At 32.5% G+C, this 144,179-nt stretch overlaps 1 protein-coding gene across 1 annotated transcript; it reads left to right on the top strand.

Moving 5' to 3' along the window:
* Positions 1-30,290: 30,290 nt before the first annotated feature.
* Positions 30,291-100,834, top strand: LOC145293283 (eukaryotic translation initiation factor 4E-binding protein 1-like). Its single transcript, XM_080139885.1, has 3 exons — positions 30,291-31,285; positions 92,480-92,644; positions 100,550-100,834. Exons 1-3 carry the CDS (start codon positions 31,138-31,140, stop codon positions 100,582-100,584), a joined length of 348 nt encoding a protein of 115 aa, XP_079996011.1. The 5' UTR covers positions 30,291-31,137; the 3' UTR covers positions 100,585-100,834.
* The last annotated feature ends 43,345 nt before the right edge of the window (positions 100,835-144,179 follow it).

The following is a 144,179-nucleotide window of genomic DNA, read 5'->3' as shown; positions in this document are numbered from 1 at the left end:
AGGTGAGCATAGAGCCCAATCCTAGACCCAATTTGTCTTGTGCAATTTGGGCAGATAAAGGTAGTGGTGGTGGGGTGGGGTTGGGTGTGTCTGGTTAATAATCTGTCCTTTCTGTGCTTGCGTTTATCCTCAGCAGCTTGATTTAGGTCACTACTATAAAGCGCAGCACCTTTGTGGACAGCGCTCCTCCATGCCAACCTGTTCCCAGCCACGTCCTCCCATGTCTCAAGGTCCATGTGAAACCGCTTTAGATTTGCTTTGATGTTGTCCTTATACCTCATCTTTTGGCCACCCTGGGCACGCTTTCCCTCAACAAGCTGAGAGTAGAAAATCTGTTTTGGGAGGCGGAGATCCGGCATTCGGACAACATGACCAGTCCATCTGAGCTGGCGTTGAGTAACAGTAGCGGTGATAGTGGGAATGTCAGCCTCACTCAGGACGCTGTTATTGGTGCGTCGGTCCTTCCAACTAATTCTGAGGATTTTTCGGAGGCATCTTTGGTGGTACGTCTCCAAGGTTTTTACGTGCCTCCTGTATGTGGTCCAGGTCTCCGATCCATAGAGAAGAGTGGGCAGCAAGACAGCTTTATATACCATGATTTTGGTCTTTGCCAGAAGGTCACGGTTCTCAAATACTCTCTTCCTTAGCCTTGAGAAAGCCCCACTGGCACAGCTGAGACGGTGTTGTATTTCATCATCTATGTTGGCTTTTGATGATAGGGTGCTGCCTAGGTATGGGAAGTGGTCCACATTTTCCAGTCTAGCGTTGTCGATGGAGATGTTTGGGGGTGAGACTGGAGTACTGTTTGGTGGTGATTGATGGAGGATTTGGGTTTTTTTTATATTAATTGTTAGTCCTAGCTGTTTGTACACCCTCGTGAAGGCAACCAGTGTACACTGTAGGTCCTCTTCTGAGAGGGCTACAAGGGCGTTATCGTCTGCATACTGTAGCTCCATAATGGATATGGTGTTCGTTCGACCTTTGGCCCTAAATCTGTTGATGTTAAAACACACACACACACACACACACACACACACACACACACACACACACACACACACACACACACACACACACACACACACACACATCCAGCTTTATATTATAATAGATATATATATATATGAGTTCTTACAGCTATATAATCTAAACTGAAACCAAAACTTATGAAGAGTTCTTGGTAAAATTATTTATTACAAGACATGGAAGGTCATAACAAACGACAGACACAAAATAACACACATGCTATCGTATTAATATATAGATACCTAAGTGGGAAAATCGTGATAAGTAAATAGTTTTGTCCTTAAGAGTTTTGTTGTTAAGTTTTGTTATCTGATACAAACACAGGGAGCCGTTTTAATTGAACAGCCATTAAATGAACCACAACAAAAAAAAAATAAGAAAAAAAAAAAACATATAAAAGAATAGCAAAAGTGCATTTTAACTCATGGGAGATTTTTTTTCTTTTATTTTCATTTTCTGAAATTTTCATTTTCTAGCAGAAAGAGAAGACAATTCAAAATTAATACTTGTTTTCTAACGAAACTTTTCCAGTAATTCAAAACAAGTTCAATAAAAGTAACACAATAGAAAACGTTAAATAACGAAACATTTATTGAATTTAATTTAAATTGTTAAAAAATTTAACAAAAATATTTCAAAATATATTATATTTAAAATTTACAAATAAAATGTAACATTCTATATTTAAAAATAACCAATGTTGGTTTTAATGTACATCATGTCGATGCCACATCCACATAACTCCACTGAAGACAGTAACTGATGGGCCTATAAAAAATCAATAATTTTTCTTTGATATAAAGAAAAATGAAAAACTAAGTTTATTTATGTCCCTTTTTTGTTTAAAACATTCCATTAAACAAGCATTAATTTTTAATTGTCTTCCATTGTCAGTCTGTCATGATTTCGCCATTGCCTATGACCTCACTCAGATTGTTCACGAACCCACCCGTGTGCCCGATACTTCTGGTCAGTACGCTAGCCTTCTAGACCTTTTTCTCACACCCCTCGGTTGTATCAGTTAAGATAAAAACGAAATGCAATAAGTCTTCAGACGTACCTCTCCACCGTACGGTATATCGATACTCTATGGCTGACTGGGATAGCTTACGTACATTTATATCTGATCTACCCTACATTCCATGTTTAAAAAGGATGTGTCTTCCATGGTATTAGACCTGACCGAATGGTTAATTGTAGGCATAGATCGATTCATATCATCCAAAAAATTCCAACAAAAACCTAACAGCCAGCCATGGTTCTCCCCAGAATGTGCTGCTGCCATCACGCACAGAAATCACTTTCTCATAGCTACCAACGTAATAGATGCACTGTAAAAGAGTAATAAAAAATGCAAGAGAGCTATATGCTCAGTCCATTAAATCCAAAGTAGCTGAGCAGCGGCTTGGTTCCCACCAGTTTTGGCAAATAGCAAACAGGATCCTGAACAGAAGTGTGCGTTCTATCCCAATCATCATCAATGGATCTGAGGTCATCTCGTCAGCATCAAACAAGGCCAAACTATTTGCCAAGAACTTTGCAGCTAATTCTACCCTACACAATGAAGGCCATCAACTCCCCGTATTTCCTCCTATAACAGACAACATGCTATGCAGCATACAAATATCTGTGTGTGAGGTTGCTAAGCTAATCAAAAACCTTGATTCCAGTAAAGCAACTGGCCCTGATGGCATTCCAATTATAGTGCTGAAAAAGCTTCAACCAGAACTTGCTCCCATACTTACAAAACTGTTTAAGCGTTGCCTTAAAGAGAAGTGCTTCCCAACACTCTGGAAAACCTCATCAGTTTTCCCTGTATTTAAGAATTCAGGTGATAAGTCGTCCTCTTTCAGTACAGACCAATAAGTCTCCTGTGTGTCATGAGTAAGTTGCTGGAATCTATATTAAATAGAGTAGCAGTCAACCACCTCAGCAGAAATAACCTTCTTAGTGACATACACTATGGTTTCCGTTCTGCTAGATCTACAGCAGATGTGCTAATGGTTATATCTCATAGGATTAGTGAATCACTTGACAAAGGCTTCCTCTCTAGGGCAATTGCTCTTGACATATCAAAAGCCTTCGATAAAGTATGGCATAAGGGCCTACTTCTCAAGATTTCCAGCTATGGTATAACTGGAAATGTTTTCTTGATCATTAAATCATTTCTGTTTGATAGGCTCATAAGAGTAGTGGTTGATGGGCAGAAATCAGAGGCCCTCAGTATTAATGCTGGAGTCCCTCAGGGGTCCATCCTGGGCATAACTCTCTTCCTGATCTACATCAATGATCTCCCAAAACACATACTTAAATCATTTGTTGACATCTATGCTGATGACACAACCATCTATGGCAACACATCAAAGGCCATAAATGACAAAGTTCTCTCTGATTCTCTCTCCTCTGATCTTGAACGCGTGGTACAATGGTGGAAGAGGTGGCTGGTTACTTTTAATGCATCCAAAACCAAGCTCCTATCTTTACATCATCAACGATCTGATCCTCATCTGGCATCAATTGAAATGGATGGCTCTCAACTAGGGGAAGCTCCATGCTTTGATAAGCTTCTGGGCTTGACCTTTACTCCTGACCTGAAATGGAACACGTACATAAAGTCTATTGCCAAGGTCGCTGGAAAAATGGTTGGATCTTTCTACCGCTCCAGAAGATACCTCACTGCTGATGCAATTCTCTACTTATATAAAAGCCAAGTACGTCCAAGAATGGAGTACTGTTGCCACATCTGGGCAGGAGCTGCTAAAAACAGCTTATCCTGCCTTGACAGAGTACAAAATAGGCTTCGTGGCTTAGTGGGGGATGCCTTTTTCTCTTCCCTGCAACCTCTCTCCCACAGGAGAGACATTGCAAGCCTGTCTTTATTTTATCATTACTTCCATGGCAGGTGCTCGTCTGAGCTCCAATACCTGGTCCCCCCTCACCAATCTTTCACAAAAAACACCCGTCTAGCTGAAACCACTGTCAAAAATTTTCCCCACTTTTTATCTGTGCTAAAACCAAAACGTAGATTCCATGAACAAAGCTTCTTTCTTAGAAGAGCATGCCTGTGGAACTCTGTTCCGTCTGCCTGTTTCCAACCTGACTACAACTTGGATGTTTTCAAGTCCAACATAACCACATTCCTGATTAACCACCCCCTTATGTAGACACTTTATCAAATCTCAACATTAACGTACTGTACACGCAATAACCCTTATCTGTGAGTGGCTTCCGGGCCTTGATAAGTGGTGACCACCTTGTAAAAAAAAAAAAAAAAAAAACACTTCCAAAAAATGAAAGCAAAAAATACCTCTGTCGAGTTAAATTGCAAAAAAGTGTGAAAAGAATTTACTACAGAGTAATTATAAATGCACATCAGATTTACTAAGAATTGTATCTGACGACAGACTAGCATCTTGTAATGGGAATGGTTCAGGTCATATATACAATATGGTAGCCTTCAAATCCAATGTAAACAAGTTCTTGTCAAGCCATCCCCATAAATAATCAAATTCTACCCAATTTACACCATTAACGATTATTACACTAGCATCTTATATTCATTAACTCCTATCCTTGAGTGGCCTTCGGGCCTTGATAAGTGGTGACTTCCAAGTAAAAAAAAAAAGACTAATCTTATTACTACTACTATCACTACTTTGCTGCGATTACCACTACTTATTAGGAAAATTAACTCACAATGGAAAAAAGTAGTCGATCGGTGGGGGGAAGGGGATGACTGGGTCACCATAAAATACAGTCAGGCTGGAAAAATATTTGTCTTTTATCCTCTCTTCATCTGATAGCTGCCAGCAGCCAGCTGATGGCCACTTGGGGAAAGTTTGTAAATACACAATAATTTTTGCACATTTATTTCATCATAATGACTCATGAATGTACTTTTCTTACGTCGCATGCGCTCTTTTAATTTTTTTTTTTCTTTCATTATAATTACAGAAGTCTACTCCAGATGATGAATTCATTAATTTTGTTTGCAGACAAATACCAATTGTACAGGCCTTTTTTCAGACAATAATTGTTTTATTTATTTCTGTTTATATAAAGTTAGATATGTGTTTATGTTTATTTATTTTTTCTGTATCGAATTCGTTCATAAACTAATAAACTAGTCATTATGAATTTTGAAACACAACTGCTATGCATGCTGCGTAATGTAGACTTTTTTTTATTTTTTTCTGATCTTCACCCCAAACAAGGCATATCAGCATTTGGGCCTAAGGGGCTACTATTTGGGACTATATTTAGGCGAGAAGTTGGTTTATATTACATTTAAACTTCTGCATGTCAGAACAGTCGAGGAAGCATGTCGAGAACAGGGTGGGAATTCTAGAAAATATTAGAGTAGAAAGCTTTAATTTAGTTTAATTTAGTTTTATGCAAAGTAAAGGGGAGAAGAGGGGGGGGAGCTCTTCATGAAAATTTAAATTGCTCTGATTTTTATGAAATTTTAACAATAGGTTTTAGATATAAATTAATAAATATTCCTCAAATTTGAGTTTCTTTGGAGTATTTTAAAAGTTGCAAGAGGAGCATAACCTCCCATTTCAAATATCTCAGATTTGAATTAAATTTGATCCTCAGTCACTAGAAAGAGTCCTTGAATTTAAACTTCTTGAGACCCCATAAACCTTCTTTTAAAAAATTTTTTTTTTTCATTTCCTAAAATCGAAATAATTTTGGATGACAATTTGAATGAGGATTCTAGATCTAATTTCAATTTTGATCAAAACCGATTGCAGGATCATTGTCTGTGATTTTAATCTTTGTATGATGGCATAAAATTGATGCAGAAAGAATTCAAATTTTTGGTTTTATTGTTTCTTTATTTAAATAAATATTATACTAATAATACTAATATTAGTAAATTTGAAAAAAATAAGTCATATATAGGAAAGAAACACACACATATGCAGAAAGATGGGAAGTAGTCACACAATTGTATTAATAGAGATGGGGAAAAGATTATTTCATTAGGGGAACTAACTCTATTTTTAAAATTCAAATGAAAAATTTTGTGTATATTCCTTATATTTTTAAGTTGGAAAGTAATCATGATTCAGTGGTTAACGGCACGGTCTGACGACCTGGGAGTCCCAAGTTCGAATCCAATTTGTTCCACAAAAAACACTTTTACATAGAATGTTGCCACCTTCATGTGATCCCTTCCATAAGTACCTGATATCTTTCTAGAAATAATTCTGACTAGAAAAATATCGGGGAAACCAATGCCAATAATAGAATCTCGAATTCATACAATACGATGATGATTACGAGGTGCCTTTAATATGTTTCCGGACTTTTTTTTGTACAGGCACTTAAAATTGTCATGGACTCGTCACAATGGACATCGACCCCTTTTTACCCCCCCCCACCCACTTTACATCGAACTAAATATAGCCCACATTTGGACCTGTTATGCATAGCAGCAATGTTCCAAAATTCATAATCATTGATTCATGATTATTGATTAGTTAAGGAATGAATCATGTATTAGGTCGAGAACAAATTGAACGACAACCAAAAGAAACGCCATTATGAAGTGTTATCTTCCTTTCTTTTACATAAGAACAACTCGTTTCTCGATGGGGTTGTGACTTGCGATGAAAAGTGGGTTCTTTACGACAACCCGTGACACTCAACTCAGTGGTTAGATGCCGACAAAGCTCCACAATACTTCCCAAAGTCAGAGTTGCACCAAAAGAAGGCCATGCTGACTGTTTGGTGGTCTGTGGCCAGCCTGATCCATTACAGTTTTTTGAATGCGAGTGAAACCATTACAGTTTTTGAAAGTGGGTGAAACCATTACAGTTTTTTGAATGCGGGTGAAACCATTACAGTTTTTTGAATGTGGGTGAAACCATTACAGTTTTTTGAATGCGGGCGAAACCATTACAGTTTTTTGAATGCGGGTGAAACCATTACAGTTTTTTGAATGCGGGCGAAACCATTACAGTTTTTTGAATGCGGGTGAAACCATTACAGTTTTTTGAATGCGGGCGAAACCATTACAGTTTTTTGAATGCGGGCGAAACCATTACAGTTTTTTGAATGCGGGCGAAACCATTACAGTTTTTTGAATGTGGGTGAAACCATTACAGTTTTTTGAATGCGGGTGAAACCATTACAGTTTTTTGAATGCGGGTGAAACCATTACAGTTTTTTGAATGCGGGCGAAACCATTACAGTTTTTTGAATGCGGGCGAAACCATTACAGTTTTTTGAATGCGGGCGAAACCATTACAGTTTTTTGAATGCGGGTGAAACCATTACAGTTTTTTTGAATGCGGGTGAAACCATTACAGTTTTTTGAATGCGGGCGAAACCATTACAGTTTTTTGAATGAGGGCGAAACCATTACAGTTTTTTGAATGCGGGCGAAACCATTACAGTTTTTTTGAATGCGGGTGAAACGATTACAGTTTTTTGAATGCGGGCGAAACCATTACAGTTTTTTGAATGAGGGCGAAACCATTACAGTTTTTTGAATGCGGGTGAAACCATTACAGTTTTTTGAATGTGGGTGAAACCATTACAGTTTTTTGAATGTGGGTGAAACCATTGCAGTTTTTTGAATGCGGGCGAAACCATTACAGTTTTTTGAATGCGGGTGAAACCATTACAGTTTTTTTAATGTGGGTGAAACCATTACAGTTTTTTGAATGCGGGTGAAACCATTACAGTTTTTTGAATGCGGGCGAAACCATTACAGTTTTTTGAATGCGGGCGAAACCATTACATTTTTTTGAATGTGGGTTAAACCATTACAGTTTTTTGAATGCGGGTGAAACCATTACAGTTTTTTGAATGCGGGTGAAACATTACAGTTTTTTGAATGCGGGTGAAACCATTACAGTTTTTTTAATGCGGGCAAAACCATTACAGTTTTTTGAATGCGGGTGAAACCATTACAGTTTTTTGAATGCGGACGAAACCATTACGGTTTTTTGAATGCGGGCGAAACCATTACAGTGGTGAATTACTGTTAACAAATGGGTGAAACACATCAGAAACTTCGACAGCAACACCCAGCATTAGTTAACAGAAAAGGCTCAATTCTCCTCCATGACAATACCCGACTGCACGTTGCTAAACCGACCTTGAAGATGGTGAACGAATTGGGCTACAAAACTTTGCCTCAATCCATCATACTCTCCAGACCTATAACTTACTAACTTCCACTTTTTCAGCATCTCAACAACTTTCTACATGAAATATGCTTCAAAAACCTAAACAATATCAAAACACTTTCAGCAACTTCATCGCCATCAGAATGCAAGATTTTAATCTTACTAGCATAAATAAACTTGTTTTGTGTTGGCAAAAGTGTGTTGATTCTGATGGTGCTTATTCGATCAATAATTTTTGGTTTGAGCTGAGGAATGTTCATCTGAATTTAAAAGTAAAAAAAAAAAACCGCAAAAACTTCCTTGTCAACCTGATATATATATATATATATATATATATATATATATATATATATATATATATATATATATATATATATATTGTTTTAACAAAAACAAGACATCAAAGAATGCATTGATAACAACAAGTAGTGTATTTCATCGTTCGTTACAATTGTTTCAAGCCATTCGGACAAATTCAAACCCTATATCATTCAAAAATTTTCACAAGAACAGCCTCTCATCAGACGTTTTGAAAAAAAAAACACACTTTTACAATGAACAATATGGAATCCATTTCCCTTTTAAGGAAAACTATGAGAAAATATTTTACCTACATCACTTCCTTCCAAGGGTTTTTTTTTATAAATAAAATATATATATACATATATATATACTTCAGAATAAAATTATCCAACAATCAGCTGGTATGGAAACTGATTATTACCATGCAATTTGGATGTTAACTTTTATATTTTTCTTTAACTTCCCTTACTCTATGACTTTTAATTACTCTATCAATTTTTAATTGTGATTTTCCATGTTTTAATGACTTTAGCAAATAAGCTGTAAACCATTATAACTATTTGCTAATATTTTCTCCTCTGAAGAGATGGTAGACATCGAAATCCTATAGGATAAGGAGTTAAAATATTTCTAATGTATTCTTTGTCTTACATAGAATAATAAAAATCTTTGATCTGAAACTCAAATATTTCACTTCATAAATTTTTAAATTCATTGAATGAGTAAAAAATTATATATATATATATATATATATATATATATATATATATATATATATATATATATATGACTAAAGTACGGTGAGGGATATAAAGCTTCCTCTTGGTACACCACGGTAGGTCACTAACTAGAACAGGCAATCAATCGATTTGATTAAAAAAATGGGCTATTTCCCTGATTTCAAGACAATAAAAGTATGGGAGGATGGAACATTTGATAATCTTCATTCAATCCCGAGCAATGTCGGATCTCCCTGCTAGTTACTGCTAAATGAAGAAATTATATATTTTAAAAATTATAATATTTTTTTTCCCCTTTCAATTGAAAGTAATTGTTGAAACTAAATCTGAGCGCCATAAAATCGCTTCTGTTATTAAAAAAATAAATAAATAAATAAATAAATAAATAAAATAAAATAAAATAAAAAAATGGCAGAACTCAAAAAAAGAATGGAAATTTTCTCCAGTATAATACCTCAAAAGCAAATGTTTTTAACTGAGAGAAAGATGTCAGAGAAAAAAAACAAAGAAAAAGAAAAATTTCTACTCGCACCTTTAACCCCTATTCCTTCATATTTTTCTTTGACCTAATTTGACAAGAGGCAAACGAAATGGTATGGAATCAATGAGTACTGCTGAAAATAGATTTTCAAGATTAAAGAACTGTACTGCTTTTAAAAAGTAGCTTTCTTTTTTAATACACAATAATAAAATGTGTCATTTTACATTGAGGTATGTTTCTGAGATGCACAAAGAGTAGGTTTTGCTGTATCCTTTTGCATTTTTTTTTTTTTTTTTGCCAAGGACGCAGAACGCATACCTAAAAGCATCTATGCTCTATATGCTTTGAGTTATATATTTTTAATTTTCATAAAATATTACAAAAATAAAACCAAACTTTCACGAGAAACACTCTAGCTAAAAACGCTATCAATAATTTCCCCCCACTCTTTATCTGTGCCTAAACCTAAATGAAACATATTCCATGAACAAAGTTTCTTTCTTAGAACTGCACGCCTGTGTAACTGTCTTCCATTTGCCTGTTTTCCAACTGACTACAATATGGTTGTCTTCAAGTCTAACGTAAACAAGTTCTTGATGAGCCGTTCCACTGAAGTTAACAAATTTACCGAATTTCCATTACTAACAATTACTATATTGTCCAATTGACTACTGTACACTCTTTAACCCTTATCTTCGAGTGGCTTCTGGGCCTTGATAAGTGGTGATGCCTACATAAAAAAGGCAGAAAAACAAAAAATTAGGCTCATGGCCATTCAAAAATTGGGGAGGGGGTATCTTTGGTCATCCTTGTCATTGCACCTCTTAACTCGTGTAGATTTGTTTTCATGTGTTTTTTTTATGACATTCCAGGTGGTGCATTTCTGGAGCCTTAATCCTAATACTGTAATGATAACAACCACGATGAGTGCAATTAATGCAAATTATGATTACTCTTTCCCACGTCTTATGTAAAAAAAAAAAATAAATAAAAGTATCTGATTGGTTAATGTTTACCAAGACGGTGTAGACAGTTAAAACCTGAACTTAATCTAATTCCGTATTTCTTTAATTAATAACCCCCCCCCCACTCTCTTCACTCATGTACTCTCTTTGCTTCTTAATTTAAGTAAACAGTTTTTCTTTTTCTTTTTCTTTATATTAGACATGATTTAATCTTTAAATTTGCTGAAGGTAATTATCTGAAAATCTGATATGGACCATTATTTGCAATTGAAAGAGTTCAATTATTGTTGATACGATTTATAATTTAGTCTGCATTTTTTTTTTTTTTTCAAAAAAGGAAATGAACAAATTTAATGAAAGAAAATCTGTTTCATTGTTCACATTGTTTTAATGGTTGTTTGGTCGGTCCCATTGGTTGCTTGTAGGTTGGTTGTTTTTGTTTTACGGCATATCAACCCTTTTCAGGTTATTTAATGCCGAATCCAATGATTTTGAAGAAAAATTTTTTAATAGAATTTTTTTTTTTTTCGAGTCGGTTTCTATTTAACCCATAGTTGGGGCCCTAACAGGTACTACCACTCCGGGTCAGAGTGGACCTGGGAGCAATGGCAATTAAGGGGTGACTCCACACTCCCCAAAGCCCGCAAGCTGGGGCCTCACCATCGGATATAGTTTAAGGTCATACCCAGGACTAGGTTGCTTGTAGGTGCATTGTTCTCAATCCTCTACAATTCAATATTAGCATTACACTATCCCCGACATGTTAACACTGCCATAATCAGCATTGAATGTCACCATCCATTTTTGACCCCATTCCACTACAGATTGGAGGTAGTGTTTTTGCCATTTCCTTAGATATGTGTTCATTTGTTTTCCCCTTTTGCTTGCTATATGGTCTCCTCTTGCCAAACTTTCACGAAAAGCACTCATCTATTTGAAACCACTATCAATAATTTCCCTCACTCTTTATCTGCGCCTAAACCTAAAGATTCCATGAAAAAGCTTCATTCTTAGAACTACATGCCTGACTACAATATTTAATAAATTCTATGCAACATACTCACAAGTTTGTAAATAAACTGTACAGTCATTTGCCTTTTTTTACCTTCTGTTTAAAAGCTTTCAAATTATTCTAAATTTCTTTCCTTCAAAAAACCGCGCATACCGTCGCCGTGTATATAAAAGTTGGAAGGAAACGTTCGCCTCGTCGCGCCCGGTGTTTTCTTCTTACCAGGTTTTTAAAAAAGGTAAGGCTTAGGAATCTTGTTCACGACAGGCAATGAAGCACTCACCCACTCTCCTGTTCAGCAGGATTCAAAAGGAAAGATTTTAATGCTGGATTCGATGACGTCAGACCAAAGGAGCTAACATTGCTTTTTATTCAAATTTAATGGTAGTTTCAAATGAATTTCAAAATGTCTGGAACTAAGTTCAATAAAAGTACAAAATAGAGTATAAATATATATATATATATATATATATATATATATATATATATATATATATATATATGTGTGTGTGTGTGTGTGTGTGTGTGCGTGTTTGTATGTATATATATGTATATATACATATATATGTATAAATATACATATATATATATGTATATATATACATATATATATGTGTGTATATGTATATATATATGTATATGTATATATATATATGCATATGTATATATATGCATATATATGTATGTATATGTATATATATATGTATGTATATATATGTATATGCATATATATATATATATATATATATATATATATATATATATATATATATATGTATATATATATGAGCCAGAATACATAGGGCTATATAATTGTTGGTACAAAAAAAATTTCAACAATGTGTCTTGTGTATTTTCTGACTTTTAGATGTACACACATCCACACACACAACTGCCCTTTATATAATCGATTGTAAACTTATTCTACAGAATTGACTAAGGCAATAATCGTTTTCCATTCTGTAAATTGTATACAATTGATTTGTTTTCTTATTTATTAGGATTCATTTTATTTTAAGAACAAATTATTTTAGCCGAATCATTTTGTTGATTATTTTATTACACGATGTTGTTGAACGAGCATACATTAGTTTCTGGCTGAAAAGTCCAGGAATAAGTTTGATGTTTATCTCTCTTCCATAACAGGAAGATCTGACGCAAGATTAGAAAAATGGGATCTGAAAATCCAGTGCCCTAGAGGAAGAGCACTCTGTCCTGCAAAAATTACTTGGATACCCCCATCGGTATTGCAAGGTGATTAGCAATAAACTATCCACTTCTCAAAGGCTGAGAAGACAAACCCTGTGAGAGTGAACATCTTAGAACTACAGAAGACTATAGCTCAACCAACAGAGAAAAAGACACTTGAACAATGGTCTAGACTTCTGGTAGCTTTGAGACCCGAGGGAAAACACGTCTGTGCAAAGTTAACATGAAAAAGAAATAGGAGATTTTAAAGTTTGCAAAAGATATAACACAAAAGCAGATATCAGATATCAGTTGGGCTAAGAAACAAAAAGTCACATGATACAATCTATCTATTCCTATTGGCTATTTTTGAGTAATTCAGATTTATGCTGTGTTTTTTTTTTTTTGTGTTTTTTTTTTTTTGTTACATCTCTCTTACAACAGCATGAGGTTGATTACAATTTGTTATTGCCTGCAGGAATCACTTTTCTTCTGCTGAATGAGGTCATGGCCAAGAGCAGTCACGAGTATTTAATAGTTCAATCAAGTAGTGTCATATTATGTAAGGATCAAATCAGATTAAGTATTTTATTGTGTAAGAAGTTCAAGGAAGATAAATACAAGTATGTCTGTACCACATTGTTGTGAGGATATATAAATAATATTTGAATTTAATTAGTTTTAACCCTTCAGCATCGTGTAAATATGAAACTGCATTTGAGTGCTTTCAGCTGAGTATAATTTTTATGCTTACATCTACGGTCCCACTTACAAAGCATTCACAACAAATACTCGTCTAGCTACAACCACTATTTCCCCCCACTCTCTGTCTGTGCCTAAATCTAAACACAAATTCCATGAACAAAGTTTCTTTCCTAGAACTGCACATCTCTAGAACTTTATACTACTGGTCTTCTTGCTGGCTGACTACAACATAGTCATCTTTAAGTAAAAATTGTAAACAAGTTCTTGTTCAGCCGACCCCATAAATAATCAAATTTTACCCAATTTACAACACCACGGATCACTACACTGTTGTCTTACTGACATTTTACACTCATTAAACCTTATCCTCGAGTGGCTTTCAGAACTTGATAAGTGATGACACCCTTGTAAAATATATATATATATATATATATATATATATATATATATAGTCATCCACATACAGTACTGTTTCGCTGTTTCACAGCTCATCAGTGCGGCTAGACAGACAACTACCTCAAGCCAGGATTGAAACCCAACCGTTTATACAGCAGTCAAGGCTTCTAACCATTACGCTATTGGCGGCTGCTTGAACGAGTAGTGAGTTTAACGATGTTTTGATATCGTCCGAAATACCTCCGCTCGATTTGTTTACACAAAGAGCGTCGCTTATATGCTAATGGTAATTCGTGTTTCACTTCTCAATATGCTCAACTCAAGGTGAGGAGCACTTATATATATATATATAGTAAGTCATGAAAATATATATGGCAATTAAGCTACACAGAATATTCCACGTTTCATCCTTGTAAGAATTTTCACAAGGATGAAACACGGAATATTCTGTGTAGCTTTATTGCTATATATATTTTTATAACTTACTAGCTAGTTCTACCTATGTATTAAATGTTTTCTATTGGTGCATTCGATTATCATCAGGAGCGAAAAAAAAAAATTATAAATACGCTAAGCCTCAAAGAAAAAGAAAAAGAAAACAACAACAATCTCTCCTGATGATAATTGGATGCACCGATAGAAAGCGCTTGAGAAGAATATGGCCGAATAACAACTTTTGGGCGCTATTTTATATAATATGCCTGCTAAAATTAAAAAAAAAACGCTCGGCAAACGGAAAAGATATCCAGAAAGATAGGAAAAAAGAATAACTCTGTCGTGTTCAATCAGATGTGCTTGAATAATGACTTACTGCCAATATATATATATATATATATATATATATATATATATATATATATATATATATATGGTGATTAAGCTACACTGAATATTCCGCGTTTCATCCACTCTAGAATTCTTCAGGCTCTACCTACGTATTGAGCACAGTTGAAGTAAATACTTAAAGTTTACGCATAAATTTATACTTTCGTATATTAATTTATGTGAGTAAATGAAGTAGTTATATATATATATATATATATATATATATATATATATATATATATATATATATATATATATGATATCTGCTTTTGTGTTATATCTTTTACAAACTTTAAAATCTTTTCTTTTTTATGTTAACTTTGCACAGAAATTTTTTCCCTTGGATTCCAAAGCTACCAGAGTCTAGACCATTGTTCAGGGGTCTTTTACGTTAGTTGAATTATGGTCCTGTGCAGTTCTAGGATGTTCACCATCCCAGGGTTTATCTTCTCAGCCTTTGGGGAGTGATTAGTCTATTGGTAATCACTTTGGAATACTGATGACGCTGTCTAGGTAATTTTTCCAGGCCAGAGTGCTCTTCCTCTAGGTCACTAAATTTTCAGATTCCATACGAATATATATATATATATATATATATATATATATATATATATATATATATATATATATATATATGGGTATTTTTTGTTTGTTTATATCCGTTAGAAGCGCTGACTGAAATTTGAAGAATAAAATACATATTGAATACGTTTGAAGCCAAAACTGCAACGCAAAATTTTTTATAAAATAAACGAGTGTTTATTTTTTAAGAAAAAAAACTACCCAGATTTTCAAACCGCCTGACCACGTGTTACCTATCCGACTTCATAAAATCCCCGCAGTTAACAACATCACGTGGACTCTTCATCGAACTTTCTTCCACTCGACATCATGGCGAAGAAAAAGAGAGGAAAATAAAAAGATTGACAAAGGAATGAGGGGTGAAAAAAAGCGAATGATACCTTAAAAAGGAAAAAAAAAACGTTATATGGTTGAATCTGAGTTAGCCATGAAGAGCAACGAATGTTTCTCCTTTTTTTTTACTGGGCTCTAAAAAGAAAACGAATGGAGAGGACAAAGAAAAAAGAAAAAAAGAAATGTTATATGCCGTAACATATTACCCAGAAATGGAAATAATAAGAATCCTCGATTCGGACTCACTTGAGAAACAGGTTTGTGAATTTCTCCTCCTACCAAAAAGACTTTTGTGTTATTGCAATCCGGCAGATACTTGACCAGAATTTACCGTGTGGAGGGACCACTAGACGAACTGTTGATCCCATCTCGGAACTAATTCCCCCCTTTTTTTCTCTGGAATTAATGGCGACCGCTCTTTCTTCTCCGTCATGAATGAACTCTTTTCTATTGCCACTTTCAATCTTGGGTTATGTTTTTTGTTTGTTTATTGATTTTTATACATAAAAAAAAGATAAATAAAACTCATATAAAAAAAATATATAAACTATATTTCTGCTTCCGACCTCCTCATTACTTCATATTGAATTTTTTTTTTTTTTTTTTTTTTGCCTTCCCTTTGCATGCTCGCTTCTCACTGTTTTAATTAGAAACTCTGGAAAATTCGATATCCATCATTATTTCTTTAATCCCCTAATATATATATATATATATATATATATATATATATATAATATAATATAATATAAAGCTGAATGTGTGTGTGTGTGTGTGCGTGTGTGTGTGTGTGTGTGTGTGTGTGGTCATGAATAGGCTCCTATATGGTTGACTATTTTAAAAAAACTGATAACATATAATGATAGAAGATGTACCGAGACACAGGAATGGGTATGTTTGATCTGGCAGAACGGTAGTTCATTAAAATTGTGGGGTCTGCATTCGCGCCTGGTCCACAAAGTATGGAAATAAAAAATTTAAAAATTAAAAAAAAACGTTTACCAGTGTTTTTGATATAGATGGACATAATAATACTTTGATAAGTATGTTTTAATTTAAATAGGGATGGTATAATAAAATTGTGGGGTCTGCATTCGCACTTGGCCTCCATAGAATAGAAATAGGCACAAACTTTAATAAAGACTTTTCATATCTATCTGCGTAAATATACTTTGATAATTATGTTTCAGTTTGAAGAAATATGGTATAATAAAATTATGGGGTGTTCGTTCGCACCTGATCTCCATAGAATGGAAATATGTCACAAAGTTTAACAAGGTTTTTTTTAATATAGATTCACAGAATATTGTGATAAGTGTTTCAGTGTGAACAGGTATGGTATAATAAATTATGGGGTTTATCTATTTTATTTTTACTTTCATCATATTTTGCTTTGATTCTGATACCCCCAGATTCAACCCAAATTTACAACCCTTCCTTTTCATAACCTATCATCTATATATATAAAAGCGAAAATGTGTGTATGTATGTATGTTCGCTTTTTGTGTATGTCTGAGAAAGGCTTTTTTCCGGTGGAATCTCGAGGCCGTTGCTCATTTTTAAAACTTTTTATATTATGTCTAAATGATAATATCTACGACTTAACAACGGTGGTCGCCTCTCTATTTAATTTGCCCGACTTTGAAATGTTAAATATTCAACATTTTCAGATCGGCACGTGTTCCTTTCATTTTTCAGTATAAAAAAAGCGAAACTCGATTTGAATCACTGGCTATCGGCCAGTGACCTTCAGAAAGCTATTTAATGTTTGGTCAATGTCGGCTTATCGTCATATCAGACAGTTGCTTTCATTTCGAGACGAGACTCCCACTAATAAACGGGGAGCTGGATTTCCCCAAAGTTAGGTAAAAATAAACAAACCAAGTTATTGACCTCATTAAACACTGTCCCGCAGAAAATGTTAACTGCTGAATAGCTATTGCTTACATCATTAACTCTACGACTTCTACTTAACATCATTAAGTGCGCGCACCTGTCAATTCTCTTCTTACTTAAATAAGTTCAAACGTCTTTCAGTAACTTATTCTGGCTCGCTGAAAGGTTAACGTGTTATGTTTTTTTCACATTTTATTTTCCAACTTCTCCTCAGGGCTTCGGGTTCAATCCTACCTAATTACCAAACCTTTTTTAACCCCCCCCCCCCCGTGTTTCTTTTTGATTTCAGAACACACACCTCGAAACACCCGGGCAACTCTGGGTACCCCTGCTAGTACTTTCATAAATCAGAGTCCATTTTCTGTAGGCTGTTTCTGAACCCAGTCAACGACAGGTACTTTTGCTAGTATATATATATATATATGATGATTGCAACGTCTTGTCAGACGAGTGCCACTCCCTCAGACATTTAAAATCCATGATTCCAAATGTCTGAAGGAGTATCTATACAAATATGATGTTACAGAGTCTTAGCCTTGTACGACAGCTAAGTCTCTCTCTCGGTTCAAAATGTTGAGATCCAGCAACAAGCAAGAGCAAGATAGCTAGCAACAAATTAAACTGCAGACCAGCTTAATGCGGGTACTGGTCTTCCGCTTTATGGTTTTTTAAATTAGAGATTTGCTTCTCCTAGGAAAGGTTGCCTTCACCACGGCTTACGGGAGCCCTCTCTACCCCAATACACATATACACACACACAAATATACACGGTGCTAGTTGGCCGTTGACCCAGAAAAAGAGTTGATTCGCCCTTTGGAAGGTCTTGTTTTTAATCCTTCAGGGAGACTAGCCGCCCTCCTCACCAAACAAGTCTGGTGGGGGAACCAGTTTAGTCGCCGGTGACCCGACCATGAGGCAGGTAGTACTGGGTTACATGGTACCAGTAGCATATGACATGACCTGACAGAACTATATATATATATATATATATATATATATATATATATATATATATATATATACACACAGGGTGGTCGCTAGAAAAGCGGGAAATTTGTCAAACAACGATTTATTTTGACAAAGAATATTTTTTACAAAGTTTTTCAAAGACAAATGCTATATTATACTCATAGGTACTCAAAATGTCGTCCGTGCACTTCACTGCAGCGTCTTAACCAAGAAATCCAACAAAAGAACCATTTTTTAAAAAATAGCAATCATGCATTTTATTCATAATTTAAGCTGACCTTCAAATTTCCCGCTTTTCTAGCGATATATATATATATATATATATATATATATATATATATATATATATATATATATATATATATTAGGGTTTTAAAGAAATAATGATGGATTCTTTAAATGGAGACTTATCAGGATATAAGAAGGTGGAGTTTAAGTATATTAATAAAATTATTGACAATACAAAATATATATTGGTGTATATAAATTTATTTATCCATTCAAATAAGGACTGGAACGTCGGTAGGAGAAGGGTTTATGGTTGCTCTTTATACCTAGGAATGTCGTAGCCTAATTCTTTTTGTTGCATCTGGCTTATTCACTTTTTCAATTTTGATATTCACATTATGGACGGAGGCAGCAAAAAACAACGTTCAGGCTTTAAAAAGTGAAAATCTGACTTGGATTCTGACAAAATGTTGATCTGCTTATCAATTTTTTTTCATTGATTACGAGACATCAGTTTCATAATATTGTTGTGATTTTGAAATGAAGTAGTTGCTATTTGCTAAAGTTCTAGATAAAATGCAGAAACATATCTGTAATTTGATTAGCCCCCACACTTTCTTCTTCACTGCAACCCCTCTCTCTCTCTTTCTCTCACACACAGACGTGATGTTGCTAGTCTCAGTCTTTTCTACAAATACTATTATGTCATGTGTTCTTCAGAATTGTCTGATCTATTCCCTGCTTCCTTTGTTCCAGCTTGTTTGACTCGTTGGTTTAGAAGTCTTCATCAATTTGCTTCTTTAACACCCTATTGTAATTCAACTTCCTATTCCAGTAGCTTATTTCCAATTTCCAAGGACTGCAAGATTGTGGAACTCTCTTTCTGCTCACTGTTTTCCTTCTACCTTCAGCCTTGGTCTTTTCAAGACGAAGATTAACAGGCATATCCTGTCTTTGAAATAATCAACTTTCGTTCTTGTTAGCTCCTTACATCAAGTGGTTTCATACATTGTCTCGAGCGATTTGCATAAAAAAAAAAATGGAATGGTAAAAAGCAAAAAAAAAAAAACAAAAAAAAACGAATTTCCTGTCGTAAAAATGTTACCATTTGACAATTTTCCCGCTTTTCTAACGACCACCCCGTAGTTATGATTGTAACCCGTTGAATCATCTTTTGATTCAACCAGAATGAAAAGCGATTTTTCTTCACTTGAATTGCAATCGTTTTTCTTTAGAAACAAAAGAGAATACAAGTGAATTACAAAAGACATAACAACGTGAATATCAGTTTAACCTAAATTCAGTTCAACAGGACTTTCTTAGGACTAGAGTTACTCTATAATTAACATTTAATAACCGTTTACTTTCAGGGTTTGATTTATAATAATGGATTTTAGGGGCCAGCGTAGATAAAATGTAGTCACATGACGAACAGGAGTTGAAGAGGTGGATCAAAATAAAGAGTAACGTCAAAGCAGTCAAATATCAAAGTCATAGGTGTAACTGGAGCCGTGGGCCTAATGAGACAGGTAAGGTGTTGCCTAATGTAATATAACTCGAGTTACAAATTTGTGACCTCTCGCATACACGAAACAACAGCTACCGAGATACATTTGCGTGTAACACAAACGAAACAATTTACTAAACCAAACAAACCATGGCGTAAAATGAAGACCAAGCTTAAAGGATCTTCAACATGATATCACTGCTACTCCAGTAATCTGTCTCCAATGGACCCCCCCCACACACACACAATTAAAATTAGGCAGGATTTATGCAATTAGAAGCCATTTTTGCAGTAGGAAGAATTACCGGTTAGAGTCTGCAAGTGTTGTCCAAGTACTACTGTAACGTTACCCACGTTTACACACTGAACCCACACACTGCATACAGTCTACATCGCAAGGAACATAGGACAAGTAATAACTTAACTCTTTTTTTTTTTTAATTCTAGAAAATGTCTAAAATTTGAGACTTAAGCTTAAGGGATCTTAAGAAGAAATTGAAATCCAGGGATTCTTGTTTAATTGGTTTCTTAATGACTATGAATGAAATTTAAGGCAAATTTAATATATTTGAATTCTCAAATATCGGTTTTCGTCCATATTTTACTCCTTAAATCTTCTTTGAAATACCCTAAAGAAAAACTGAAAATTGGGGAATATTTATTAATTGATGTTTAATACCTATTGTTGAAATTTTATAAAAATGGAAGCTATCTAAATTTTCACAAATGTCTTCCACCTTTTTTTAACCACTTTGCATAAAACTAAATATAGCCAACACTATGATCCATTTACACCTGACAGGTGTGTTCCAAAATTTATAATGATTGGTTAATTAGTTTAGGCATGAATCCTGTACACAGAAATATGTAAACATATACACATATTTAACTTTACATGCATAGATATATCTTTATCTTGTTAGATTTGAACAGTTAGACCCAAACAGTAAGGCAACTGACAAACTAAACTATCTTTTATTGTCATTAATTTATCAGCGAAATATGGCATAATCATGTTGACACACCGGTTTTCACAAGATCACCGAAGTTGAGCAACGTTGAGCCTGGTTAGTACCGGATGGGTGACCATTTGCGAAGTCTAGGCGCTGTATGTGCTCTCCGCTTATCTCGGCATTTGTTTCCAGTCCTCCTTAACATACACTTCACTTGCCAATGGTATTTAACAATGTCAACTCAGGAGAGGTGTGGTTGGAGATTGCGCACCTCCTGCTACAAAAATTTCACACGCAGGTACCCTGTTCGTAGGTATCCATAGTCTGTGAAAAACTGAAGGAGCCTACCATCGAAGAGGTTATGTGACAGAATAACTTTCTGCATAAAATCAAACTAAGAAGATATTAAAATAAATTTGAATTGATAAAAACATCGGTGCTTATCCTCATCCACTCAATATTAAAAACTGAATGTAAAAAGAAAATAAACAAAATTGACACAACAAATTTATTATGTACTTACATGTTAGGTTTTAAAAAACATAGTACACCCAAATTCATACAAATCCATCAAGTACTTTTTTAATAATAATTAAAAAAAACACACATTTTAATGGCAAAATATCTCGTCTGCCATTTTCTGTTTACATTAAGGTCAATGATCAAGGGAAATAATTCAAACTTTTATTCACACACAGTCATTGATATAATACCAGATCTATCTACTTATCTATCTATCTGGTCGGTCTCATTGCCTGAACCAATGTGACTCTTTCTCTCCGGATTTCTCTGTCTTCCATCAACTGCCTCAGTTCTTCAGGATCACAATTGGCGTCATGTGCAATTTGCTGGATATACGTGGATCTAGGTCATCCTATGCTCGTGTGCCCATGCCATGGAGTCCACAGCAATACATTTCTTACCAGCTCTTGCTTCCTCCTCTGGCAGTGACCAGTAAATTGTAGACGTCGCTCTCTAATTCTTGAGTGTAATAGATATGGCAGGTAGGTTACCATAAAGTTGCTGCTTCGTGGGATGATCTTGCCAAGATATATTTAACATTGTTCGTAGCATACAGGTGTATGTGTTGTCTAGCTTTCTTTCCAATCTTTTGGTGAGTGTCCAGGTTGTATCACCGTAAACAAGGACAGACTCCATCACTGCTCTGAAGAACTGCCTTTTCAGTTTGTCAGTTAGCCTTGAAGTCCACACTGACTGCAGGTTATTCAGATAGAAATCGTTTAAAGATCAAATTTAATTTATTTTATGAGAACAAAATCAGTTTTAATCTAAATCTTACTAAATTATAAGGATAGGAAGAACAATGGTTGTATAACGGGTATAAGATTTGCAGAAACTAAATGAAGCAAAACACAAATAAATCTCACTGCTACTATGACAACAAGCAATACAAGTTAAAAAAAAAAAAGGTGGGGCATGGCTCAAGGTAGATGTGAGGACTGCAAAATCTAAAGGGTGGAAGTTTTCATGCCAAGGGATCAATTTCATTGGCATTTATAGGTTTGGTTATTGCAGAGGTCAAAAATAAAAAGTCTACTTGATGACGTTTTGAAAGTAGAAATTTACAAGCTGCGTTTAGCAAAAAACAGTTTCTCATAATTTACATCGCTTAGATTTTATTTCACCATTTTATAAATACTTTTTATTAAGACAATTAACAAAATTTCTTTTACCACTAACCCTAAAATCTGAGTTGAAAGTATGGTTATAAAACTTTGAGCAATTAACTAAAATAGTGAAACATCCTCAGTACCCTAACAAAAAGCTTTTTAGGTAAGTTTTTATGTGTGAGCACACAAAACTCCTAATAAAACATCAATCTGCCATACAAAAGCATAGAGTAATTAACTAACACCTCTTTTTTTTAACAAAACAATGAAAGGCTTTATTTCGAAAGAAAAAGACTGTGTCCAAAGTGAAAGAAAGAAAAAGAATAGAAAGTTCTTGTGGATTAATGTCCCCTTGCTGACTGATCTGACCACGCACTGACCAGTCAGCTACTAGGTCCCATTAATCCTATATGTTCCTTTAGGAATTAATTACCCCTGTCAGTAACTACCCAGCAGAGGAGCTCAGACCACCAAAGAAGACAGATCTCTTTCCTCTCACTCTTGGTCCACTGAATCTCTTCGGGCTACAAATATTTCACTGAAGACCTCCACTGAACAACCTGGGGATACATTGCTTCTGGCTCCTGACATGAGTTTTATTATATTTTAACTTAAAAAGCAGTGATTTTTGAGTCATAGGTAGCTCTTCTTCCTTTCACCAATGGTTTCTTTTACTTTTATTGGTGCTCTAAAATTGAAACACATCTGTGGTACTGTCTGCTGTGACTTTACAGGCTGAGGCATTAGTGGCAGTCTCTATTTCAGCCAGTATAGATAAAGTATTGCAGCAAAATGCTTTCTCTGCTCGCCTCTCCCCCCACTCCTATTCACCTCTGCTCGCCCCTCCCCTCACTCCTATTCACCTCTGCTCGCCCCTCCCCCCACTCCTATTCACCTCTGCAATACTCCACATATAGTATTTTGTATTACAGTGTGGTTAGTGACCTGCATTTCCCAGTTGTTCAGGGATATGCTACAAGTTCTTAGATCGCTCCTTCAGACCTTTGAACCAGGATGAGAAACGATCAACCTTTTTCACACTGGGTGAACTATCCATAGATCACATCCTTTGGCAGTCTCCCATCCCTTATATATCAAACATGTTCTAGCCATCACACCACTCGTATTTCTATTTAGTCTATTTGTAATATGTTCACTCCTCAATTCTTTGGGGAAAGAGGAGACACATACAAAATCTGTATCTTCATTGGCTATGCAAAACACTGCTTCTTATAATTATGTCTCATAGAGTTAACATCTTTGTTAAGGACACCACATTACATAAGAAACACTGGCGCTTCTACACTATTGGAACGAAATTTCGGAAATCGTAAAACTGAATTTCACATGAAAACAATGGTATCTACGTATTCCTCATATTTTTAAGATGATTATATCGAAAAATTACGAAAATCAATAAGGTAGAAAATTATTTATTAAAGAAAATAAAAAATAGAGTTTAATGAAAACGATTGTAAGACACAGGAGAGTTGAAAATGGAAGGTAATTTTCCGTTTCGATTTAAACAAGATGGCCACAATTTTTCACCTTCTAACATGATTAAGTTGTTTTTTTTTAATAATTCAGTATTATTCAAGTAATTTCGACTGCATAATTTGGAAGCTACCATTGTAAGTTATTAGAATTGACAAAAAAAATCAGTTGAAACCATTGTCTTTCATCTGAAAACTCTTTTTATCGACTACAAAATTTCGTCCTAATAGTGTAGAAGCGCCGAAATACTTGTTATACACTCTCCATGATGCGTATGTTTCGTAAAAAAAAAACATACAAACCTCAAACAGTTAGCATTAATTGTTTTTAGCAATCAAAACTGAGGTATGGTATATTTTAGACACAGATTTATTGATCATCGACAAAGGTAAAGCTGAAGAAAGAATGAAAACGTTTGAGAAATATGTAAATACAAAATGAAGACAAGAAAGAAACGAGGAACTTACTAAAACCTAAAGAACAGTCGACTAAATAACGTTCCAGGAAAAAAAGAGCATAGAAATAAAGTAAAAGATACAAATAAAATATTAGGTAGGAACCAATTTATGAGCAATAAGAAATGAATGTTCACATATTGATAAAGGCAAACCAATTAAGCTAAATATATCAGGTTGGTGCAAAAGTGCTTGTCTGAGCTCCAATCTATTGTCCCCCCCACTTGCCAAACTTTCATGAGAAACACTCTGAAAACGCTATCAATAATTTCCCCCACTCTTTATCTGTACCTAAACCTTGATTCCATGAACAAAGCTTCTTTCTTAGAACTGCACGCCTATGGAATTGTCTTCCGTTTTTTTCTGCTTTCCAGCTGACTACAATATGGTTGTCTTCAAGTCTAATGTAAACAAGTTTTTGATGAACTGTTCCACTTAAGTTAACAAATTTACCGAATTTCCATTACTAACGATTACTATATTGTCCAATTGTCTACTGTAGATTCTTTAACCCTTATCCTCGAGTGGCCTCTTGGCTTTGATAAGTGAGGATGCCAGTTAAATACATTGGGGACAGACACTGGAAACATTTTACTGATGGAATCCTCAAAGAAAAAATTACTAACAATTACTATATTGTCCAATTGTGTAATGTACACTCTTTAATCCTTATCATCGAGTGGCCTCTTGGCCTTGGTAAGTGGTGATTCCTATGTAAAAAAAAAAAAAAAAGGATTCATGAAGATGCCAGTTAAATACATTGGGGACAGACACTGGAAACATTTCACTGATGGAATCCTCTAAGAAAAAATGGCTGACAAAGGGAGATAAATGCTAGGAGATCTATTCTACACTAGACAGAATATTTGTCCTTCCATTCAGGAATTCTGCAAGCATTTTCTCCTGCAAACTGGTTTACAGATGAAAATTCGAAAACACAAAAAGGAATTTCCATCGCTTACTTTATTTAATGATATAATCTTGACATCTTTTTTATCACACTTGTCTATTTTATGTATTGTGAATGCTCTGAGGGCTCCACCAGTAAGAGCAAGCATTCAGGATGTCCTCACAACCCAGTGACAATCTTCACTCTCTGACGTTTATCATTCTATTAATACCATCCATCTAAATTGTCTGTTTCCATGCATTCCTCAACTAAAGCAAAATTGATTTTTGGTTATTTTTCAAAACAACTTAGCAGATTGTCAACGTATGTTTGAATTCCACCAGCACATTTCTAACTAAATTCCAAACTTGATCCAAATTATGTCAGTGCATTTTTCGTACAAGCCATCAGAAATTATTATCAGTAGTATAAATATGTGAAATTCTGCATGGAAAGTGGTTTGTATAGTTGCAATGCATGCAGATGACAGGCCTGCAATAATGAAAAGGGCAGTCAATTCGCCCGTTACCCGTTGAGAGGGTTGTCATGCCCGGTAACACCCTATCGTCCGTTGGTGGTACTGCAATGCCCGGTCACTCCCTGAATCCATGTCCATCATTCGTCGGGGGGGGGGGAACATATGCAGTGGCTCCCCAGTGTCTGTTACAAGGATCATCAATTTGCCCTCATCGTCCGTTGGAAGAGTTGCCACATTCGGTGGCACCTCGAGTCCACGTCCGTCATTCATCTGAGTTATTGCTTCTTTAAACAGGGGTTCATGTTGAGCAACCAAACCACTTGAAATTCTAGAAAAGTTAATGTCCATTTCAGATGCAAGATTTTTGGATCAATACAATGACAAAACAGCCATTCATTTTCGAGTAAACTAGCTGTGTAGTCTACCCTGAATGAGACCAATATCTATATTATATATAGATATTGGTCTCATTTAGATGAGATTCCCACTCAGATGCCCATGGACGGCAGCACTACTCTTGGAGGTAGGCATTCCACTACTCCTGGGGGTAGGCATTCCTAAATCATGATCGTGTTTTTGTTTGAATTCTATTTAAATTCATGTTTAGTTATTTGTTTAGTTACAAAAAAATTTTTTTTTAATAACAACAACAGAGGTAGAAGGAGTCAGTTAGTCTCTGCTTGGCCTGAGAGAACTTAATCTTACGGAAGAAATGTCTACTCCAGCTAAGAGGTCCTTTGATCGATGTTTTTATGCCTCCCTTCCCGTGATAAAGCAGTCATTAATTTTCGAATATGCTGGCTATGTAATCTACACCAAATGAAACCAACAGCTATATATATTCCAGCAAGATATGTAGAAGGAATTAATTGGGTTTGTATGGGTCTCAGAAATAAATGGGCCTTTTGAGCCTAAAGTTGATGGACTGTTTGCGTTCAGTTGAGAAATATGTTTATCCTGATTTGCAAGTCTGTCATTTGGTAGAGGAATCAAGTGACAGTGTAAGCTGTTAAAATAATCACCTTGTTATTTGCTTTAAACTTGAGTTATGATTTCCTTTGAAAAGGGGGATTCATTTGTTACAGCAGGGATTGCGACTATGTGATTGAAACTATGATGTTTGCTTCTTTGGAATCAAAATCAATTAAAAGAAAACTTTAACACTTGATGGATTGCCACTTATAAGTACAAATACTGGTGCATGCATATCGATATACAGTTACTAAGTTTTCCAAAAGAAATATTTAATATTCTGTTCAAAAACTTACAAAAATGTTGAATATAATAATAACAGGCAATATTAACTTTCATAGATTCCTAAAAAAAAAGCCAATTAGCACCCCCCCTCCAAAAAACAACATTATTGAAAAAAAACTATAGGGTGTACGTCGGTAGGTCACCAATCTATAGAATATGTTTTCGAATTGATGGCAGAGTCATCAATTTATAGGATCGATTTTCGGGACACTTAAAGATAAATTCAACGGGGTTGTCAATCAATAGAAAGAGTTACTGTTGTATCGTGGAACAACAGTGAAAATAAGAACCATCAAGGTTCGGTTAAGGAACAAGTCTATTAACAATAATGTACAGAGATAGGAAAGCGTGTATATCTGCTGGGCACTCGGCAAGCAGTTGAAGTGCAGTCACATCTCTCTCACCGGTGTTGGAATTACTAGCGCTATTTATAGTGCTAATCGGTGTAAATTCCTCTGTTCAAGGAAGGCTGGTATAACAGTTACCAACCTACATCTCATAATAAAGAAAGAAAAATAAAATCGGAGGGGGGGGGGAACGACAATCGACAAAGAATACAAAATCGTTGAATTAATATAAAATAAACAACATTTATTTTCGTCTTAGGAATATTAATTTAGATTGTTCCAACATAAATGTTTTCTTGTGTTGAATGTTCATAATGAAGGATTAATGAAGTGAGAATTTTTTGTAAGAATAGCACAAGACTTGAAATTACTGATTTTTTTTTTATAAGAGTGCTGTACGAGGGTTTAAAGTTCTTGTGGCTATTTTTGAGAGAAAAGTCTATAAATCATATAAGCAAATACATGTGTGTGTGCATATGTGTGTGTGTTTATCATAAAAGCAGTAGTTCGAAATAAGAATATCCAAAAGAGGTTTGAAATAAGAATGTTTAAAAGGAGATTTGAGTTTATGCTGAATGTGGTGAATTTCCATGATAGATTCATCTGCAGCATACATGAAATCATGATCGGTGTTTTAATGTCTCCCGGCGACAGAGTTTCCTCGAGCATGTGCTGTTGTTGAGAATTTGGAGGGAAAACTGATTTGATTTTAGCAGGTAAATCTTTATATACAGGCTTTCTCAAACGTTCCAGCCTGTTTTACTGTATTCATACTATTCATACACAAGGGAGCGTAACATAGTTCCTTTCTTTTATGTGTGCAGTGGTCGCATCACGACGTCATGTTCATACGCGTTTTTCATATGCGTGGGTGTTTCAAAACGGTGATCACTGTGAAATGTTCCTGCCGGGCATTTATTCCGGCCGGGCATAGTGTTTACTACAACACCAAAAAGGATTATTTATACAAAAAAAAAAAAAAAAAAAAAGCAGTATTATTGAAGCCTCACATTCTATGTTAATGATCGCCAATGAGAATCTACTTTTGTAAGCGGTTACATTTAAACCGTCTCACAATGTTTTCAGTAAAATAATATAAATAAAAAAAAAAACAATATTGTAGATTTTCTAAAATCTTGGCAATTTTCTTAATTTTTTCGAAATTAATTTGGAGTAGATTTTTTTTAGTGCTTGATTGTGTGAGTAACTAATTATCTTTTCTGCTGAAAATACATTAAAACAAACAAATATTTCTTTTTGTGTTTTTCTTATGGACTCATATCACCCGCATCCCTAATGTTCCGACAGAAATGTCTGTTCATCCATTTTCCAATTGCATGCGTCGGCTCATCTATTCCGTTGCAGGCTTTCACATACCGGGATTACCTTTTTGTGTTAGCCTTTAGGACTATGCCTTTTCGTCCATAAAGTCAATCCTGGATCATTAACTGTCAGCTATGTACGAGTTTTTTTTTTTTTTTTTTTTTTTTTTTACAATAGACCATTCCTTAGTCCATGCGTATAAGGTGAATATTGGTATCAACCCTTTACAGATTTTGATTTAATTAAACTAGGGTTTATGGTATGGCCAAACATCCTGTTCTTTCCGTTTATTAGTGTCATTATCTTTTTTTTATGACAAAGCCAGCTTGGAATTTATACGTCAAAGAAATCGAAGTAATTATTATTTTTTTTTTTTAGCGTTAAAAATGCCCAAGATTTGTTAGTTCTGCTTCCCCCAAACACACACAAAATTTAGAAAAAAAAAAAAAAAAAAAAATGGGGCGAACATTAAGGGTCGTCACCAGTGCAGAATGCAAGAACAAAATCCGTATGGGAATTAAACATAGTTTTATGTTGTTTTTCTGATCTATTCTTAGATAAGGAATCATTTGGATTTAAAATCCACTTTGTATTATGCATACAAACTTGAGAAAAGCACGCTTAAAATGTGTAAAGATTATCTGACTAATCGAAATCAAACAAGACCCCCCATTTGACCTGATGTCGTGTGATTTCGCTTATTCCGATTATGTTGACATATTTAAAGTGTTTTTCTCAAGTTTTCATGCGTAATACTAAGTAGATTTTAAATCGACATGATTTCTAAGAAAAACAATAACGTTAAATCACTTTTAATCCTTATACGGATTTTTTTTCTCATATTCTGTCTGCCCTGACCACGGCCTTTAACGTTTGCTTAAAAAATGATTATATGTCTTTAAAAACGCCTTCTTGCCTTGTGGTTCAGAAGTGGGTTATCATTTTATATTAAATTCCTGTGAAATTGATTCCCCTGTCTAAATTCTAAAATATTTTTTTACCTCCAACTTTTTCAAGCTATTAAAAAAGTAGAATCTCATTAGAGAGATGAGTAGGATTAACATCGGGTTTAAGGCTCCAGTTTTATAAAACAACATTGCTAATAGTAATAATATCCATGTTTGTAAGACCACGAGATGCTATTTGTCAAAATGGTCAAATATTTGGGGGGTGGGGTTTAGGTGCTTGTATCGAAATGGAACTATTTCGCACACATTTTGATGTACTGCCTGGAGAACAACGGCATCCGACTTGACCGACAGAAAAACAATGTGTTATTGCTTTTTCATTACAAACATCTAAAAATAATAACTTCTGTCTCGAACCGATTTCTTTTGTTATGAGCAAGAAAGAAATCATTTTTTAAATTTATTTGTGCGTGCGTGTTGGTTTGTTTGTAAACAATAGCTTATCTTAATTAATTATATAAGTCTGCTACATTATTTGTCAGTGTGCAAACATTTCTTAAAAAGCTACAATTACTGCGTCTTTAATACGTGACTACGTTCGTGGTTCTTTAATTTTTAAATTTTGTTTATTAATCGTAATCCAAGCTCGCATGACATTCGCTTTTTAACAATATGGTAAACAAAAACGTTTCTCTTTTTCAGTTCATGTTTTGAGCCACGCCCGCTGTTAGTTGCATTCAACATCCATATTTTGGCACGTCGGTGTTACCATACTATTTTGATTTGGTAATCGTCAACAACTCTATTTTTGTAGCCCATGTGACTAGATATTTTTTCGCCATTTGTGTGTGCGATTTCGAGTTAAGTGGACGAAATCTAGTGCAATCGAAACAGGCAGGGGGCGAATAAAAACAAAGCGACGTCCAATTTCATTGTTATTGTTCTTAAAGAATACAGATTGAACACGATAAAAGGAAAGAAGAATATTGAGAAGAAACTTTTTAAAACACATTTTTTAATATTTATTTTTATCATTACGCAGCACACATACAGCATTTTTGTAGCCCCCTGTTTTTGGTGACATTTCGTCCTGAAACAAACAAAAATATGTCTACAGAAAATCAGGCCAACGTGATGTGTAGCCCGAAAGGCAAAGAAATACCAACTAAAAGGATCCTGATAAGTGACCCTTCACAGATGCCTATGGACTACAGCACTACCCCCGGGGGTTCGATTTTTTCCACTACTCCTGGAGGTAGGCATTTCTAAATCGTGATCGTGTTTTTGTTTGAATTCTGTTGAAATTTATTTTTAGTTATTTGTTTATTTACAAAAAAAAAAAAAAAAGAAAAGAAAAATGCATATATTTTTTTAAATATAAGTGTCAGCCTCAGGAGGCCGTTCTCCTAGGCATTGTTCCCTCCTTTTGGAAGAAGCAAGTTTGATTTATTGCATATTGCCAGATGTGGGCTTCCCCATTGACCAATGTCGACGTGATTGATCATGGCTAATTTTACACTGTTCCGAAGTGTCCCCTTTTTGAGAATGGAATAATCGCCCACTCTAAACTGACCTTGTGTCTAACATTAGTGCAATGGACGGCAGATAAAGAAACAGGGCACTCTAAATCTATCATGATCAACCCCGTCAACATTCCTCGTTTCCGGCGACCGAGTAGAAATCAATCCCACCCCCTCCAAACGAGGAGGTAATGACTGGGAGAATTGCGTCCTAGGTCCGAATTAAGCCATACCCTATTTCTGATTATAAAACCAAAAAAAAAAAAAACTACCCAATCCAAACGATTTTAATTATTTTAAGTATAGACAAGCGACGATTCATTAAAAATAAATCAATTAATAAGATTAAAAAAATTTTATTCTTATTAAAAAAAAAAAAAAAAAAAGAATAAATAAAAATATTAAATAATAATTTTACAACGAAAATACGGACAGAATATGGGCGGTGTTATTTAAAAAATTTTTTTAGATAGAATTCAATTTTTACAGTATTTTTGTTTATTGAATTAAGTAAAAAGTACAGAATAGTTATGAAACGCCCTCCTCCCTCCCACTCTTAGAATGGGTTTCTAAATAACGTTATTATTTCAGCACGGTCCGTATTTTGCATAAAGTACCCAATTCGTTTAACCTCTAAAAGTTACGTTTAAAGCTATAACATGGTAACGTGACCAAGCATTTCAGATATTATTTATTCATTTTTAATTCAAAGTTTGATTTCGTGTTTTTATTATTTAATTTGATGAGTAATATTTCGCCCTAACTAAAAAGAACGCATGTAAAAAAATTTTTTGTGTTAGTGCAGAGCCGCGCTATTTTTTTAAAATCGTATTTCCACGTTTAATTAAAGTTTTATTATTGTTTTTTTTTTTTTTTTTTTTTTTTTTTTTTAATTCAATTGTAAAGTTAAAGTACAGAATAGGTACAAAACACCCTCCTCTCCTCCATGTTAAGAATGGCTTTTTAAATAATAACGTTATTATTTCAGCACGGATCACTCTCTGCATGAGTACCGAAATTTTTAAATTTAGCTTTGTAATATGAGATCTAGTAAAAAAAAAAAAAAAATATATTCGTGTAAAATAAATACATGTGTGCCACAGAACATCGAAAGAGACGCATATTGAGAATTCTGTAGCTTGTTTTCTCGTTATGTTTTATTTATATATAAATATTTAAATAATAATAATAAAAAAACTCACACAATCTTATATTATGCAATTAGATTAAATAACAATAATAAAGCTAAATTGCAAATTTATAAGTTAACTTTTGTAAATATGGCTTCTTCGTCCCTAGTCAAAATGGCGCTGATTATTTTTTTTTCTCTCCCCACGTGATTTTTGCTTATTTTGGGTCCTTTTTTCAGACACCATTTATGCAAATCTTCAAAAATAAAAGGGAACTTTGTTTTTTTTTTGTGTCCAAAATTAAATAAAAAATATGATTTTATTTTTATAACTAATAAATGTGATAAATTTCCATCTAATTATTTTCTTTTTTCACATTGAAATTTTATTTTAAGTAAATCAACATTTTTTTCTCTTAAAAGTGTTTTTTGCCTATATATATATATATATATATATATATATATATGAGAAAGATGTAAACATAAAAAATAATTTAGCTTTGTCATAATTTACCAATTTATTAAAATCATTAGACACCACGTGCTAATTTCTTTGTAGCAAACACTTCATATTTGTTAAGCGGGCCACGGGTCAAATGTATGGTAAAATAATAAACTATGGAAAAAAATTGTGTTTCGCGTAAATATTTCTCGATTTAAATAATAAATTTCATTTTATTAAAAAAAAATACACTTGCAAAATATCAACATAAAACCTAATTTGACAAAAATAACATTTTCTTGTTTTGTATAGCTATTTTTATGTTTACAATTGTGAATAAATTCATTTTTAACCGATTTTAAATAACAAAAAAAAAGTCATACATAGGTTCTCTATATGTAAACAATGGTAAACTTTTATTTTTCATAGGATTTATTATTCTAGTGAAGGACATTATTTTGCTAAGCAAAGCAATAAACATCAGGTGTAAACGTCATCGATTATTCGGGAGTTAGTCACGTGCTCATTAGGTTTTTGTGCCTTAAGTTTCATCCGTCCTCGCTCCTTGATCTTATTTTTTAAAAATCCCTTTTCTTTTAAAAATAAATTCCTTTTTTTATTTTTAATTAGAAAGTATTTCACATATGTTCGGTTCCTTAACTTCAAAAATAATAATAATAATAACAACAAAAAGCAATTACGAAAAACATCACAAAAAATCAAATGAATTATGAAGTAATGTTTATATTTTTAGTGTTTCAAATTTGCGTTTCAAAAGATCTTCAAGACTATTATTCGATTTGTAGTTTCCAAATTCCACGAAAGCACTCGTTTGTTTGAGTCGGTATAGCATCGTTACCATTCTAAAACTATAAAACACATATATGACATCACAGTGTATTCTTGAGTCTTCAATTTTCAAAGTCAAAATCGATTTTTTTTAAGAACGTGTTTCTTTTGCATAGATTATTTAAGAGTTTAATTAAAAGTCCTGTTTGAATATATTTCTATATTTTTCTATTAACTAATGATAATTTATATGAAATGAAATGTTCATATTTTAGGCATTTTTTTCATACCCCTCTATTTTTTTGTTGACTATTGTAGAAATGCCCGTTTTTTTTTTTATTACTTTGTTTTCTATCTTAAATGTCAAAGTAATTAAAAAACAAAAACACAAAAAGAAAACCACCAAATTTTAAAATAATTTTGAACGCTAAATATATAAAAACCGATTGAAGCAAGGTGTTTAAAATTTTAACTATTATCGCGTAAAGTAGAAGATAATTTTATGCATGCATATTTTTTTTCCCCTTCATTGATTATTTAAGTTAATTTTTTTTTTTTTTTTTTTTTTTGTCGAATGTATTAGTCGATACGAATTTAGGAAAACTCGTCCCGGGAAAACTCGTCTCGGGAAAACTCGTCTCGGGAAAACTCGTCTCGGGAAAACTCGTCCCCATTCGCTAGGTAGGAAAACTGGTCCCGTATTGAATAAATATCGATTGAAAACACATTTTATGATCGTTCTTGAAGGAGATATTGCTTTTTAAAATAGACTATAGCCCCCCCCCCCCATAATATTTTTAAAAAATATTTTTATTTGTTTAATGTTTTTTTTTGTTTTTTTTTCTACCTAACTGGCTAAGTTCTTAGTGGTTTCACTTATTTTAAAGCGTTTATTATGTTCATACAAAGTTAATTAAAAAATTTTTTGGTTCTTATTTTAACGATGTTTTTTGGAGTCATAAAAACAATAATAAAAAAACAAAACACAAAAATTAAAAACTGGGAGCGTTACTTTTTTGTTTTGGTTTTTTAATTATGATAGTTTTTTGTTGTTATGTTTTCGTTTTCTCTCATACCAAATGCACTCATGCGTTATTCAAAATTATAATTCTATCAATTATCAACATTTATTGTCGTCCTGTCAAATTTTGCAAAAATTAACTAATAAATCAAAAGCGAAATATTTTTTTGGCGCGAGAGATGCCATGTGCTAACAATCTCTCGTTAACTCATTTTTAATTTTTTTAATTTTTACTTCAAAATTCTAAAATCAATCATTCAGAGAAAAAGTAATCACTAAATATATTTATTAATCAATTTTATTGAAAACTCCGCTATCGTTTATCAAGAATTATTTTAATTTCATTTTTTGTTGGTTGTTTTTCCGAGGGAGATATAACCCCCCCCCCACTCTCTAAATTATATTTAAAAAAATATTAAAATTTTGGTTTGTATTACTGTACACATAGATTCGAAAAATAATAAACTAGACAAAATACTGTTAGAAATTCGCTCAATATATATTACCGTGACATAGGTTGACATATATTCGGTGTTTTTTTAATAGTATTTTGTCTAGTTTATTATTTATAACACCTATTCCCGAACTTACTGTGTTTAAGAGAGAGTCGGCACTCGGCCGCTATTTTGAATGTTCCAATACATCGGTAAACACTGTATGTTTTTCGAGCTGAATAAACATGTTACATTGAATAAAAACACGAAAAATATATGCAGTTTGGTAGGAAAGTAACTTATCTTGCCTTTGATAACATTTATTTGTTATATATTTGTTTTTTGACAATTTTTTCGAATCTATGTGTACAGTAATACAAACCCAAATCGATTTTACCCTTTTATAACAACAGTAAATAAGTAAATTCTTTTTATATTAATATAAAAAAATATGCGGTCTCGTTTATGAACATAATAAACGCTTTAAAATAAGTGAAACCACTAAGAACTTAGCCAGTTAGGTAGAAAACGGACACTTAGAAAATCGATTTTATTTAAAAAAAAAAAAAAAAAAACATCAAACAAGTAAAACATTTTTTTTTTCAATATTATTGGGGGGGGGGCTATAGTCTATTTTAAAAAAACAATTTCTCCTTCAAGAACGATCATAAAATGTGTTTTCAATCGATATTAATTCAATAAGGGACCAGTTTTCCTACCTAGCGAAAGGGGACGAGTTTTCCGGAGACGAGTTTTCCGGAGACGGGTTTTCCGGAGACGAGTTTTCCGGAGACGAGTTTTCCCGGGACGAGTTTTCCGGGCACCAGTCGATACTAGTAGCTGTTTTCTTTTACCTGGGTAAAGGGCTTGGAATAAAAATTTCAAAATACACCTAAGTCATGTTCACATTTTTCGGGGTGAGTGAGTCGACGGATGGATTTCTTTTTAATGTCGTTTTAAGCAAAAACAACAGTACTTAATTGTGATTTCGAAAATAGTAATATATCCAAAAATTACGAAAATTCATCGAATAGAAAATTATTTATACTTAAAGTAATTTTTACGGAAAATTGAGAGAAATTGCATTTTCTCTAGATGCAAACACCTTGAGGATTGCGAATACAGAGGACAAAGAATGGCTTTCTAAATAATATCATTTCAGCACGGTCACGGATCAAGAAGTGCAGCAGCACTAGTACCAAATGTTTTTATAATCGATTTTTTTTTACTCGTAGTCATTTTTGTTCAGTAACTTATTTTTACTTAAATAGTATGTTTTATTTTCTGTTTTGTTTTAACATCTTGTTTCGCTGCGAAATATTCGTTATTTTATTGTGTAAGAAAAAAGTAATGGCTGTCAACGATTAAACTAAAGCAATAAATAAACTTTATTTCTGGACAAAATCCATTTAATAGTACGACTAATACTTCCAAATGTTCCGAATAAACTTAAGTCTCTGTTCAACATTGTTTTTAAATATAAAGACTTCGCCACGTTTTTTTTTTTTTTTTTTTTTTTTTAACCTTGTGGTTTCGTGTTAATTATAAAAAGAATTATGTGCACCACGTGGTTATGCTCACCCCCTTTCTCTTCTTTCCTTAAAAAAAACTTCCCGTATTTTTCTACGTCTTGTTTCTCTTTTAGAATTACAGTTAAACAATCAAATTTTCTTTTTACATTTAAATAAATATTTTGCCTTGTCTGTTTTCATGTTGTTTTAGGTATATATATTATTTTTTTTTAAAACATATATAAAATATATATTTATTACTACGGGGGAAACTTAATTGTTTGTTGTGTTTTTTTTTTAAACTCATTTTCAGGCTTTAAACGTTTCATGTAAAAAAAAAAAATGAATTTAAGTCACTTTAAATAACTTACGTGACTAAAATAGGAGTTAAAAACTATTAAAAAATAAGAACTAATAAATTAAAAATATATATATAGTTCTTCAAATAGGATCAACTAGTTCCATATCAAACTTACATTTAGATAGCACTTTATTAAAATTAACTTTTTGTTGTGTGTGTGTTTATTTTAAGAAATCAGACTAAAATAATCGGCACCGCTATTTTAAAAAGGTTTTAAAACGATATGATCTAAATAAAGATTAGATATGTAATTGTTGCAGGACTTGAGCCCGATTTAAGATGACTTGGTAAACTTGGTCTCAAATATCCCATTTTATTGGTCTGATAAGTTTGGTAACAAAATAACTTTTATTTGTTTAAATCCAAAAACCGAAGCAATAAGCATCTGCGAGAAGTTTTAAATATTTCCAATCGATTAGTTTCCAACCTAATTTTTATTTCATGTTTTCTGCACACGAATGAAGTGTTATTATTTTTAAATATCCCAAATTTTTACCTGAGCGTACATCAATAGTTAATATAAACTAGTACTAGTAGAACCTGTATTTATATAAGAAACAAGTAACTTTTACATTAATATTACGAGTGTTGTTCGAGTTTTATTTTTATTTAGTTACAGTAGCCCAAAACACTCATTTATATTTGACGCAAAGAAGCCTGGAAACTAAGATTCACGTCAAAATAGATGCATTTTCGTGCTGCCGTAGTTTAAACATGGCGACACCCGTCCTTCCTCATGCTTTTTATTTTAAAGATAGTAAACGATCGCATTTTTATTTATCATTTTTTTCTTCTCTTATATTCCTTAATTTCCCTTCAATTTGAATCCAAAGAAAGCCAATTCGTATCAATCTTTTTATTTTCCATTTTCAACTTTTAAGACTGTATTTAAAACGTACTGATTCTTTTCAGTAATGCTTTTTAAATGATTGGCCGAAATTATTTGCTGAAAGTGTTTCAGTAGGGTTTTATTGTTTCAAAACTTATAGTTGGGAAAAAATGGTTTGAAATATATATATATATATATATATATATATATATATATATATATATATATATATATATATATTAAATACATAAATTTAATAGTCTATGCAAAGAAAACCAAAATAAAAATTAAAAAAATAAAAAACATAGCCGATATATGAGTCAAGGGTGCTTGTTAATATAGAGTCGACAGATCGATTAAAAAAAAATATGTCGTTTTGAGCGAAAATAATATTACGGATTTAATTGCCATGTCAAAAATAGTAATATATCTAAAAAAAAAAAAAAAATTAAGAAAATGCAACGAGTAAAAAGTTGCTTATAGGTAAAAGTAACTTTATGAAAACTGGGTAAAATTGCATTTTTCTTAGACGTTATAAAATAGACTGAAGAGAGGACATAACTCGGAACGAATATTTTAGATTTGTTATTCATGGCGTGTAATATGTGTTGTTCTATAACGATACTTTTTTACTAAAAACGCAATATCAGTTCTACTCATTGAATTTTCTTAATTTTTGGACATATTACTATTTTCGACATGTACGACAAGTACGTGATATTGTTTTTGCTTAAAACGACATATTAAAATAAATCGACCCGTCGATCTTAACAACCGCCAAATCAAGAAAAGCAATAATTTCAAATTTGTTTTTATTTTGCAAATTAAAAACCTCGACAGATGCAGGCAAAACAATCTAGGTCTTTTAGAAGCCTTGTCGGATCAGGAAGCACTTTAAGAATGGCACACATTTTTATCAACCAAACTTCAAATCGTTGATCTGCAGTAGGTCAAAATTATTTTTCAAATTTAATTGAAAAAATATTTCAATCCGAAATGCAGTAATAGTAATGACAGTAAAAAGTAAAGGTTATCTTGAACTTTTCAGCTTTAAGATAATTGCCATTGAAACAACATTACCACGTGAAGTATGGTTTTATAACAATTTGATTGATCATTAAATTATTGGACTAAATTGTTATAAAGCTATAACTAATTTCGTTAACATAATGTTCTTTCAATGGCAGCCATGTTAAGGTTGAAAAGTTCTAGATAACCCTCGAAATATTAATATTCATAGTTCCAAAATTTACTTGTAATTCTGTTTTGTAACCCGTACTGTTGTTTTATGGCAGATATCGGACACTACTAAGCCACGCCTCTTTTCGACTGAAAAGTACGGATGCACAATAGTGAAATAAAATACAGATAAAAAAAAACACCCGAAGTTTACTAAATTTTCCAACTTGTTTTAATATTTATTTTAATTCTATTTACTATTTTATTAACCTTAAAAGGCATTTCTCTTGCCAATTTATTAAAAATATTTTTAATATTTCATTTTTCTGTAAATTAACGTTAACATTTTTATGAATAATAACAAGCTTTTTTATCGGCAAAATGTTGATTCTCCAGATAAATGTAATGTTGTATTAAAAAGAAAACTTTTGAATTAAAAAAAAAAAAAAAAAAAAAAAAAAAAGATTCTACATCAGAATTTACGCAAATTTATCCAGTATGCTTGTTTTTAAAAGATAAAATAAAATTTCATCGGTGGAAGGTCTCGGTCGCCATTTTCAGCATTTACAGTCGAGGGGCATAACTCAAACTTTTGACCTTAATAATGACGAAAATGGCGACCGACATTATAATGTTTTCCTACACCTGGGGACCTCTAAAATGGTGGATGGGGCTGTGTTTATTATAGCGTTGAAGGAGTTCAAATGCAGTAATTTCATCAGAGCACATTTCTGTGGAAGTACTTTGAAAGCAAACACATGATGCATTGATGCAACATTGCGGTGATGGGACATGGATTGGAGCTTGCTAGACAGTGTGGGACGTTTTAGATGAAAGATTCGTTTTTTTTTTTTTGCGCTCTCTGTCTAGGACTTATCGATGGTGCATGATCTCAGATGTGATAATACTCAGTGTATGATATAGGATACTGACAGGTGCGGGAAGTTTCCTAGCTTGGTTAAAGGAGTTATTTATCTCCCTTCCACGGCGGGAAGATGTGATACAAGGTTCAGAAAGTTGGATTGAAGAACCAGCACCTTATGGTCTGCAAAAAATGCCTAGACAGCCCGTTGACATTCTCCAGTAGAGGCGCCTCAGGCGATTAGCAATGAACTAACCTCTTCTTCAAGGGAGAAGGCAAAGCCTTGGGGGTAGACCTATTAGAACTGCACAGGACCACTGTTTACAGGGAAAACGCAATTTAAAAAATGACTTAGACTTTGGTCGAAGATACTCCCCCCCTACCCATTAGAGGGAATCTACTTTCTTTGCAGCAGATTTGGCATTATTTTTATGTTTAGGAAATATAAATGTTTTGTCATATTGGGAAATGGAAACATTTACTTTTCGTTTGTTTTAATTGCTATTTACGGCATGATCACGTTGACACACCTATTCTCGCCATATTACCAAAGTTACGCAATGGTGAGCCTGATAGGTTACCATTTGAGAATACTAGGCGCTCTCCGCTTATCTCAGCATTGTTTCCATTGAATTTATACATGCAACTGGAATTAAGTGTCGACTCAAGAGCGATGTGGTTGGCGATTGCGCAACTCTTGCCACAAACATTTCATATTGCAGGTACCTGTCAGTGGGTATTCATTCATAGTCTGTCAATACTGAACGGAATTGCTATTTAAGTTCTTCAATAATTCTGTAGTGAAATCAAGTCTGTTTAAGAAATTATAAAGATTCAAATTTATTTATTAAAGGTCAGTTTTTAATGTGGGGGGAAAAACACATGAAAAGAATTATATAAAAAAAAACAAAACGATCGAACGAAATATGTAAGAATCGGCCGTTCAGTTTCGCCTCTTTTAAAAAACGTTTTCTTTTTTTTCTTTAGACTTGGAATCGATTCAGATAAATTATTTCACAAATCAATTTTATTAAAAAAAAAAAATAAAATAAAATAAAGCAAAATCGATTTCAGCCAACATTTCGAAATAAATGTCAGCGTTCCATTTCACTCTTCACATTGTCAAGGTTGTTTTATCACGTGGTCAACTTGCACGACGCTGATTGGTTGAAAGTTATGAGGTAGAATTACAGATGCGTTTGTTTACCTCTAAAAACAATTTGTTTACAAAGTATTTTGTTTACTTGATGATGATAATAATAATAAGAGTACATATTTATCATCTAAGCTGCTTTATCTATTCGATAATAAAACTGATTTATATCGCTTGTTATTTCGTAAGAGTAACTGACCCAAATTTAAGCTTTGATATGCTTTTAAAGTAAGATGTAATTAAACTTAAGCCTCTTGAACTATGTGAGCATTAAAAAAAAATTTTTTTTTCGTTTGCTTAACTCGCTTTGCTATAAAACTGTTCAATGTCTACTTGAATCCCCATTTAATTTGCCTTCCCACAAAATATTTTCATGAGGGGAAAATCCAGCTCCCCATTCTCAAAATGGGGCATTCTGGATTGGGACAAAAATAAAAGTTGCCTCAGTCTAGAAGGATTTCTTTTACTAACTGAAAACAGAACGGATGAAGTATAGTATTGGATTATATACTACACTTTGATCCTAAGCAAAGACAACTGAATCTATTTGTCATTAAGTGGAGAAAGGAATTGGATAATCAAATGTTAATTTTCCTTTTAAGATATTAAATACAGCAAAAAAATTAATTTTTGTACAAAAAAGTGCTCAGTACTTTATTCTAAAAATAATTGGATACTTATCTCCATAAAGGCAAACTTAGACACTATATTTACTAGATACTACACTTTTGTTCACATCCATAAAAACTGTGCGAGTTGATGTTAGTTTCAAGTTCATGTATTACTTTACACTAGCGTGCACCTATTATCCATTTACCTAATTTTTGGAATCGGCAGTACATCCATGTGATTTTTGGAATATGACATCTAATGTCAATGTTGTACATCATAAATATATTATATGCATCTTTTTTAACAGAAAATGACATCATCACCGGAAGTAAACACGTCAGACTATCATCCCCCCCTACTTGAAAAGAAGGAGGAGATTATGCCTGGGATCTCATTAAACACTCACCAAATTCATTAACTCACATTTAGTATAATCCATATATTAATACGATAGCGTGTATGTTCTTAAATGCCAATGAAATTTGCCAGAAAGCGTGACACACAAAAGAACACACACTATCGTATTAATATATAGATGTTTCTATATTTTCCATAAGGTTATTTTTTGTTTGTCAAACGTGGAGACCTTCATCATATTTAACAGAGAAATGTATATATTAGCAGACATTGTCTGGATATCAGATATGTAAATCGCTTTATTGATCTAGTAGTAGGAGATTCCCGTTTTGCTGGGATTGAATCGGAAGTATTATGTCTTTATTTTTATTTTTTCACTCAGCCATATTATCTTATTTTTTGCATTTTATAATGTTCAATTGTTAGTGTTGGGCCCAAAGATGTACTCGCCATTAATTGGATAGGGAGAGAGTTTAGGTAAACTAACATTTCAATAAATTTCTTTGAGGCACACCTGGCGTTTCACAGGAATGATTGAGACTCGTATGTACTCTAATTTCCAGCTATCCCATATAATCATTGAAAATCTTTTTATACTTATGCAGTTTTGTTACCGCAATGAAGTCAAACTTTCATGAGCATTTCCAGGTAGATAAGGGAAAGAACCAGAATATTCCGATAAGAACCACCTGAAAACAGAAAACCCAAATAGTTACTTTAAGGAGAAAATAATTAAAATACCAATGGTAATGTTAAACTTTTACTTCAACAAGAAAACAAAGACGAATTAAAACAACAAAATATTGAAGACTTTTTGTTTTGTTTTTGTTTGTATATGTGTTTTTTTTTGCTTTTATTTTTACGTGAATGAAAACAAGCAGTAATGAGACTTTATTTTTTTTTTTAGATTTTTATATTATGGGGGGCTATTGTTATTATTTTGAGGGGGGCATTGTTCTGATTTTTGCTTTTTGTGTGTGTGTGGAGGGAATTTTTTTTTTTTTTTACATGAACGAAAACAAAGAAAAACAAAAATGAGACTTGTTACTTTTTTTTGCAGATTTATTAATTTTTGGTGGTCATATTCATGATTTTGTTTTTGTGTAGAGAACATGGTGGTTCTGCTCAGATTGGTGTTTTTCGCTTGGCTGCGATAAATTCATTTTGTTAATTGCCTGTAAACTTTGGCAAAAAATTTATTGAATTGAAAAATTCATTGAATTGTTTTCTTATCTACTAGTTTGAATTTGATTGGCTAAGCAGCTCAGCATATTCTGATTCTTTCCGTTATCTGCCTGGAAACGCTTGTGAAAGTTCAGATTTATTGCAATAACAATTTTTCATGAATATGAAAATTTTACATGAGTTAAAAAAATAATTTCTTAGTATGTATGCGCTATGCAAATGCATGCACTATGCAATATTGTATCACCTGTGGTCAAAATGAAATCTACTTCTACAAATATGCTGGTCTATATGGTTTCAGAATATAATTATGATTATGGAGGGAAAAAAAACTTGAAATTTATGTACAAATAGGAATTACAACTATTGCTGTTATTTCTTAGATGTTAATCCAATGGAACGCCAATGATTATAAAATAGTGCTCAATAACAGGAAGAGTTTTATTGCCCAGGGTTTTACGTTGCAAGTAAAACAGTCACATTTGCAAGTGAGTTTTCCAAATGACAACTATAAATAATAAAACACTTATCTTTTTTCAATTGTTTCTTTCACTGACAATTTTCCAAAAGTGAGTGAAAAATGTCTTTTCAGCCATTATGTTTTTAAAAACGAGCAAAGTCAAATTATTTAAACAATAAAAGATTTAAGAGAACAATATACTTTTTTTTTTCTTTTTTTTTTTTAAAGAAAGGCTATTTAAAAAGCATCTGAAGAAATTTGAATGTTTATAAATCTTCAAGTCTTAACAATTCTGTGTATATTTAGATTTTAAAAAAGATACAGAAAAACTTATATTTAGATTTAAAAAAAAATACAGAAAAACTGATATACGTACTTGTCATGGAGCGGAGATGTCATTCCAAAAATTAAATTTGGCTAATAAATAAAAATATTTAGTTGTCAAAAGTCAGCTAAAGGTAAATTTGTCCATAGAGTCCTGGTTACTGTATAATTTTCTTTTTATTTATACTAACATTATTGGTTAAATATGTGCATACATGTTTCAGCTGTGATTCCTTTTGAAATCCAACGTCAGCAGTCTCAAGTGTTTTCCAATTCACGTGTACGTTTTTTTTTGTTTTTTTTTTTTTCAAAATGAAAACTTTCTAGTTTTTTTTTGTTTTTTTTTCAAAAGTGTCTTTTTTTATTGTTGTTTTTTTATAGAGGGAGAAGGAGAATTTCATATCCTATGTTATAAAGGTATTCAGTTTATTTATCCATGGTGATTCATACATATAATTTTATCTTATTTATTTTTATCGTATTTTCCCCCCATCTCTTGCTCTCTAGATTCCTTCTTGATTCTATTAGACATGTGTATGTTATGATGCATGGAAGTGGAACTTTATGATGTATGGCAAGAAATAATATGAAAGTGATAAAATAGATTTGTAATATGAGTTTTAAAGACAGGCTTAGAGTTGATGACCTGAGAGGAAGATTAAATCTGGACGCTATAGTTGGATATGTGAAGAAGAGCAGACTTCTTTAAAAGAATGGTCAGCAGATGTAGAGCAGTTGACAGGGAAAGGCTCAAGTAAACAAAGGAGGAAATAACAAGAATTGATTCTAGAGAAAAAGGAATAAATAAAAGCTTGGCCAACAATGGATTTTCTAAAAAATGACCAATGCATGCGAGCACATGAAACGAATGTTAAACTGAATGTAATGATGATCTGCCAATTATGTATAAAGTACAACACTTGATAGCATCAGGTTGTAGAAAGTTTTTTATGTACTAGCAGTTCAGCCTGGATTTGCTCGGGCCTATGTACTGTTCATAACTTGCCCTACGTGTGAATACACTTTATGTAAGATTTCAAATGTTTGAACCAAAATTTGTCTGAGTAACTTCGTAGAAACTGCAGAGATAAATATTTTTCAACTTTGACCCCAATTTTGACCTCTTAACATTTATTATTTTGGTCTCAAATCAAAATACAAGGTTTTACCTATGTCAAAGTTACCTACATCTAAAATTTCAAGTGTTTGGACCCAAAATTGGCGGAGGAATTTGGTAGAATCTACAAAGGTCAACTCTTTTAACTTTGACCTTTTGGCAGCCAAATTTTCACCCTAAAACTGATTAAAATGCTTGCTGCATACCCATTATGTATAAATTTCAAATATTTAGACCCAAAATTGACTGAGTAGTTTAATAGACACCGCAAAGGTAAAATCTTTTGAACTTTGACCCCTTGGCGGCTCAAATTTTCTACCCAAACCGATTCAAATGCTTGCCCTATCTCTGAATACCCTTAATTTGGGAGAGACCGCAGAGGTTCAATTTTTTAAAACTTTGACCCCAATTTTAACCCCTTAACATTTATTGTTTTGGGCTCAAAATAATTACAAAATTTGATCCAATTTTAAGTAACCTACATTTAAAATTTCAAGTGTTTAAACCCAAAATTGGCAGAGGAGTTTGGTAGAGTTTTCAAAGGTCAAATCGTTGAACTTTAGCCCCTAGACAGCCAAATTTCTGGTCGGAAACCGATTAAAAAGATTTTCCCAAATCTCAATACTCCTTATGTCAAATCTTGAGTCTCTAGACCGAAAATTGACAGTTATTTGGTAGGGAAATGTACGCACGCACGCACATACACACACACACAGACATTTTCACTTTTATAGATATATAGATTCATTGTATTATGTTTTTGTCGGTCTCGTTTAAGATTCCAAGTTGTTTTATCAATATTTACATGAATGTAACACCATAACAAATAATTCTCTGGAGAGAAAGTTTGACAACATTTTGTACTGTGGTTCCCCTTCTCCTATCCTCTATTAATTTTATTGTGTGTTAACTTTCATTACAAGTACTTTAATGGAATTGTCAATGTATGAGGTGCCTTCAATAGGTTTCCAGACCCTTTTTTTTTTTTTTTTTTTTTGTATGGGCCCTTATTGATAGTACACGCATGAAACTTTAGTCCCCCGTCAAAGTAATTTTTCTCTCGCTGCAATGCACTTGTTGTACCATTCCAACAACTTCTGGAAGGCCTCATAGAATTCCTCTTGTGTTCGCGTGTCACCACCTCTTTCATCTCCTCAATTGTCTTATAACAATAGCCTCTAAGGTTTCCCTTGAGCTTAGGAAACAACCAAAAATCACAGGGAGCAAGGTCTGGACTATACGGAGGGTGAGGAACTGTCTTGATGTCCATCTTGGTCAAATAGTCTGTGACAAGAATGGAATTGTGGACTGGTGCATTGTCCTGGTGGAAATGCTGCTGACCCGATTTGAAAAGTGTTGGCCTCTTCCGACGATATCTCTTCCTGAACTCCTTTAAAACCTCAACATCGTATTCCTTGTTGACTGTCTGTCTGGTGAGAACCCAGTGCATTTAGGTCATGCTTGTGCAATCAAAAAAAAAAAAAAAAAAAAGGAATCATAAGTTTCTGGGTGGATTTGCTGTCTGGCCTTCTTGGGTCCGAATCTGTGTACTCTGTCTCTTGGTTTCTGGTTCATAGCAGTAGATCCAGCTTTCATCACAGGTCACCAGAGAATCAAGAACTGCAGAATCTGATCAGCTCAACCATCTCCCTGTTGCCATAACGTCTTTCTTTCTGATCTTCTCTGAGCACCCTTGGGACAAACTTTGCACAAATCTTCTACATCTTCAATTCCTTGCAAGCAATTGTGTGCAAATTTCCCTGACATCAAACTGCACTTATTATCTCTATAGAAACACAACGGTCATTATCCATGAAATTCTTTATTTGGTCAATCAACTCTGGTGTTCTGACTACCTTACTCCTCTCACACCTCTCATCATCCCTCACAGACTCCCTGCCTTCCTGTAATTTCTTATGCTACTCAGAAACTGATGCATGATAGTCCAAAAGCAGTCTGAAGCATTCCATATTTCTATGGTATTTTTCCAAGTCTAAAACAGAATTTTATTGCATATCATTCTTCTAAAATGTCCTCATGTCCAGATTGTATTTTTGAAAAAAAGAAATGAAAAAATCCGGTGTTATCAGCCAGAAATTAAACCAAAATCAAAATTTTGTAAGCAAAGAAAAAATAAATGACCTGTGCCAGGCGCGAACTCGCATAATTGAAGTTAGTATGTGGACCCTATTACAGATGTAGCTATGATTATGTAAATGCTATGAAATCGCAAATTATAGTTATTTCAAATGAAAGAAGGTATCAACGATTAGTGCATTTGCGATTCATTTTTATTTCAATAAAAAGTTGTCAAAATATTTCTCTCTGCAATTCGTCAGCTTCTTTTTTGCTATTAATGTTTTTTGCGTTGGTTTTAGTGTCCGAAAGTGTTTGCATTAAAGAAGTTTTAAACTCTTAAAAGAAATACAAATGAAAGGAAGTTTGTTGTTTTGTTTTGGTGTGGTCAAAGAAAATCTTCATTGTATTGTAATTTGTTTTTTTTAAATGAAAATTTAACTCTAGATTGATTTTTTGATTTTAACTGCTGATAAAAAAAATTAAAATAAGGGAATTCTTCCTATTTACAATGTCTCTCCACAGGACAGAGTTAGACACCAGGGTCGTTTTTTAATGTGGAGAAAAGGAACAAAAATAAAAATTGTCTCAGTCGTGAAGGATTTCTCCTCCACTGATAGAGAACAAGAAATTGAAGTGCAGCATCTGAAGAACAGATACTATGCTTTGATCTTGTCCCAAAGGCCTAGCCATCAAAATTACAAAACAATCCTATTTGAATATATAAAAAGGAAAAAAAAAAAAGGATCACTGGTAGGTGTACACGAACTTCAAAACTAATGGTTATGAGATAACCTAATCCACTGGACCACAGCACTGATTACAAAATCACGTTGAAAATTCTTGTATTTAAACTAATTCGTAGAACAATGGTTGACACATGCACAATTGTTGAAATCATTTAGGAAGAGACGATTTAAGTTAGACCCCTCCCCCCGCACCCCTTGATATAAAACAAAATTTCAACACTAAATAATTGACCCCCCCCCCTTTTTTTTTTTTTTTTTTCAAAATTTTTTAATATTATTTCATCCAAGAGATCAGTCTTTCTAACGATGCCGATTTGGTGTGTGTACAATGCATGTGACAAAAGTTTTAGCAGACATACAAACACAGACAGGTTCCCTTTATATAATAGATAAATGTTTGATTTTTAAAAAATCTGTGTTGAATTGGTTTACTAAACTTATATTTTGAATTTGCACTTAATGTTTTTTTTATCACAGAAAACATATTGTCATATATATATGTTGCAATATTTTGGACATATTAATGGGGTATGATCCCACGCAGTCGGACGATTCTATTTATAAACGATGCTGCTAAGAACGGACGAATCAAATTAATTCACGTTCTGCTACAAATCAATCAGAAACCAGAATTGCTTCATAAATATTAAACCTTTTCTGGAGCAATTTCACATGTTCTTTCCCGGGTTTCGACACGGTAAGAATATTTTGTTTTGTGGAACTCTCTACTACAAACAAGTCACCTACCAAGACTTGTGTGTAACAACGAACCATCTGAAACTGTTCTGAAACTCAAAATGGCTTACACTTCTACAGGTTATGGGCCCAGCACACTTCCACTGTATATATATATATATATATATATATATATATATATATATGTGTGTGTTGATCCTGGCCTTTAGCTCATCCTTTGTGTTGCATTTGGATCTGTTGGTCTCTTATTTCACACCATAAAGTTGAGGAGGTTTCTTTCAGGTAAACTGATAGGTCAGATGTCAGGTAAAGTGTGGTCAACACTCGACAACAACCAGGTTTAGATCTTCCAACTGGTACGGTATAGCATTTAGTTTTTCTATCACCCGTACAGTTGAGTTGCATCTACCTAGTCGATTAAGAATTTCACTACCTTGTGCAGAACGTGAATAATGAAGCCATCAATATTTAGCCTGAATTCCTCATGAGAAATGAGGGTGGTATGATGTTTTCACTGCTGACAAACTCAAAACCCATGGTTGTAATAGGAAACTTTATCTGCATTACCTTGGACACACCTGCTGCTACCACCGACCGTCTGAAGGCACCGGCTTCCTGACCAACAATATGCCAAACATTGATCTGATTGTTTTTTCTTTTTCTTTTGCAAAACTCAAATCATGTTCTGTCAAGCCAAAGATAAAATCAATTTTCCTCTATGAAACAACTAAACGAAACACCACGAATAAATATTTGAAAATATAAAGGATTCAAAGCGTAAAACACCATTTACCAAAATGACCGGATTTGACATGAAATAACTCAAAATAGGTTGATATGCCATAAAATAAAACAACTAAACTCTAGGCACGCCTTCAAGCTAATATAAGTTTTTATTGTTAACGAGAAATCACAGAATACCTTTCTTCCAGTTGGTGTTTGAACTTGTTGATCAGCTTCTTTGTGTGCTTCAGCGACTTTTCTGGCATCACTTTTGACAGAAAGTTTCCTTTCATCGTATGCAACATAGCAAATGTTCTCATGTATTACAAGCGTTATTTTTCATCGACATAGTGGTACATGTTAATTTGCTGGGTTCATTGTCGATGAACTTCACCAAAAAACTCCAGCATTTTATAGTCAAATCCTAAATCTTTCAATTCCTTTTTGCCATTTTCTGCCATTTTTATAATTATTCTGAGGAAATCTGAAATCTCCTTATTTATTTTTTCCCACGCGGATTCCAATGAGATTTCTTTGTCACTTCCACATGCATGAAAGTTCAAAATTTTTCATATGGGGGAAAAATATCAAAGTTTAAAAAAAAATGTAAATTTAGTAGTTGAAAATTGCGGACAAATGTGTGTATCACAATATGTTCAACATATTTTACACCTTGGTAATGCTGGTTGGCTAGTTGTGTATTATTATATAATATGCTAGTTGGCTAGTTGTGGATTATTATATACAATGCTGGTTGGCTAGTTGTGGATTATTATATACAATGCTAGTTGGCTAGTTGTGGATTATTATATACAATGCTAGTTGGCTAGTTGTGGATTATTATATACAATGCTGGTCGACTAGTTGTGGATTATTATATACTAGAGTACCTGTTCAAAGACAGGTAAAATGAATTTCCCCAAACAGAACAGTTTAATCTCCGTATGAAGATTAAAATCCAAATATAATTCTACTAAACTTGATATCTGAAATCGTGATTAGAATTTTAATCAAAATTCGTTCTATGATTTTTATTCTAGGAGATGTCTTAAAATTTAAGGCTTAAGCTTAGGAAGAAACTGAAATTCAGGGAATTTTTGTTTAATTGGTGTTAAATTTATGGCAGATCTGAAATCATTTAATTTTTAAATTGTAAGTTGTGTTAATATTATGTTCCTTAAAACTCTTCAAAATATTCCCTAAAACTGAAATTTGACAAATATTTATTAATCTATGTTAAAATTTCACAAAAAATTGGATGTATCTGCATTTTCACAAAGGATTGCCACCCTATCCCTTGCATAAACTATATATAGCTCACATTACAACCTATCAAGTCTAGCACCGATTAATTCATTTAGGAAGGAATGAATTGTGTGTATATAAATATATACACCTACCTTAACTTCATAATGTCCTTTTGTGAGTGTATGTAATGTCAACAAATAACCATAATAGCTGGAATAATTATCTATATTATCAAAATGGTGCGCATGTGATTGCTCTAAAATGAAAATATATTAAATGTCTTGGACACTTGGCAACTCTTTTGATTCTCAGAACAATACAAAAACAAAATATAGTTTAGGTTAATAAGAACAAATTTGGTTCTTTCTTTGTCCAGTTGAAGATCGTTAAACAAAGAAAATACTTCTTTTGGATTTTACTTGGATGACCTGAAAGAAACAGGGTGGGTATATGTGACGCTAATTTGTCCTTCTTCACTAGTTGGCCTGTTCAGCTTAAACAGGTTTAGTGACTTCCAATCTGGAGTCTGGTTTGTTAACTGAAACAACTTGTTTTTTTTTTTTTTTTATCATTACTCATTAACACAAATTCATTTATAACTAGCAGGATTAACCAGTATTACCCGAGGCAAAAGTAACCTATTTCTATAAGATTTCTACCTCTTTCTCTTTCACCCGCCAACTTCCTCTTTCTATTCTGCCTAGTCCCTTCCTCTCTCTGGACATATACATACATATGCCTCTTTTTGTATAATAGTCTTTGATAAGAGTTGGCATTTTCTTTCCACATTAGTTCATGATAACACTGAAGAATGACCCGTCAAATGAAATCTGGCCCTATTGACCCTCCTCTTAAAATGATTTTTTTTCTAAATTTTAGACATAATTCATCCAGTTCTGTATCAATCAAGATTATACAAACTTTCTAGGTGTGTCTTGTGTAGTGTTTGATTTTTAGCTGGACATACAAACGCACATACATAGACACCTGCCCTTTATATAATAGAAGACTAGCGGGGGGGGGGGGGGCAGTGTTGCCCAGTCATAAAATATGGTTAAATAAATTTAAAAAATGGGACTTGGGTGCCATCTTATTGTATTATTAAAATAAAAAAAATTGTAGCGTGGTGTACGCATGTAAGAAAGTTGAGAATTTAAAAAGATAGGAGAAAATGTTATTAAAAGAAAAACAAATGCCGTGTGCTGGGCGTGAACTTGCAAATCTTAAGTTCGTAAGTGAACACTCTTATTGATCAGATGAAGATGTCACCAATTTTGTGTTGCAAATTTAGCTTTTTAAAATAAAACAACAAATCGACAGTTCGCACATGCGTCGTCAAAATCAAGATTTTACCTGCTCCCCGCCCCTCTTCAAACAAAATGGCATTTCTACATGAAATAATTAACAATTTTTTCTAACTTTTTGATATTATGTATCCAAGAGATTGCTCATACCTGGTTTTGTGCCGGTCTGATGCAATTGACAAAAAAGTTTTTAGCAGACATACAAACACACAGACAACTGAGATTTATATAATAGAAGTTGTCATATTTGTGTATGTGCGTCTGGCTAAAAGTCAGAAACTACACTAGATCCACTTACATCAGATTCAGTGTAACCTCGAATTGTTTATGGTAAAAAAAAATACTGTAATATTCATATTATTGATTATGATTATTGTTGGTATTGGTTTCCCCGATATCTTTCTAGTTTTAATTCTTTAAAGACATCAAGTACTTATGGTAGGAACCATGTGAAGATTGTCAACATCCATTAGTGAAAGGATTTCTGTGAAACAAACTGGATTTGAACGTTGCACATTAGGTCGTCAGTATATGATGTTAACCACTTAGTCACTGTGATCTGCTGTCTTTGCGATCCTGGGTATGTCTTCAAACGACGTACAGGGAATGCTCTGATGAACTGCAAACACTTGTACTTCCTCGACGTAACTACCCCCGACAAACCCGACAAGCTACTAAGTCTCATCCCTTTACAGTAGAGATCCCTTGGTGCAAGAAAGCCTTTCACTCCAATAATTTCTTCCCCCAGAACTGCGGGTCTTTAGAACTCCCTTCCGGGATTCTGCTTTCCCAAGTGTACTGATATGCAGAAGTTCAAGTGTAATGTGAACAAACATCTTTCTAATCATCTCCCTTCATAATGCCCCTGCAAATTAAGTCCCTGATATTAGCCCCCTGCTTCAAAGTGGCACTGTTCCTTGTTTGGGGTGAAAATTGAATAAAAAAAAAAAAAAAAAAAGGCCCCATTTGGTGATTGTGGAGTTGCCTCTTGGTTACCATTGCTCCCAGGTCCACTTTGATCCAGAGTGGTAATACTTGTTAGGGCGTCTGGTGCTATCAGATCAGGCTGTCTGAAGATACTGGCTCCATGACCAAAAATGCACCAATCATTACAGGCGACTGGGTACCACCTGTGAATTTAATGTTCCCTTGACACTGCCTCCTTTGGAGAAAGCTGGTTCAATCCGCCTAGTGTGAATGTCTTACGGCAACAAAACCTTGGGCGTTACCAGAGACCACATTAGTGTAAAGGGAGGTAAAAAATTATTTTATTTTATTTTAGGTCCCCAGACAAAGGAGGGATTGGACCTAGTAATTCACTCCCGTTCATCTGTTCATTTGTTCACACTTTTCCCAATAACCATGACTTGAAATTTTGCACAAACCTTAGTCATAGTGAAAGTAAATTTTTGCCAGAACAAATTTTCTGGGATAACTCTGGTTACTCTCCAGGGGCCATTATAGGGGTAAATTTTCCCCCAAATCTATTTGCACTTTTCTCAATAACCATGTTTTTGATTTTAAAAAATTTTGTGCAAACATTAGTTCTGGTGAAAGTAAATTTTTCACTCGTGGAGGGGGACCCTGCCTGCTTGGCTTACTTTTTTTTTTTTTTTTTTAACTAGTAGGTGTTTCAATAACATAACATCTTTAAAATTAAATCAACTTTTTTTCTTTATTATATTAAACCAGTTGCTACAGAGGTGGAGGTCAGTTGGAGAGGAGGGGAAAAGGAAGATACTAGGCACACTTGTTTTTTTTAACTCTTTTATTTATTCCATTTTTCAAAAATAAATCGCATTGTAATATTTGTTAAATTTAATTTCATCATCAGAAATCATTGAAATTGTAAAATGATGAGGAAAATAAATTAAAAGCATCCACAAAGATGTTTTTTAGCTGCATCGGTGTTATACATATTCCAACGTGTCTCTAATGAGTTAGTACAAATCCAATTTGTCTGAAGTGTGAGTATATTTTTCCAAAATTGCTTCTTTAAAGAAATTTAAAAAACAGCAACAGATAAAAATAACATTAAACAACAAAAATAATTTTTTTAAGCTACCAGCAATTTTACAAATTCAGTTTTTGTACAGAATTCTCTCTATTAAAAAACATAAGTATCATATTCCAAAAATCACATAAATTAATCTAGTAGTTTTATTTTTATAAAAAATATTTTTTAATTTAATTTAGCTTTCTTGTATGTTACACAAAGCTTTTCTTATGTATTCATAATGACTTCCTTGATAAAACTTTCTCTGAGATGGGGATATTTGCCGATGACACCATGCTCTATAACAGACACAAATGTGAAATGGATGAACACATATCTAAGGAAATTGTTAAAACTCTAGAGAAAAATCTCCAGTCTGTAGTGGAATAGGGCCGTAACTGGTTGGTAACATTCAATTCTGCCAAAACTAGGCTTATTTTCTTTAATAATTACATAAAACCCTCTTGACAACTGATTGCCATGGCTAATGATACACTGCTTGAAAGTACGTCCCTCAAGCTCTTAGAGTTAACATTCACATGAATTGGAATAAACACATTGAGACAATTGCTACTGCAAGGAAGGTAGGGTCTTTCTACCATGGTAAAAGGTTACTCACACCTGAGAGTATCCAGTATCTCTACAAAACCACGGTTTGCCCATACATCAAGCATTCTTGCCACATCTGGGCTGGTGCATCTGCCACTAGTCTCTCGCTCCTAGACAGGATTAAAAAATGTCGCCAACCTGGTATCTATCAATTAAACTAAACTGAACTATCAAGTAAACTGCAACCTCTGTCTCATCACTAAAACGTAGCATCCTTGTTCCTGTTTTACAAGTATTTCAATGGCAAGTGTTCTGACAAACTCTGTTCATCAACATTTCGTCTTTATTGTAAGACTTTTTCTGTATGAATAAAATTAAGAAATTAATCCTTTCTTCTTTTATCCAAAAGAAGTCTTGCAATAAAGATAAAACATTAACACACACACACACACACACACACACACACACACACACACACACACGAATAAATGACAAAAAACTATATCCTAAAATTCATGATGTTGATCATCTTATAATTTATTCCTTTAATTCAGTTGACATTTACAATTCTTGACAGTATCTGTTTTGTAACACAAAATCAATCACCAAGTGATTCACTGATTGATATAATAATTAGCGATTGATTTTGCGTTAGGATACTGTCAAGAATTGTAAATGTCAACTGAATTAAAGGAATAAATTATAAGATGATCAACATCATGAATTTTAGGATATAGTTTTTTGTCATTTATTTACTATATTGCTCTGTTATTGCATTGAGTTTCTTAAATATGGATTAATATATAAGAAAATATATTTCTACAGAAATATATAAATTTTGATGGTCAGCACATCAATTACAAACTACAAATTATTTAACCAGCAAAATTTATAGCTCTTCTATGAAAATCATTTTGCTAACTTCTTTTCTCTGAGTATAAGAGCCATTCTTTGAAACTCCATGGAATAAAGAATATTTTAAAGTTTTCAATTTGTATTACTTGCCCAGTAATAAATTTGTTGTAAATTCTAATTTACAGAGTTTAAATCCAATTTCTTATATTAGCAATACCAGAAACCATAACTTTCAGCGCTGGATAAGGCGCACACTGCTACTTAATTCGACACTCGTGGTCTTTAAATCAATAATTTCTCCTACCTCCATAAAAATACATCTTATATAACTGGATTCACAATAAAATTTACTTTAAAATGATATTTTAATATTTTTCTTGTGATTTATATGCTTGAAGAAATCGCTATTTAAATCCGACTATTAACAACGAAACATGCCAGCATAGCATGCCTGCTGGTGGTAGATCACTTTTAAATAAGCGGTCGGGGAGTGTTCACATAAATACTCGAAGCAGAAGTTGTATCCATCGACAACGTTTCTAGTTTGTTTAGCTAATCAGGTAAAAGAATTGTCTTTGCTATGGAATTTGAACACAACACGTACGTCTTTCCAGTCAAAAGTTAAAATATCTCAAAGTTGACGTTTTGTAGTACAAAGATAAGTAAAGATAGAAACTGTGTTCAAACGCTATTTAATAGGGAATATATTAATTTCTTTTGTCCTAAAATTTGAAAAGAATTGGACAAAAACTTATGCATGAGTTGATAGAAATAGTGACAAATGCATATAAATATAAGAATTGTTTGTCGTAACGTGCACAAATATCTGTAAGCAAAGTGTTTAACTAACTTACGAACATGAAGTATTCATTTTATTTTTTTTATTAAGAAAACATAAGTTTTTAATTATGGAAAGGAAAAGATTGTTTTTAAAGAAATAAATTCTTTGAAAAAGAATAACCGACTATGAACAGTATTTTTTTTTGTTCTTCTTGGTTTTCAAGTAAAGCATCTCAAAGTTAACGCTTTGTAGTACAAAGATAAGTAAAGATAGAAACTGTGTTCGAACGCTATTTAATAGCGAATATATTCATTTCTTTTGTCCTAAAATTGGAAAAGAATTTGATGAAAACTTTCTATGCATGAATCGCTAGAAGTAGTGACGAACGCATACAAACATGAGAATTTTGTGTGCTGAGACGCACACAAAAAAAATTGTAAACAAAACGTTCATCAACTAACTTAGGAACATAAAACTATTCATTTTATTTTTGTTATTTAGAAAACATAAGTTTTAATTATGGAAAACAAAAAGAATATTTAAAAAAAAAAATACTTTGAAAAAGAATAACCGAGAATGATCACGCTTTTAAATGATTTAAAACACACAAACCACTTATCCAGATAAGTAAAAGAATAACTTTTAATGGGTTTGTTTTACAATCCACAGTGGTCAAAAAACATATAAAAAATAAATGTTACCAAAGGCAAGTTACTCTTTTATTTACATCAATAAATTTTTGGGATTGTAAATGTTTATTCTGTTAAAAAAAAAAAAACAAGTAGTGTCGAGCATTACGTGAGAACAAGAAAAAATGGCCACAATATCTTTTGAAGTCTCAACAATGATTTAAAAGTAAAAAATTATACACAATAGTGGTAGAAACTCCCCTGATAATTGTCACAGGTATTTGAAGCCATTAAAATGAAATTTAATTATCCTAATTAGTTAGTGAAAACATAATTGTAATCTGTACAAAATTTCTTTTCATTTGAGATTCTACAAGCCATATTTTGTTAATTTCTTTGAATCATGGTGGATTTTTGACAGTGTAATGATGACAAATGATAATGTTCATCAAAATAATATTTTGTATGATGATAAAGCCTTACCTACCATTTTTTTAAATGTATTGTATGATGCCTCTACTTAAAGACCTTGAAATAAAACTTGATTATGCTAATTAGTTTAATGTACTTGAAAACAATTCTGATATATACAAAATTTCCTTTATTTTGATATGCTACAAACCATACTTTGTTAATAATTTCTTTGGATTGTGTTGTGGTGGCCATTTTAGATTTTCTAGTCGCCATTTTAGATTTTTCATGATGCAATAATGGCAAATGATACTTCCTATGATGATAAAGCTTTACTTACCATTTTTCTTAGCTGTTTTTATGTTTCTACTTAAAGCTGTTATAATGAAATTGGAATATGCTAATTAGTCAATAAGTTACCAAATTAGATGGTTGTAAATAATGCCACCTGAACCTTCATGGTGTTAGGATAATATGTTCAAAATTTCATCGTAATATCTTAAAAAGTTCTGAAGATACAGCTTTTTAAAGAAAGGTTGTGCAAATTTCCTACCATTTTCAGTCACAAATGTTCAGTTAACCACACGATTTTTGATACTTTGAATAGTCATAACTCCAGTTCTAATGGGCCGATTTTAAAAAATTAAAGATAATATTTCTTTGTTTTTTATGCTCTATTCAATAATGCTTGACATGAGTTTATTCGATCTAAAGAAAAAAATGGTGTGATATTGCTACTTATATATATTAAATAAAGCTAATAAAGAATATATCTTACTAAGATAGAGAAAGCTCAACATGATTAAGTGGAGTAATTAAAATTTAGTATTTAATTTCATTTTGGTAGTATATACCTACTAATGTTTTTTTTTTTTGTTTTTTTTATCTAACTCTGTATATATATATATATATACATATATACACACATAATTATCATTAAAATAAGGTAATAATTCTCAGTGCTTCCTATTTCATAAAAATCTAATTTAATTTACAATTTTTGTTGAACCATCAATGAACTTTGAGGCTCTCATTCTAATCAGTAGAAGTTTCTTGTTCTTTTCTACTGCTGATACTCATTTCAAGGCCATGAAATAGACAATCTTGGAAACTATAAAGAGAGATAGAGATAAGTGCATGATATGTTATGAAATGACATAGAGATAACATGTATTGAAAGATTAAATGGAAAAATATTAATCACAGGAGAAAGAAAACAAAACAAGAGATTGACCAGTTTCATTTTTATTTTTATACAAAGGAGTCACCACTTATCAAGGCCCGGAGGCCACTCACGGATAAGGGTTAATGAGTGTACGGTAGTCAATGGGACAATATCGTAGTAATCGTTAGTAGTGCAAATTTGGTGAATTGGATGACTTAAGGGGACGGCTCATTGTTCTCATTGGACTTGAAGGCCACCATATTGTTAGCAGCTGGAAAGCGGAGAAACGGAAGAGAGTTCCACCGGCGTGCAATTCTAAAAAAAAAGCTTTGTTCATGGAATCTATGTTCAGATTTAGACACAGATAAAGAGTGGGGGAAATTATTGATAGTGGTTTCAGCTAGACTAGTGTTTTTCATGAAAGTTTGGCAAGAGGAGGATCATAGATTGGAGCTCAGACGAGCACCTGTCTATGAAAATTTCTATAAAGGATATCTGTAGATTTGGATCTACGAACATCTTTAGAAAAGGTGACGATTTCAAAATTTCAAAATTCAGAAAGAAGAGATGTGAAATGACATTGGCATCTGCGTGTTTGAAAACATGCAGTGCATGAGAAAAGACATTAATTGGAAAACAGAAAAAAATAAAAATGATAAAAAAAAATCAGCGGTAATTAGCCGATTGTATGGTGCATTTGGATAATATATTACATCGTTTAAGAGTAAATTTCATGAGATATTTTGTTAAGAAATAACTGCCAAACCTGATCCTAACGTTTGATTGTGATTAGAGAAGGATAAGAGTGTTTTTGATAGACGTGCAGCCTGGAAGTGAGCATTTAGTCTTGAAGAGTATGCAGAGTTCAGAATTTTCAGTCCTGTCTACTTCCACAATGAAAAAATCGACAAGAACAAATCTTTAAAATATCTTTGCTTTTCATTTCCAACGCCAAACATAAAACTTTACAATACAAAATAAAAAAAAAATATTACTAATATTCCCCTCATAACAAATAACATGAACAAGATTAAAAAAAAAAAAAAACTCCATCTTCACCATACACTTACAGCATGAAATATTCAAACCTGATCTAAAAAAGATAGAGATCTATTAAACACCAACCCTCATCTTTATCACGCCTAAGAACTCTTCCTCCCAAGCTGGCATCAATAAAATGTAACTTATGTTCTATATCGGCGACATCGACACATAAACAACTCCTCAAACGCAATAACTCCTTGCTAAGGCACTTGTCACGCACAGGAGTACTTTAAACCACAATATCAATTTTATAAACTGCACTCTCCTTAAGACTTAAGACTTTCTTTCCATGCTGCAAGTGTGTTGAAAACCCCCTCGTCCTTCGCTCATTATTGTATAACATTAAACTCTTGTTTGGCTCTTGCCACAGATCACCCATGCATGGATTATTGTTGTCACATCTGGACTGATTCATCTGCCTACTACCACTTTTTTTTTTTTTTTTTTTTTGCTCAACACACATCTTAAAATGCCCGGGCAATTGAAACCAGTAACATCTGAAAGAGTAATGCTTCGGAGGCATAATATGTGAAAATTAGAAAAAAAGATTAATTTTGTGGTGGTTAACTTTGGTAGGAGGGTTTGTTTTCGTGTTATGTTTTTTTGCAAGTCACAGACATTTACCAAACTAAAACTGTTTAAAATGCTTATGACATCATAAGCACTCGTGGCTGTAGTGACAAACGTATTTGCCCAGAACTTTTTTTCCTTTCGCATTTCATGTTCAAACTCGGCTGCATTGGCTTTTTTTTTTTTCGGTCGCATGGGCACTCCCTGCTATTTTGATTGAAAAAAAGTTGTTTTGATTTATTTATTTTTTATTTTATTGGGGAAGGGGGGAGGGTTCCCGTGCCCGCACAACAGAAAGTGCTCAATATCCAGAAAATAGCTTCTTCTCTTCATATCCCTTATCCTGAAATATATGGTGGGGTGGTTGTTACATACTTCTTTTTTGGGAGGTGATTACATTTTCATGTATTATTTATTTTTAAATTGTTGTGGGGGTATTGACGTTGCCCACAATAAAAGTGCTCAATATCCTTAATATAGCAGGTGTGTCCAAACAGAACTTCATCTGGACCGGGCAACACCGGGTATCCATGCTAGTATGAAATATAACTGCCTCACATGATTAAATTCAATCTGTACGAATGGTAAGGTAAGAATGTTTACAGCCCACTTGTATTTTATTTTATTTATTTTTCCCTTGCTTTCTAGTGATCTCATTGTTTATATCCAACTTATCGAAGAATTTAAACCCTGGCAAATTTTTCTGCTTCTGCAATTAAAAGCACAACTTATTGTAAATTTTTGCATTTAAACTTTTTTTTTTTTTTACTTTTGTTTTTCACTTGCTCATTCCTGAAAGGCCTTTTTATATAGGTTAGAGAAGGAAGATAAGTTACAGGATATCCTGTCAGCAGATTGTAAGTAAAATGTTGTCTACTTTGACTGGCCAGCCTTCATCCTCACCGATAACTATGCTCTCTCTCTCTCTGAATAGGAATAGCATCATGAAAAACTACCAGAGATTCGCAGCTCTTCTTTAATACTAATAAGCATATTTTTAACGGATAATTCAATTAAAAAAATTGTAATTTCAAACTTAAGCATGACTGACTGACCAACAGAAAGGCTCTCTTATTTAAGATTAGCAGGACTACTCTGCGTTGCTCAGGATTTAAGTATAACATATTTCAATTAAAATTTCTGTCTCTTTTCTATATCATTCTCTTTTTCCCCCCTCCCCAATTTCCCCTCCCTCCTTCCTTCTCCGTTAGATATTGTTTTAGATTATGTATCAGAGTTGCATGTCTTGCAGTGTGCATATCTAAAGTACATCATTATTACTCTCCCCCCACCCCATTCTCTTATTTTGTTTTAGCTGAGGATGAGGCATCCTACCGGATGCCAGATATTCACCCATTATCTCAAACATTCCAACCAATCTTTTTAAAATTCTAGCCATCTATTTAAGTGCATGTGTTTATACCTCTCTTGCACTTGGTTCATTGGGTATGTTCACCGTGTAGTTTTTGAAATTCTTTTTCATGAGTAGTTTCTTCTATAGTTAATGGAATGAGATGCAGAACTGTGTATATTTTAAAGTAAAATTGATCTTAAAATTAAATTAAAGATAATCGACAATCTTCACATGTATAATTTTCAGTCCGTGTCATTAACCACTTAGCCATCGTCATCGCCTATAAATATGTGTTTATAATTGGTTTAATTTATAAATATTTTCCAAAGAACTTACAACCCCATCCCTCCTCTACTCTTGCCAGAACCATAGCTTACATTCTTTCTGTCCATTTTTAGTTCCAAGACTGCCCCTGGAGGCATAGCAGTTTGGGATGAGGTGGGGGATGCTGGAGCAGTCCGCTGCCAGGTATAAGTGTATGAGGGTGAAACATTCTTCAAATTGATGAAAACATTAAAAAGAGAGTGTGGCAAAAATGTTCCGTCATTCTTGGCAATGCTAACCCGTTTCCACACTATTTACTCTTCTATAAACTTTGACGCAGTCATTAGTAAAAATAATCAAATGAAATCCTTATCTACACTGAATGAACGTTTCATCTGATATGTGTGTAGGGCGTAGGTAGGCTTAATGGATAACATTGCAGCTTAGAGAATCTGAGATTTTGAGTTTATTATAGTCGTTTACGCGTCAATACAGTTGAGAAAGACCCCCCCCCCCTGAAATGATACGAGAATGATACGGTGAATTTGTCCTTTGAATCTTAAGGACAAGTTTAGTTCTAACAATGGTATGATTTGTTAGAAGAATGGATGAGAGTTCTTGCATTAATAGAATAGATGTATATTTGTTTTAACAGCCATTTAAATTTAAAAGTTTGACAGCTTTAAGAAATTAGCTTACAAACTAAATTATCTCTGGTCAGATATTTTATTCTCAAGTGCATTTTTATCACTTCCTCTCGTGTTTATCTTGGCTTTTTCCTATGAACTGGACCTACTGTCTCAACTGCTTCACATTTATGATACTATGGATGTCGAGCATTAGTCTTTAAAACAAGCTTAGATCTGACGATCTCAAAGGAAGATTAAATTTGAAGAGTATAGGAAGATGTGTGATGTGTGCAGAACAGGAACGTTCGATGGTATGGCTGTTAAAAGAACGTTCGATGAGTTTTGTGTTAGCAAATGTTATATTTGTTTTAACATTCATTTTACATGCTGGCATGTGTTGGACAGCTTTAAGAAATTAACTTACAAACTCGAGTCAGATCTTTATTTCTTTCTCAAATCTATTTCTATCACTTCCTCAATTTACCGAAGAAGGCCAAGGAAACCTCCAATAAACGTACCCTGATACTTCAACTGTTTTACATCTAAACTCAAGCTCTCACATCCATTCTTTCAATGTGGCCAGATTTGATCTTCCTCTGAAGTCATCAGAACTAAGGCTGTCTTAAAAACTCTCATTACACATCCACCGTATTATTCTCATATCATTACTTTTCAAGCAACGCATGTCCTCAGATGTCATCGGACAGGTTTCACTTTGATAATCTTCTCTTAGTTGACAGTGATAATGCTCTGCTGGTTACTAAAGGCAGAAATTCCTTTAATTTATTCTAGCCATTGCTAACTATCGCAATCGCACTGACACCTACTCCACTCTGTGTTTTAATGATATCACCAAAATAACAAAACTTCTGAACAACGTCAATAGCTTTGTTATCCAAATATACTTTATTCATATCCGAGTTCTCTTTCATCTCTATTGTCTTAGACTTCTTGCATAATAAACTCATTATCCTCTCTCAACCTACCATTCTACTGGACATGCAAGTACCACAAAAAATTGAATTGCACAGACTCCCTTTCCACACAATATAAAAAAAAACAACTTTTCTATAAGGGGCAAATGTCTGTGTCTAGATAAAACTTGAGAAATACACAACAAACACCCACAAAGTTGGGTTTTTTTTTAAATTTTTTATTTTTTTATTATTATTGGCATGATCCCGGATATATAATGTTTAAAATTTTAAAAGAAAAGGGTTTATTGGGGCCAAATGGCTATTTATATCATTTAATGTTTTCAAGATGTGCATGCATCTTTTAATGTTATTGTGTAAAGGGAGGTAACTCTGAGTCTAAATTATAATTTTATTTTATTCCTCTAAAACAAACATTTGAAGAGGCCAAGTTTAGCACACAGTATTTGGTGATGGTAAAGATTAGCAGTATTCAGATTTTCTTAAAAAATTTGAATAAAATTAATGTGCAGGTGATATATCTATATATTTGTATAATTTTTAAATATAACATTAAGAGCGTTTTTGTTCTAAAATCATTGCATTATTGCATAGTAATAGGGAAAACAAGATGTTCTAATACTTTTTCATCTTGAACGATACAAAAATCATGGTGGTATACTGTAAGACTCCATTTTGTGAAAATTCTCTTGCGATAGAATTTTTTACTTTTCCCTAATATTTTACATCTAAATGAGGAAGGTGAAACTTATCTGGCTTATTGTTGGTGTGTGTTACAGAGATAGGAATTGAAATTTTTTTGATAGTCAGATTTTTCTTTCTGACTGAGGATAGAACAGATACTATTATTTGATCTCAGCCCAAAGGCAAAAAAGAAAACAAGTTATTTTTTTTCCACCCAACTTTCCAAATTTGGGTTTTTGTTATATTTGTCTATGTTGGTTGTCACTATGAGATATTCTTTTATCCTGGCCGATTCACAAATAATATACTTCTGGAGAAAAAGAAAAATTTTAATGGTCATCCTGTTCATTGCAAAGAAAGCTTTTTGACACTAATCCTTGAATATACATTTTTAATCTGGGCACATGACTGAAGAAAGTGTTGTGTTTATTGATAGTTGTACCCCACGGCTTTGCTTATTAGCCAACATATTTATGTTATGAAACATTAGGATTGCAAATCCATCTTGGATGTAATGAATATGAATACATCCGGGTTCCTTCTCACAAGAATATGATTGGCTGATGTAAGCCATAAATACAGATGAGTATTGCAGCCTGAGAGAGACATCGAAATATATACCTAAAGCCTAAAGCTCAAGGATATTATCAACTACAACCATGAGCAACCGTTCATTAAGGTGACTTAATTAATTGTATTATTCGATTACTGGAGTTAAGACGATTTGACTACTTGTGGGACACATCAATTTTAAAAATAAATAAATTTTTAAACAGATTTTTTATTTATTTATTTTTTTGACAAGATTTTGCCATTTATACAATCTGATAAGTATAAATCCATTCTTTTGAAAATCTTTATAACTATCTGTTTTCCTATTTCTGTTCATGTCATGCATGTAACTGTCATCATTACAATGATCGAATTGAAAAGAAATCTTGTTTCTCACAAGGAGAATAGAAACTGGTTTATTTGGTAGGTTGAAGAGGGGAATTGGAATAAAACAGCAAAACAGAAGCTCAAAACTGTTTAAGTACTAGTTCCTTTGGTTGGAGTTGTCTCCCCATAGATAGGAAACTCTTCTTTGAAGGTTTTTACTTAAAAAACAATAAATGTTGCTATTTGGGTCACCATTAATCAATGCCAAGAGTCATTTAAAGATAAGATTCAATGAAATGAGAATGACTGCTAGTCGAAAGATAAGGAACACTACTGGACAAAAACTCATCTACCTACAACCATTGTCAATAGTTTCCCTTTCTCCCTTTTTACCAAAAACTAAATGAAACTTCCACGAGCAGAATTTCTTTCCTAGAAGTGCCTGTCTGTCAAACACAATACTATGAGGTTGCTTCCCAGCTAACTATAATGGTCGTTTTCAAGTCCAATGTAAATAAATTCTTGTTGAACTGCTCTCTTAAATCAATTTCTACCTAACCGCTACCACCATCACCAATCATCATGGTGTTATCTCACTATCTATTTCACATTCATTTAACCAAAATTAGCACTGGCTTGCAAAAGCCTTGAATTTTAATCTTTGTCTTGAAAAGGCTTTGAAAATATGGCAAATGTCTTGAAAAGGGCTGGAAAATCATATTCTTTATGTTCAGTAACATTTGTGGCAGAATATTAAAAATAAAATCAAAATAAATATATTCTTCTGAAATTGATACAAGAGTTACGTCCCTTTATCACAAAACTACCTGATGTTATCCATATACTTTACAGGTGTAACCACAATGAAATTCAAAATTGAAATACTAATAAATTATTTTTTAAATATTAATTACAATATTAGTTTTTTGGTTTATTATATCATTATTTATTGAATTTTGTCTAGAGAAGGTCTTGGAAATGATCATTGAAAGTCTGTATGAACCCTGTTTAACCCTTATCCTCAAGCAGCTTTTGAGTCTTAATAATTGGTAACATGTTAGTAAAAAAAATAAAAAATGTATGAACTGCATTTGATTACTTTTGGGGCAGCCCATAACATAAATTTGTTGACATTGGATTTGGAAGAAAACTGTAATAAACTAGGAAGCAATCCTGCAGTAATGTCTTCCACATGTGGGGAAACCCTTACAAAGAAACTTTATCTGTAGAAATTTTGCCTGATACTAGACACATTGAGAGGAAAAGGGAAAGTCTTCTTTTTTTTTGTGGTAGGTGAGTTCTTGCTGTGAATGCCTTATTACAAGGAGGAATCAAAGACTGATGCCCAGCCAAATTCCTTTCATGGTTGTGACATCACAAGTGCCCAAAAAGTCATAAGTGGTGAATGGAAGTTGTGACAAGAACTGTTGAACTAGTGACCTATTACACTTTTCTAATGTTAAGTGTTTTTATGTGAGAAATAAAAAGTAAATGAAAAAAAAATATCTCGATATCATCAAACATAGAAAGAGCTTGATGATCTAAGAAAGAATCTTTTTAAAAAATTTAAATTTAGCTGCTGTCTTAAAAAGCAAGAACGACTTGGAAATTGGGAATCATTTCATGTTAAATTTATATGCAAAACTAATCCCTTCATTTTATTTATTTTTTTTTTATTATAAGGAAGTCACCACTTATCAAGGCCCGGAGGCCACTCGGGGATAAGGGTTATTGCGTGTACAGTAATCAATGGGACAATATCGTAGTAATCGTTAGTAATGGAGATCTGATAAAGTGTCTTAAGGGGGGGGGTTCACCAGGAACTTGTTTATGTTGGACTTGAAGACATCCAAGTTGTAGTCAGGTGGGAAACAGGCAAACGGAAGAGAGTTCCACAGGCGTGCACTTCTAAGAAAGAAGCTTTGTTCATGGAATCTACATTTTGATTTAGGCACAGATAAAGAGTGGAGAAAATTACTGACTGGTTTCATCTCACTGCTGATGCAATTCTCTATTTGTATAAAAGCCAAGTACATCCAAGGATGGAGTATTGCTGCCATATCTAGGCAGGAGCTGCTAAAAACACCCTATCCTGCCTTGACAGAGTTCAAAATTCTAAACTATATTCTAATTCTAAATTAATATTGTTTCCTTCCCCTCCAAGATTTTTAGGGTGTTCACTTGTAATCACCTAAGAAAGTAGAATCTTACTAATTTTTTAAATTAATAGCTAGAAAGTCATTTCTGATTAGAATTAAAGTTTGAAATTTAGGGTATCTTAAACCTAAAAAAATTAGTATTTCTTGAATGAGCCATTATCTATAATATAAAAGCAAAAATGTGTTTGTGTGCATGTGTGTGTGTGTGTGCATTTTTTGTGTATGTTTGGCAAAGGCTTGGGGGGGGGTCACTCATTCTTAAAACTTTTTTTATGCTCCGTAGATTATAATATCTACAATTTACGAAAGAGGGTGGTGTGTATCTTTTATTTTGGCGACTTACACGCTATTTTTGCAGTATTTCTTGTCTCCACATGTTTATTTGGCTTTTCTGTATATAAGCGAAACAACCCGTAGCAAAATTAGCCTCCCTGACACTCGTGTTCGGGATATCCAGAAAGCAATGAGGTTTGATCGGCCAAAACCCGTCATATCAGACAATTCCTATTCATTTTGACACTTCCCTATTTATGGGGAGGTTTTCTACAACATCTTGGGAAACGCAGACACTGGCTTGCAGCCAAAGTTAAGTTTCCCCATATGACGTGATGTTTGACTTCATTAAATTCAAGCACCTGTCATTTAACTTTAAAATCGTTAAATTAAAACATTTCTCATTCCTCTCCCTTCGTGGACGAGTGGTTAAGATACCAGTCTTTTTTCCTTTTCTTTTCCATTTTCGCGTCAAAGTTTTGGGTTCGAGCCTACCTTCCTACCAAAACTTTTTTTTTCTTTTATACTTCCAAAACACCCGGGCAACGCTGGGCACCCCCACTAGTTTTATTATATAAAGGATAGTTTTCTGTGTTTATTTGTTTGTTTGTATGTCTCGCAAAAACTTTTGATAAATGCAACGGACACTGACAAAATCGTGATCATTAAAAAGATTGATCTCTCGGATGACAAACCTCGAAAAATTGGCCCAAAAAGATTAATTTTTTGACTATCAACTGGGCCAGTTTTAAGGGGGGGGGTCAGTTTTTGCGTCAACCCTTTTGCAAAGTCATTCGTGCCTTGTGATCTCAACATACGTATAAAAGATGTTATTTCCCGTAACGTCACAAGTTTTGCTTTTGTTCACCTCCTTTTCCTCTTTTGCGTTACAGGTTCAAGCCTTGCTACTGCAGTTATTATTTTATTTATTTATTTTTTTTTTAAATTATTTTTTTAGGGAATTGGTTGCTCAATAGCCTTATTGTACCACCTCTCCACACTCAGGCAATGCCGGGTACCCATGCTAGTTATTTTATAAAAGAATCACAAACCACTTAATATTTGTGATAATGAATTTGAGTACTTAAACAGCAAGCAAAGTCCCCCCCCCCCAAAAAAAAAAAAAAAATAAAATAGCCTGTAAACGTAGTTTGTAAAAATTGCCAGTTTTGTTTACACGCATTGGTGCTACTTGCTGATGGGTACTATTATTACAGTTGATTGTATCGCAGAAGCAAAATAATATATTTTTCTGATAGGTTAATTGCTAGCATGGAAATATAAAACAACATACAGTTTTAATTTTAATCCATTAGAAGGTAAAAAGGATTTATTTGTTGGAATACAAAATTTATATTCTTTTAAAAATGTTTAGTACTGTCATATTAAAAGATTCTCTTTGACAAAAACAAAAAAAAGAAAGGAGTGGTACCCAGTGTTTTGTACCCTTAAACGGCTTCATCTCTCCTAATTAGTTTCCAAAGTTCATGAGAAAATTGCTCAAATGTTTAACTTTGTATTAGTCACCTGGTGTTCCAAACATGGTTAGTCTCATGGGATGTTTATACACCCCCGATACAAAAATGTTTATAGTATTATTATTATTTTGTAAAATATAATCTTGTGGGTTCAGGATATATCTACAGTCCCTGTTGAACATTTGTGAATCATATATATAGTTGATATTAATATGAAATAATAAAAGAAATGATAAAACTTATTAAAAATTAAGATAGTTACAAGACTGAAAAAGTAATAAATTATAAATAAAATAATAATCCCATCAAAACTTATGATAAACAAAATACCAAAACATATTAATTCCATATTAAATATTACAGAGTAACCTAATGATACATAATATGCGCTTATATCTACAAATTTTCATTCCCACTGGAAAAATACAAAAATATATTCATCATAAAATCATTCCTACGTTAGTTAGCTGGGATGATTGGATACCCTAGAATGACAAAGCGACGTCTACTTTCAAAGAAAACTGAGATACAATTGTGCCATATTACCCTTATTGAGTCAGGAGAGTACTGGGAGGGAGAAAAAGAAATAAGTTGCCAACTAGGAATTATGAGCACTTAAGCAAAGTTGGGGGTGACAAAACACTTCATGGGATTAATGCAGGGTTAAAAAGCCCTTTACAAAAGTTGGAAATCATTTCATGTTAAATTTATATGCAAAACTAATCCCTTAATTCTAAATTAATATTGTTTTCTTTCCCCCACCCCAAGATTTTTAGGGTGTGAAGAGTTTTAAGCAAGTAATAAAACTGGTACTACCACTAACAGGTCATTTTCAGCTGGTTAGTGATATTAACATTTTTATTACTCTTCATATATGTCATATTGATTATTATTTATGGATCCATGTCAAAGTATTTTCATTTCCAAACAAAATGGTGATATTTTGAGTAGTAAAGTGCTTTGGCTTTTAAAATATGATGATTTTAGCAGAATCTCCTTGGAATCTACTGATCCAAAGTGTTTTTACAATCAGTAGGTATTGCTAATAAGATTGTTCTTTTTTTCTTTTTCTAATATCAAGCAGCCAACAAATTTATATGATTAATTACCTAGCCAGTATTGTCCGGGATACAGTGAAATCATTTTGATTTTTCCTTTTTATTGTTTGCAGAATTTTTAAATTAGTACAAAAAAAATAGTTTTAAAGTTTTTTTGTTTTTTTTTAAATTTATTAATATATATCTTTTTCAAATATTTATATATCTTTTTCAAATATTTATATATATCTTTTTCAAATATTTATATATATCTTTTTCAAATATTTATATATATCTTTTTCAAATATTTATATATATCTTTTTCAAATATTTATATATATCTTTTTCAAATATTTATATATATCTTTTTCAAATATTTATATATCTTTTTCAAATATTTATATATCTTTTTCAAATATTTATATATCTTTTTCAAATATTTATATATCTTTTTCAAATATTTATATATCTTTTTCAAATATTTATATATATTTTTCAAATATATATATATTTTTCAAATATATATATATTTTTCAAATATATATATATTTTTCAAATATATATATATTTTTCAAATATATATATATATATATTTTTCAAATATATATATATTTTTCAAATATATTTATATATATATTTTTCAAATATATTTATATATATCGTTTTCAAATATATTTATATATATATATATTTTTCAAATATATTTATATATATCGTTTTCAAATATATTTATATATATCGTTTTCAAATATATTTATATATATCGTTTTCAAATATATTTATATATATCGTTTTCAAATATATTTATATATATCGTTTTCAAATATATTTATATATATCGTTTTCAAATATATTTATATATATCGTTTTCAAATATATTTATATATATCGTTTTCAAATAAATTTCTATATCTTCAAATAAATTTATATATCTCCTTCAAATAAATTTATATATATATCATCTTCAAATATTTATATACATCTTCTTCAAATAAAAAAATTATTTCTCTTACTGATTTTGCTTTATTTTTTGGTCATAATTAGAAAACTTTTTCCATGTAACCAGTTCGGGCAGTACTGTATATTTCTTTTTTTAAGTTAACTGCACCTAAGTATGTCATAAATAACACTACACATCTCATCAGAATCAAAGTTTGATATGTCAGCTTAAATGCTATTTTGACCCAACTTTTAAATATTTCACAAAATAACTTTGTTAGATAAACCAGTTCATAACAGAATAATTTACATTTAATAATAATAATAATAATAAAAATAATAATAATAATAATAATAATAAATAAATAAAAGTAATTACACAGATGCTTTTACTTACTATTTGTGTTCTTTTGATAGTGATTAATTTATTAATTGATATTCACGTACATGGGTTGTACTTCTTAAAGATTAGGTAGTAGAATTAAACCAGATATACCAGCCAGTATATGCTAGATTTCGACTACAGAAAGAAGAAAACCAAATGGCAAACTTAAAGCGTACCAATAATCTGACTCTGTTTTAGGCCAGCACTTATTGAAGAACTCAGACTATGATGAGAATTGTTTGGAAATCTTTAAGATTCTCTCATCTTCTTTTCACCTCAAGTTTTTTTTTAGATTATTTGCATCAAAAACTAAAACCTTGTACAAATTATTGGATCTTATTTTCATGTTGAAATAATTCTCTAGTATCTTCTTGACAAAGGATTAAGAATTGCTGTTTTCTAAGTTGGAATTTATCCATCTAATATTTAATGTTGGCTAGTTTTTTTTCTTGAAGTAGTATTTTTCTAATTCACTCCTTACATCAGGTGGCTTCATGACTGGTCTGGAGTGATTTCCATTAAAAGAAGTGGGGGTCATTTTTAATTCAGAAAAGAAGGCAGATTTCTGCTTAAATCACTAAAGCTTCACAAATGTGAGAGTTTTTGGCCTTTTGATCGAAGTTCTCTGCTTTTTTCTTTCTTTTTCTTTTTTTTTTTAAGCTAATATTTTTACTAAATCATCTTTATTTTTTTTCCCTCTCTCTTGCTTCATCTTTTATTTTCCTGTTTGTTTTTTTCCCCTTTTATGACAGTTCCCTCTGAAAACTGAAACTAATAATTTTACAAGAATATTACTTGTGTGTAAATAACATTCACTACTATAACTATTACATAACTGGTTTATATTCTTTGGTTTTCTGGTTCTCTTGTAGTCTGGGACTAACACTCTTTTCTGGTTGTTAGCTAGAACCTTGATCAAACATGCTACAAGTCAACACAACAAAACGATGATTCAATCTTAATCATATATTTTATTATTCATTTAAATGTAGATCGATCTTAAGAGTTGCTTTTGCCTAATATTCTTATAGTGGTCTAAACATCCTTTATTTAACCTGATTACAATACTATCGACTGACACATTTCACTCAATGGTAAGATTGTTTATTAATGAGCCGGGAGACAAGGGCCGAGTCCTTAGCCGCATCATATCAAAAACTTTGAAAAATGGTATTTAATTCCTCCTTGCCAAACACTCGTCATTATGAGGTGAGAATTAAAAGTAAGCGGAGTAATCCTGGGAAAAGAGTGGCGTCCACTTCTACACTTCAGTGTAGTAATGATTGAAAAAGGAACCTTTGGGTTGCTCTCGACCATGGTTGACCACTTTTTTCTGTATTACTACCTATTCTTTCTAATTTCTAAATTACAACTGACTATTTTTATAACAAATATCAGTCTAGTCGTCTGACTGGATCAATCTATCAACAACCTACTACTTGCATAAGGGCCACCTGGCCTTGGAATCAATTCTCATCAATCAAACTAAAATCTTATCAACATTTTCCAAGTGACCCGATATTTAGCACTAAAACACCACCCACTTTCCCTTATAACAAGTTTCTGTTCAACCAATCATACAATCTCAAATCTTTTATGTAGCCATTACGACAAAAGTATGGTTTGTTTTTTATTTTCTCTCTTGTATTTGTCACTTCATGTGCAGATGACTGTTTTGCTGAGTGTTTTCAGTTCGTGAAAGGAATTTAATGTAATTGCGTTTTGTTAAAACTTGTTCTATCCGTGACATATATCCCTAGTAAGCATTTTTGCTGTAAACATTTAAATAAGAATGAAAAAAAAAAAAATAAATAACTATAACAAAAATGTCCTCAAATGAAACAGGAGTGTTTAAATTCTCTTCATAAAAAATTTTTGGCTGTCACCCTATAGTATACTTGAAATTTGTTTTGCATTGCTTTTTTTCTTTTTTTCCCAAAATATTTTTTGTTCCAATTAAAGGGAAGTAAGTCTGTATGGACAAATACAATTAACACTCTCATCACGCATCCATCATATTTTTCTCCATGCATTGCATGTCCTCAATCCTAACTGGCCAGATCTCACTACAGTACATCATCCCACCCTGTGTACACATGCCTGATAAAACTCGTTTTTGTTTAACCTGTTAAGTCGCTAGCAGAATCCCGTGGAAATTTCTCAATGCTTCTTTTTTTTTTTTTTTAAACAACAATCTGTATAATTTACTGTTAAAAATATTTATTTTTAAATAATAAATGGCTGTCAAAGTTAATACTCTTAAGAAGAAATGACTTATTTATTCTGTAAGCAAAATTTTCATGGTCAGTTAAATATTCTTTAAATAAATGAAACAAATATGTCTCTTTATTTAAAATTGTAGCAATTCTTTTTAAAACAATCATTTCCATGTTCTTACAGTAAAAATAATTGTCTGCTAAATATTCAACTCAATAAACCAATGCCATTTTTTGAGATGTATTCAAAATTATACAAGAGAAAATTTGATTTTGGAACAATTCATGTTAAAATGGATGAAATCAGAAGTTTTCCCTATCAACATCAGATTAATCACCAATGATCTTTTTTTTTTTTACGACCCCATTTTTTTTTTTTTTTTTTTTTTTTTTCTTCTTCTTGTGCATAAAAGATGATAATGTACATATGAACACAAAATACCTTAGCACATCATTACATAAATCTTATGAGTATTATATACTGTATACTAACACCTACTGGTCTCAAGAAGTAAAGATATCCTTGACCCTTAATCACTTGGAATTATATATTTATATAATGAAACTGCAATTCCTTAACTAGTAATTGCTACTGAACTACCATCATAGGAGAGAACGAGGATATTTAGCCCCACCCCACCCCCACACCCTACTTTATTTCGTAGTAGATTGCATGATGTATGGTTTGTCTGAATTTCTGATAGCAACTCAATTGTCACATAGTTAACATAATCGATTATCTAGTTTCCATAGGAGGTTCTAGCAATTATCCCAATTGCACCTAAATAACTATCTCTATACTTTACTTTAAAAGTATTGCACTCCCTATTTCTCTATTTTTTACTGGTATAAATTATCCCCCTTGAGCCTTGGAAAGTTGTTTCCCATTACAACTCCCCAAGGAGCTAATTCATACCAGTTAGAAAGTTATTGCTAAAAAAAGTAACAACAAAAATATTATGCTATAAATTGAAAAGCAATAAATTAGCAAATAAAGCCTCTTTTTAGCGTAATGGTTAATTCACCAGGTTCGGTGGTCATGGTTTGAATCCTATCATAGTCAGCCATGTTGATGAGTCATAATAATAGCAAAACATGTGTCTGTAGATTACTATTTAATCATCCTTCTCACTCGTTCATATATATATATATATATATATATATATATATATATATATATATATATATATATATATGTATGTATGTGTGTGTGTATATCTCACAATCTTGGATCAAAGAATTAACCCGTATTATCCCCTCTCAATAATCCTGAATAAACAACTGCATCTGTAGAACTATCTCTAAATTTTAAAAGTATTGATTCCTGCTAAGTAATATGCAACAATTGTATTCAGTGGTTCATTACAATGTTTGTTATTACTGACACTTCCTTGGATGAAAGGTTTGTATTCTAAAATCTTTATTAGCAAACATACTTATTCTTTAAACATAAATATATTTTGTATTTATTTATAACACAAAGTCTAAACCACTTGTAACTTGCAAGATATTTGAAAACACATGATCTATCTATATGTAAGAGGTTTTACTCTCAGCCCCCAAAATAGATTTAGTTTGCAGTCTTTGTGATTTGAATTGACTGGCTTCAAAAACCATTATTGATTGTGGCAACAATCATTTCAACTTATCAGCGATGGTTAAACTCGTCTAATTAGCAGGCAATGATGTGTGAATTGATCATTGGATGGGTATATGATACAATTTGAGGAGATGTACATGGAGAGAAATGATAGGAGAACGATACAATATCATTTGACTCTTAGATGGGCTTGGATCTGATGAGATGAGGGGGAAGATTAAATTTGTATAGTTTAGAGAAATGCCTACAGAATAAGAGACTTTGATGCTATGGCCGCATTGAAAGAATGGATGATTGTTCTTGAGTTAGTGGATACTAGTAAGGATACCTACGTTTAACACATTACTTTGCTGTATGCTTGGGTATCCGCTTCACGAGCATCCTTACAGTAAGTGGATGTTGTAAGAGGCACACCAAATATGACCTTAACCTTTACCTTAGTCCAATGATGTGGGTTATAGGAGAGTATATATACATAGGCTATGACCTTAACCTTGAAAAATGGTGTGCACCATTCCTAGGCTGGGGACCATCATGATGCCAGGTTTGGTCATGATCGGTTCAGTGATGTGGACTGTAGGAGAGTTATAGACACACACACACACACACGCGTGAATGCTACTATTTTATATATAAAGCTGGAACAGTTGAGATAGCAGGTACAGTTCACAGGAAAATCGAAGAAAAAATGCAGCAAAATAATAAAAATGAACCTGAGTGAGAAAAAGGGGATGAATAAAGATTAAAGGTATGATTAGAAATAGATTTGTTTAGAAATCAATTTAAAAACCATCCAACACATGCCAGTATGTAAAATGGACGTTGAACCAAATATAAAAATAATTATAAATGATATTTAAAAAAATAAAATAAAATAAAAGTCAATTTGTTCATAAAAACTTGAGTTACAAAAATCTTTTTGGTTCGTGTACAGAATTCCCTCTAATTAAAAAACAAAAATAAAGAAACATCTGTATGATATACTCACCCATGAAGGAACGAAAATATCATATTCCAAAAATCATGTAAAATTGATCAAGTAGATTTATCTATATATATAAAAGCGAAAATGTATGTGTGTATGTATGTTCGCTTTTCCTCGATGTCCACGAAAGGCTTCTTTCAGAGAAGTGCTTGCTCGCTTCACAACTTTTTAAAACTTTTTATATCATCTCTAAATTGTAATATCTACGAATTATCCACGGAGCTCGCCTCTCTATTTAATTTTATTGACTTTCAAACGTTAATTATTCCACATTTCCCGCATCGGCACGCGTTACATTCGGTTTTCGGTATAAAAAAAGCGAACCTCGACTCTAATCACAGGCCCAGAGCCAGTTTGGTCAATGTTGACTTCGTCATATCAGACTGTAGCTTTCATTTCGTTCCTCCTAATAAACAGGGAGTGGGTTTTTAAAAACAAACAAACCGATTTATTCAAAACTCTCCCGCACAAAATAACTGCTGAATACCTATCGCCGTCACATCAATCAAAAACGCGCACCTGTTTTTTTAAAAACACTTTACTATTTTCCAACTGCGCGTCATCAACGCTTCGGGTTTTTTTTCACATACCCCGAAAAACACCCGGGCAACGCCGGGTACCCCTCGCTAGTTCTAAAAAAAAAAAAAAAGAAGCAAAACAAGGGAGATAGCCAGACAATACTTTACACTTACTAGATTTATGTTGTAATGCCTAAAAATTACCATTAATTACTTTTCTTTATAAAAAATAAAACTATTTAATCAATTTACATGATATTTGAATATATTTGCATTTCTTTATGGATACATACAGCATACAGATTTTTCTTTTTTTTGCTTTAGGAGGAATGCTGAACAAGAACTATCGTTTTTTAGTTATAGAAGGCCCTAGTAATCTTTAATCTTATATATTTCAGCTTTCCATGATGTGTAAACTGGCAATGAGATGTGGTATATCTGAAAATTTGCTTATGTTCATAATTTTCTTTTTATTTATCATAAGCAGACATTAATATAACTTACAGTTCAACATTTGTTTTAAAATTAATCTTTTTTTCTTCATTTCTCTCTCTCTCTCTTATTTTAAAAAAAAAAAAAATTTTTATTTTATTTATTTTTTTTTTTTTATCTGTTCTACTTTTAATGACAGTTGGCATCATGTAAATGTACTATTGGTTTTGACCCACTCTCTGCAACATGAATTTTTTTCTCTCCTTTTCTTCTGTTTTTTCCCCTGTTGTATGAAGACTTCTTATAGGTTCTTGGATTTTTTTTTTTTTTTTTTTTTGTTAGCAGTATTTACCTCGTATTAATTTATCTTTATTTATTTATCCTTTAAAATATACATTGCTGGTCGGAAATAATTTCATGTCATAATTTTTATCTTGAATGTAAAGTTAAAAATAAGGCTTGCAATATGAGGTAAAGTAAAATTTAAAAAAAAAAAAAAACATAAAAAAATCTATTAACATGACGGTGTTTTCTTTTTGATAATCTTCCGGTTGTTTTTTTTTTACAGACAGATATAAAAACGATAAATGGATTTAACAAATCAAAACAATAAATATTATTTAATTAATTGGAATTTATTATTGAGAATTTATCAATTTATCCGCAATGAATAAATTAATAAATCAAAACAAATTCGTTATTATTTCATTATTTTAAATCTTAGAAATAATTACAATTTTAAAACCTTTTTTATAATATATTATTCAATGAAATATTTGTTTAATTCAATTTTTTTCTTAGGAAGCAAAGAAAATCTGTTAAAAAAATGTTGTTATATTTTATGGACTTAACCGATAATTATCCCCTTAAGTTGATAAAATATATTAAAACATAGTGACATCAAATGGTGTCTGTAGACTCTGAAAAATTTAACTTTTTTTTTTTTAACATATTTTCATATTAAAAAAAAATAATCAGAAAAGCCAGTAAAAATTCTTGTTTAAAAACCTAGAAATGGCTAAATGGTCCTATTTATGTTAAAATTGAGAAAAACTTTACATTTGTAAAAATATAAAAATTTATAGAGTATTTTTTGCTAGTCTATGTACAGGGTGTCCAAAAAGTCACTGAAGGGTTTTGAACTTAAATAGACTCTTTATTTTTTATATCTTCCTGTAATTTTAACGCAATCTGACTAATGACCTTTAATGCATCCAAAACCAAACTCCTATCCTTACATCATCAACGCTCTGATCCCCATCCGGCATCAATTGTGATGGATGGCTCTCGTCTGGGTGAGGCCCCGTGTTTTGACAAGCTTCTGGGTTTGACCTTTACTCCTGATCTGAAATGGAACACGTACATCAAGTCTGTTGCCAAGGTCGCTGGAAAGATGGTGGGATCCTTCTACCGCTCCAGAAGATATCTCACTACTGATGCAATTCTCTATCTATATAAAAGCCAAGTACGTCCAAGGATGGAATACTGTTGCCATATCTGGGCAGGAGCTGCTAAAAACAGCCTATCCTGCCTTGACAGAGTACAAAATAGACTTCGTGGCTTAGTGGGGGATGCCCTTTTCTCTACCCTGCAACCTCTCTCCCACAGAAGAGACGTTGCGAGCCTATCCTTGTTTTATCGTTATTTCCATGGCAGATGCTCGTCTGAACTCCAATCTCTGGTCCCCCCTCGCCAATCTTTCACGAAAAACACCCGTCTAGCTGAATCCACTGTGAAAAATTTCCCCCACTCTATATCTGTGCTTAAATCAAAACGCGGATTCCATGAACAAAGCTTCTTTCTTAGAACTGCACGCCTGTGGAACTCTGTTCCGTCTGCCTGCTTCCCACCTGACTACAACTTGGATGTCTTCACGTCCAACGTTAACAAATTCCTAATGAACCGCCCCCTTAAGTAAACACTTCATCAAATCTCCACACTAACGTAATGTACTTGCAATAACCCTTATCCCTGAGTGGCTTCCGGACTTTGATAAGTGGTGATCACTGTGTAAAAAAAAAAAAAAAAAAAAAAAAGAAAAAGATGTTGGGAAATTAAAAAAAAAAAAAAAAAAGATGCAAAATTCAAGCAATCTTTAATCATAGAAAATAATGCCTTTTAAATGTTGCCCATTTTCAGCTTCGCATATTTGTGCTCTTTCGAAAACATTATTCATGACAGATTGCAGAATCGCTGGATTGTGATTTAACTCCCTTATTTTGTTCCTGATGTTTTCCTTCAATTCTTGCAGGGTTTAGTTTTTGTTAACATAGACTCTTTCTTTAAGATATCTCCACAAGAAAAAGTCGGGACTAGTCAAGTCTGGGGAATGTGGTGGCCATTTAACATTGCTCTTTGATAAGCTCTTTGTGCCAAAACAGTTGACCCTTCACTTGCGTACGTTGTTCAATGCTATACTTATCCATAAATAATTTCCAAAATATTATCTGTAAAATATCTGAAATAGAGAGAAAAAAAATTAATCATTAATGGTAAAATGATAAAGATTTTTAACCCTTCAGTCATTTTTTTGGACACCCTGTATAATTTTAATATTTGAATTTTACATCCTTGACAATCAGTCCGACTGAGAGTGGGCTGTTGTGGTGTCTTCTGACTGTGCTCTGTTGGATTGTGTGCAGTTCTAGGTGTGTCCCTCCTGGCTTTACTTTTTTCTCATGCTTTGAGAAAAGATTATTTTATTGCTGATTGCCTGAGGTGCCTCTACTAAAGAATGCTGATGGGACTATTTAGATATTTTTGTGGGTCAGCGCTCAATCTTTTTGGAGCTGGCTTTATAATCTTTATTTTTCCAATTTTGTAATTGCATCTTCCCATGGTAGGAGGAAGATAAATATATAAACTAGGTCTCATTTAAATAAACAAATTTCAGCATTTTTATATATATATATATTGGAACAATTAAATCAGAATCGGGATTCTTTATCAGAATTGGAAAAATTTGTGCCTATTTTCCGATACCAAAAACAATTCTTTTGTCATTTTATTTGATTTTTTTTTGTTATGCAAGATCTTCCATTGCTGGTAGTAATGATACAAAATATTTATTGATTTTTAAACTACCAGTAAAAATAATATCTAGATCATCCCCCACAAGTGGATTTTGATGCTTGAGAAAATATCTGCATAGACAACATGTTTTACGGTAATCGGGGGCGGGGGACAACTGTTGTTAAATATTTATAGATTTATAAAGAATTAGAATTGGAAATTTAATACGGAATCAGCAATTGTATCAGAACTTGGAAAAATATTGGAATCGTCCCATCACTAATATATATATATAAGGTGACCTTCTCTGTCTGTTTCTGGAAGGGTTTCTGCCAAACTTTTGTCAATTTTTGCGCTACAGACTTGAAACTTTAAATATAGGGGATTTAGACCTATGAAGCAAATTCAATTTGATTTTTAGCCAGTAAAAAAAATAGCTGCTAAGGGGTCAAGATTGAAAATATTGGAACTTGGCAGGCATAAGTCTACTTAAAGTGCTCTTCTGTGCCTACGCAACCATTTTTAAATTTTTATATGCGTATGCAGTGTAAGTGAATAACTATAGAGAGCTATGGTTTAGATTCTTGTGGATGGCACCAGTCATTTTTTTTTTTAACTAAATATTGGGTACAATATAATAATCGTCTCTATAATAATAAATATGAAATCTGCATGAATTAAAATATATTTAACCATATTTTATAACCGGCTAATATTGGATGGTCTGCTGATATATATATATATATATATATATATATATATATATACACACACACACACACAATTTCTTCTTCATGCATATAACAGGAAAGATATTGTTGGGAATATAGACGTTGGAGGTTTTAAGAGAATGACCTCATAATAATTAGGCAATCATTCATGGTTCAAATTTAAATGAGCAAATGACAAGTAAATATATGAGTTTACTATTTGCATCTATACTGATATTTACATATGCAACAATTTCAACTGAGTTTTCACTTTGTTGAATTCTTATTAAGCAAAGAATTTTTTTGTTTTGTTTTTACCCACTTGCCGTGTACATTCGTGTGACTTTTTTTTTTTCGCTGGACAAATTAAAGCAAATGATAATAAGACACGCTGTGGAAACCTTGACGTGAACTTCAGCTGGAAGTCGGGATGACCTTCTATATTATCCAATTTGACACGACAGACATTTATTTTAGCTCTTACCTCTTACTGATGACAGAATGGAATCCTGTGAACTGTATTGGTTGCGTTCAGTCAATTTACAATGACGCTTGTTGATAGACTTTTCAGTATGCTTTGTGGCAAATAAAAGACAAAGGCTTTTTAACCCAAAATATGAAATTTTGCAAAAATATATCCAATATTATTTTGTGCGTGTGTGTGAGGCTACTGCATTAATTTTACTAATACTCTTGGAAAAGGAGTTTTTTTTTATCATTATGAAATGTTAAGAAAAAAATGTTTTTTCATTTCATTTTTTCCTAAAAAAATGTTTGCTAGGAAGAGTTTTAAAATGGACACATTTTTCAGTAATAATCTTGATAGTAATATCAGCAACCAGTACAAGTATAAATACTTATGATTAGAAGATAAGCAACCAATATAGCTCAGTTAGACTGAACCAAGAAACGTTCTGTTTTCAATCATCGGTTTCAGCATCCCATTTTTTTTTTTTTTTTTTTTTAATTATATTATTTATTATATGTTACCAACTGACCTACATCCATATGAATATAAAAACTGCAAAAAATAATATAATGTTTAACATATAAATGTATATTTGCACATGCATACCAGAGCATTTTAAGTCTACTTAGGCCTGCCAAGTGCCAAATCTAAAAAAATTTTTTGACATCTTAGCAGCTATTTTTACCGGCTAATAAAAGAAAGGGAATTTTTTTCACAGATCCCCTTTTCAAGTCTGTAAAACAAAAATTAGTTTAGTAGAGATTGTTCCTCAGGAAGACAAACAAGGTCACACACACACACACACACACACACACACACACACACCTCTCTCTCTCTGTAAGAAATATGCAATTACTGCTTTAGAAGATTTTTATACGGCTCCATCTTCCAAGGCATTACCTACTTCTTTCCTGGTGTGTTTGGGGTGGGCATTGCTTGTCACCTCGGAAGCACTCAGTTTTGCAAAAGTGCTGACAGAACTGCATGCTTTAGTTTGTACCCAATCCAAAACTGACCTTGTGTTTTACTCTGTAGATAATAATAAATACCTCAAGCCACACTTACTCTTTTCCAGAATGCTGGGTTTATTTGATAAAATATAAAAACAGCCTCTTTCTCATTCATTATGACTGAAATCTTTTTACATCCGGTTAAGTCATAAGAAAATACATATCTAGGTCAGGCAAATCTCTGCCTAAACATGACTTTCTGGCATCTTTTTAAAACAAATATTTTATGGAATGAAAAAAAAGATTTGAGGATTTTTTTCTTTTCTTTTTACATTAAAAAATGAGTTATTGTTGTAATCATTCTCTATTAAATACTGTATTAATTATTAAATCAAATCATTATTAGTTATAATTGTTTTTCCATAAGTTGTATTTTAATTTTCAAATGCTTTTTTTTTATTTTATCAAAGAATTGTATTATGCTTTAGAAAAATTCAATAAAGAAATATGAGAATATTATAAAAACAAATTCAGTTTTCTCTTGATTTTTTAAAAAATTTATTTCAAAGTTAATTTTATCATTGTTAAAACTTTTTTTAAACTGAAACATAAAAAAAATAATTATGATTAGTTTATATCTGCTACTTGAGTGGTTTTGATACAGTATTTGCGTGTATCGATTTTCATCTTTACCTAGATTCTACCATTTTATAATTAGTCCGGTAAAAAAAATTACTTAAGATTTTATGTTTGGTAGTAAGTTTATTGTTCTGTAGTTGCTTGGGATCGTTCCTTTTGTCATTTTGTATTAATTCCTTTTGTCATCCCCTACCGGGGAGGGGAGGAGGTCCTCAGTCATAAAATACGCTTAAATATGATATTTTAATTTGTCCAGATTTCGTATACATTATTATAGTCGTGACTTCAAAAGTTAAAAACAAAAAAAAAGGAAGTATTTGAGTGCCATCAGCTAGAATCGAAACTGAAAGCAAAACTGCAGTATTCAAAGCTGGAGACATCAACATGACACATATATGAACTGATTAAAAATAAACTAAGATCAATGTACAAAATGTATAACGATTATTTTCAATTTTGACTCCTTTTTGATCCCTTAAAAACTGTTTTAACTAGCTAAAGACCCATAAAAGAAATACTTAAAAAATTCAATCATTTGAGGCTACTTTGCGACTTTTAGTTTCAGAAGAGATAGTTTGAAAATATGGAGACAGACAGACAGACATAGTGAGTTTTATAAATTAGATTTTAAAATGTCTGTTTCATGTATGGATCATTGGTTTCTTTGCTTTTCGTATCAGATCATGGATTACTTTAAAATCAGAATACAAGTATTCTGCTGTGCCTGGCGCTTTCCAGTTTCTGATTCTTAGTCATCTTCAATGTTTCTTTATCAATTTTGATTTTCATTTTTATTTGCTGAAGGTCATTCATGTTTTTCAACCATTCAGCATTTCTGTTGTGGTCTTGTCGCTTTTCCCATATATTGCCCCAACATTGTTTCTGCCCAATCTTGTTCTGTTTTTCTTGTTCCTCTGTTTACATTTTGGTAAAAGTCTTTTTATCATTGATAGTTATTGTCTTTTATCTTTTCTCTCTCAAGAAACATGAATACTTTTTTAAAGATGATAGTCATAATACTCTGATTTCAATTGGTGTATACAAATAAAATTTATAGTTCAACTTAAAATGATATAAATTAAAATTCTTTGTCTCAAAATAAGCCCCTCCCACCCAAGAAGCTTTTATTTTGTAAGAAACCCTTTTGACAAAAGTAAAAGGATAAACAGTCATTACCACTGCTACTAGTATTTTTGTTGTTTTTACATACGAACAGCAAAAACTTTGTCTTTTCTATTTATTTTTTTAAACCAACGTTTCATATTAAGTAAACATGATAGGCTATATTGTCAATTGAAAGAAGGGTGTTTCTAAACAGATGACTGATTTGAGGTGTGGATTCTTATGCTGGTTAACTTATGTGTGCTTTGCCTGGTCGACTTTCAAAAACAAATCTGAAACCTTGTGTGGAATGTGTTGTATTGCATTGTTGCAACTTGTAGAGTAGACATCTCTCTCTCTCTCTCTCATATATTATATATATATATGTACACACACACACACATACATTTACATTAATTGGTTATATTTCTGTATTGGGGGGGGGGTAGGATAATGTAATGGAATTAGCTAACAAAGTTCAAATTCAGTCAGAAAATTCAAGCTTTTATTCTTTTTCCTACGAAGTGTAATTGTATCTGTATTATAGTTGCTTGTTTGTCTCTTTGTCACTTATATGCTCCAAAACTACTTGACAGAATGATATCAAATTTAGCATGAAGAACCTTCAGTTGTCATGAGAGGATATTATAATACTATAAACAATAAGCACCATTGAGCTAAATTATGCTAAATTTTCTTGTATGTTTGCTAGGCATATAATTTGTAAAAAAAAACAAAAATTCTTTCTATTTAACCCATAGAGAGAACATGTAAACCTGGAAATAGTGGTCACTAAGGGGCGCCTTCACACTCTTCAAAACTCCCGAACTGGGGTCTCACAAACGAATGAAGTTTATATCATACCAAGAATGGTTGAGAAGGGCTTGAATAGTTGATAGGGTTGGGAAATAGGGTAGGCAGAAAATAAAATTATTTGAAAATAACTTCTTTTTTTTTTTTTCGTTAATGCCATTCAGGGAATGTGAAATTCTAACAAATTTGGTTCTTTTTGGGTACAGATTGTTTTTGGTCCTGGATATGACCTTAAACTATATCCAGTGGTGAGGCTCCATCTTGCGGGCTTTGGGAAGTGTGGAGCCATCCTTTAATTGCCATTGCTCACAGGTCCACTCTGACCCGGAGTGGTAGTACCTGTTAGGGTCCCAACTATGGGTTAAATAGAAACCGACTTGAAAACAACAAATATATTCTATTAATAAAATTTTTCTTCAAAATCTTTAGATTTAGCATTAAATAACCTGAAAAGGGTTGATATGCCGTAAACCAACCAACCAACAGATTGTTTTATTGTTGTTTTTCTTGTTAAAAGTACCTTTTCCCCATTCGTGTAATTATTGGTTAGAAAACAACGAATGTTTGTTCTTATTTCTTTATCAAAACTATCAGTGAAAACAGTTTTCGCTGCTTACTTATTGCATGGTATTCATGATTCACGTGTGACGTTTCTGAATTGATTTTTTTGGGTACTCTTATGAATGTTTTTTTTTAAAGTAGCTTTTTTATCTTTGTTGTACCTAAAACATAGATAATTTCCGAGGTGTGAAATTCACGCTTTTTTCTTTATATATAAGTAGCAGGGTTACCTTAATGTTGTCCGAAGCCATAAAAAACTAAATAGATATTAGTGTGAATGTATCCCCCCCCCCACTCCCAGAAGAGAATTTTTTTTTTTTTTTTTTTTTTTTTTTTTTTTTGAAGTCATGAATAATGAATAAATCTCAGGAAGCCTATAAAACCCTATTGAAAGCATCAAATAAAATTAAAGATAACCTTAAGAGCACGAGTAAAAGTAAGCTTCTCTTCCCATTCTTTGAGAAATGACAATAGTTAAAAGACAATGAATTAAATCCATATTTAACATATAATTTTTAAATTGCAATTTGAAAAAAATGCTGACTCATTTTTTTGGCCTGTATTAATACATAACATTAAAAATTGTTTACTTCTTGATAACATATGATATTAATGGTCATTTGACTCAAAAATGAATTTTTTTTTTTTTTTCTTTTTTTTTTTCTAAGTTTTGGATATTTTTCCAGAGTTATGTTGGTTAAAAAAAATGCCAATTTTGTAGGGGGTTTGTGGTGTATTTTTCAAGTTTTAGCTGATGTGCAAGCAGGCGTTTGCCCTTTTTATCATAGATTATCTGATTCAACTCAACCTGGTACTGCTTGAGATTATATGGCTTTGTATATTTTGTTTGCAAAACTATTAAATTAATATTTTACAATGTAAACAATATCTGTATAAAAGTACATTCTTTTCTCATCCACCCCCTTTTACTTTAGTGTTAAAATTATAGATAAGAATTATAGTTTATAAAAGTCATAAAGTTTACGAAAGAAAATTGCAATTACAATAACAAAATATTGTTGCAATAATTGATATTACTACGATGCTGGAGTTGGTGTTTCTGCTGCTATCATGTGTAGATCTGCCTGTTTGAGAAGACATAATTTTAACAGTCACTGAACGGCCCAGAAACTTCAAAAGTATTTTGATAGTTAATTATGTGAACACTTTTAATGAATAATAATAAAGCTTCAGAATGTCAATTAGTAACAGTTTCAAAGTCATTGTTTTTTTTTTGTTTGTTTAGTTTCGTATCTTGAGATTGCAAAATCTCTTTTCAACAAAATTAGTGAATATGTCTAACAGATGAATATTTTTCATATAAAAATATGAAATTGCAAATGGGAAGACTTAACAATTAGAACTGGAAACAAGAAATTACTTATTCATTATTATTATTATTATTATTATTATTATTATTATTATTATTATTATTATTATTATTGCAACCATGACTATACAGCATTAGATTAATACAGCATTGTAAAAATACAAATGTAACTAATTATTTGATAGTAAAAATAGATTTACAAAAATAAAATGGTGAAATGTGTTTTTACTGAGCATGTGATGTTTTGTTTCTTTTTATAGCATTAGTTAATAATGTTACCATTTTATAACTCTTTTTGACTGGAATAATTAATTTTCAAAAGAAAATGAAACCAGCATGTTTTATCTGATAAATAACATGCTGATTGTTTTCAAAATAACAGGCTAGTTAAAATCAAACATCGATTTGGCAAATCCATTATTATTTAGGTTTGATTTTTAAAATATGACAAGATAATTTTGTTAGACTGTAATATGAAAGCATTTTTTTTTGTCTTAGCATTTCTTTATACAGAAACATGGACTAAAAATATTTTTAAAATTAATTTTCATACCATTCATAAATCTACATCGTTCGACATATACAATCTTTTAATATGTGCCATGTATATCTTTATGAAGTTTATTTACTAATGTGAGATGTGAGAAGGTCAGGAAAGTAGGATTTTAAAAGTCAATGCCATAGAGAAAGAGCACTCTAGCCCACAAAAAAAATACCTAGTTACTTACGCCTGAAAGCATCCTGTACCTTTATAAAGCCACCATTCACCCATGTATCGAGTATTGTTGCCACATTTGGGCTGGTGCATTTGCTACTAGTCTCTCATTTCTGGACAGGGTTCAAAAGAGAGTCGCCAACCTTATAGGTCTTGAACTGCCATCTAAGCTTCAACCTCTGTCCCATTGACGAAATGTTGCATCCCTCTGCCTGTTTTACAAATATTTTAATGGTATATGCTTCGACGAACTACAAGCCCTTGTACCCATCGATGTAAATACCCCTGACAAACCCAACAAGCAGCAAAATCCCACCCCTACACAGAGATCCCTAGATGTAATAAAGCCTTCTACTCTAATAGCTTCTTTCCCAGAACTGCTAGACTTTAGAATTCTCTTTCGGGTTCCTGCTTTCTCAACTGTACTGACATACAAACATCTTGCTGCTCAACTCCCTACATAGTATTCCTGCAACATATGTCCTGATAATAGCCTCCTACATCAAAGTGACACTGTGCCTTGCTTGGGTGTGAAAATGTAATTTAAAAAAAACAAAAAACAGGCTGCTCCACTGTATTTCTCCAAATGAGACGCCTTAGGTGATTAGCAATAAACTAATCTCTTAAAGGATGAGAAAGCAAAACCTGAGATTCATACACCTGCACAAAACAATGCATTTCAGCCAACAGAGGGCAAGCTAATAATGGCTTTGGTATCAAAGGGGAAAACTTCCAGCATGTATATCTTTAAATACATGTTGCCCTAAATAAAACGACACTACAACTTTATTTTAAAACTTTTATTGAAATAATCAATTCAAGTCACTTGATTATGTAGTAGACCTAACATTTATTTGAATAAATGTTAGGTCTACTACTAGGTGGTGATTGAGGCTGGAGGTGGCTACATTGAACAATGTAGCCACCTTCAGCCTCAATCACCACATCAATATGGGTCTGGAACTGGGAGCATGCTTTTTTTACAAACACCAGTGGGAGCATACTTGGCAAATGGTGGTGATCAGGCTGGTTTTGGTGTTGCAGGAGGTCATGTTGGTGATGTTCTTGATGTGTGACAAAACGAAGTAGTCCAGTGGCTTTAGGTTGGGAAGGAGCAGGGGGCAGTGTGAGAATGGTACAAAGTCGTAGCACTCTTTCCGAAACTAAGCCTGGGTCTCTTTGAACTTGTGGGCCAGCACCGAGTCCTGCTGCTGTCTGTGAATTGGCATGATGTGACCCTCACTTGAAAGCACACCAAAGACCATAACCATGGCTGGAAACTTTGTTTTTATCACCCTGAGCACGTTCTTGTTATTCATGGCAATCCAGCATTGCATTTTGAAGGTGCTGGCAATGGTCTTGTCATAACTTGGATCGGTAGATAGCATGAGTTGTCCAGCCACATATCTACGATCTTGCTTGTTGAACATCATGTCACTTTCAAACATGATTGAAGGCTCCTATCGCTCTTGGAATTTATACACAACTAGCCAACTAGTAGATGGCCTGCAACAAAAAAAAAAATGTTTTTCATCAAACAGAAATGGAATCATGTCTTTCCTATGGCGACAATTTTATTATACCACCCTGTATATAAGTTATAGATTCTGTCTGTTTATAAACTCTGTTTAAGGGGGTTTTTTGGGGGTTTTTTAGATACACTTATAATAGCAATACCGCACAATTTTTTTCTTTAGATCAAATAAAAACTCAAATTAAGCATTATTGAAAAGAGCATAAAAAACAAAGAAATAATATTTTTAGTTTTTTAAAATCGGCCGATTAGAATGGAGTTATATGTCCATTCAAAATATCAAAAATATTTGTGGTTTACTGCATATTTTGCTTTAAGTCAGTCCTATTCAAATACATATAAGCTTGTGATTGAAAATAGTAGGAAGTTTGCACAATTTACAGACTAACCCATTTATTTCTTGAGATCTTTTTAAGATATGATGAAATTTTGAACATATCATAATACCATGACGGTTCATTTGGTTTTATTTACGATCATCTCACTTGGTAACTTGGACTAATTAGCATATTTCAGTTTCCTTTTAACAACTTTAAGTAGAAACATCATAAAAACAGCTAAGAAAAATGGTAAGTAAGGCTTTATCATCATAGGAAGTATCATTCTGATGGACATTATCATTTGCCATTATAACATGATGAAAAATCCAAGATGGCAACCGGGAAATCCAAAATGCCACCATGACATAATTCAAAGAAATTATTAACAAAGTATGGCTTGTAGCATATCAAATTAAGGGAAATTTTGTACAGATTACAATTATGTTTTCAAGTACATAAAACTAATTAGCATAATTAAGTTTCATTTTAATGGCTTCAAGTAGAAGCATCATAAAAGCAGTTTAAAAAATGGGAGATAAAGGCTTTATCATCATGCAAAATATTATTCTGATAGACTTTATCATATATCATCATTACACTGTGAAAAATCCAAGATAGCTACCATGACACGATTCTAAGGAATTATTAACAAAATATGGCTTGTAGCATATCAAATGAAAGGAAATTTTGTACAGATTACAGTTATGTTTTTAACTTCATTAAACTAATTAGCATAATTAAATTCCATTTTTAACGGCTTCAAGTTACCGGGACAATTATCAGGTGAGTTTCTACCACTATTTTGTATAATTTTTTATTTTTAAGTCATTGTTGAGACTTCAAGAGATATTGCAGCCATTTTTTTCTTGTTCTCGTGTAACGATCAACAGTACTTGTTTTTTAAACATTTAAAACACCAAAAATTTATCAAGGTACGTAGAAGAGTAACTTGCCTTTGGTAAAATTTATTTGTTATATATTTGTTTTTTGGCCACTTTTTAATACCTCTGTGGATTGTAAAACAAACTCATTAAAAAAATTCTTTTACTTAACTGGATAAGTGGTTTGTGTGTTTTAACTCGTTTAAAAGCGTGGTCATTGTCGGTCATTCTTTTTCAAAGAATTTATCTTTTTAAAAATATTCTTTTCCTTTCCATAATTAAAAACTTATGTTTTTTAAATAATAACAAAAATAAAATGAATACTTTATGTTCATAAGTTAGTTGACAAACACTTGTTTACAGATTTTTTGTGCGCTACGACGCACAAAAATATTTTCATGTTTATACGCAGTTGTCTCTATTTCTATCGACTCATGCATAAGAAGTTTTTGTCCAATTCTTTTCAAATTTTAGGACAAAAGAAATTAATATATTCCCTATTAAATAGCGTTTGAACACAGTTTCTATCTTTACTTATCTTTGTACTACAAAGCGTTAACTTTTGAGATGTTTTATTTGCAACTCAAAAACCAAGACGAACAAAAAAAAAAAAAAAAACTGTTCATTGTCAGTTATTCTTTTTCAAAGGATTTATTTTTTTAAAAAGAATCTTTTCCTTTCCATAATTAAAAACCTATGTTTTCTTAATCACAAAAATAAAATGAATACTTTATGTTCGTAAGTTTACAGATTTTTTTTGTGCGCTACGAGGCACAAAAATTCTTATGCTTATATGTGGTTGTCACTATTTCTGTCGACTTGTGCATAAGAAGTTTTTATCCAATTCTTTTCAAATTTTAGGACAAAAGAAATTAATATATTCACTATTAAATAGCGTTTGAATACAGTTTCTATCTTTACTTATCTTTGTACTACAAAGCGTCAACTTTGAGATATTCTAACTTTTGAGTGGAAAGACGTTCATGTTGTGTTCAAATTCCGAAAGACAATTTTTTTCTCTGATTAGCTAGAAAAAAAAAAAAAAAAAAAAAAAAAAAAAGACTACAAATGTTGTCAACGGGTACAACTTCCACTTCGAGTATTTATGTGAACACACCCCAACTGCTTGTTTGGTAAAAGTGATCTACCGCCAGCGGGCATGCTATGCTGACAGGTTTCATTGTTAATAGTCTGATTTAAATAGCGATTTCTTCAAATATACAAATCACAATAAAAATATTAAAATACCATTTTAAAGTAAATTTTATTGTGAATCCAGTTATATAAGTTTTATTTTGATGGAGGTAGGAGAAATGTACTTATTACTGATTTAAAAACTCTGAGTGTCAAATTAAGTAGCAGTGTGCACCTTGTCCAGCGCTGAACGTTATAGTGTCTGGTATTGTTACTTATAATTATATATATTCTAAAACTTTAGCGTTAGACAAGGCACTTGGATAAGTATATTTCATTTGATTATTTCAAGTAAAAAAATGTTTCTATAGAGTTCAAATGTTAATTTTGCAATTTGTTTTTTATTGATAAAAAAAAATGTACTTATTGGATTAAAAATCAATGATAAATAAATGAATAATGAAAATGATATAAATAAATACATGGTCTTGATTAAAATTTACAGTCACTTTCTACAAGTTGACCGTTAAAAGTATTTACTTCAAATAAATAGTTTTAAGCAAAATTTTTATCTTTTTTTTCTTAGCTTGAGATGCTTCACACATTCCCTTCCATTTCCTTTTTTAGATTTTATTACAAGTTTATTAATTAATTATTTGCACTAACTCATTTGCCATAAGACTGTTTGTTAATCGTCCAGGAAATTGGGGTTCAATCCTGAGTAGAGTCGTACTAAAAACTAAAAAACGGTATCTGATGCCCCCTTGTTAAATGCTCAGCAATATAAGGTGAGAATCAAAGGTAAATATAGTAATAATGCGCTCTTTTTCATCTTGGTGTTATAGTGCATAAAAAAGGGAACCTTCAGGTTGCCCATGACAATTTTGTTTATTTTGTATATCGAGTTGTATGTAATTTGGATGAGTATTTACGAGATCAATCTGTGATTTCTGTGAATATTAAAATTTAACAAAATTTTCTTATGTTCAATGTATTTCTCTCCCACCACAAAAATGTGACACAAAGGTCAGAAAGAACGATTAAAAAGTCAGCATTCCAAAGAAGTTCTCTGACCAGCCCCGTTGACATTTCTTATCAAAGGTGCCTAAGATAATTAGCAATAAACTAACCCTTTTTCTCAAAGAGAGGAGGTAAAGCCTGGGAAGGTGGGCCTCCTAGAACTGTACAGAACAATCATTACACCGCAATTAGCAGGAAATAGGTCATTATAGGAATGGTCTAATTTCTGCTGATTTTAAGCCCAAGGGAAAAATACTTTCTCTGCATTTTCAATCTTCCTGCTAGTATTTCTATGGTCTTGACCTTCCATTTTTTTTTTTTTTTTTTTTTTTTTTTTTTTTTTCCCCCACTTTAGATTGGTTAAATTTGTGCTAATCAGTTTCTACAGTTTGTTTTTCTTTTTAATCTACAGGAACCAGAATATTCTATGAACGCAGCTTCCTTCTTAAGTGCCGAAATTCTCCCTTGGCCAAAAGTCCTCCTGCTAACATGGCCAAAATTCCCGGAGTTACGATGCCTGGAGAAATTGACATCCCCTGTGATTATCGTCCATCGATTGAAGAAGAAAAAGTCAAAGGTTGGTGGTTGGATATTTTATTGATTTTATTTTTATTTTTATCTCATAAGATACATTCTAGGTTTCCTAACTCGGATTGGCAAATGTCAGTATTTTTCTAGAACATGTCTTTTCAAACAATACAGTTCAATACTAAAGCTTTTTGAAATTATGTGTATGATGTGATTTGTTTAGAGTATCGTGTGTATTGTATGAATCATAGAAGATTATGACAGTGTGTGTTAGACATCAGTGTGACTGACATTTAGAGATTACTATGGCAATGTTCATATTGAGTTTATTTGAAAAACTTATAGAATAATTCTAACTCCTAATGAAGTGATTCCACCCAAATGATGGACTTAGTCATTTCTTTTTTTGCATTGTGCAGAACTGAAATTTACATATGTTCCTATTTACAATGCCTCTCCACGGGATAAAGTTAGACACCAGGGTCATTTTTTAACGTGGAGAAATTTACATATGTTAAGGCCTAAAACTGCAGTTTGTTCATTTTCACCAGGATTTGCCATTCTCCTGGGAACTTTTGAGACTAAATACTGAACTTTGGAGTCATTTTTTTTATGCCTCGTTCACTGTGCACTCACGGGGGACCATGTATGCTTCACTTGTTTTTTACAAATTTGGATCAATTGTAATTAAAAAAGAAAAAGAAGGAACGCCATGTCTTTTAACACTATTCTCCTCATGTGTACGTGTTTCACAGTGCTAATAATAATAATAATAATAATAATCAGTTGCAAGTTATAGGAAGTCACTGCTTCAACTTTCAAAATCGCTTATACTCAGAATGCTGACGGAATGCATGTGATGTACTCCTGTGGATTAAATAAAGAATTTTAAATTCTTTATAGATTTTAAAATTCAACAAGATTCATCTGATGATGGTCAAAGGTTACAAATAGAATAAAATGAGAATAATACTCTGAATAATACAAATATATATGCTTCCGGGTTGCATTAGCTCACACTACTGCATTTATATTTACTCTCTATCGCCCCCACAACAGCGGAGTTACTATCTTTAAAAGCATATCTGAGAAAATTGACCAAGTCCTATCTGCTTATCCTTCAGCTAACATACACGTATGTGGAGACTTCAATGTTCACAACCTCAAATGGTTGAGCCACTCAAACAAGACCGATGATGAGGGGAGGTTCTGTCATGATTTCTCCATTGCTTATGACCTCACTCAGATTGTTCATGGACCCACCCGTGCCCGACAATGACGGCCAGTATGCGAGCCTACTAGACCTTTTTCTCACAACTTGCCCTGAACTATGTTCAGTTTCTGTTCTGTTTCCTCTTGGATCTTCCGACCACTCTGTTGTATCAATTATGATAAAAATGAAATGTAATAAGTCCCCAGACGTACCTCTCCATCGTACAGTATATCGATACACTAAGGCTGACTGGGATAGTTTCTGTACATTTATATCGGATCTACCTCTGTGTTCCATATTTAAAAAGGATGTGTCCTCTATAGTATCAGACCTGACGGAATGGTTAATTGTAGGTATAAACCTTTTCATACCCTCGAAAAAGTTCCAGCAAAAACCTAACAGCCAGCCATGGTTCTTTTCAGAATGTGCTGCTACCATTGTGCACAGAAATCACTTTTTCCACTGCTTCCAACGTAATAGATGTATGGAAACTAAAGCCGCTTTCAGGATTGCCAGCAACCATTGTAAGAAAGTAATAAAGAACGCAAGAGAGTTGTATGCTCAATCCGTTAAGTCCAAAGTAGCTGAGCAGCAGCTTGGTTCCCACCAGTTTTGGCAAATAGCAAACAGAATCCTGAACAGAAGCGTGTGCTCTATCCCAACTATCATCAATGGACCTGAGGTAATCTCGTCAGCATCAGACAAAGCCAAACTCTTTGTCAAGAACTTTGCAGCTAATTCTACCCTTTGCGACCAAGGCCGCCAACCCCCAATATTTCCTCCTGTATCAGAAAACACGCTATGTGATATACGTATATCTGTACATGATGTTGCCAAGCTAATCAAAAACCTTGATTCCAGTAAAGCAACTGGCCCTGACGGTATTCCAATTATAGTACTCAAAATACTTCAACCTGAACTAGCGCCCATACTTACAAAACTATTTAAACGTTGTCTTAAGGCGAATAGCTTCCCATCACTCTGGAAAATTTCATCAGTATGCCCTGTATTTAAGAATTCAGGTGATCACTCATCTCCCTCTCGATACAGGCCAATAAGTCTCCTGTGCGTCGTAAGTTGCTGGAATCTGTGTTAAATGCAGAAGTAATCAACCATCTCAACAAAAATAACCTTCTTAGTGACACTCAATATGGTTTCCGTTCTGCTAGATCTACAGCAGATGTGCTTACAGTTATATCTCATAGGATTAGCAAATCTCTCGACGGAGGCAATCTTTCTAGGGCAATTGCTCTTGACATATCTAAGGCCTTTGATAGGGTATGGCATAAAGGTTTACTTCATAAGATCTCTAGCTATGATATAGCTGGAAATGTCTTCTCAATTATTAAATCATTTCTTTCTGATAGGTTCATAAGAGTAGTAGTTGAGGGGCAAAAATCAGAAGCTCACAATATTAATGCTGGTGTCCCTCAGGGGTCCATCCTGGGGCCAACTCTTTTCCTGATTTACATTAATGATCTTCCAAATCACATCCTTACATCATTTGTAGACATTTATGCTGATGACACTACCATTTATGGTAGCACATCTAAGACAGTAAACGACCAAGTTCTCTCTGATTCTCTCTCCTCTGATCTTGAGCACGTAGTACAATGGGGAAGGAGTGGCTGGTTACTTTTAATGCATCTAAAACCAAGCTTCTCTCTTTACATCATCAACATTCTGATCCACATCTGGCATCAATTGAAATGAATGGCTCTCGTCTTCAGGAGACCTCAAGTTTTGACAAACTTCTGGGCTTGACCATTACTCCTGATCTTAAATGGAACATGTACATCAAATCTGTTGCCAAGGCCGCTGGAAAAATGGTCGGATCTTTCTATCGATCCGGTAGATATCACTGCAATTCTCTATCTATATAAGAGCCAGGTACATCCAAGGATGGAATACTGTTGCCACATCTGGGCAGGAGCTGCTAGAAAGGACTTGTCCTGCCTTGATAGTTCAAAATAGACTTTGTAGACTCGTAGGAGATTCCTTTTCTCTTCCCTGCAACCTCTATCTCACAGAAGAGATGTTGCGAGTTTGTCTCTGATGTATCGTTATTTTCATGGAAAGTGTTCGACTGAGCTTCAGTCTATGGTCCCCCCCTCGCCAAACTTTCACAAGAAACACTCGTCTAGCTGAAAACACTATCAATAATCCCCCCCCCCCACTCTTTATCTGTGCCTAAACCTAAATGTAGATTCCATGAACAAAGCTTCTTTCTTAGAAGTGCACGCCTATGGAATTGTCTTCCGTTTTCCTGCTTTCCAGCTGACTACAATATGGTTGTCTTCAAGTCTAACATAAATAAGTTCTTGATGAGCCGTTCCATATAAGTTATCAAATTTAACAAATTTTCATTACTAATGATTATTATATTGTTCAATTTCTACTGTACACTCTTTAACCCTTATCCTGGAGTAGCCTCTTCGCCTTGATAATGTGCTGATGCCTGTGTAAAAAAAAAAAAATCTTCAGTCCTCATTTCGAAAATTCCAAGAACAAGTTACTTTTAAGAAAATGAAATATAATTGTTGTCTTTATGAAAAAAAAATAGCGTTTTGGCCCCCCCCCCCCCCCCCCCCCGATTTATCAGAGAGGGACTTATGTTTTCAGTGACGTCTGTGCCTCCGGATTATTCATTTTTCATGAAATTTTGCCACAAATTGTATTTAATTAAATAGATGTTCACAGTAAAAAAATTTCACTTAATTTGATCGAGTAGTTTTTATTTTACAGTGGAAAAACATGTTTTTATGAGAGCGCGTTGAAGGCAGACATCTTGGATTTGTTCTTAATTTTTGTTTGGAGTTTAGAAACGTCATGGGAAGATAACTCCAGTTAAAGCACCAACACACCCTCCCCATCTTAAATACTAGCTTTTCTTTCTAAAAATCGAACCTTTTGCTCGGTATCATAACAAATGGTTTTTTGCTGTAAAAAAAAAAAAAAAAAAAAAAAACTATTGATGAAATTAAGTGAAATTTTTTTTCGGAGAACTTCATTCCATAACAGATAGGTACAATTTAAACTTTTTTTTCGATATTTTCATTTTTTAATGTCTTGATTAAACTGTACAAGTACCAACATTCTTTTTACAAAATGTGGAGCCTATTGTTCTTAATATAAATCTAGTATGGGTGACCCTGGCAAAATTCTGGTTTGCGTCTCCAGGGATTTTCAGTGTTAAGAACGCCTCTTTTTCTGGCTCTTTTTTTCATATTTCTCAACAAAAACTTGATATATCTGACTACATAGTGGTTTTTCATGGAGGTCAACTCAAATATTCATGTGTTAAAGCCTGAAACTGCACCGTTATCCATTTACACTGGGATTCGGCATCCCCAGGGGCTCAAAAGAGGTAAAAAATGCCCCAAAATGGCTAAAAATTACACTTTTTACCCCAATAGTGTTTGATCCATCCATTAGATTTTCCTGAAACTTGGCCAAAATGTGGAGGCTATTGTTCTTAATATAAATTCAGTATGGGTGACCCTGGCAAAATTCTGGTTCACATCCCACTGGGACTTTTAGAGCTAAACAAACATGCCTTTTTGGAGCTCTTTTTTTATATTACGCAAGAACTTTATATGTATACCTATGGTGCTGAATTCAAATGTACATGTCTTATGGCGTGAAACTGCATCGTTTGTCCGTTTTCACTAGGATTCGGTGTTCCCAGGAGCTGAAAAGGGGTTACAAACGTCCCAAAATTGCAAAAAAAAAAAAAAAAAAAAAGACACTTTTTACCCCATAACTTTTGCTCCATCCATTAGATTTTTCTGAAACTTGTCAAAAATGGCCCTTCACACTTCTCACAATCATCATTTCTTCACTATTTTTTGTCGCGTCATCTCACATGCAGCTTGTTATTTTCATATTAGAATTGATCGATTAAGATTATTTTTTATTTAATTATATTTAAAAAAAAAAAAAAAGAAAAAATGAAATGGTGTCATTCTTTATATCGTAGGTTTGTATATTAGTAAATATATGAAGCAGAAGTGGAAAGTCAGCTGAAAAAAAAAGATCTCACTCCTGATTTCAGTCAGTCAGTTTTAGAAACTCCAGCCATGACTATTTAAAAAAAACATAGTGCCTTCGACTGTTATACCAAGATCAAACCGCTTTTTAGTAAAATTTTATGAGTAATGGTGGTATTGATTTTGTAAGTATTTATGAAATATAAGGACCGTGCTATCATTGGAATCGTCCAGGCAGTTTACGGAAAATGCTAGAAGGTGCCAAAATGCTGAACACTATAACTCTAATACAAAAGACCATAAAAAACATTGATTTATTTATATTTAATCAAAAAAATCTTAATATTTATCTTGATTTAAAAAAAAAAAAAAAAAAAAAAATTAAAAGGTGATTGTTTTCTATCATTTGTTTTTTATTCAAAAATGTAAATATTTATTCATGAAGCTTACCTTATAATGAATGTTCTTTTTCTTTTAATAAGAATTTCAATTTTCTACAAGTTTCGTAACATTGTCCAATAATTATTTAAGAATATTATTTCATTTTTCAATTAATTTTTCATTGAATTGGTTTCACACTGACAGAAATATTTTTCATTGAATTGGTTTCACACTGACCGAAATAATATTTTTCATTGAATTGTTTTCACACTGACCGAAATAATATTTTTCATTGAATTGGCTTCACACTGACCGAAATAATATTTTTCATTGAATTGTTTTCACACTGACAGAAATAATATTTTTCATTGAATTGTTTTCACACTGACCGAAATAATATTTTTCATTGAATTGGCTTCACACTGACCGAAATAATATTTTTCATTGAATTGGCTTCACACTGACCGAAATAATATTTTTCATTGAATTGGCTTCACACTGACCGAAATAATATTTTTCATTGAATTGGTTTCACACTGACAGAAATAATATTTTTCATTGAATTGTTTTCACACTGACCGAAATAATATTTTTCATTGAATTGTTTTCACACTGACCGAAATAATATTTTTCATTGAATTGTTTTCACACTGACAGAAATAATATTTTTCATTGAATTGTTTTCACACTGACCGAAATAATATTTTTCATTGAATTGGCTTCACACTGACCGAAATAATATTTTTCATTGAATTGGCTTCACACTGACCGAAATAATATTTTTCATTGAATTGGCTTCACACTGACCGAAATAATATTTTTCATTGAATTGGTTTCACACTGACAGAAATAATATTTTTCATTGAATTGTTTTCACACTGACCGAAATAATATTTTTCATTGAATTGTTTTCACACTGACCGAAATAATATTTTTCATTGAATTGGCTTCACACTGACCGAAATAATATTTTTCATTGAATTGGCTTCACACTGACCGAAATAATATTTTTCATTGAATTGGCTTCACACTGACCGAAATAATATTTTTCATTGAATTGTTTTCACACTGACAGAAATAATATTTTTCATTGAATTGGCTTCACACTGACAGAAATAATATTTTTCATTGAATTGTTTTCACACTGACCGAAATAATATTTTTCATTGAATTGTTTTCACACTGACCGAAATAATATTTTTCATTGAATTGGCTTCACACTGACCGAAATAATATTTTTCATTGAATTGGCTTCACACTGACCGAAATAATATTTTTCATTGAATTGGCTTCACACTGACCGAAATAATATTTTTCATTGAATTGGCTTCACACTGACCGAAATAATATTTTTCATTGAATTGGCTTCACACTGACCGAAATAATATTTTTCATTGAATTGGCTTCACACTGACAGAAATAATATTTTTCATTGAATTGTTTTCACACTGACAGAAATAATATTTTTCATTGAATTGGCTTCACACTGACCGAAATAATATTTTTCATTGAATTGGCTTCACACTGACAGAAATAATATTTTTCATTGAATTGTTTTCACACTGACAGAAATAATATTTTTCATTGAATTGGCTTCACACTGACCGAAATAATATTTTTCATTGAATTGGCTTCACACTGACAGAAATAATATTTTTCATTGAATTGTTTTCACACTGACAGAAATAATATTTTTCATTGAATTGTTTTCACACTGACAGAAATAATATTTTTCCTTGAATTGGGTTCACACTGACAGAAATAATATTTTTCATTGAATTGGGTTCACACTGACCGAAATAATATTTTTCATTGAATTGGCTTCACACTGACAGAAATAATATTTTTCATTGAATTGGCTTCACACTGACAGAAATAATATTTTTCATTGAATTGTTTTCACACTGACAGAAATAATATTTTTCATTGAATTGTTTTCACACTGACAGAAATAATATTTTTCATTGAATTGGCTTCACACTGACAGAAATAATATTTTTCATTGAATTGGGTTCACACTGACCGAAATAATATTTTTCATTGAATTGGCTTCACACTGACAGAAATAATATTTTTCATTGAATTGGCTTCACACTGACAGAAATAATATTTTTCATTGAATTGTTTTCACACTGACAGAAATAATATTTTTCATTGAATTGTTTTCACACTGACAGAAATAATATTTTTCATTGAATTGGTTTCACACTGACAGAAATAATATTTTTCATTGAATTGGGTTCACACTGACCGAAATAATATTTTTCATTGAATTGGTTTCACACTGACAGAAATAATATTTTTCATTGCATGATGCATAATAATATTCTGATGCCGATTCTGATGCTGTTTATTTTTCTCTTTTCAACAGAAAATGAAGAACCGCAGTTCCAGATGGACATTTGAACTATGCAAAACCTCAAAAAACTTTTTCATTTCTATTTACCATGACCTCTTTTGATGTTGTTTTGGCCTGCGAATTATGCAGGCATTTTTAAGGGGCACTTTCGACCTAAAACAGCTTGTGCGTTTGCAGATGTCTCCCCTTGCCGATGTTGCAAACATGCAGGCTAACGTGTGTTGTTGTGTCACCAGAAAGAAAAATGGTCTTGGAATAGAAAATTTTTTTTTTTTTTTTTTTTTTTTTTTTTTTTTTTCTAAAATTCTCATTGCATTCAATTCTGTGAGAATGTGGCTCTGGTGGCACCATTACAACAACCAACGACAAGGTAACATCATGCTTCATTGCCATTACCAGATAAATCTTTTGGTACATCAATCGGAAGGAGAAAAAAAAAAAGCTGAAGTGAAATGCATGTGATATATTTGGCCAAATAAACTCTCCAAAATAAGAATATGCAAAAGAACTTGCATGTAGGATTTTTTTTTTGTTAATTTTTAAAAAAAATTTTTTTCTACTTAAAAAAAAAAACAAAAAAACTAAAGACATTTTTAAATTAAAAAAAAAAATTTTCCATTCAGAAAAAAAAATGGTGAATGAAAGAAAAATGCAAATAGCAATGACATTAAAATTGCAAAAGGAAAATGGCAAGGGCTACATTTAGGGTCATTCTCTGTTTGCCTTCTCTGCAATGTAATTTTTTTTTTTTTTAAATCAAATGTGATTTCACATTATTCTGGCCTTTTTGTCTTTGTAAGACATGATAGAGAAATAAAATAAAAAAAGCTCCAATATCTTTTCTTAGCTAAGTAGTAATTAAAAAAAATTTTTATTTGTTCTGTTAATTTTAAATTGTCAGTTTTATTATTTCTATTTCATTTCAACCGTCAATTAATAATTAAAACAGCTGAAATTTCAATATAAACATTCTTTATAATACACTAAATAATTTTGATTTTTAATTTTTTGCTGAAATTAAAATGCTGATATCTTCGTATATTTCTTATTCAAACTTGAAATTCGTTTAATTTTATTTTAGATTTTAGAAACATTATTATATCATTTAAAAAAAAATTTGTATTTTTTTTTTTTTACTTATTCAGACTCATCATTTATTCATGTAAACAAGGGGAGATAATCACTGTCCTACCTCTCAGGGTTTTTCAGATTTTTAATCAAATTAACTTGAAAGAACATCGTGGAAATAATTACAAAACAAATATCGATTTTGAAAATAAAAATGCAATTTAAAAAGTTTTTTTTTTTTTTATCCAGATGAACATTTATCATATTTTACTCTCTTAAGTATCGAAACTGCTGTTGTACTCAGTCTACAAATTTACTATCTTTTGCTCGCATGATGTGGAGTATAAACTATATTTATACTTATTGCATAAAAAAGACAACTCTTGAGTTTCTTTTTACATTCACAGATAGTTTTGTATCTAAAAAGAAGACAAACAGTATAACTAAAATGTAAACATGTTCAAATTTTCTTAAATATTTTTTCCTTTTACATTTTTTTTTAATATTAAATAACTGCAAATCTTAAGATTTAGCTGCTGCATACCTATACCAAAAACTTTTCTGAAAATATATATCATGCTGAGTAAGTGATCATGACATACTGTTTCATGCAATCCTGTTCAATTATGCTAAAACCCTTTCCTTTTAGTAAGTAAAATTTTATATAATGCTATATAATTTCACACCAGTATCAATTATAGGAACTTTAGTCGTTTTTTTTTTTTTTTTTAAAGATCACACTACATATATTAAGAAATTGAATTATGTCTTTTGTTTTGTTTTTTTCTGTAGACCAAACTAATTTGTTTTTGATGTAGACTGTGTTTTCTCAAAACAAAACCCCAGTTAATAAAATATAGTCCTACATCACTTATGCATTATTAAAAAAAGTTACCTCCTTTTATATATATATATATATATATATATATATTGAAGTTCCCACTGTTTCCGTTGGTTGAGCACTTTTGGCATTTTTGTCTTAAAAGTGGCTCGCACTTATCCAAGCAACTTGATTAATTTTTTATCTTCTTTCTTCTGGTTTTCTCTATAAGTGGCAAGTTGGTCTATTTTACAACTTACTTCCTTTGGTCTGGTGGCAAGTTAGCATAAAAACTAAGTCACCGAGTGGGTTTAATAGCGTGCCAATTTATTTTGCTTGATACGAGTCCTGTCTCTGGCATTGGAGTCTTTTTTTTTTTTTTTTTTTTTTTGGTAACCACCTTTTGTCTTGAATCGGTTTATTTGGATTGGTTCAGTAAAATTTGTCTGGCATTTCCATTTTTCTTTATATGTAATATATATATATATATATATATATATATAAATGGTTTTACTCAGATTTGTATCTTTTTTATTTTTTATAGCTATGTATAGTTTAATGGTTTTTCTCAATTTTCTCGACAGCTATCTACTACTGTCATGTATAAATCTCAAATCTTAAGTACATAATTCTTGTCTAGAATTCCCCCTATATTTAAAAAAATGAAAATAAAGAAAACTTTGTTTCCATGACTAAATGGAAACCTCATATTCCAAAAATCACATTTCTTAATTTTTGAGATGAGGATTGGTTATTCGTATTATTTGGATTCTTTGAACTACTGTTCTCATTTTGAATGTCATTTTAACAACGTTTTTGTTGAACTTGGAATCTACACAGAATTTCAAACATGGCTTAAATAAAGAGTTTGTTCAAAATTCTGTCAAGATTCCATAGTTTGATATGATACTCCTGGAGAAGATCAAAAGTTACATCAACGGAAAATGTTGCGAAAATAACTCCGAATAAGAACAGTAATCCAAATCATCCAGATAATCCAAAAATCAGGTAAATTGATTCAGTATTTATTTTTAAGTAAGAAAATTAAATTCATGCCTCCCCGCTATTTTTAAAACAATCTCAACAAATTCTCAGTAATTCAAGCATGCGAAATTTTTTATTGTAATGCTTACAAATTTCCATAGCTTGAAAATGATTTTCTTTATAAAAATAAAACTACTTGATCAATTTACAAGATTTTTGGAATACGATTTTGTTTCACCACAGGTATGTACATCATACAGATTTTACTTTATTTTTCCTGTTAATATAGGGTGAATTCTGTACAAGAATCTAATATTTTGTTTACAATCTTCCAATCATAGACATTATACTAATCATTAAATATTCCGCGATATCAAATTTTGATTTTCCATATATTTTGTGATGAATACATTTTAAAACTTTTTTTAAAGAAAATTTGAGCTTTAAAAGTTAAGATTATTTTAAATCTCTTTGATATTTGACACTGTCGATTGTTTTTTTTTTGTTTTTTTTAATAGCAAAAGATTCGATAATAAATATTTACTTTATTAGTGGTTGTCCAGAATTCTCTCTATATTAAAAGAAAGCAAAAATACAGAAAAATTTTTATGATGTACATACTCATGACAGAATAAAAATATATTTCAGAAATCATGTAAATTGATCAAGAAGTTATATATATAAAACCGTTTTTTTTTTGTTTGTTTTACGATCTTAAGCAATTAATGGTAAATCGTAGCCATTACAAGGCTGAAAACAAACAAAAATCTTGGAAGTTCGAATTATCATTGTTTATTCAAAGTGGCAAAACGAGAGACTCCATCCTCACTTCCTTATAAAATTTGATTTTGATCAATTTACACAATTTTTGGAAGATGGTATTTTCGTTTTGTTATGAGTACAGACCTAATAAAGATTTTTTTTTTTTTTTTTTAATATAAGGGAAATCTTGGACAACCACCAATTGATCTTCATATAGCATATTTTTTCTCATTTATCAAAATACTTTTTGGAACGTAACAGACAATTACAAACTCGATAGAAATGATACTGTATATAACCACGTAGAGATCAAATGTTGAAAACTAGATCTTTGAATAAAATGTAATGGTGCATTAACTTATTATGCAAGTAGTATTTTTTGGTAAGTCAAAATATGAGTTTAGTTGAATGACTTAAAATAACTCAGCTTTTCTTAGCTTCAGAAATAAAGATTTAAATACAAATATCAAGGACGATTATATACATTAAATCGGTGAAACTTTTTTTTTTTTTCATTTGGTGCTTCTTCTTATGATACTTGTGATGATGTCTTTGCTAATTATCTCCCCTTAAAAGTAATTAAGAAAAAAATTATTTTAATAAAATATTTTAAGTTACATGCTGGATTGAGGAGTTTTGTTGGTATGTGTCTTGACCCAAGAGATTATTGTAGTAACAGTGCAACTCTTTTCTATCATAAGATGAAAGAAAGTTACATCACAAGGCATACACCTCCTTTTCCTTTCACTCCTCCTGTACAGGTGATTTGACGGGTTATCTTGAGTTACATGGTACTCGAAGCAAGGATGAATCTCTGGTTTTCATTGTAAAATTGTATAAAAATGACCTTTTGCCTATTGTTATTATTACTCTCAGTATTTTTCTCTTCCTCTTATGGGGTTCTAGTTGCCCTCTACCTCACTTTTTGTGCTGCTGCTGATTGTTTAATAACTGATTAGCTATATGAGCTACCTCTTCAGTGAAATTTTTTTTTTTTTCTCAAATCTCTCAAACATTTCTTACAAAACTAGTGATAGACTAATGGATACATTACACACATTCAGTTGATTCTCATTCGTTTGTTTTTAGCTTTTTTTTTTTTCTTTTCTTTACCTCGGCACATCCTTACAGATATTTTTTTTTTTTTTATAAACTTGCATCCCCTGTTAGAATACTCTCAAACTAACATTTTCATTCACTTTTTTTTCTTTTTTTTTTTAATAATTGGATCAATTAGGGTTTAAGAATCCCACCTAATTGGCAAAACAAAAGGAATAACTTTCAGTTGGCTAACCTTTACCTTTGCATACGCAGATGGCACCACGTCGTAAATAGTTTTATTTACAAAACTGGTATCAACTGAATGTTGTATCTTTTGTTTCACCCATTTTATGGGGGCTTTTAAACCCTAATTGATCCAAATGATTACATATATAAAAAGTATTTATATAAGTTATCCATACATATATAAATTATATATTTTTTTTTATTCAAAGTACATTTTTAAACTATTTTAACACAAGAAATATAATTTCCTTGAACTTCATGAAATTTTTATAACTTGAAATTATAGCTCTCCTTAAAATATGTCACTATCACTCCTTCTTGAAAGTTCTTAGCTCCTTCTTGAGGTCAGCTACCGACCATATTGAGAATTCCTTGGTGGATATGATACTTTCAACATCTTTTTCTCCCTCACTACATTTTCTAGACTCACTCAGTTTTTCTATGCATGGATCTAGTTTTCTCTTACTTCTGATAATAAATTAAAGATAAATAAAACTTTAAAGAAAAAAAAACAAAAAAAATAACACAATAATCAAACTATACACAGCTAGTGTACTTATCAGAATGTTTTTTGTTAAAAAAAAAAAAATAAAATCCAAAATGAGTTACTTTTAGAAACTTATGCCGAATGAAGATTATCTTGAATTTTTCGATTATATTTGTAAGTTATGTGTTTATGTAAATTTAACTTCTACTACAATGCATAGTTATTTCCCCTGTTTAGAATTTTTTTTTTTTTTTTTATCCATAAAAAAGGTTATTAATGGTGCTGGAAGGCATGAAAAAGTCATCTTGCCATTTCTCTATTTAGTGGGTGCTCGTTAATATTCAGGTGTGTGTTATTTTTCAGTTTTAATTTTTTTTTTTTCTCCCCCCCCCCCCCAACCAATGCTTATTTGCATATTTGTAAACTGCTTTATTTTTTCCCTCTTTTTGAACATTGAAACCTTGGCAAATTGTCTTGGCCCAATTCTTTTGTATGAAACTGTCTTTTTAGAAAAGAAATAAAAGAATCTATCTTTAAATTTTCAATAAGTGAATGCATATGTCATATTATTTGAAAAAAAAAATTAAAAAAAAAACAAAAGCAAAAAAACAAGTGTGTAACATCATTAAAAGGAAAAAAAAATTACACACAAATTCAGGGCATTTTGATCTCCAAGCAAATAAATGATCTTTATTTTAATTGTTTTATCGTCTTTTAGACTGTTTATAAAATGCATTTATTTTTCTTGGTAAAGCAAATGTATTTGTACGTACATACAATATGTACTAAACATGCACCGACACTTAAAACTACAATGAGCCCCATTTTATGATTGTTCAATTTATAAGTCAGATTAGTTTTTCTAGTTTATGAAGTTTTTGCTTGTTAGTGGTATATTTAAGAAAAGATGTGCTGTCTACTAAGTTTTCTGGTTAGTTAGGTGTTTAGCAATGGCACTGCTGTCATATCTAAAAGTACTCTGGTTAGTTAGGTGTTTAGCTATGGCACTGCTGTCATATCTAAAAGTACTCTGGTTAAAAAAAGACTCAGTTACATCACCCACTTTTTGCCAGAAACAAGAAAACTAGGAAGGATCAGAATGAAAATATGTTAACTGAAATTGTAGTGATACATTTATATATTGCTTTATATCATAGAAGTTAATCCATGTTAAATGAAAAATGTTTTTAAATATCTTTTTGATTAAGAGATATTGCATAATATATTAAGTTATTGCTCCAATATCAGGAATATTTGAATTTAATCAATAAGGTCTGTCCATGCGATATTGAAAATGAGCATTGTACAAGTTGAAATTATCACATTTTTTCATAAAAGTTCAATCAATTTTTATAATAAAAAAATTTACACATTTTTCTAAAGTGCCGAAGGACTCCCTGAAAGATTAAAATTAAGTTATATAACTTTACATGCTTTTATGCTTTTCATGGGCTATATATATATATATATATATATATATATTTTGTTTTTGTTAAATGTGAAGAAATTCATGATTTTTAGCTAAGAAACAAGATAACGAATAATGTATTTTTGTTTCAGTATTTACTTCAACGGTGCTTAATACATGAGTAGAACCACATAGTTTAAAATACATTTATGGTAAATATTTTATATTTATTTAAAATATATTTATGGTAAATAAGCAACACAAAAACATTTGACCAAAGAAATTTGTTAGGCTAAATGAATTTAGCCTAACAAATTTTTTTACGAAATAAAACGAATGTTTTTGGTGTAACAATGCATGTATTTTTCTACTATTACACTGGCTTATCGGAAAGTAAGTCTCTATTATTTAATGCTTGTAATTATTGAAATTATAAAATGTGTATGGCATGAGATTTTATTTAGAGTTCAATATGGATACTAGCATTCCACACTAGCTTTTCAAGATGCTTGGGAACCGCATCAACTGAACTTTTTATTCTTATTTTACTAATGAGTCAACACTTATCAAGACTGAAAACCCATTTGAAGATTAGGTTTAACAAGATGGATAGACAGGAGAATGGTGACCAGAGGGGATTTAAACTCTCCATATATCACTAACTTAAAACAAAAGCTGACCCATTTTTTCCCCGCCATTTTTCAAAAGTATTGTTCATGGAATATGAAGATTAAGCAAAATTAAGGGGCAGCCCCACCCCCACACTCTATTCGTTTTTTGTAAGAATTATATTTCAGTAATGAATTGCAAGTATAAGGAATTACTTTCCAATCGCTATATATATATATATATATATATATATATATATATATATATATAAGATAGATAATAAAAAAATGAATGTTGTTAGCATATTGTTGCTATCTTAAGGAATATTAAGAAAAGATCACTTACTTATGAAATTCGAGTATTAAAAATCTTATTTGATTAAATTTTTAAATTGACTTCTTAACTATGAAGTACACATTATTTTTTGAATAAATGAATTGCAAAAACAAACAAAAAATCTTAATATACTAGTTCAGTTACTAGATCAAAAATGGGGCCAAAATATACTTTTAACAATATACAGGAAAAAGTTAATAGCTTTTTTTTTTTCTTTTTTTTTTTTTTTTTTTTTTTTTAGCAGCGTCTGAGTAAGACGGACACTTTTTTAATCATGGATTTATGACTTCACTCTTATGTTACGTCGTCCTGCTTTTTGGGATTTTTCATCTCCCATGGAAAATTACTATGCAACATTGTATGTGAAGACTTTCCCCTTCAAAATATGCAATCAATATTGATAAAGATGAATTTAAAAGAAAAAAAAACAAAAGCTATTGTATCTGTATCATACAAAACTCATCTCTAAAAAAATTATTATTCAATATTCCTATTTATGCCTTCATAAAATTCTCGGCAAAAAAGAAAATATTCACAATCGCATTTCATGACTGAAAAAAAGAAAATAAATTCACCATTAAAACTGGCCAGTTTAAAAATGACTTGTTTAAAAGCAACTTTCAAATATTTCACTTAAAAAAAAAAAAAAAAAAATGCTTGAAAAAATAAGGTTCAAAATAATCAGTAAAAATCTATATTAATAAAATTATGAGACAACTTCACGTGTGTCTGTTTTTTTTTTTTTTTCTTTTTTCTTCCACAACTGCAAGAATTAATATTTAAAACAAAATTTACTTACTATTTTCCTTTCTATGTCTTTGAAATCTGTGATCATAGGACATTTCTTGGCATTGACGTCTGCCAGATCTTTCAAGCTGCACTGGTTAAATAATAGAGGACAGACAAGGCAGTGTTCTGCATTGTATGATCCTCTTTTCCGCATTGGTGGATGGTTAAATTGGTTTTGTAGCCCTCATCTGCCCATGGTAGCTTTTGGAACACCTCATTCTCTAAAACTTGAGTGTCCTCCATTGGACCATATTTCTTCCGAGTCAGATGATGGAATTCCCATTTGGTGGTGGTGGGCATTTTCTAGTCCTATACAATCTTGTCTCTTCTTGAGATGTTGTTAAGGGCTGGTCATGGCTGCAGAAGCTTAACTTTTATTGTTAGGCTGTTGTTCCACGCTCATGAAGGAGATGGTATTCATCGCAAAGAGATGCAGGTTTGTAAGCTCCAATCAGTGATTAAGCGGGAGGAGTTTTTATTTACTTTTAAAAATTTTTTTTATTTGCTTCTCCATGAAGGCAGAGGTAGATGCGAGGTTAGTTTTTAATATGGGGAGAAACCAGCTCCCCCAAAAAAGGGTCACTCTAGTTAGTAACAAAAATAAAGAATGTATCGGTCATGAAGGATTTCTTCTCCATTAACTGAGATCAAAAAAAGTGAGGAAAACTTTTTTTTGTTTTTATTCACTATTAATCAAATATTTAATGAGATCAAAGCTTCAGTGGCATAAAATAAAAAAATTTAAAAAGAAAATTACAAAAACAAACCCACCATAATGTTTTGGTTTATTGTTATACAAGTCAGACATTTGTTAATAGTTAAAAAAAAATGAATTATTTGCTTGATTACAAGGAATTTGGGAACATTTAAATTTATGAATTGAAAGTTTTTTCTGGCCTTAAAATTCTTAGCAAGTCTTCACGTATTAAAATTAAAAATTTAGAAGTTATTTATATCCAATTGTTTTATAAATAAAGATAAAAACATTACCATTACAAAATAATAGTTTTATACAAATTTAATGACCAAACGATACTGAACTAATTAATTTTTAAACTCCTGTTAAAAAAAATCGCAAAAAAAGCAATATAATTTCCTATAAGAACAAACAGCAATTTAAAAAACTGAGCAATGCCTAATTCAATTTATTGGATTTTTTTTTTTTCTTTTGATCTTATGATTTTATAAAGCAAAGAATTTTTTAAAAGAATAGCTCCATTAAGAATATCATTTTCTGGTTTTCAGATTGATGATGGCCTGATCCTAGCGGGTGGCACATCAGAAATTAGCAACAGACAGGAAACATGGAAAATTATTCATAAAACGTTTGACCTCAAGTTTGAGACACAAGGACAGAAAATAAAAATAATATAATAACCTTTTATTATTAATTCATGTCAGTCATCAGTTTTAAGTGACAGTCGATAAATAATAACACTTATCCAATCATGGCTGACAGAATGAGATCTATCTCCATGGATCAAATAATGATTTCAGTTTGAATTCCATACAGTTTCCAAGTTTGACTAGGTTTTTAAATGAAACAAGTGAAGCATGCATGGTCTCCTGTGAGTGCGCAGTGAACGAGGCATAAAAAAATGACTAAGTTCAGCATTCCCCTTCTCTCCCATTTAGCTCCAAATGTCCGCAGAAGATGTAAAATCCTGATGAAAATGAACAAATGTTGCAATTTTAGGCCTTAACAGATGTAAATTTGAGTTTTGCACCATGCAAAAAAAAGAAATGACTAAGTCCATCATTTGCCCCCCTCCATTTAGCCAAAAAGTCCCCAAGGCCTTAACATATTTAAATTTGAGTTCAGCACCATGCAAAACTGCTAAATAGACATACACAGACAAATTTAGACAAATATAGTAAAATAGTCCCAAAAATGGAGTGTTTTTATTAGCCCTAAAAGAGCCCCTAGGATACACCCAAAATTTATCGCAAAGTATAGACAAACAAAATTATATAGAAATCAATTAGTTACAACTTTTCAGAAAGTTTTATAAAAATCCAAGGCATCAATTTTTTTTAATAAGCACAAAAGTGTCAATTTTAGTCATTTAAACCCGAAAGACAGGGAGTCAACCGGAGTTTTCCCAGAAAATCTGTTGTTACTTTTTTTACTCATATCATGTTTAATGTTTGTGCAAAACTTTTTAAAAATTCCAAGTCGTAGTTATTGAGAAAAGTGTGGACAGATGAACGGACAAGGGCAAATTTCTAGGTCTACCCTCCTTTTGTCGGGGGGAGGGGGGCAAAAATGCAACTGGAGAAAAGAGGATAGGGGTAGGGTTTAATATAAGAATCAAGATGATAACATTAGTCTGAATAATCCAAAGTTTTTTTTTTTTTTTTTTTTCAAGTTAAATTAAAATATTTTACTTTGTAGGAATTTGGCCACATCTTTGAAAACATCATTTCATAAGGTTAATTTGAAAATTTTAGAAGATCAAATATTGTTATGAAATATTTTATTAAACGATGAAAAAAAAATTTGGAGACTTTTAGTGCAATACACATTTTTTAATGAAGATTGTTGATTTTATGTTTTTTCTCTTCATTATTTTGGTGGTATTAACCCCGAGGAGTCAACCACTTGTGAAGAGAGGAAAGGATACGGCTGGTGTTATTAATGATTGTGGTCAGTTTGCAATCAATGTTTGTGTGGTTGGCACAAATTTTACATAGGCGTTCACATCTTTGAAAACATAATTTCTTAAGGTTAATTTAAAAATTTTAGAAAACCAAATGATGTGATAAAATATTTTGGTTAGTCAGTTAACATACTTCCGGCATGACTACTATCAGGAGCGTTGACAAGGAAAATCAGTTCCTTCATTTTTAGTGTTCTTCAGTATTTCTATTGTGAAGCGATTTATTGAAATAAAACAAGAAAAGGACATTATTGAAAAGTTAACAATAAAAATTAATACAAATAAAAAATAACACAATTAGTCTTTATTTGTATTTTTAATAACAAAATTAAAAAATAAGTTTTTATTTTATTTGAAATTTTATAACATGTTTATGAAATTATATAAAAAAAAAAAGTTTTTTTTTTTTTTTCCATTTTAAATATAAATTTTTTGGAATTTATCTAATAAATATGTTTATGAAAGTATAAAAATAAAATTATTGAAATCAAAATAACGAATGAAATTATTGAAATCAAAATAACAAAATTTCAAACATCATAAAAAAAAAAACGTATCCAGTACATAATATCCCCAAAATAGTTAAAAAGATTTTAAAAACTGTTTTTAATAACTTTTTTTTTTTTTTTAAGGCTGCAAAAAATGTTTTCAATAATTCTTAAAAAAAAAAAAATTCAATCATTATTGATTAAAATGAGATCAAAAAAACTTTTCAATGATTATTTAAAAAAAGAAAAAAGGTACATGCACAGGGAAGATGTAAGCATAAGAGAGCAAAAAGTGAAGGAACTGATTTTGCCTTGTTACCGGTAGCAGCCACACTGGAAGTTAGGAAGTATGTTAGCTATCAACAAGGGTTTTATCACTCAATGAGGAACCCCTCCCTGGACGTTAGCCATCTAACTCTGTCCCGAGCTATTATATATACTTTGATTCAATAAGTCGGAAGAAAAGCTGTTCTTGTGAAAATTTTCAAACAACTTAATGTTGGGATTTGTCCGAATAGTCTTGAAACAATTGTAACTAACGATGAAATACATTATTTGTTGCTATCAACCCATTCTTTGAAGTCTTGGTTTTTGTTAAAACAATATATATATATATATATATATATATATATATATATATATATATATATATATATATGCTGAATATTCTTACTTGTGTCAGATGGTCAGGTGACACATCTGTGCTGTAATATTTCAGGAATACTTCACCTTTGTCAGGCGTGTGTTCAATTTCCAAACATGTATTATGTGCATTTTCAAGCGTGCGTTGATGTTATTGTTTTTTTTTCCTTTCCATTGCAAAACTCAATCCTGTTCTGCAAAGTCAAAAATCAAACAACAATCTTCTACAAAACCGGTAGCAGCCACACTAGAAGTTAGGAAGTATGTTAGCTGACTATAATGAATATTTTATTAAATGATTGAAAGCCTCAGAAAAAATAATTTAATAAAATGTTTATATTTGATTTTGTTTTAATTATAGAAAACCAAGTAAAATAAAGATTTGAGTCTTTGGAGCCTGGCATGCTATTTACATTGTACTTGTATAATCGGTTTGATTTTATGCAAATTGGACTTTTGTTGCTGGAGGAATACATGGTTTCTTTTTGTTTGTAAGGGATCTTTTGCTGGACTATGTAAGTTATTAAAATGATTCATTGAATTTTTTGTTAGTAAAAAGTTTGTTAAATCTTATAAAGAGAAGTGCCTTAATTTTTCTTCCATTATAAAAAACCGATTTCTGTCAAACAAAAGAAAACTGAAGTACTGTTGAAGGTTTATAACTGTATCCCCCTCAAGAACAATGTTGCAAAGTTTGAGCTCTTTAATTCTTAAGAGTTGCACAATTCCAACAACTAATTGATCTTTTTAAGAAAAGTCTCCAAACTGATTATTTCTTGATGAAAATTTGTATAATAGTTGTTTTATAATGCATGCTTTATCTCTGAAAACGTTAAATGGCGGATTTCAAAATCAAAACATAATGGAAACCGTCTCGTGTATCAAAACAGTTTCAGAAAATAATTTTATTGCAAACCAAGTCCTTAGAAAAAGTAACGGATGTTTTTTATGTAATGATTTATGATTATGCTGATATGTTACCTATTAAATATCAATGTCATATTTTTATGTATGTTTGTCTTTATTTCATCAAGGAATGTAATAGATTTGGTACATCTCCAGAATTCCCCCCATGTTACAAAAACAAAAATAAAGAAAATCTGTATGATGTATATACCCGTAACGTGAAAGAAAATATTGTATTCCAAAAATCACATAAATTGATCAAGTAGTTTTATTTTCATAAAATTATTTTTTAAGCAAATTTATAGTTTTTACATTGCTTTTAGAAGCAGTTTGAATTATTTGGAGTTATCTCCCTTTTTCCTTCAGACTGTTTTCAAAATGGCGTTGTGAGATCGTCGCTCAAAGTTTAGCCATAAAATATGATTTTCTTATTTAAAAATGAAACTATTTGATCAATTTTTATGATTTTTGGTGTACACTATTTTCTTTCCATGACTTGTATGTACATCAGAGAGATTTTTCTTTATTTTTGAATTTTTTTTTTTTAATATGGGGTTAATTCTGGACAAGCACCTAGATGTTTTTTATTGGATAAAATATCAGTCATTTTTTTTAGACCATTATGTTTATATTTTAGTTTATTTATTTATTTTTTTCTTTTGAGATTCTATTGTTGTAGTTAACTTTTGTGTCCACTTTACCTACATTAATTCAAACATATGATTGCATCTATATATAGTTGCTTGTATCTTGCTCTTCTAGCGGGGGTCCCCGGCATTGAAGGGAATCGAATGCAAATCCAGAGTTTAACCTAATTAAAAAAAAAAAACGCAGAAAATCTTTATGATGTATGTACCTATCATAGGATGAAAATGTCATATTCCAAAAATCATATAAATTGATTGAGTAGTATTTTTTATAGAAAATCTTTTTTTAATGACTTTTAGAGATTTTAATAGTAAATCGTATCAATTACAAGGCTGATATTGATCGTAGTTCAAGTTGAGTTGTTTCCCCTTTATTTATTAAACCCTAGCGGATCAAGACACTGTCTCGCTTCTTAATAAAATTTAATTTTCTTAGTTATAAAAAAAACTACTTGATTAAGTTATGTGATTTTTAGAATATGACATTTTCGTTTCAATGACGGATACATTGTTTTTTATTTTTAACTAGGTTGAATTCTGTACTTACACCAGGAATCGTCTTAGCTTTTACTCATTATAAAAAATTTGCAACGATTCTCCCATAAAACAGCGGAAAATCTTCTTCATTGCATATATTTTCACTTCAGTCAGTGTTTAATTTTCTTAGTTGATGATTACAGCATATTATATAAAAAAATGGTTCCCGTCACCTCAGAAACATAGTTGCTGATGATTTGATTGGTTGCTTATTCCTAAATTATAATTGCCAATAACTAAACAAACATGACTTCTTCTTTTAATATATATTGTCAGAAATAAATTGCAGTGTTTGCTTTGTATATAGTTTGTTGTAAATTTTTTTAAAATTATATATATATATATATTCGCATTTTCACCCCCGAACAAGGCAAAGTGCCACTTTGATGTAGGGGGGCTACTATCAGGGACATAAGTTGCAGGGATTCTATGTAGGGGGATGAGCAGCAAGATGTTTGTTTGCATTACACATGAACTTCGGCATGTCAGTACAGTTAGGGAAGCAGGAACACGGAAAGGAATTCCAAAGTCTAGCAGTTCTGGAGAAGAAACTACTGGGACTTCTACTGTGTAGGGGTGGGACTTTGCTGTTTATCAGAGGTTTTTACGTCGAGGGGGTACAAGGGCTTGTAGTTCGTCAGAGCATCTACCATTAAAATACTTGTAAAACAAGCAGAGGGATGCAACATTTCGTCGACGGGACAGAGGCTGAAGCTTAGATGACAGTTCAGAACCTATCAGGTTGACGACTCTCTTTTGAATCTTGTCCAGGAGTGAGAGACTAGTAGCAGATGCATCAGACCAAATGTGACAACAATACTCCATACATGGACGAATGGTAGCCTAATAGAGGTACAGGAGACTTTCAGGCGTAAGTAACTTTCTAGCACAGTAGAGAGAGCCCACCGTCCTTGCAGCAGCCGTGACAATGCCCTTGATGTACCTGAAAAGCAACTAAAAATTATGATTAATGAACAATGTCAGCTGCATCATATGTAAGGACTCCATATTGAAAACTATCCTTTCAAGACAAGTAAGTTGCTTTAAATGATTGTTAATAAGTAAAACACTTCTGAATGTTATTACTTGCAATAACCCTTATCCCTGAGAGACTTCTAGGCCTTGATAAGTGGTGACCACCGTGTAAAAAAAAAAAAAAAAAAAAAAAAAAAAAAAAAAAATGTAGACAAAATAGTTTTGGAAAATGTCTTAAAGATATTGTACGAAACAAAAACAAACCTTAGATCAGTTAATACATGTTTACAAATTATTTCTCCTTTAGTGTCTGTTCATGGCATACCTAATTATAATTAGGCTTTGGTTCTTGTCCAGAATTCCTCCCTATATTAAAAGACAAAAATGGACAAAATATGTATAATGTATGTTGCCATGACGAAACAAAATATCATATTCCAAAAATCACATAAATTGATCAAGTAGTTTTATTTTTAAATAAGAAAACTAAATTTTATGAGTAACTGCTTTTGAAAAACAATCTCAATAAAAAGGAAGATAACTCAACAATAATTGAAACTTGCAGTATTTTTTGCAATCCCTATGCATTCCCATTAATCGCTTAAAAATGATTTTCTTTATCAATTTATATAATTTTTGGAATATGATATTTTTATTTCATCATGGGCATGTATATTATACTGATTTTCTCTTTGTTTTTAATATAGGGAGCCTTTTTTCATAGCCCTTTTCTGTTCACTAATTTGTTTTTTATTATTATTTTCTTTGATCTATTTTTTCTTAATAATAATAATAATAATAATAATAATAATAACTACCAGAACCCGTGAAAATTCCACAGTAGTTGAAAATTTTTGAAACACATTGTAAATAAAATTAATAAAAAAATAAAACAAATAACGACGAATCTAAAACAATTTTTTAGCAAATTCTATTTTTTTTTAATACAATTTTCACCCCAAACAAGGCACAGTGCCACTTTGATGATCTTCAATATTTTCCACAAATTTTCAATTGGGTTGAGGTCTGGAGACTGACTGGGCCAAATATGAACGTCAATTCTGTTATTTCTAAGCCATTCTTTGGTTAGTTTAGCAGTATGCTTGGGATCATTGTCCTGCGTTATTTTCATGGAAAGTGTTCGACTGAGCTTCAATCTATGGTCTACCCTCGCCAAACTTTCACAAGAAACACTAGACTAGCTGAAAACATTATCAATAATTTTCCCCACTCTTTATCTGTGCCTAAACCTAAACATAGATTCCATGATCAAAGCTTCTTTCTTAGAACTGCATGCCTGTGGAATTGTCTTCCGTTTTCCTGCTTTCCAGCTGTCTATAATATGGTTGTCTTCAAGTCCAACATGAACAAGTTTCTGATGAGCCGTTCCACTTAAGTTAACAAATTTACGGAACTTCCATTACTATTGATTACTATATTGTCCTTTTGACTAATCTACACTCTTTAACCCTTATCCTTGAGTGGCCTCTCGGCCTTGATAAGTGGTGACGCCTATGTAAACAAAAAAACATGAAATGGCTATTATGTCCCAACAAATCAACAGATTTCTGGAGGTTTTTCTCCAAAATCTCCCTGTACCATTCATTAATGATTTCTAGTTCACCAGTACCTTTGGATGAAACCCCCCCCCCCCCATAACAATGAAGAGTATTTTATTTGTAACAGGAACTCACAGGTCAAACTGCTAAAAGGGAAGAAGAAAAAGAAAGTTCTTTTAAGGTCGTTGAAGGTCAGTCAGTATGTTGTCGTCGCCGGCTGGATAGCAGTTGTCTCAAATTGAGACCGTCAATGCTATAGCAAGATGTCCGGTGGACAGGAGACGAAAGAAGATAAATGTTGCTATGCTGGCGGTTTGGATCTGACTGGCTGACGTTTCCTCCAGACTTTCGGGAGCAAATGAATCAATGCGCCTGTTAGGTGATTGGTCAGCCTGTGGCCGAAGAACTCAGAGGGGGGGGGGCATTGATTCACCAGAGAAAATAGTTCTCTGTGACTCCTACAGATATATACTAACAGACACCGTCAAACTAAATCAGACTTTTTTCTTGTTTGAACTGATAAGATTAAGTCAAAATTTAAGATGCCTATCCTGTTTAATCCCAATATTAAAAATTATAACTGCATAAAAAACTTTATGTATATACCTGTTAGGAAAAAAAAGAAATGGCTGTACGCCAAAATTTCCACAAATTTATCTAATATTTTTATTTTATTGCGGACCTGAAGGAGTTGCCCCCACTCTCTATGGTTTTTATTTTCGTCTTTTTTTTTTTTTTTTTCAATTTTTCAGACACTAGTCTACCAGATTATCCAAAAAAAAAAAAAATGAAAAAAAGTCAATATTTAAATATTTGTAGGGGTACTCAGTATCTAATGCAACATTCTAGTAAATTTTGATCACCCATTTTAGAAACGCTTAATGTTTTTAGGATAAATTTTGAAAATTTAGCCATTTTTAAAGCACTTTAGCCAGTTTTGAATTTCGCTTTTTAAAATAATCTCTGAAAAAAAGCTAAACTTCTTAAAAAAAAAAAAAGGCTAAATTCACTTAAAAAATTGAGAAAAAGACGAAAATAAAAAATAGAGAGGGGGTAAACTCCTTGAGGTCCGACATTTTTATGAAATGATTTGATTGGTAAACGATTTCTAGCTGGTATTATTATGATGACTGATATTTGAAGTTTGACTTACGTCCCTTGGCCATTGACTTTAATGCAAGCAGAAAATGGTGGACGAAACATTTGGCTATTAAAATGTGTTTTTTTCTTGTTTAAAAACTACTTGATGAATTTGGATGCTTTTTGGAGTCTGTTTTAAATTTAACATGTAAATGTATTATGAAATTTTTGTGCCATTTTGTTTTTTGTTTTTTTTTTTTCAAGCAAATTTTATAAGATAAAACTGGATAAGCACTAAATCTGTTGATCGATCACTGATAAAATGTGTCCATTTTTAAGACAAAAATGTTTTCATTTGTTTTTATGAACAACTTATAAGAGTAGTCATTGATGGGCAGAAATCGGAAACTCATAGTATCAACTCAGGTTCCATCCTGGACCCAACTCTCTTCCTGATCTTCATCAACAATTTCCAAAATCACATTCTTAGATCATTCGTAGACATTTACGATACCATAATCTATGGCAACACTTCAAAGGCCAGCAATGGCAAAGATCTTTCTGATCTTGAGAATGAGATGTAATGAGGAAAAAGGTGGCTGGTTAATTTTAAGGCATCTAAAACCAAGCTTCTTTCTTTTCATCAGAATCGCTCCGAAATCTATCTGGCCCCAATTGAAATGAATAGCTCTTGCCTAGTGGAAGCACCATGTCTTGACAAGCTCCTGGGACTGACCTTCGCTCTTGATCTGAAATGGAACACATACATCAAATCTGTTGCCAATATTGCTGGAAAAATAGTTAGATCACTCTACCATTCCAGTAGATACCTCACTGCCGATTCATTCCTCTATGTTTAAGAGTTAGGTACATCCTAAAATGGAGTACTGTTGTCACATCTGGATTACCACCCCTTCCTCTGTACCAAAGTGGCACTCATCTTTGGTGGATTGAATGAGCTTCCTCCAAAAGAGGAAATTTCGTGGGAATATCAAATTTACAATCAGTTCCATGTTGCTTGTATATTCCAGCCAGGGGAGATGACATTAGATTTTTGCAGCTCGCAGCAGGGATGTGTCAACGTCCTCCTACATACAGCACTTGGTATTCACAAATACCAACCCATCTGGCACTGACCAGGCTCAATGTTGCTTAACTTCAGTGATCTAATGAGTGTCAGTGTGATTATTCTGTATCTTGCAAGATTATGGTTTTATGATCTGAGTCATTTCTATTTAAAAATCTTCACTCAGTTTTGCAATTACTTGACTTAATGATTGTGTTATGATTTATTTATCATCCATTTTTATCGTGTTAAAATCATTCACACTACTCTTCTCATCTTGAGTGTTATTCCCACAATGTTTCAGTAAATCTTCTTCGGATTTATCTTGTTGAACTCAGGAATCTGTATGAAATGTCAAACAAAACTTTTTATTTAATCCACGAGTGTAGTATGTTCTTGTTCTGTCAGCCATAAGTGGGTAGAAATCTTAAGTAATTCGCAATTGTATTTTAAATATTGCACGCATTATGCATGTGCTATTTCAATGGATTAAATAAAAAGTTCTGTTTGAAATGCTGTGCAGATTATTTGGTAAAATTCAGTTGAGAGTGACATTCTTGTGGAGGTTGAAGATTCAATCCTCAGTGCAGATGATTCTCATAATACAATTGCAAATTAATTAGGATTTATATCCAGTCATGGCTGATAGAACAAGAACATGCTGCCTCTGTGGATTAAATTAAAGATTCAGTTTGAAATTCGGTGCAGGTCCTGAGCTTGAAGATGAAAACAGAAATCTGAATAATTCAAAATATGAAGTAATACCATGATGATGATGATGATGGTGATGGTGATGGTGATGATGATGATGATGATGATGATGATGATTGGGTAGAATGTAACATTGGATTTGAAAAACAATCATGTTTAAGTCAGTTAGGAAGCAACCCCATCATCAAACGGTAATTGAATAAATCCTTTCGTTGTTGTTATGAAAAAAGGTTTCATTTTTCCTTGTTACGAATAATAATATGAGAGTTGGTTTTAACAGTAGGCCAAGATCAACATTTATAACATCTACATGGGGGGGGGGCAAATAAATGGGAACACACTGTAAAGTTCATACCTTTTCCATTCAACTTTTCTCCGTGAAATTACTCAGAATCATGTAACCATTATTTCTCTTTTTTTTTTTACTAATGAGTGACCACTTATAATGGTCAAAAGCCACTCGAGGATAAGGGATTAATGAGATGGATGGATTGTCAGTTGAACAATGGAGAATATTATGAGAGGATCGAAAATAATAAACAAAATGAACAAAATTTGATGACGTATGAGGACTGCGCTTTTTACTCATTTACATTTGAGATTTGTAACAACCAGCAAAACAATACCGGCGAAAATCATATTATCTTTTGAAAAGAAAAGAAGAAAAAAAAAAAACACCCTTCTATAACATTTTTGAAGAGGAGAAAGAAGAATAAAACCTACGTAACTAACTGAGAAAGTAAGGTCAAATTAAGTTATATGAGAGTTGTCTCCCTTGCGCCATCATCCAGAAGAAAAACGTAGTGTGTTTTTAAATGTCTTAACTTGGTATAAGTTCAGAGCAGAGTTCAACCTCTTTTATATATATATATATATATATATATATATATATATATATATATATATATATATATATATATATATAACTTTTTCCATGGGGTCCCGATTTTGAATTTCGCTAGATTCAGCCACTCTGATGAGTCGTAGATGACAAAACACATGTCAGTGGATAATTATATTTTAAAAACAATATATATGCCGTGCCGCTCCCCATTTGAGGGTACCAAATTGGTAAAAGGGAAAATTATTCCCAACTTGCATTTAGGTAAAAATGCACTCTCATATAAATAATTGAATTCATTCAAAAAGTATCGCAAGCAAAAACAAAGAAATAATATACATACATATATATACATATATATATATATAGGTTAATATTTTTCAGAGGTGACGTAATCAATGAGTTTTAATGAGGTGCATACAAGAGTGCTCCATACCGAAGTAGAGCAAGATATACTTTGTATTTATTCTACATAAGCATTTATATGTCACTACACATTCATGAGCATGTTTCAGTCAGTTACAAGTAACTAGAGACCACTTCAGGCAATATTATTTATACAAAAGTAGAGTCCATAATTACGGACTCTACTTTTGTATAAATAATATTGCCTGAAGACGTCTCTAGTTACTTGTAACTGACTGAAACATGCTCATGAATGTGTAGTGACATATAAATGCTTATGTAAAAAAAAATTAAATACCTATCTATCTATCTATACTCCTATAAATTTTTTTGTTTTGTATATTGATATTCATATTAAAAACCCTTTTTTCTATTTATTAAAGAAGAAAATACAACTTTGTTATATATGTGTTGTGGAATTGCATTCATCTGCAAAAGATCTAGCTAATTTGCATATTCTTTTAAACATTAATTTTAATTAATTCCCTATTAGTTTTTCGGGTTTTCTTATGGGATGATCATCTTTAGTTAACTATTACGTGTAATTATATTCATGCAGATATTCTATATGATTTATACTTGCGTAATATTTGCGTAAAAAGCTTATAGTAAACACAAACCTCTTTCTATATAGATTTATGTGTACATATATATTTGATTAAAGAATTTTGCCTACCAAACTCCTCTGTCAGTTTTTGATCTACAGACACGAAACTTAATATATAGGGTATTTGAAACCATGCAAAACTTTATATTTGAGTTTTAGCTAGGGAAAATCGGTGCAAAAGTGTGAAAATTTAAAAAAAATTGAATTTGCCAGGAAAAAGTTGAATGACGGCATTACAAATATGCATACGGAAAGTAGTAGCTATTGAGACATGTTTTAATTTTTATCCTTGCAGCAAACATGTTTCATCGTTTAGGCATTAACGTCAAAGGAAAAAGTAAATTGTAAGCTAAACGTTCTGGGTTTGATTCTCAGTGGTGTTACATGAATCATTAAAAAAAACATTTTTTTAAATCATTACTATATATTGGGTTCAATATAATATAACAAAAAAATATAAACTCTGCATTAATCAAAATATCATATTTTAGCATATTTTATGACCGGGCAATGCCAGGCAGCCTGCTAGTATTCCTATAAAGTAGTTCTTTTCTCACTCTGACATTGATATTAAAAGCCTACTTTTTCTATTAGTATTTAATTGCTTCCCCACAAGAGCAAAATGTGACACAAGGTCATTTTTAAAACCAGCTCCCCAAAAAGGGGCACTCTGGAAGTAGGCAAAATAAAAATTGCTTTAGTATAGAAGGGATTCCCGTCCATTGACCAAACACAAATTAAGTGTAGTGTCAGAACAGATACTACATTTGTATCTCAGCCTGAAGACCAGGTCCTACTTTTTCTATTCAAAAATTATTAAAATGAACTTCTTAAGATACTCAGTCATGGATATGTGAGCGACTAGATGGTTAACTAATTTGCACATTCTTTTGAAAAACGAGCATTTATGAATTACTTATTCAATTTTTATGTTTTATTATTAGACTAGCGGGGGGTACTCGGCGTTGCCCGGGTGTTTGGAGGTGTGTGTGTTAAAAACAAAAACGTTGGCCGGGTGTTTGGAGGTGTAAAAGTAAAAAAAAGTTTTGGTCGGAAGATAGGATTGAACACCAAAGCCTTTTACACGAAGGTGGAAATGAAAGGGAAAAAAAGCCTGAGACCTAAACCATCTCGGCCACGAAGGAGAGGAATTAATAAGCGTGTTCAGTTAAGGTTTATAAACTGAAATATACATGTGCGAGGAAGTGGCGTGATATTTGAGATAGTTTTGTGCTGCAAGCCAGCCACCTCATCATTCGCTTTTCGAAGATGCGGCGAGCTGGTAAAAGTCATGCAAATTAAATACACACATGACTCCTATTGTTAAGTCATAGATATTATCATTTAGATGTGATATAAAAAGTTTTAAGAAGGAGCGACTCCCCCCCCCAAAAAAAAAGGCCTTTGAAAAAAGCCTTTCGCAGACATAAACAAAAAGCGAACATACATACATACATACATACACACACATTTTCGCTTTTATATATATAGATGATTGGTTTAATTTTACTATTATGCTGAATTCTATTTATGCATAGTTTCTACATTTTGTATAATTGCATAGAATTTAAGATGAAAACGTTCTAGCACACGGAAATATTTTTATTTATATTTATTTTATTTTATTATTTTCTTATTTTACATTTTATTTTCTTATTTTATTATTTATATATAAAAGTGACTTTTTCAGTGTGTGTGCAAAACATCTCCACCAAACTCCTCTCTGAATATTTGGTCTACAAAGTTGAAATTTGATATATGGGGTATTTGGACATGTAGTACACTTTTGAGTTGTTTTTTGGCCGGCAAAAGTTGCTGCTAAGGGATCACAATTTCGATTTGGCTTTTAGCCTGTAAAAATTGAAAACAAAGGCAGGGTAAGTCGAATAAAACATTACACATGCTGTTACTTTTGCGCATGTGCAAAATTAAACATTCATAGATTTATTTAATTTTTAACCTTTCATATCTATCTTTCAGTAGCTCAGATGATAATGTCGCTGGAGAGATTAATAATGACTAAGGCTGGAGTGTTAAATGTTCTGGTTTTGATTCTAGCAGATGGTACCAAAGTCATATTTTTTGTATAACTTTTAAAATCTTTATTATAAATTAGATAATAATCAATAGAGAATTGGCTCTATGATATATCATAAATTTGCATGAATTTAAATATAATATTTATAGATATTTTATGACTGAGCAATGTTGAGTGGCTTGCTAGTATATATATATATATATATATATATATATATATATATATATATATATATATATATATATTTGGATTTTACCGTCACTGGATTTTTTATCTTCCACCAGACTATCCATTCATGTGTAATCACCTTTTTCTTTACCATATTCCCTCTGCTTAACTTATTTTGTTTTCAAGTAAGATCTTTGACTTATTTGTTGTTTCATTAAATACTTCTGCATGCAAAATTCGATCCTGCATTTTGGTAATTCCTACCCTCTGATGAGAAGGAGAGTATTTCTTCGAAACTCCGCGGATTAAAGACTGCCCATTTATCTAGTGTTTCCTTTTCAGATTAAATATGTTTTTAACTCATTTCAAAGTGTTTTTAAACATATTTCATTAACTGTTTGCTCATATATATATATATATATATATATATATATATATATATATATATATATATATATATATATATATATATATATTGGATTAATAATGGGGGTATTCTTTCTGAAAGTTGGGAGATCCTATTTATAAACGCTACCAATAGGAACTGACAAATCAAATTAATTCACGTTCTGTTATCAACCAATCAGAAACCAGAATTGCTCCATAAAAAATGGAATCGAATCTTTTAGCATTCCAGCATATAATTTTTTCGTGTCAACACGAGAAGGATCTTTTGCTCTTTGCTGGCAAAATTATAAAGTCCAGAACCTGTACAGAACAGCGACATCCTGAAAATTCTTCATCTCCAAGACTTGTATAGAAAAGCTATCCATCGGAAATGCTTCAGAAATTAAACATGGCTTCCAATTCAAAATATACATATATTAGTGACCTGCCAGGGGAGACAATCAAGCAAAAAATCCAAAGCAAAATTCATCCTAAAGTAGCAAAACTAAAGCTGGTTTTCCCCCAAACCTCTGGTCTTGATGTAGGGGAGACTAAAACTTGCTGATATGATTTCAAATGATCTGAAATAACAGCAAGGCGAAACTTGATTCCAAATATTTCTCATATGTTATATCTCCCTCTTTTGGAAACAGGGTACGATTATGAATATCTCCAGTAGCAAATAAACCTTATACACTGTGAAATTTACTTTATGTATGAAAACCAAAGAGGGGAGATATAACATATGAGAAATATTTGGAATCAAGTCTCCCCTTGCTGTTATTTCAGATCATTTGAAACCACAGCAGCAAGTTTTAGTCTCCTCTCCATCAAGGGCAGAGGTTTTGGGGAAATATCAGATATTTTGTAATTCACATGCAAAACTAGGAAAAATGACTATGATTGAAGTATTGGATATAGGTTTTCAAGGGTGCTAAAAACGAAAACAACAGTAAAAATCCCAGGAAACAAGTAGTTTCCAAGATATGAAGAAATTATAAAATGGGTGATCACTTTTCTATATTAATTTAACGTAAAATGAACGTCCACTTTATAGCCAAGATAGCCATAAAATGGGTGCTCATTTCATGTTAAATTAATATAGAAAAGTAATACCCCACTTCTTGAAACAGGAATGTGCGACCTTAAGGGCAAATGTCACATAGCCCACTATACAATTTAGGTCATTAGCTTTCCAACAAGCCTTAATTTGTTAAACTCTGATCAGTAGTTGCCGAGATTCCCAAATTATAAAATTGCCTCAAAAAGTGGTATATCTATATATGGATATATCTATATATGGATATATCTATACTCAAAGCCAAATTGAATATTGAAATGCTGATATCTTTGGTTCTATGGGCCGAAACTACATGAAAATTTGCAAGCTTTTGGAAGATTACAATACTATTCTATGGTTAAAATATTATGACAATTGGTAAAAAAAAGAACCTATATTTACAAACTAATAGAATATGCCAAAATTTGCCTACATTTGTATATATAATATCCTGGTAAGCCAGCTTTAGTTTTATTGCTTTGGGATGAATTTTGTTTAGGTTTTTTTTTGTCTTTGTTTTTTTTTTTGCTTGGTTGTCTCCCCTGTGGCCTTGTCAGGCCACTATGTAATTTTTTGGCACTTGTACAGTTTAATGAAGACATTAAAAAATGAAAATATCGAAAAAAGGTTATATTGTACGTATCTGTTTTGAACTGAAGATCTCCGAAAAAAAAATTCACTTAATTTGATCGAGTAGATTTTTTTTTTTTTTTTTTTTACAGCGGAAAAACACGTTTTTATGAGAGCGCGTTGAAGGCAGGCATCTTGGAATTTTTCTTAATTTTTGTTTGGAGTTAAGAACACGCCACGGGGAGATAACTCCATTTAAAGCGCCGACACTCCCTTCCCATCTTTAATACTAGCTTTTCTTCCTAAAAATCGAACCTTTTACTCGGTATCATAGCAAATTGTTTTTTCGTTGTAAAACAAAAACTACTTGATGAAATTAAATGAAATTTTTTTTGGAGAACTTCATTCCATAACGGATGCGTACAATTTAAACTTTTTTCGATATTTTCATTTTTTAATGTCTTGATTAAACTGTACAAATACCATTTTTTTTTTTCTACGTTATTTCCGGCATATTTTAACCATCTTTTTTCACTTATTTTAAAGCAAATTACTAAAAACAGATTAGTCTTTTCACCAAGCTGAATTGATAATATCACTTCTATCTATAATAAGAGGGTAATCTCTAAATATTTTTATGCTCATTTATTTAGAAGACGGCGAAACTTTAATAAAACCTTTTTCACTATGCAATAGATTCAGATTTCGTTGCATTAGCATCTGGCTATATATGTCTATATATGTATATATATATGCATACATTTAAAAAAGGATTATTTTAATATGAACTCAGCTGACTGAAATAAAAGAATTTGCAATCTTGCCAACCGTTACGTTATCGTGTCCATTTCCCGTAGACGGACCCCCCCCCCCCCTACTTATTCACTTATTCCAAACTCTAGTTTCTGATCGGTAAATATTATTACTTTCATTTTTTCCGAATCCATACTACGTATTTGTCTAAAATTCGATTTCAGCTTTCCGTTTCTACCTAGAACCTTATTTTATGCTTTAGTAATATATTTTTGTATAACAAAATTTGAAACACGGGTTTAATTTTCAGCATTTATCTTCTTTGAAAAACTATGTATACATACGAACAGAAATTGACTATGCCCCTAAAGAAAGAAGGAAAGAAAACACTTCTTACTGAGTAGCCCAAAGAACACCCTAATCCTTCAGTGAGCCCCCTCCAATGCTTTTTCTAAGTAGGTTGGCATCACAAACGTCATTCGAACGTAGATAGCTAGTGCGACATGATCAGTAAGATAAGTAAATATTATCTGTTCGTTTTATACAAAACCATTAAGTAAATTTAATACTATTTTCTCTTTCTTTGTATGTTTTTATTTAAAAGTTTATCGGATGAGCTGCCTATCTCAGCCAGGTTGCTGCCTGCAGGGAAGTGTAATTGTGCCAACGTTATTGTTGCTCTTAATCAACAACCTACTGACATTAATGAATAGTGCAATATCTCATTTTAACAATAACATATACAATGATTTCCAAGTTATGACAACAGGACCATTGCCAGCACCCTTAAATGCAAATTTGGACGGTTCAACGCTTGAGGGCACAGCTCAAAAAAGTTTTTGGCCACAGTCTTTGGTGTGTTTTCAAGTGAAGGCCACATCATGCCACCTCACATCTTCAAAGTCAGCTTGAAAGTCAACACTAAAGTTTACCTTGATGTGCTGAAGAGTGTGGTGATCCCCTGGTGCAGTTAGGTGGCTGCTGGCAGACCCTGGGTGTGGCAGCAGGACTCAGCACCAGTCCACAAGTTCAAAGAGACCCAGGATTGGCTTCAGAAGGAGTGCTATAACTTTGTACCGTTTTCTTACTGGCTCCCCTCCTCCCCCGACTTAAACCTGCTGGACTACTTCGTTTGATCATACATCAAGAGCATTACCAACATGACCTCTCACAACATCAAAGCCAGCCTGATCGTCTCCATTCGCCGAGTATTTGCCGAGCTCTCACCGACGTTTGTGGAAAAGGTAGGCTCCCAGTTCTGGACCTGTATCAAGGCAGTGATTGAAGCTGAAGGCGACTACATTGATTAGATGTCAACTCCACTGCATAATTAAGTTACATGAATTGATTTTTTCCATAAAAGTTTTCAAATAAAACTGTGTTTTTTTCTTTAGGGCAACAAATTTATCGTTCTACCAATAGTCGTCATCATTCACTCTTGTTTTATACAATCTTCTGATAGAAATAATTTTTGTTTTTCTGAGCCTTTTTCTCTGAACTGGGCCTGCTGCCCTAACTGCTCTACAACTACTAACCTTAGAACTCTCATCTATTCTCTCAATGTGACTATACCATCAAAGTCTCCTGTTTTACACACATATTTATATATATTTATATATATAAATATGTGTATAAATATGTATAAATACATATTTATAAATACTGCTCAGATTTATCTTCTTTTAAGGTTATCAGAACTAAGCCTCACGTTACAAAGCCGATCGCATCATTTTCATATCATTTTTCTCCATGCAACACATTTTCATTGGTCAAGTCTCACTTCTGTAATCATCACACTGCATACACATGCCTGATAGACTCTCTGGCAATGGTTATGCTCTGCTGGTTAGTAAAAGCAGAAGTGTCTTGAACTTATTCCATCCATTTCTAACTTTTGAAATTATACCTGTGCTCCAATGGGATCAACAAGGAAACACAACTTCTTGACAACCTCAATAGTTTTTTTATTTTTATTTTTTATTTTTTATTACATTTTCACCCCAAACAAGGCAAATTGCCACTTTGGTGTAGGGGGCTACTATCAGGGGCAACAACTATTGGGGTACTATGTAGGGATTTGGGCAGCAAGATGTCGGTTCACGTTACACTTGAACTTCTGCACGTCAGTACTGTTGGGGAAGCAGGGACCTGGAATGGAATTCCAGAGTCTAGCGGTTCTGGGGAAGAAACTATTGGAGTAGAAAGATCTTTTACATCTAGGGATCTCTACAGTGTCGGGGTGAGATTTAGCAGCCTGTCGGGTTTGTCGAGGGTGCTCACATTCAAATATATTTTCTCCAAATCAACTATCTCGATTGTCTTACACTTCTTGCATATAAACTGGTTAGTCTCTCTCAATCTACCAGTAGAATCTCTATCTCTGTCTCTATCTCTACTATAATATAAAAGTTACTTTGTGTGTGTGTGTGTGAGTTCCTTCCTCACAAAACGGCTGAAACTATCTTTTGCAAATTTCACACAAAGCTAATTTATATGTCTAGCAGTGTTCTTAGATATGTTTTGCACAGAAGTTCATCTGATATGTATCGGAAATCGAAAAAAAAAATCAGATCTTAGAAATAGCTTTTTTTACTCCAGCAAGGGAGATAATAAAATCTTAGTAAATCACTTCTTAAAAAAAACAAAAAAAAAACAAAAAAAAACAGATTTATTATAATCTGGAGATATAGATCATTGCTAGAGCATTTGACTGCAGATTGAATGATCCCCTGTTCAAGCCCAGATGTACCTCACCATTTTATTTTAATTTTTCCTTATTAATGAGTTCAATTTACGACAAAAGAAGAGGTACCATTTAAAATCTCTGCAAATCATTTCTTCTTTTGCATATTTTAAAACTAAACATTAATCAGGAGTGATTATCCCAGGGCATTCATCGTCAAGCACAAATATCAGCTGATTTGATATTGTAAACAAACACAGACGGAATATGGTGAACAACATTATCGTTATTATTTTTATTTTTTATTGTGAATTAGTCGACCGGGCAAATTATTCGTTGTAATATATAATAATCAATAGAGGATTGATTCTAGATTAATACATACGCAATCTGCATAAACTAAAATATCATATTTAAGCATATTGTATGATTGAGCAAGGCCGGGCTGCCAGCTAGTTATTATTAAAATTAGGTACGTGCAAAATGAATGTCGATGCTCAAAATGAATGAACATTTTTGACCCCTCCCTTTACTTAAAAATTCACCAAAAATCAAGAAATTAACCAATTTTAATGAAATTTCCAGTATTTATCAAATAATGATCACGGAATATAATGAACCAATTATTTTTATTTAAATCTTAGTGACAACATATTATTTTGATTAAACAAAAAAATACTTTTACTAAAGTTATGATTTTCAGTAGTAAAAAAAAATACATGAATTTATTTTTGCGTTTTTTATTAAAATAAAGCATTGTAAATTACTACAATTAAAAAAAAATTTAATTATTACATTAAAATTACGAAAAAAGCCTCTAAAGTCTGTATTAATGAATTTGATATAACTCGAAGAAAAATTCATTTCTTAAACTACCGATATTATCATTGATAATCATTAGCATTGTTTATTTAATATTTTCACGCAAAAATTATAATTGCAAAAAATATTTCTACTTTTTTTTTTTTAAATTACAGGTTTCACATAATTTTTACATGTAATATACTAATATTTTCTTTGCATGAATGTGAAACTTTCAGCGTAACATAACTTTTAATAATCTTGAAAAAAAAAAAAATTTAATTTTGAACAGAAACATAAAAAAATGTTCAGAATAGGAATGTACAGATCCATGTCTGGCGAAAAAAAGAAAACCACCACCCCCTGCCTCCTTTTAATCACATGACGTCATTTTCAGACAGCCTTTTGGCTGTCTCAGATTTGGGGCTTCTGTATAATCGATGTTTACAAAACTTTTGTTTGTTGCGATTTTGTGATGGGCAGAATTCCTTGATTTTTATTTTTTATTTTTTTTTATTACATTTTCACCCCAAACAAGGCACATTGCCACTGTGGTGTAGTGGGCTACTATCAGGGGCAGCAACTACTGGGGCACTATGTTGGGATTTGGGCAGCAAGATATTGGTTCACGTTACACTTGATCCTCTGCATGTCAGTACAGTTGGGGAAGCAGGGACCTGGAATGGAATTCTAGAGTCTAGCGGTTCTGGGGAAGAAACTACTGGAGTAGAAAGATCTTCTACATCTAGGGATCTCTACTGTGTGGGGGTGGGATTTAGCTGCCTGTCGGGTTTGTCGAGGGTGTCTACATCGTGGGGGCACAAGTGACTGCAGTTTGTCAGAGCATTCACCATTAAAATACTTGTAGATCAGGCAGAGGGATGCAATGTTTCGTCGATGGGATAGAGGCTGAAGCTTAGATGCCAGTTTAGGGCCTATCAGATTGGCGACTCTCTTTTGAACCTTGTCTAGGAGCGAGAGACTAGCAGCAGATGCACCAGCCCAAATGTGACAGCAATACTCCATACATGGGCGAATGGTGGCCTTATAGAGGTACAGGATACTTTCAGGTGTCAGTAGTTTTCTAGCACGGTAGAGAGAGCCTACCTTCTTCACAGCGGCCCTGGCAATGTTTTCAATATAATTGTTCCAACTCATGTTTCCTGTGAACGTTAAGCCAAGCAGTTTGAAAGATGTACTCTCAGACAGGGAGTCACTGGCCATTGCTATTGGTGGCAGAGAAGGTGTCTTGTAATTATTGAAGGAAACCAGTTTAGTCTTGGCAGCATTGAATGTGACCATCCATTTTTGTCCCCATTCCACTACAGATTGAAGGTCATCCTCTAGTGTTTTTGCCATTTCTTTAGTTATGTGTTCATTTGTTTTCCTGTCATGCCTGTTATAGAGTGTGGTGTCATCAGCATATATACCCATCTCAGAAGCAGTTTTGTCGGGGAGGTCATTAATAAATATTAGGAACAAGGTCCAAGGATAGACCCCTGAGGCACTCCCACATTTATATCACACTGTTTAGATGTACGACCGTCGAGGACAACCTGGATTTTTCTCTTATCTAAGAAGGATTTAATTATGTTAAGTATTCTACCAGTGATACCGTATGATTTAATTTTCCTGAGGAGACCCTCATGCCATACTCTGTCAAAAGCCTTAGATATATCTAGAGCTACCGCTCTGCCCTCCCCCGCTTTGTTCAGTGAATGGTATATACGTTCAGAGATTACAGTGAGGATGTCTGCTGTGGAACCGGCTTGTCTAAATCCACATTGTTTGTCAGTCAGAGTTAAGGTGACGGACTAGAGCATGGTTAATTACGGTCTCAAATATTTTGGCAAAAAGTGGGAGGAGGCTAATAGGGCGATAATTTGATGGGTCAGTTCTTTCCCCAGAATTCTTGAATACTGGTACCACATGGGAGCTAATTAGCTATTTTTTGTACAAACAAGGTGTTTTTAATTTTTTATTATTTCATTCAATATCTTAGGACTTTACTTTACTAATTATCTTTGAAATAGACCCAAAAAACTACTATTTATTTTGTAAAGGATTTTTATAATGAATTTATTTAACTTTCAAAATTTAGCTGAATTGGTTAGCTCACCATAAAACATTTTTCATATCTTTTTTTTTCACGTGTACAAATATTTTTTTCCTTTGGGATATTAACTTTAGTCTTTAATCTTTCAAAGACAATCAAAAAGTAGTCAGAAACCTACAAAAAAATATTATGATAAATCGACTTTCAAAACTATGTCTCCCTATTTTTATTCGGCCATTTTTGCATGCACCTAAGTAAAATTGACCTTCGGCATTTTTTTGCCATTGCTTATAAGATTCATAAAAGATTCAACTGCACCAGACTCTTTTTCTACAAACTGGTTAAGAGAATTTTTGTCTTTTGGGGAACTTTCCAACACTACAACCACAGATCATCACTCTAACAATAACATCGGTAATATTCAATAACAATCCTTTACTTTCCAATGATTTTTTTTAAAGTCTTCCGTTGTTTTGCAAACAAATACTAAATCATGAGTATACAACATCTATTCTAAACAATCCATACGAAACTCTTTGGACACTTCTTCTGAAACATTTCTTTCTTTGTTGCTTCTCTCTTTTTTACTCCTTTTTTTTTAACTCTCTCTTTTTTTCTGTTTTTTTTTAATCTTTTTTTTAATCATCTCTTCTTTCTTCCCTTTTTTCTTTTCTTGTTCTCCTTTCTTTCTTCTTCTTTCATTTTTACCTCTCACTTTTTGCTTATACCTTCTTCTTCTTCTTCTTCTTCTTATTTATTTCTCTTACGCTACTTTGCAGTTTGAGGGGAGGTTTGAGGGGCGAATACTTTCATAAATTACGGTGCAGTTATTGGAGGTACTCAAAGTATTTGGGGTGTCATCACACAGGCACCATTTATAACACCACCACCACCACCACCACCTCCTCCTCATCATCAACAACAACAACAGTAGTAGTAGTAGTAATAATAATAATAATAATAATAATAATAATAATATCATCATCCAAAAATGAAACATTCCTTTTTGTAATCTTGCAATTCAAAGTGGGAAGAATTTTTATTAATCTTTCTTTTCATCTGGCAAATGCTATTACAGTTGGATAAAATATTTCTTCGCCACTTTATACATGATAAATCTTCTCTGCAACGTCTTTCCCACAGAAGAGATGTTGCGAGCCTGTCTCTGCTTTATCGTTATTTTCATGGCAAGTGCTCGTCTGAGCTTCAATCTATACCCCCCCCCTCGCCAAATTTTCATGAAAAACACTCGTCTAGCCAAAACCACTATCAATAATTTCCTACACTCTTTATCTGTGCCTAAACCTAAATGTAGATTCCATGAACAAAGCTTCTTTCTTAGAACTGCACGACTGTTGAACTCTCTTCCGTTTGCCTGCTTTCCAGCTGACTACAATCTGATTGTCTTCAAGTCCAACGTAAACAAGTTCTTGATGAACCGTCCCCCTAAGTAATCCGATTTACAAAATTCTCACCACTTATGTTTACTACGCTATAATCACAATGACTAATGTAGGAAGAAGAAAAGGAAATTTTTTTTAGAGCCTGAAAATTTCAAAAGTTGCCTGAGATTATTTTTTTAAGAATTATGAAATGGAATTCTGGGACTTGAAGACGGGGTTTAACCCACCTGATTCTTAATATAATGAAAGGCAAAAATAGCCTTGATGACACACTCTACTAGCTGCTTGGGGTTTTCACACCAGTCAGAGAGAAATCCTTGACTTAAGTCCCACTCTATTCTAAATCCCTGAATCTACACTATGAAAAGAACAAGCATAACTTTACTAATGGAAGCTGCCAGTTCCCAGAGCATTTGTATCTAGTCACAACTTATGAACGATCACAGTCTTGTAACTTTCAGTGAATAATTATTGTTTTTGCTTATAAGAAAAATGACCACTGTTTTTTCTTTATTTGTTGATTGCCTATCAAATTGAAGGTGTAGTTGCTTTCAGATTTACCCTGATGCAAGACGGTGAAGACACATACCAAGTCAATGTGAGAAGTGAACTCAGCACAAAGTCAAAACAACATACAGCAGGCCGAAGTAAAGTGTCGGAACACAGACTTAGGGTCGTGTACAATTAGTGTGTTCCGAGCATCCAAGTGCTATTTTCCAGTGACCAATGAGGGCCTGATCACCCGTGAAGGGTCCACCATTTGACAGAGTTAAAAGTGTAGCCACCAGAACTTAGGGTTAATGTGCATTTTCTTGCCTTCATTATCTTTATCCTCGAGGGGCCTTTGGGCCTTGATAAGTGGTGACTCCTCCTAAGTAAAAAAAAAAATAATAAAAAATAAAGGATTTTTAAGTTTCTTGTATATACATTCCGTTGAACACAAGCTGCTATTTTACCAAGAGCTTAAAAAACGTGTACTGCATGTTCTTTCCCTAATTAAGACACAATGTTAAGATTTTAATTAACATAGTCTTCGTAGGCAATCGCCTAGAGATTATGCCTCGATAAAAGCACTGGTCCACATTCATCTCACTGGATTAGCGTCAAAAAAAAAAAAGGCAGCCGGCATATAAAAATCTTCCCTCAACTAAGGAAATGACCCTCAAAGAAAATCTTCAGCATTTCAGGTTATATAGTTTAAATAAAGATCTGATCAGAGAAAAGTTACTTTGTACGTTAATTTTCTAAAAACGACCCAATACATACCAGCATGTAAAACAATCATCCTCATCGTGATGATGATGATGATCATCATCATCATCATCATAATGATCATGATGATGGCCGTAGTGCACATCAATTAAGCCGATTATCTCCCCTACACACATACTTAAAGAAACGAAGGAAAGAAAGCAATAAAAATAAACGCAGGGTTTGTATTACTCTACACACATATTCGAAAAAGTTGTCAAAAAAAACAAATATATAACAAATAAATGTTATCAAAGGTAAGATAAGTTACTTTTCTACCTAACTGGATCATTTTCTAGTGTTTTTATTTAATGTAACATGTTTATTCAGCTCGAAAAACATACAGTGTTTACTGATGTATTGGAAAATTCAAAATGGCTCCAAGTCTCTCTTTGAGACGGTAAGTTTGGGAAAAGGAGTTATAAATAAAAAAATATGCAAAATACTGTTAAAAACCGACCGAATATATGTCAGCCTATATTACGGTAACATATATTGAGCCAGTTTCTAACAGTATTTTGTTTAGTATTTCGGTCGGTCACCAATCTGTGACTTCCGACAATTTGTAGATGGTGTTTGAATGTCGAAGGGTCACCAATTTGTAGTATGGTGCCGTTAGCCAGGTAATGGGAGATTGGTTAAGAGTCCTTGGCCATAGAAATGAGTACACAAAACTCGCCGGAGTTATATTTACAACCAATGTATATTTATTTACAGAATGGGTACAAGTGTAATGCTAAACGGTTCAATACCGAAGAATATGTGCTAAGCATGCGTAGACGTGCACAAGTGTATGATTCGAGCCTACCTGCGGTGAAAAGCGAACCCGGGACCTTTCAATTACAAATCAAGTCTACTAATGAACTACAGCCATTTTACCCCAAAGTAATGATTTAGTTTCGCCCAATGGCTATGAAAAGAACAAGCCGATAAGTGATTCGGCGGGTTTGAAATATACTGCTTGTGTCTCGCATTATAGCATTTTTGTATCGTGGCATGTTAATTCGGCGAGATTGTTCAGTGCTACTTGGGAACGTGTGTTTCGATTCAACCGTATTTGTTCGTGGTGTGGCATGTCGATTTGTTCGGAATTGCGTGGATGAATTTGTTAAGGACCGTGCTGTCACTTGTGAAAACATATATATATATATTTTTCTGGAGTTCTCTCTCCCTCATATAGTGGCAAAATATATTAAATATTACTTGCGTGATTGTTTCAAGCATCTTTTGAAGGAGTTCAAATGTCTTTTTGCATAGATGCAAAACAGGACAGTGGATTCGATGTGTCTGTATGATGTGGGGTCCAAGCACGAAAGAGAAAAAGCAATACGAATCGGATGCGCAAGTAAGTTGTGTCGCCCCCTTGTGGCAAAGAATGGCATTGCCAGAATTAAAGGGCGATAATTAAGTTTACCTTAATGTTGCAAGTTTGTGTTCGTGTGTTCACTTGTATGTGGAACTCGATTCTCATAAAATTATATTTTTGTTCTGACAAAAGAAACAAATAACGTGACGATTTTTATCAACAAAGTGCAAACAAATTTTTTGTGTCATCTGTCTACCATAGAAAAAATTATTCACATTCGATTTTGAAATATACTTTTTAATCATTCACTATTCTAAAATGACATAAATTAAAAAAAAAAAAAAAATTAATTATTAACAGTAAAATTGCCTGTTTATTCATAATAAGTTTTAAGGAGCAATCTTCCACATTTTTCTTCACAAACTCTGAAAAATTCAATCATTATTATTATTTCAGAAATTGTTTTGAAATTTCAGACAAAAACTATCAAATGTAATTAATGAATAAATTTTTTTTTCGTAAAACTTGAATAATTTTAATATATTTCCCAATTTCTTTTTCAAAAATTTCCCTTCAACAGTTTGCATTTTGGAGACAGAACTTTTTTCAAGATAAGTCACTGCTATATTAATTTTAATCTTTTTAGATTCAAATGTTAATAACTACATTTTATTTCAGTATTTAATTTATATTTTTATTTTCTGATTGTTTTATTTAATAATAGTTTTTCTCGTCCATAAATGTTGTTTATTATATCTACCTAGTTGATTGCATGAATAGATTAGGCAATTGTATTCATTTTCAGTTCGTGAGAAGGGAATCTATCACCATACTTTCCCTTAAACATGCCAATTGGACTTTTATTAAATATATTTTTAATGGAGAATAGAGAACGCATTGTGAATGCGTTATTGGCAGTTCCAGTTACTCTCACTTCTCTTTATTTGTCCCTCAGTCCTCATTTTTTAATGAGTGATTTTTCTGACAAAGGGAGAAAAAAAAGCTGCATTTTAGGTTGGCAGTATTTTGTGCGAACAGTCGCCAAAGATGTCGGAAATTTTCTGTTTCTATGTCTATCCTTGTAGCCATGTCACTAGTAAGGGTGCTGGAGGTAAACGTTTTATCTGGGCTGATGTTATCTGCCTGATAGTCAGGGACCCGAACCTTGGATTAACCACTAAGGAGGCTATCCTATCAGCAGGTGCAAAGTACTGGGGCTGCTGTATTGTCTTTTGGTGGATGGATTCTGGACCATGCAGTAGCTTTTGGTGGGGCCCCTTGATGCCATTGTTACGGCTTTACCTTATCATGTGCTAAAAAAAAAATATATATTTCTTTGTTTCTTTTTCTCTTTTATTTTCCCTTTCTGCCCAAAGTCTGTCGACCTATTCCACAAATCCCAAAACTCCATCATGACAAGTTTCAAGAAAAAATACACGATTAAACCTGGATCTCCAACTTCCAACGCAGACCCCCACTACCATGTCTCCTTCTCCAACATCAGGGGTCTACATTCCAACCTTCCAGAGGTTGAAACCCAATTACAGAAGACTAAACCAGACCAATTATTTCTCAGCGAAACCGGCATTGGACAGACTATTTTCCTAGATGAGTACGTAATTAAAGAATACTCTAATTTAACTTACAAATCTGACCCCCAAGATCGCCATGAGCATGAAATATGTGCCTATATTAAAGATGGCTTTCCATGTGGTAGGGACATCTCCGGAGAAGATCCTAACTTACCCTATATGTGCTTCTGGGTTGCACTCGCTCAAACTACTGCATTTATATTTGCTCTCTATCGCTCCCACAACAGCGGAGTTACTATCTTTAAAAGCTTATCTGAGAAAATTGACCACGAACTATCTGCTTATCCTTCAGTTAACATTCACATATGTGGAGACTTCAATGTTCACAATGTGGAATGGTTAATCCACTCAAACAAGACCGATGATGAGGGGAGGTTCTGTCATGATTTCTCCATTGCTTATGACCTCACTCAGATTGTTCACGAACCCGCCTATATGCCTGACACTGATGGCCAGTATGCAAGTCTCCTAGACCTTTTTCTCACAACTTGCCCTGAACTATGTTCAGTTTCCATTCTGTCTCCTCTTGGATCTTCTGACCACTGTTGTATCAATTAGGATAAAAATGAAATGTAATAAGTCCTCTCCATCATACAGTATATCGATACACTATGGCTGACTGGGATAGCTTCCATACATTTATATCACATCTACCTCTGCGTTCCATGTTTAAAAAGGATGCGTCCTCTATAGTATCAGACCTGACAGAATGGTTAATTGTAGGTATAGACCGTTTCATACCCTCGAAAAAGTTCCAGAAAAAACCCAACAGCCAGTCATGGTTCTCCCCAGAATGTGCTGCTTCCATTGCGTACAAAAATCACTTTTTCTATTGCTTCCAACGTACCGCTTTCCGGATTGCCAGCAACCATTGTAAAAAAGTAATAAATGCATAGACGGTTTAGCAACGCGTGGTCAGTCTGTCAAGTCCAAAGTAGCTGAGCAGCAGCTTGGTTCCCACCAGTTTTGGCAAATAGTAAGCAGAATCCTGAACAGAAGCGTGTGCTCTATCCCAACTATCATCATTGGATCTGAGGTAATCTTGTCAGCATCAGACAAAGCCAAACTCTTTGCCAAGAACTTTGCGGTTAATTCTACCCTTTGTTACCAAGGCCGTCAACCTCCAATATTTCCTCCTGTATCAGAAAACACGCTTTGTGATATACAAATATCTGTATGTGATGTTGCCAAGCTAATCAAAAACCTTGATTCCAGTAAAGCAACCAGCCCTGACGGTATTCCAATTATAGTACTCAAAAAACGTCAAACAGAACTAGCGTCCATACTTACAAAACTGTTTAAAGGTTGACTTAAGGAGAATTGCTTCCCATCACCCTGGAAAATCTCATCAGTATGCCCTGTATTTAAGAATTCAGGTGATCGCTCATCTCTCTCTCAGTACAAGTCAATAAGTCTCCTGTGCGTCATGAGTAAGTTGCTGGAATCTATGTTAAATAGAGAAGTAATCAACCATCTCAGCAAAAATAACCTTCTTAGTGACACGCAATATGGTTTCCGTTCTGCTAGATCTACAGCAGATGTGTTTACAGTTATATCTCATAGGATTAGCAAATCTCTCGACGGGGCAACCTTTCTAGGGCAATTGCTTTTGACATATCAAAGGCCTTTGATAGGGTATGGCATAAAGGTTTACTTCACAAGATCTCCAGCTATGGTATAGCTGGAAATGTCTTCTCAATTATTAAATCATTTCTTTCTGATAGGTTCATAAGAGTAGTGGTTGATGGGCAAAAATCAGAAGCTCATAGTATTAATGCTGGAGTCTCTCAGGGGTCCATCTTGGACCCAACTCTTTTCCTGATCTACTTTAATGATTTTCCAAATCACATCCTTACATCATTTGTAGACATTTATGCTGATAACACTACCATATATGGAACCACATTTAAGACCGTAAATGACCAAGTTCTCTCTGATTCTCTCTCCTCTGATCTTGAGCAAGTGATACAATGGGGAAAGAGGTGGCTTGTTACTTTTAATGCATCTAAAACCAAGCTTCTATCTTTACATTATCAATGTTCTGATACCCATCTGGCATCAATTGAAATGAATGGCTCTCGTTCTGGGGAGGCGTCATGTTTTGACAAGCTTCTGGGCTTGACCTTTACTCCTGATCTGAAATGGAACATGTACATCAAATCTGTTGCCACGGGCACTTGAAAAATGGTCGGATCCTTCTATCGATCCAGTAGATATCTCACTGCTGATGTAATTCTCTATCTATATAAGAGCCAGGTAGGTTCAAGGATGGAGTACTGTTGCCACATCTGGGCAGGAGCTGCTAGAAAGGACTTATCCTGTCTTGATAGAGTTCAAAATAGACTTTGTAGCCTTGTAGGAGATGTCCTTTTCTCTTCCCTGCAACCTCTATCTCACAGAAGAGATGTTGTGAGTTTGTCTCTGCTTTATCATTATTTTCATGGCAAGTGCTCGACTGACCTTCAATCTATGGTCCCCCTTGCCAAACTTTCACAAGAAACACTCGTCTAGCAGAAAACACTATCAATAATTCCCCCCACTCTTTATCTGTGCCTAAACGTAAACGTAGATTCCATGAACAAAGCTTCTTAGAAGTGCACACCTGTGGAACTGTCTTCCATTTTCCTGCTTTCCAGCTGACTACAATCTGATTGTCTTCAAGTCCAACATAAACAAGTTCTTGATGAGCCGTTCCACTTAATTAAGTTAACAAATTTACCGAATTTCCATTACTAACGATTACTATATTGTCCAATTGATTACTGTACACTCTTAACCCTTATCCTCGAGTCGTCTCTGGGCCTTGCTAATTGGTGATGCCTATGTTTATTCAGCTCGAAAAACATACAGTGTTTACCGATGTATTGAAAAATTTAAAATGACGGTAAGTTTGGGAAAATGAGTTGTAAATAAAATAACAGAAAAAATACTGTTAGAAACTCGCTCAATATAAAACAAACCCAAAATTATATTCTACGTACTCGTTATGGAATAAAGGGGTTTGTTTTACTGTACACATAGATTCGAAAAAGTTGTCGCAAAACAAATATAGAACAAATAAATGTTATCAAAGGCAAGATAAGTTATTTTTCTAACCGCCGAATATATGTCAGCCTATGTCATGGTAACATATTAAGCGAGTTTCTAATAGTATTTTGTCTGTTTTTTTTTTTTTTTTTATTTATAACTCATTTTCCCAAACCTACCGCCTCAAAGAAAGAGTCGGCTGCCATTTTAAATTTTCCAATACATCGGTAAACACTGTATGTTTTTCGAGCTGAATAAACATGTTACATTTAATATAAACACTAAAAACATATCCAGTTAGGTAGAAACGTAACTTATCTTGCTTTTGATAATATTTATTTGTTATATATTTGTTTTGTAACAACTTTTTCGAATCCATGGGTACAGTAAAACAAACCCAAATAAAGTTTTCATGAAAAAAAAAAAAATCGCTTAATTTGATCAAGCATTTTTTTTTTTCTTTACCGAGGAAAATTAAATTTTAATGAAATCGATCGAGTAGCGGCCATCTTTCTTTTTTTGTTTTCACTTAGGAGAAGGAAGGAAGCATCAAGGGGAGATAACTCCAATCACCGCTTAAAGTTTGTCAAAATTTTACGAAATTATTTTGAAACATGAGCAGACAAAATACTTAGATAAATATTTTAGGTTTTTTATTTTTTCACTTATTTTACAGAGTTTCTGTGTCCCTTTTAAATCCTTTTTTTCATTTGGTTCTTTGTTAATCAATTTTTCGTTTAAATGCACTCCCTCCTCGTGTCCGTAAACAATCAAATGAGACGATAGATCATTAACATTTTAATTTTTCTCTGTAAAAAAAAAGAAACGAAACTATTTAATCAAATTAAGTGAATTTTTTTTTTTTTTTTTTTTTTTTTTCGGAGAACTCTATTCCATAGCGGGTATGTACAATATGTATAGTATACATATATATAATAGGATGGAGTACTGCTGCCACATCTGGGCAGGAGCTGCTAAAAACAGCCTATCCTGCCTTGACAGAGTATCGTGGCTTAGTGGGGGATGACCTCTCCCACAGAAGAGACGTTGCGAGCCTGTCTTTGTTTTATCATTAATTCCATGGCAAGTGCTCGTCTGAACTCCAATCCCTGGTCCCCCCTCGCCAATCTTTCACGATAAACACTTGTCTAGCTGAAATCACTGTCAAAAGTTTTCCCCACTCTTTAACTGTGCCAAAACCAAAACGTAGATTCCATGAACAAAGCTTCTTTCTTAGAAGTGCACGCCATCTGCCTGCTTCCCACCTGACTACAACTTGGATTTAAGTTTACATTTGTTTTTTTTATCGGATAAACTTTTCATTCCTATTGCCTGAATTGATATATATATATATATATATATATATATATATATATATATATATATATATATATATATATATATATATATCAATTCAGGCTTCTATCTTTACATTATATATATATATATATATATATATATATATATATATATATATATATCAATTCAGGCAATAGGAATGAAAAGTTATCTGATAAAAAAAAACAAATGTAAACTTAAAACTAATATATATATATATATATATATATATATATATAAGAGAGAGAGAGAGAGAGACAGAGAGAGAGAGAGGATATATTAATGCCCCTACTGATTAGGTGAATTAGGAGAGGATGTTACCACCTGGAAGTGCCACAACTTGAAAAGAGAAAACTGGCAGAAAGTTACTTATATATTAGAAGGTGGATGAGGGAGGAAAGGATAGATAGCTGGTAGGTAAATATGTTTTTTTCTTTTGTTTTTTTTTTTTCAATATTCTTCTTTAACCCCTGGAGAGACTAACCTGGATACTTGCCTTTGTAGCACTAAAACCACATGAAAAGCATCTTATCAGTAGTGTTTAGAGAATTCGAAACAATATATTAATGGATGACTGTACCTAAACTAGCTTCCAAAAACTTTCAAAGACTGGATATGGGTGCCAAATCTGATTGTACTAACTCTGCGTACACCAGCAATATCACCAACTCATAAGGACTCCTAACCATATTAGTGAATGCCTCATCTAATATAAATTATCAATTAAAAAACACTTTTTAGTTGAACACAATTTATTTCCTCTATACCTAAATCCTTCCATAAAGAAATTACTCATATTAAACAAATTTTGGCCAATAATGGTTTCCCAAATATCAGGTTGACAAGAACTTTTAAATCTAAATGAACACATCTCAGATAAAACAAAAATCATTGATCAAAATAAACAGCAGCAGTATCAACGCAAAACAAGTGTATTTATGTTAGTAACATAAAAATCTTGCATTCTGGTGGCGATGAAGCCGCTAAAGGCGTTTTTGATATCGTTTATGTTTTTTAAGCATTTCTTATCCAGAAAGTTGTCAAGATGCTTAAAAAAAGTAGTAGTCGGTAGGTGAAAGGTCTGGAGAGTATGGCGGATGAGGCAGTGTTTTGTAGCCCAAGTTATTCAACTTCTGCATAAACGGTTTAGCAACTCGTGGTCGGGCATTGTTGTGGAGGAGAATTGGACCTTTTCTGTTGACTGTTACATCTAATCCAGAAGCAAGTTCTCAAACGAGGATTGGCTTCAACCAAGGCCCTTAGTTGATCGTTGTCAACATTCAATGACCGACCACTATGCTTATAATCTTCGAGACTTGTTGCTGCCATGAAATTTCTTAAACCACCATTGTGCTATGCGTTCATTAGTGGTTCCCTGGTCAAATGCTTTGTTGATATTGCATTGCTTTTTCATCAGCTTTTCGGCCTAGTTTGAATTGAAGTAAGAAAATTGTGCGAATTTGCTATTTTTCTATCTTGCACTCAACGTTCTGAAAAGAAGACAATTATTTTAAAACGATTGTGATTTAAACGAT

This window comes from Euprymna scolopes, chromosome 14, assembly GCF_053919585.1.
Source record: "Euprymna scolopes isolate OS-2025 chromosome 14, ASM5391958v1, whole genome shotgun sequence".
In the NCBI taxonomy this organism is placed as follows: domain Eukaryota; kingdom Metazoa; phylum Mollusca; class Cephalopoda; order Sepiida; family Sepiolidae; genus Euprymna; species Euprymna scolopes.
This window is presented reverse-complemented; position numbering and strand designations above follow the sequence as displayed.

What these genes read in the sequence shown, in the direction of transcription:
- LOC145293283 (XM_080139885.1), top strand. Translation starts at nt 31,138, where the DNA reads ATGTCTACAGAAAATCAGGCCAACGTGATGTGTAGCCCGAAAGGCAAA. An exon ending in TTTTTCCACTACTCCTGGAG is followed by an intron (nt 31,286 to 92,479) that starts GTAGGCATTTCT and finishes TTTAATCTACAG; the next exon opens with GAACCAGAATATTCTATGAA. An exon ending in TGAAGAAGAAAAAGTCAAAG is followed by an intron (nt 92,645 to 100,549) that starts GTTGGTGGTTGG and finishes TCTTTTCAACAG; the next exon opens with AAAATGAAGAACCGCAGTTC.